The following is a 144,179-nucleotide window of genomic DNA, read 5'->3' as shown; positions in this document are numbered from 1 at the left end:
TCTGGGATCAATACTACCCCTCACTGCATTTTTAGCCTGCCTGGTGAAACTGGGTAGCTTTCTGTAATGTATCTACTCTCTTGGCAAGCAGTGGCAGATGATAGTGACCCTGCAGCTTGGCATTCTATCAGAGCCAGTGTAAGTGATGAAGAAAATCATTGCTCTGTTGACCAGCTTCTATTATTAATTTCATTTGCACAATATGTAAGAATAGTTATTCTGGGGCAGACCCAGGGTTCATCTAGTCCAGCATCTTGTCTCTGTTAGTAGCCATTAGCAGACAAGCCTGGTGACAGGGCTTCTCAGGACTGTTGCCTAAACCATACGTGCAGGTGCTTCTGAGATCCCATACTGAATGTTTTCATTGGCTTACGAAGAGGTGATTCTGCCTCAAGAATTTGTTAGAATTACTTTTGATTATTTTGCTGTTTGCCAGAGCTGTCCTTGAAGAAACAGCATCACAAAAGAAGTAGTATTGCTATCACAGAAAAAGAATAACATTATAACTGTTATTAAAATAATTTATACTTAGCAGTATTCATTATGTACAAAAGCACGTATTGTGATATCACCAAGTATTGCAGTACTTCAGACGTCTCAGCTGAGAGATGCGAAAGGTGCTGGAGTGCTCTGTGCTGCAGCTTCATGTCCCCTCACAGTCTCTTTTTCTGCCTCTTGTAGCTCCCTCGCCGCTCCTGGTCAGTCTGATCTCACCAGTCGATGAGGACGTGCTTGTAGAGGGCTACACTGAGATGGCAGCTGAAGTGGCAGTGATGCTAGGACATCTGGCCCCTCTGGTACTTCTCCATTCCCCCCCATGTTTTTAACCGGCAGGCCTGTGGCGGTCAGGCAGGTGCAGCCAGAAGGAAGCTCTGCAGTGAAGCAAAGAAGGAAGAAAGGAGGCGGAAACAGGCCCCTTTTTAGCTCTCCTGAGGGGAGCTTGCTGAGCTGCGGGCGGAGGAGGAGGGCACTGGCAAAAAGAGAGGCGAGGCAATGCAAATGTTTTGTACTAGTCACAGGCTAGCGTTTCACCTAGAAGTTTTGGCAGATGGCCTTTCTGTGCTGAAAGAGTGAGCTTGCCTAACAGCACCCTCTGGTGAGTCCTGCGGTGGAATAAATAGAGGATCAGAAGCAGCACCCTGTATCACAATGTCCTGTCCCTCACGATTAAGGTAATGATATCATGTAGACTATCCAGTAGATTTATAAACATATATATGTGTGTATATATATTCAGCAACTTTATGAGAAGGTGATTCTTAGGGTGTTCAAGAGCTGCTTTCTGACTCAGCTAATGTTTGTCAAAAATAATGGAAAAGCTTAGTGGATTATGAAGTTGCACGTTAAAGGGCTGTAAGTTTAACCCGGGCTAAAAGCACCTTAACCGCAGAATGCAACTGCAAATGGTAAAGGGGTATTTACACGCAGATAGAATTACACGTGCCTGATGTGAGAAATGCAGAAATTGAGAGAATACTCTTGCAGATGCTGCATTTTGTTGTGTAATCATTCATTTCTTTGTCATTCTGCCTGTGTGCATATTCCTTAGAAACATCCCAGCTTTCCCAAAAGGGTAGAAAATGAATCTTAAATACTGAAAATGGGTGTCCACTTAGTGCTTTACTTTAATACTGCACTTTTTCTTTGCAGTTTGTCATACAGAAGAGTAGGGAAATCCTTTAGCTACAGTCATTTTACATATTGTTTGTAGTGTTTGGGGTGGGCAGACATGTTCAGACACAAATTATGGACTAATACTGATGTTAGCAGGTTTTATGTTGGCACAGTGTTGTCTGCAACAGTACTCGGATGGGAATCAGAGCGAGAAGTCCGAGAGGCTGTCAAGGCAGATGTGAATTTAAAAAACTGGCTTTTGGTTTGACGTCTACACGTTTTTGTTCCTCACTCCCCCACCCTTGGCCGATAAGATACGAAGAAGGGTTAGTTGTTTGCATTTCTGCAGAGCGATCTTGATTAAAGCAGTTCCGTGTGGCTAGAGTAGAAACATACTAATTCTATAGAAAGCATCGTGGGGTCTCTAAAAGCTCCGTGAGGAGCTGCAGAATGCAGTCTTTGTGCAGAAAATGGTTAACACTTTGCAGACAAGAAAAAGATTTGCAGACAAGAAAAACTACATCCCTGAGGTAGTTACGGCTGGTGGGCTTTTAGGAGTGGGATCTGTTTCCGGGAAGCCTGAACTAGCAAATGAAACTGCTCTTCCACTTTTACTTTTGCTTCTTTCATCACCTCTGTTTGGTGAAGTGTCAGCACGGGCTGCGGGCTTGCTGATAATCACAGCATAGAGAAACTCATAGATGCTTTTGGTGACATAATATGCAAAAATTCAGTATTTGAACGAGGCAGTTCTTATCTATGAAGAACGGCCATGCTGAATTAAACCAAAGGTTTTCCTATCTGCTCTTGTGCCTGACAGTAACAAGTAGGAGGTTGCTAGGGGAAAAGTTAAGTAATACAGGAAACATGATTTCTCCTAGTGTACCTCCCAGATGCAGGCAGATCCCTAAACTGTACATGACCCGAGGTAATTGCTAAGCCACTGGCTGTAGCCTCATCTCCACATTTAACAGTCTTGAGAGGCTGCTCTTCTATTAATTACTTTCAATCAGTGTAACCATTTGTTGAACTCTTGTAAACTCCTTGACTTCTTTTTCCTACTCAGCTCATATTTCTACTCTTTTTCTTGGTCTCCAAACAAAAATTTAGGACAAAATTGTGTTTATTTAAAGTAGAATGCATTGCTTTATATCATGAAGGGACAATCTAGGCAGTGGAAGGAGCCGAAACTGACCATTTCTGCCGTCTCTTTCATTTGACCATTTATTTCAGCTTTTGATACTAATTAGTAGTCTTTTTTTCATGCTAGCTTAGGCTAGCACTAAAAACTTAATGTATTTATTATGTCAAATGTGTATGTGTCTATATTCGCTAGTTTCCATGGTTCACTTTCAAGAGTCCAGAGTGTGCTGGTATATGTACCTTTCGCTGTAACAAGGAAAAAGTTGTCTCAATGCAGCTAGGTAGCAAATGCTGCTTATATGTAAAACTCTCGAGATGGTCTTCATACATGAGGATTCTTATTTTTCTAATACCATGCCTGCTAACATATACTGACTGCTTACAAGTGGAATCTACAAAAGTGAGAGCCAAAAACCTCTAGGAAGAAGTCTATGAGGAGGGCATATGGCTTGAACTTTGATTTCAAAGTAAAACAGAAGTCTTCTTGGGGTCAACATGCCTAAAACTTTCCAGGAGTTACGTGCAGACTAATTCTAACTCACAGGTGGATAATTCCTGAAATGCAAACTCAGGGTATTTGGTCATGGGGTATATGTGCTCCAGCTCAAAGACACGTCAGCTGCTTTTTCATTTTAATATCTGTGGCCAGATGCGAGTTTTCTCATCTCCTGCAATTTGGAAAATAGAGGGGTGTGCACAAGCGTCAATTGGTGTAGCGTCCAGCTGTCGCCACAGGGTACAACGCTCACATTAGATAAGAAAATCCCTGGAAGTGTTTAAGGCCAGGCTGGATTGGGCCTTGAGCAACCTGCCCTAGTGGAGGTGTCCCTGCCCATGGCAGGGGGGTTGGAACTCGATGATCTTTAAGGTCCCTTCCAACTCTAACCATTCTATGATTCTATGAAGATGATTTTTATTTCAGTAGCCAGAGTTACTGATGTTCCTGTCTCCTGCTTTTAAGGGATAGAAGCCCTTGTAACGTTAGACTGAAATGGAAATACAGTGGAGCAATTCAGAAAGGTGGTTTGGTTTTTTTTGTTTTTTTTTTTTTTTATTCCAACAGTTGGGCTGCATCAGCCCAAGGTTTCCTTCAGCATCAAGCATTTACTCCAAACTTATTTCTGCTGTCATGCATTACTTACTTCCAGTTTCCAACACCTGTCACCTGCAGATGATCATCTCCCAGTGCCACTGATGCAGGAAGCAAATAGTGCCAAATACATACATGCTTATTTGAAGAAAGGTTTTACTAATGCAAGAGTTTTTATTGTGTAAGTTTTATCATTACTGTGCCACAGGAGCAGTGGTTCACCAGCATTTTTCTTCTCTCTTTCAGCTTTTTAAATTGCTTTTCCTCGGTGAGAATGGCAAGGATTCGGATTCCTAGCACAATCGTTATACTTTTTGTTATGGTACAGACTGGATTCTTACTCTTCATGTATACCCGGTACAGTAGCTTCATACCTCAGTCTGAGGAGAAACCATCTCAAGCCCACATCCTCATTCTCTCCTCCTGGCGTTCGGGATCATCTTTTGTTGGTCAACTTTTCAGCCAGCACCCCGATGTCTTCTACCTGATGGAGCCTGCGTGGCACGTGTGGGTTACGATGTACCAGAACAGTGCCAAGGTCTTGCACATGGCAGTGCGGGACTTAGTCAGGTCGGTCTTTCTGTGTGACATGTCTGTGTTTGATGCTTACATGCCTTGGAAAAGAAACTTATCCGACCTTTTCCAGTGGGCAGTGAGTCGAGCTCTGTGTTCAGCTCCTGCTTGTGACTCCTTTCAACGTACTGACATAACCAGTGAAATGGCATGCAAGACTCTTTGTGGACGGTACCCATTCAGCAAGGTGGAGGAAGCCTGTAAAACTTACAGCCATGTTGTCATCAAGGAGGTTCGATTCTTTGACTTGAAGGTCCTCTACCCCCTTCTCACTGATCCATCCCTGAATCTCAAAATTATTCACTTGGTCCGTGACCCCAGGGCAGTCGTCAAATCACGGGAACAATCGGTCAAAGCATTAGCTCGTGACAATGGAATTGTTTTGAGTACCAATGGCACTAAAGTGGAAGACAGCAAATACAAAGTAATGCAAGAGATTTGTAGAAGTCATGTTCAGATTTATGAAACAGCTACTCTAAAACCACCTAATTTCCTTAAAGATCGCTATTTAATGATCCGTTTTGAAGATCTGGTAAGAGATCCATTATCAGAAATCTCAGAAATGTATAAATTTGCAGATCTTAGTTTAACCCCCACGCTCAAAAGCTGGATCTATAATATCACACATGGACAGGGATCAGGAAAAAGAAAAGAAGCCTTCAAAATCACATCTCGAGATGCAGTTAGTGTTTCACAGGCCTGGAGAAACGTTCTGTCCTTCCAGAAAATTCAGAAAATACAGGAAGTTTGCAAAGGTGCTATAAACATGCTTGGTTATCAGCTGCTGGATTCAGAAAAAGAACAGAAAGATCTGTCATTGGACTTAGTGTTGCCAAGACGACAAAATCAATTCAGTTGGTCATCATTTAATCCAAAGCACTAAGACATTATTTTTGAGATATCTTGGGGGGGTGAGGGTATGGGGTGTAGATTATTCAGTATTTTCTACTGTGCAGCATGTAGGTAATTTGAAAATCCTTGACTGATGAGTTTAACTATCTTCCTGTCTGCTGTTTTACCGTAACGGAAGGAGGGTTTTTTTGCTGAGTTTCTTACACCGCAAAAACAAAAAAAAACCATCAGAAATGCTGCGAGATACTTGTCAGATTGCAGATTTACAGATGAGCTGTGCTGTTTTCAGCATTGTTTTAAAAATATAATTTAAGTACTTTCTATTAAAAGATGAATTGTCAAAGTTGTCTTTGTTCATTGATAATAGTTCACTTCTGTTTTCATGCTTTAAATATTTAAGAATCTCAGTTCTTAATTTGTATTAATGGAACAAAGTAGAAACTCGGTTCCTTCATTTTCTTCCAGAGTCACTTGACTTCCTTCTTTTGCTTTAAAGTTGTTATGCAGTTGTGTATTTTTTTAGACTTCTCTTGATGTTTAAATTTTAACATAAAAGTTCTCCAAGAGCTGGGGCAACTGCAGCAGTTCTGTTATAAAAGGCTTAAGCCAAAACTTCATTTATTCGTAGATTTCTTAGTGCTTTCCCTGGAATGGCAAAGTTTGCAATCCGATACTTGAATGCGATGTTGGCACGGAGTGCAAAAAGCAAGAGAGGTGAAGAAACTTTGAGCAGAATGACTGTGGAAATAACTTGTTAATGCTGCCCCGATCGTGCGTTCCAATGCTGCGCCACAGAGAAGGCACACGCTTGCTCCTGCAGCAAGATTCGTACCCTCTCTCTTCAGAACTGCAAGTTGTTGATGGAGATCACTGAGAAATTTAAGGTGCTGTGGAAATCTGCGCATTGTTTATACTGTTGTATGGAACTGATCAATTCAAACAGCTTTGGTAGCAGAGAGAGACACTTGTGAATGGAGGTTTTGTTTGGTTTTATTTTTACTTTTTTTTTAATACAGCACATTTCAGGGTGGAGAGTACGTGTTTGATCGATACCAGATAATCCTGTTGGGGTTAACTGAAGAATGTTGTGCTATAGCTTATTTAGGATGAGCACAAAAGCTCCTCAGTGCCACCACTGTGATCTGCTGTAGGAGATGGATGTTCTAGTGCTCTAGATGCTGGGAGGTGTGCCCGTTGATGCAGTCTCTCCCTTGGGGCGTTCTCCAGGGCCACAACTGTTGCTTCTGGGGATTTTCCTAAGTGTTTGCAGAGCTGTTGTGGGGCCTGTTGAGCAATATTTTTTTTGGTCTTGGTGACTTTTCCAGAGACTCTGAGATTGTGCTGTCATCTCTGGTGCATACTCGGGTTGTCTGGGGCTTCTTCCCTTTATCAGGGAATCTGGAATTTTTGGGTGGGAAAAGTATCTGGGCTGTTGCCTGTAGCGCAAGAGGAGTTTTGGGCTCCCCAGTGAAAGAGAGGTATGGTAATACTGGAGAGAGTCCAGTGAAGGGCCACCAAGGTGACGAAGGGATTGGAGCATCTGTTACATGAGAAAAGCCTGAGGGAGCTGGGACTCTTCAGCCTGGAGAGAAGAAGGCTCGGGGGTGTGGGGGAAGGGGGTATCTTATCAATTTATACAAACTCCTGAAGGGAGGGTGTGCAGAAGACGGAGCCGGGCTCTTCTCAGTGGTGTCCAGCGATGGGACCAGAGGCAACGGGCACAAACTGAAGCAGAGGGGGTTCCTTCTGAACATCAGGAAACACTTTGTTACTGTGCAGGTTATGGCAGAGGTTTCCCAGAGATGATGTGGTGTCTCCATCCTTGGAGATACTCAAAAGTCATCTGAACACAGTTCTGGGCAGCTGGCTGTAGGTGGTGCCTCTTGAGCAGTGAGGGATTGGACCAGATGACCTACAAGAGGTCCTTTCCCATCTCAACTGTTCAGCAGTTCTAGAGTCACTGCTGTCACATCTGGGGCCCTTAGCTACTCAAGGCCATCCAGAGGGGCTGCTGCTTTACTCCAGCTGCAGCGCTCGTGAAGAAGAGGAGCAGGTAATTTTGCACTTTTCAGGGCTTTTAGGGCTCAGTGGTCATGTTGGGGCAGGGTCGAGTGGTTGGGAGGTTTGGAGGGACAGTTTGAGAGGGCATCTGAAATGCCCTTGCAGGGTGGAGTGAGGAAAGAGGCGGTTGGAGTTGGGGGTGTGTGTGTGTGGAACTGCCCTGGTTGGGGTGCTGTGTGTACGTGGGTGCCAGTACCTGGCTGCTGTGTGGAGCCATGGGGGTGATGGGCTTTCCTATGCCTCCCCCAGAAGTGGCTGATGAAGCTATGCCGCAAGAGAGACTGCAGCCATCAGCGGCACTGGACTCTGTAATGACTGGCAGAGGCTTGGCGCTGTACTGTCATTACCCCTGCTACCTGCAGTGGATCTGCAATGGCCTTGCAGACCCCAAATATCCCTAAAGCCTGCCCCACGCTCCCCAGATGCTGCCCCAAAGCTGCCAGCAGCGCCCAGACTCTCCCAAACCCTTCCTCAAAGCTCCTACTGACCCTCAAACGCTCCTCAGATACCCTCTAAATCCCACTTTCCATTCCTCCGTCTCCCCATCTCCTTTCTGGATTCCTGTTCCTCTGGCAGGCTTTCAACTTGACCTCTGTCAAGGTCCAGCATTCCTTTGTGTTTCGTCAGTCCTTGGAGGTGCCAAGGGCTGGTGGGTGCTGAGTGGAGCTGATCAGCAGTGAAGGGAAGGTGCTGTTGATCTGCCTCATTCAGACCAAGTCTAAGAGCCCTCCACAGATTTGTGTCGCTGGGGCACGGGGCTGTGGATGTGCTCTGGGGGGAGGATACAGTTGGTGGTGAAGAGGCTCGTGGGGAAGGTGTCGGGAAGACAAAGATCAGGGTCTCCGAGTGCCTGGGTGTTAGGTGCCTGTAGTAGGGTAGTCTGTTGTCGTCTGTCTTCCACATAGGCTGCTGCTGCCCCTTGCTCGCCTGTGCCCAGACAGGGCTGTCGTGTGGTGCGGCTTGGCTCGTGGATGGGATACCGGCAGAGAGCCTGGTTTCCTGCTGGATCTGCCTTTATGTAAACAGGTGTCTTCCTTGCATCAGCCTCGTTCTGCTCCTCTGCCACCTCTCCGCAGCAGCAGCTTGCACTTGACCCAGCCTTCGGGCAGACTGTTGGGTCACAGGGCTTTCTAGCAGGGTCTGAGCTACTCCTGTGTGTTGGCCTGTGGAAGTGAAGCGAAACCTCTCTTCTCTCATTGTCCTGGCTACAGTCTGTTTCCCATTAGCTTAGTCTTTCCAGTGCCTTGGGGTCTTAGAGGCTGCTTTCTAAATGGTCTAGAGGCGACTAAAAAGTTCAGGTGCCGTGGGTGTTGCGTGCCCGATGTTTCTGTGGGAGCAGGGCTAGGGCAGTGCAAAGTGAAGAAGTGTAGGTGGGGTGTAGGACACAGAGGGCTGGGGTGTGGGCTGGCTTCCTTGCTCTCGGGTGAATGAGAGGGGTGTGTAATGCTCTTGGGCACCATAGTGGGTGGCTGCTTGGGAGTCTGAGGGGTCTGAGCTTTCCTTCTCTTGCCTGTGTGAATGAGAAAGCGGATAGGTGAGAGAGCTGCTTGTTCCCCCTTTCTATGTTACGTGTTTTTTTCATGCCAAGACAAACAAACACTTCCAACACTGCAGTGTCTGTCTGCGCTGCAGTTTCCCCGAGGAATACCATCTGCCAAAGGCTGAAGACAGCCAGGTGCCTGAGCGGTTAGGTAACTAGAAATGTCCACAATGTGGTTAATAGGCTAAAAACATGTCTAGTTTACATCATAAATATTTCCCTGTCTGTAGTGTTTTACCTTCCTTCTGGACGCTCTGTGTGCCATCTTCAGGATAGGCTGGACAACACAAACGTTTGTTGGTACCACACATGAAGTAGTGCTCACAGTGTGGCAGGTGGGTTCAGTGGAAGCGCAGTTTAGTGTAATCCTGTGTATCGCTGCTTGCGTATGGTCACATTTGGACGGTGGATAAACCCAGGGTTATAAACAGCAACTGCAAAGTGTTTGTGATGTGTCTTACAGTTCTGCTGCCTTCACAAGTGAAGGGGAAGTGTTTTAAGCTGTGGGCAAAAATTCCTTGGCTTCTCTTTACTGTTTTCCTGCTTGTGTGCCCTTTATATTTTCTTGTGCAAAACTGAGGGTTTGGAGGTGTTCTTGTGCAGTTTTTTGTTTAGAATTTCTTGTTGAGGGTTTCTCACTCAGGTGTTGTGGTTTACTTGTTAAATTTGTTGGACTTGGTATTTATCAGTCCAAGCAACCATCTGGGTTCTGAGATTTGCAGTTTTGCAGCTAAAGTTCAGGGTTTACAGCTTATTGTTAAATAGACAGATCTAAATCCTGAAATAATAAACATTGGGGTACCGATCCCAGAGAGAAAGGCACTACCACTCCACAAAGTATTGTTTAAAATTCCATTTATTGAACTTAACGCCAGAAGGAAAAAGAGGTTAGTGTGGATAGTTCTGTCAGATGCTGGGAACTCTGATTTGCACAGAACCAGAGGGACCTTCAATCAAGGCACGGCATATTGTGCAGATCCCCTCTGTAAGCAGGTTCCACCATCGTCTTGGTCTTTAGAGCTCTTACAGGATTTTCTTAGAAGAAAATAATTCTATTCATAATTTCTGTCACCAAACAAAAGGATGTTCACACGGGAACATGCTTCTTCACTTTACGATAATGACATGGGTCAAGCAATGGCTGACTGGAAGGTCCCAAAGAGTGGTGCTCAATGGATTTAAATCCAGCTGGTGGCCGGTCACAAGTGGTGTGCCTCAGGGCTCAGTGTTAGGACCATTTCTGTTTAATGTCTTTATTGATGATCTTGACAGGGACATAGGGTGTATCATCAGCAAGTTCGCAGATGACACCAAGCTAAGCAGGAGTGTTGATTCCCAGGACAATAGGGAGGCTCTACAGAGAGACCTAGATAGATTGGATCATTGGGCCAAAATCAATGGCATGAGTTTCAACAAGGGCAAGTGCCAGGTTCTGCACTTGGGCCACAACAACCCCAAGCAGCGCTACAGGCTTGGGGAAGTGTGGTTGGAAAGCTGCCTGGAAGAAAGAGACCTGGGGGTTCTAATTGACAAGCGGCTGAATATGAGCCGGCAGTGTGCCCAGGTGGCCGAGAAAGCCAACGGCATCCTGGCTTGTATTAGAAATAGCATGACCAGCAGAAGTAGGGAAGCGATTGTGCCCCTGTACTCAGCACTGGTGAGGCCACACCTCGAGCATTGTGTCCAGTTTTGGGCATCTCAATACAAGAGAGATATCGAGGTGCTGGAGCGAGTGCAGAGGAGGGCAACGAAGCTGGTGAAGGGCCTGGAAAACAAATCCTATGAAGAGCGGTTGAAGGAGCTGGGACTGTTTAGTATGAGGAAGAGAAGGCTGAGGGGAGACTTCATCACTCTCTACAACTACTTGAAAGGACACTGTAGAGAGGTTGGTGCTGGTCTCTTCGCACACGTAATTAATGACAGAACGAGAGGGAATGGCTTCAAGCTCCAGCAGGGTAGGTTTAGACTGAACATTAGGAAAGAATTTTTCATGGAAAGAGTGGTCGGGCATTGGAATAGGCTGCCCAGGGAGGTGGTTGAGTCACCATCCCTGGATGTGTTTAAGAGACGTTTAGATGTGGTGTTGGGGGATATGATATAGGGAAGAACTTTGTAGTGTAGGGTAGATGGTTGGACTCGATGATCCCAAGGGTCTCTTCCAACCTGGATGATTCTATGATTCTATGACATGTGGGTGCTATCATCACCAGTGCCAAGTGGGAGCTGCTTCCAAGCTCCTGTGTTGCAGTTGGCCATCCCTTTTCCTTTATTCTCTGTCCTCCATCCTCCCTCTAACTTTCTGTCTGTATATCTCTATACCACTGCCTGCCCCATCATTCCTCGCTATATCCCCCTGCCCAGCTCACTGTCCCATTACTCCCCTCTGTCCTGCTCCCTGGCCTTTTTTCTCACCCTGCAGCCCAGCGCTGGTTTTTCTTTCTCCCTCTCTTTGTCCTGATCACTCGCTCTCTCTTATTTTTCCCCCAGTCCCTCTGGCTGGTTTCCCTCTCTCTTTCTCTGTCTCCATCTTTCTTTATTCTTCTCATTAAGCTTTTCTCCAGATCCATCTGTTCTGCTCCCTGGTCATCATTTTCTCTCTCTTTCCCTCTGTCTTACTCCTGCGAGCAGTGGATGAGTAAGCAAGGCTATATATCTATGAGGCTTCATCTTGTAAGAGCTGTAAGACACCCACATATTCTCTTTGGTGGAGGACAGCCAAGTGACTGGAGTTACAAAAGAGGACGGAAGGAGAGAAGAAGAAGTGTTTGAACTGTCAAATTCTCCCGGCAGCACCAAGAGTGAGAGTTGTGGTGAGTCCTGGACCCTTGGGACCCTGTTTCCCCTCTTCTGTCATCCCTCCCTGCCCTCCCCTGGCCCCCTCTCTTTCCCATGCCGCTGCAATTTTTTTCTTTTTTTTTTTCTCTTTTTTTTTTTTTTTCCTCTCCTGTACCTCCTTTCTCCATCTTGCTCTGAGCAGTTCCCTGTCCCCATCTTTTGGGTCCTCCCTCCCTCTGCCCTGTAGCCTGTTGTAGGATTTTTTTGGTTTTGTTTTTCCGTTGCTCTCTGATGTCCTGTCCAAACTTCTTCATTCTTCCCTCACTGCCCTGTGGTGCATTGCTATCTTCCCTTTCTCCATCTCTGTAGGCCTCCCAGTCCCTTCCTTTTTGAAATTCCTCCCTCTGTCTTGGAGCCCGTCGTGTTTTTTTTTCCTTTCTCCATCCCTCTCTGGCTGGCTCCCACTCCCTGTTTTACAATTGCTTCTTTCTCCGTCTCTACTTCTGGCTCTGGATCCCAATATTTGAATTCCTCCTTCTCTTTCCTGTAGCCTGTCTGTCTTGGTTTTCCCCCTCTTTCTATCCCCCTGTCCTCCCCCACCTCTGGCTCCCTGTCCCTGTTTTAATTCCTCCCTCTCTGCCCTCTAGCTGTTGCTGTTCTTCCTGTGTGTGTCACGCTGTGTCTGGGCCCTTGCCCCTGTGTTTTAATTCTTCCCTGTAGCCCATCACTATCATTTTCTTTTGCTCTCTCTCTCCCTGTTCAGCTCTGGATTCCTGCTTTTTTCCTCCCTCTCTCTGCCCTGTTGCCCCAGCTATTTTTATTTTCTTCATCTCTCTGCCCAGCTCCAGCTCCCTATTTTTTCATTCCTTCCTCTCTGTCCTGTAGCCCATCAGTATTTTTTCTTTCTCTGGCGACTCTGTTCCTTTTCCCTTATTCTCTCTGTCCTCCATCCTCCCTCTAACTTTCTGATTGTATATCTCCATACCGCTCCCTGCCCCATCATTCCTCGCTGTATCCCCCTGCCCACCTCACTCTCCCATTATTCCCCTCTGTCCTGCTCCCTGGCCTTTTTTCTCACCCAGCCCAGCGCTGATTTTTTTTTCTCCTTCTTTTTGTCCTGATCTCTCTCTCTCCCCCTCAATCCCTCTGGCTTGTTCCCTGTTTTTTTCTCTCCCTCCTTCCTTGTTCCTCTCACTGAACTTCTGTCTTAATCTGTCTGTTCTGCTCCCCACTCATCATTTTATCTCTCTCTCTCTGCTCTACTCCCTGACCCTATTCTTCTTCTGCCATGTTTCTGCAGGGCTCCTCATCCCTTTTTTATTGACTTGTCCGTCTCACTGTCCTTTTCCCTGTGCCCTTCTTTCTCTCCTCCTCAGTGCTTCTCCCTCATTGTATTTTTCTGTTCCTCTGTCCTGCTCCCCATTGCTGTACTTTTCTGTATCTACTGCTCCGGTAACGACTGCTGCGGTGTGCCAGGGGAAGGGTGAGTGTACGGGCACCGAGCCCCGTAGCAGGCTCACTCCTGGGGCTTCTGTGTTGTAACGAATAAACACATGCTGTCTCCGCTGCGCTCATGGCAGTGTTTGCAGTCCTTTGGGAGCGGCTGTCAGAGTCCAGGGGAGCAGGTTACCCTGTGGGTGTCGGGGACCGTGGATGCAGCTGTGGGGCTGGGGCTGGAGGAGCCTAGGGAGGGTGGGCAGTGAGGGTGGTGGTGATGGCCCCTATGTGTAAAAGGGGATGGTGCTGCTGGAGCATGCCTGCCTGAGAGTGCCGGTGAGCTGCAAGGATGTTTCCAACCCACCGGTGCAACAGGCTGATGGTCAGTTGGAATCAGGGCAGCTCCCAAGGATTTTCTCAGAGCTGGTAGAGAAGAAGCAGGAAGAGGTGCAGGAGATGGCTTCTCCCACCGTTCTGTGTACCTGGAGGCCTTCCCACTCCCTGGAAAAGGCACTGGATGCCTCCCCAATGTAACAAAACTCCTCCAGCCCTGCTCGCCCCATGCAGCTGCCCCCAGGTCCAGCACCTCCCCTGAAGCCTGTCCCATAGCCACTGCCCCCCAAACCCTGTCCCCACAGCAGCAAACTGGCCCTTGAATATGTTTTATTGCACCATAAATGCGAGGTGCCATTAGCATCAGTTCAGGGAAAGAGCGATGTCTCCAGCAGCTCCTGCAGGAGGGGTTCCCACCTGAGGAGAGCTATAGTCATCACTGTGGGTAACAGTCCCTTGTTCTTTCCCTCTCCCAGAGGCAGCACTGAGGACTCGGTTGCCGATTCCTCTCCGGGGATGTTGTTGACTACATCTGGCTCAGGTTTGTGTGCATTGCCTTTGGCCTCATTCTCCTGGCGACCTGGGCAAAAAGGGACAGCTGGACACGTACTGGCTGTGGACAGGAGCTGCCGTGGCTGAAGCTGGAGAGGCCAGAAAAAGGTAAAGCAGCTGAAGTATAAAATAAAGGTGATCCAGCCGGCAGCTGCCTCCAGCTGCAGACAGCAGACAGCCTGCCTCTCTGGGTGAGGAAGGATCCCTCTTCAGTGTAGTCCTCAGCAGATCTAATCACCAGCCTGCACAGGAGGGTCTGTATGTGTAACCAAAAGCACATTTTGGCCACACAGAGTGTGTGTGTGTGAGGCTATGTGTCTGGGAAGCCTCATATTGTAAGAGCTATAAGACACCAATCTGTTCTCTTAGGTGGATGACAGTCAAGTAACTGGAACTACAGAGGAGGAAGGGAGAGGAAGAGAGAGAGGCAGAGAAAGACGTGTCTGAACTGTCAAATTCTCCCAGCAGCTCCGAGAGCAGGAACTGCGGTGAGTCCTGGACCCTTGGGGCCATGTTGTCCCTTTTCTGCATCCCAGTTCCTCCCTGCTCCGCCCTTCTCTCTCTCACTGATGTAATTTTTTTGGCTTTCCTGCACCTCTCCTTCTCTTGTTCTCCAAGTCCCCCTCTTTCTCTGTCATTCTACCTCTCTGTTTTCTTTTTCTCTCTGTGCTTCTGTCCTGTTCCCTGTCCCTCTTTTTTTCATTCTCTGTGTCCTGCAGCCCATCACTATGTTTGTCTTTCTTCATCTGTCTGTCTTCCTATCCCAGTTTTTTTAATTTCTCCCCGTCTACCCTTTAGCCCTTCACAGTTCCCACCCCCCACCTCTCTCTGGCTCCGTGCTTCTATTTTTTGATTCCTCTCTCTCTGCCCTATATTCTAGATAGACAAAAATGAGCTATGGGACAGAGAGGGAAGAAATTAAAATACCGGGACAGAGACCTGGAACGAGAGAATCTAAGAAAAAGTCTATCATTTCTCTCTCTGTCTGGCTCCCTGTCCCTATTCTCTTACTGCTCTGTCTCCCCCCTTCAGCTCATCAAGTTTTTTTGGTGTTTGTCGGTTTAGCTCTGTCTGCCTCAGTATCCCCTTTTTTAATTCTTCCCTCTCTGCCCTATGGCACATCACTATTCTTTGTTTTTCTCCATCTCTCCCAGTCTGGTTCCCTGTCGCTTTCTTCTCTCCGGCCTGTACTCCATTGCTATTTCTCCCACCCCGTGCCCCTCTCTCTGTGGCTCCCTTTCCCTGTTTTTCAACCCCTCTTCTCTGCTCTGCAGCCAATTGCTGTTGTATTGGGTTTACGTGTCAAGGTGGTGTTAGCTGGGGTGGGTTCTGTGGGAAGACACCAGGAGGTGCCCCCATGTTGGGCACAGCCGGTTCCAGCCCCAAGATGGAACTGCAGCTGGTCAAAGCTGAACCCATCAGCAACACTGATAGCGCCTCTATGATGGACATTTAAGAAGGGATAAAAAGATACTGTGCAGAAGCTGTGGTAGAGAAAATGTCAGTGTGAAACAGCCCTGCAGACACCAAGGTCATTGAAGAAGGATGGGGAGGAGATGCTCCAGGCACTGCAGACACCAAGGTCAGTGAAGAAGGATCGGGAGGAGATGCTCCAGGCAATGGAGCATAGATTCCCCTGCAGACTGTGGTGATGACCATGGTGATGCACATTGTTCCCTTGCAGCCCATGGAGGTCCGTGGTGGACCAGACGTGCACCTGCAGCCCGTGGAGGACCCCATGCCAGAGCAGGTGGATGTGCCCAAAGGAAGCTGTGACTAAACGGAGAGCCCGTGCTGGAGAGGCTTGGCAGCACCTGTGGCCCTGTGGAGAGAGGAGCCCACGCTGGAGCAGAAAAAGAACATGAGAAGGAAGGAGTGGCAGAGACAATGTGTGAGGAACTGACTGCAACCCCCACTACCTGTCCCCCTGCTTTGCTCGGGGGTAGGATGTAGAGAAGTCAGGAGTGAAGATGAGCTCAGGAAAAAAGAGAGGGTGCGGGGGAAGGTGGTTTTTTTTTTTTTAGGTTTCTTGTTTCTCATTATCCTACTCTGATTTTGATTAACAATAAACTATATTAATTTCCCCAAGTTGAGTCTGTTTTGCCTGTGACAGTAATTGGTGAGTGATCTCTTTGTCCTTATCTCGACTTACAAGTTTTTTTGTTGTATTTTCTCCCCCTGCCTTGTTGAGGGGGGGGAGATAGAGTGGCTTTATGGGCACCCAGTAGCCAGCCAAGGTCAGCCCACCACAGTTTCCTTCTATCAGGCTCCCTGTCCCTATTTTTTAATTCTTGCTTAAGTTTCTTGTACCCCATCACTTTTGAAACTTACTTTCTACCTCTCCATCGCTATCTTTTTGTTTCTTGCATATTTTTCTTGAAGCCAATAGCTTTTTAAATTTTCTTGCTACCTTTCCCTTTCTCTGTTCCCCGACCTAATTTTAATTTACTGCCAATGTTTCTTGAACCCCGTCACTCTTCAGATTTTCTTCCTACATCTCCCTCTATGCAGCTCTGTGTGCCTATCTTTTAATTCTTGTGATTGATTGTTGTATCCTTTAGTTCTAAATTTTGTCGGTGTTTCCCTCTATCCATCTCCCTGTCTATAATTCTTAATTCTTCCCTCTCTGTCCTGTACACTTACTTTCTGCATCTCCCTCTTTCCATCTCCATGTCCCTATTTGTTAGTTCTTGCCTATGTTTCTTGAAATTTTCTTTCTATGTCTACCTCTTTCTGGCTCCCTGTTCCTGTGTTTTTGTTTTGTTGTGGGGTTTTTTTTTTTTTTTTTATTGCCTGTTTCTTTCCCCCTATCACTTTAGAAATTTTCCCTGTCCCTTGTCTTGTCTCCATCTTCTCCTGCGGGTCCCTTCCACCTCTATCTCTCCTGCTCCCTGCCTCTCTTATTTATTCCTCCATCTCTGTATTTTTGTGCAATCTCTCTTCTCTCTATACTGTTGTCCTGCTCCCCGTCCCTCTCTTGTTTGCAACATCCCATTTTCTGTCCCCCTGCCCCACACCTCTTCTGTGTCCCTCTATCCTTCCTCCTGCTTTTCTCTTCCCTTTTCTCCCTCTGTCCTGCTACATTTGGGCACTGAGCCTTGTAGCCAGCTCACTTGATGGGATTTCTTACATGCATTAATGAATAAACTTTTCCTGCCTCTGGATGTGTTTGCAGACCTCATGGCTGTGGAGGGGTGCAGGGGAGGGGGTGATGTACTGTGGGGCTTTGGCAATGGCCCCCGTTCCAGATGGGCTCCGGCTGGGGCAGCCCCAGGTGTGGCTCGTGAGGCTGAGGATGGGGCTGTGTGAGGGCCTCTGGCTGGGGAGGGGGCTCCTGGGATGGGGCTGTCTCTGCTGTGTGAGGGTCTCTGGCTGGGGAGGGGGCTCCCGAGCACACCTGAGGGAGCTGACGAAGGGGAACTGGCTGAGGAGGGAATCCTAGGGGGTCCCGCAGGCAGGTGCCTCCAGCAAGGAATGGCCAGTCCCTGCAGCAAGGAAGGATCCCTCCAAGCCGTTCCCAGCAGAGCACACCACCAGCACCTGGTGTGAGGAGAGAGAAAAGCACTGGGGGGTGGAAGTCTCCTGCGTGTGCCCAGAGCGGTGGTGAGTTGTGTGTTCTCTTGCCTGTGTCCTGCTCCATCTTTCAATACTTCCTTCTGTTCTCATCCCTGTTCCTGTTTCTTAGTTCCTCCCTGTGTTTCTTGTAGCATGTTGCTTTCTAAGAAATTTTCTATGTCTCCCTCTATTCGACCCCTGTCCTTTTTTTTTTTTTTTTTTTCTTAATTCCTCCCTCTCTGTCCTGTAGCCAGTTGCTTTAAACATTTTCTTTCTATATCTTCATTTATTATTTTCCTTTCCTTCTTTATTTTTTCCCTGTCCAGACTATACTCTGGACTATACTATACAGACTATACAATTTAAAATTCCGTTTCTATGGCTACTTTTATCCAGTTCATTTTGTTCTCTAATTCCCTCCTCTCTGTCCCATACCCTGTTGCTTCCTCAATTTTATTTGTGTCTACTTCTATCAAGCTCCGTATCTGTATTTTTAAATTCTTTCCTGTGTTGTGTACCCCACTGCTTTTTAAACTTACTCTTATGTGTGTTTCTATTTTTTCCCCCATTACTATTTTTAAATTTATTGTTGTCTTTCCTTAAAGCTGTCACGTTTTAAATTTTCTGTGTCAAAAGTTTATCCCCTTTGCTCTCCCTGTTTTCCCGTCTATCCTGTACCATGTCCCTTTTTAAATTTTCTTTCCGTGTCTACTTTAACCAATTCACTTTTTTATTTGTTTCCTGTCTGTCCTGTACCCCATTGATTTTGAAATTTTCTCCTTATGTCTCTCTCTATTTTTTTCCCTACTCTTATTTTCTAACTTTTTCTTGTCTTTCCTTAATGCCACTGCCTTTATAATTGTCTTCCTTTGTCTCTATTGCTTCACCCTTATTTTTAATTTTTTTCTGTTCTCTCCTTAATGCCTTTGCTTCTCAAATTTTCTTTCTATGTCAACTTTTATCCACTTTTCTGTTCCCATGTTGAATTTTTTTACCTGGTTGTCCTTAACCCAGTTGCTTCTTAAATTTTTCTTTCCGTTATGTCTCCTTTAACCGATTCACTGTTTTTATTTTTATTTTTTTTCCTGTCTGTCCTGAACCCTGTTTGCTTTTTCAACTTTCCTTCTGTGTCTACTTCTATCAAGCTCCCTATTCGTTCATTTTAATTTATTCCTGGCTGTCGTGTACCGTCAACTTCTGAAATTATATTTTCACGTGTTTCTTGGGTTTTATTTCCCTCTCTCTTTATTGTCCGCCCCACCCCACCCCCCTTTATTTTATTTTAATTTTCATTTTAATTATTAAACTGGGTTTATGTTAACCCATGAGTTTCTTTCTGACGTTGACCCTCCCGGGGCGGGGGGGGGGGGAAGGGGGGGGGGCAGCAGGGGGCGCTCACGAGCCGAGCGCGGGGCCGGCCAGCAGGGGGCGCTCGCGCTCCACGGCTGGGATTGGCCGCCAGGGGGCGGGCCCGCGCGCCCTTCTCGCCGCCGTTGAACGGCCGCCCCGCGCGCAGGGACCGTTAGGCGGGGCGGGGCTGCCTGAGGAGAGGGGGCCGTGAGGCGCCTTCCATGTCGTTTGAGAGTGGTATTTTTGAGGTGTGTCTCTATTAAAAGATACTACCATGTTAAAATCCACTGCATTAACCTAGGAGTACTCTCCTGTGCACTATCTGCTTTCTCTAGTAACAAAGGTAAACTACTGCTATTTTTCTACTTGGTTTTGGAAATGACACAGGTACAAGAAGTGCACTAGATCTGGGTTTTTTTGCCTTTTTTTTCCTCCTCTTCATTGTTAAGTACTTACTGCATTCCAACTATTAAATTTTGCTCTAGCTTATGGAAGAAAATCTACTTTAAATGGTGTGGAACGATATCAATTCTAATTATTTAAAAGCCTATGGAATAGAAGATGCATGTTAAAAACGTTTAAGTTAACCCACTTTAACTCACAGTCTGTTACCCCTTTAGGTTGCTGTTTTGTAAATCGAGATTAACAGAGACAAAAGAGTAAATGGAGGCCAGATTGTACAGAATGCTACAGAGAAAAGCAATCAAAAAGACTAGAGCTGCGAAAGGAAAGGTGAGATTAGGATAAAGTTTAGTGCTTGCTCCTTTTTCACTGTTGCCCTTTACTGTTGCTTAGGTCAAGGTATGTGAGAAAATCTGAGCTGACCCTTGCAGTGTTTTAGATATTCCACACACACATATAAGTCAGCAGCTGTTCTAAGAAAGGGTGTGGAAGTAGGACAAAATCAAATATTAAAACTGTATTTTGAGGAAAGCAGGCAATCTGCTGCCTAAGAAGTCTTTTACCTAGAATTATTTACAATACAATTAAATAAGAGGTAGACTTACAGCCTTCAGTTTTCTCCCCACACCTTTGTACAATGTGAAGAAAGGTGATGAATCCTTCATGGAGGCATCATTCCTCACTAATTCCTTGGGAATATTTTCTCTGTATTCCCTTGTATAGGTTTTCCATGTGACCTGATTGCAGCCACAAGCTTTGGTTTCTAAATTGCCAGGAATAATATGCTTGAGCATTTTTAACATGTAAGAGTTTGAAGTAAAATGTTTGATACTGTCACACTGGTCATAGTTACTTAAACATTATCTTCAAAGAATACTCTATATAAACCTGTTGTAAGCGCCTTTTTGTTAAATGTGCTGATGGGTGATATTTAAAAATTTGGTTCATACCACTTAGGAGCAAACCCCTCTCAAATCTAGAAAATCTCCGTGGAAGAGTATTATATTGGATCTAGGTCAGTCCATCTGTGGCTTTCAGAGCTACTGACCTTGGCAGATGTGGGCTCCCTGATTTTTGTAGCAGTTGTCAGCTCCAGACTCTGGGGGCCTTAACATCCCAAGCCATAGTGCTGCAGTCCATATGATGTGCTTCCCAGAACTGTGGAATTTGGAAGACCAGGTTTCTCAACAGCCCTGTAGGCAGGATGCTGAGAAGGTCACCAGAAACCCGCTTGGCTTCTGCTGGAGTCTGGGCAGAATCAAATCAGATATGTTTTCTTTGCCAAATCTGCAAATCACATTCTTGTGATTAGTTCTGCTGAGGTCAAAATTGTTTGGGATTCTGAAACACAGAGAAATGTGATGACCAAAACAAAAGATATTGAAGTTTTGGAGAATTATGCTTATAAATAGGAAATACAAGCAAGGATGAATTGATTCGTTGTTTATTGCATGTATACAAATAGCTGAAAAATACTCTAAGCAAGGTTTACTAAGATTTAGTGTCAGGCGTAAGCATTCATTGTGTTTTATGTATTTAATGCAAAACCAGCAGTCTGCTTCTCATGTAGACATTTTATTAAGGCTGAATGAAGGGGATGAAGCATATTTTGGAGAAAAACAGAAGCTTAGAGAGCAGGATAAAGTAATTTAAAAAAGTCATTATTTAAAAAAAAAGTGAAATGACTGCATCAGTCACATAAGTCAAAATTCTGATCAATAAAAAAAACTTTATTGTGTGAAAACTTCAGATTTTTAAGAAATGCTTTTCTGTAAAGATTTTCAAGCTGCTTACTGAGATTATTGATAATGGAATTAATTTGGTAAGCAGTAAGACATCAACCAGGTAAAACAGAATATTACTCAGTGAGAATTTATTGTTACTGTATTGTCTGATTTAAACACACCTCATATTTCACTTTTTTATATGTATGTGTATCTAAGTTATGTAGGAGGTATTTCTGGCTGCACAAGAAGTATATCCATTTACACAGATTACTGAAATTAACCTTCTAACCTTCTTGGGCTTGTATATAGCACACTATGCTTAACAGCAGAAAGGGTCTTCCAGCTGGCTGAAATAAACTGGAAAGTAATTGTTATAAGATACTGAAAGATATTGAAAATGTCATCAGTTTTCAGTTTTGGAGGAAGGATCCTGCTCTTAGCATGACAGAAGGCGTTTCTTGCACTCATTCGACTGCTAGATTCCAAGAAAAAAGTTGTAAAGTGTAGTGAGAAAGCTGCATAAAGAGCTAGCAAGGATTAGACAACAGCAGCTGTACTTCTGAATAATTTAGATTTAGTTTGCAAAATTATACAGGAAAGGATTATCACTTATACTTGCATGTGAGAAAATGGAGCTACGAGTGTTGTTATAAAAAATGACAATGTACAAATCATCTAAAATAGCACAGGGACTATCCTGTCACTTTGGGCTAAATCCTGCAGAGCTGCCAAGACATTTGTAGAATCATGAGTGGGAAATAAACAGTGTAGAAAGAGCTTCCTTTGTCTAGATGTGCAGCAGGGCAGAACCCTTCCTCAAAGTTTAAAGTAGTGCTTGAGAATAATGTCTGTCAGGTGTAGCAGATGACATATATATGTCAGCTTGCTCCAGAGGGGTATATTAATTCTCTTATTGATTTATGTTTATTTATGGTATTTATCTATATTTATAGTAAAAGATCCTAGGGAGCTTCCAGCCTGTTCCTCCCCCTTGAAAGCCAGCTATTGAGCACATGGCAGTCAAGAGCACTCGCTGCTTCAGGCATATTTGCATTTTGATCAAAAGCAAAGTAAATTGTGCCACTTTTCCCGAAGCCACCCTGCTCTTCAGCTACAAGGTATATGTAAAACAGGAAGAACACCTAGCATCATTTTTCTCTCCTGCCTCAATATTTACAGTGCGGTTTCGTCCGGACTTGTGGAGATGGGCAGAAGTCAGAAAGATCTTGACTGTACAAGTATCCAGGGCACCAATTTAGATTCCCTCTAATTTGCAGAGTTAGTAATAGGATTAGAGTCTCAAGTATTTGTCTACGATTACCATAGTACAGAGAACTATAAAAATCAACAACCTTTAATTTTTTAACAAACACCACTATAAAGTCTCTATTTTCCTAAAAAAAAAAACCCTTGTGCAATGTCTTGAGTTTTCTGTCTACATGCTGATTAAAATAATGTAGGTTGAATTCTGCACTTGAAACAGTGGATGAGGCTCATCTTGAAAGTCAGTTAGAACCACATTTGTGTCTAAATTAATTAAAATGTCTGTTGAATTTTTGATGCAGAAATGAAAGACCTTTCAAAATGTAGTTCTGTTCCTGGTGTATTTTCACAGGTTTTTACAGAGAGAAATCCTAGTGGATATAGAAAATAGAACTCACTGAAGTGATCCCACACAATGGTTTGTTCAAATACTAGCTGTGGATTCTCTACAGTATCCTACTGGTTAGGGAACTGTTTTATTTTGAAGCCATATAAATCTTTGTGACCAAGTTCTTGGTCTTGGTTCTTCCCACCCCAATCTGTATTGCCCTTTGTTCTGTATACAATCCATAGACCTCACAAATGATCTTTTTTTGAAGATCAAAAAAAAAAAAAAGAATGCCACTAGAGCACTGAAGATAACATCCCATATAGGAGGGTGCTTTTATGCAGAGATTTCAAGGCCAATTTAACTCTGTGAGGAAAACTTCACCTAAGAATTCACATTATGGCAACTTTTTACATCAGTACAACCATAATGGTTTCAATTTTTTAAAGAAGGTATAGTCATTATTATTATTGCTAATTATAGAAGATTCAATTTTGTTAGGGAAATGGATGAAAGATTGACCCGTTTATTATTTTGTCCTAGTCAAGATATCCATACCTGCATTGGAATTCAGATACAGCAACTTACACCACAGGTTATATGCCAAAGTAGAATTGAAAATGCTTGAAATGTCAGGCACATTTGAGGCATGGGAGAAGCAATTCCTGTTAAGTGCTCTAGATTAATTCTTTCATTTTTTTTCAGGTATGTGATTCTGCCTTTCTGATGGGCTACCAGAGCTTTATCAGTAGCACTGTTCTACTTCAGATGGCATTTCCTCAGCCTTTCCCCCCTCTTCTGTGCTTCAGTGTTTGTTGGGGATCAATGGTTTATTTTTGGAAGTTCTTTTGCTGTTCCATTCTGTGGGTGAACAGAAGAGTAATCCTGCCCCGGGCCCCAAAGAAATGTGTCAGTCTGAAATTGCTACTGACTGTTGGTGTGAGTGTACAGCTCACAGCAGGAGGTGCACACTACTCCACAGCTGACGATAGCGTACTGCTTGATTGAAAGAGGGCACGCTATGAGTCATAAATGGAGGTAATATATTAATGTATGATGCTGATGATTTGTATCTCCTTAATTACTTTGAGGATGAACTGGAGATCACTCTTGTGGTAATAGTAGAGCATTTGGATTTTTCATTCTGAGTTTTATATAGTCTTCCTACTTGATCCTGGACTCCCATTTCCCTATAAAGGCAACCAGTTTCTCTAAAAGGATATCAGGAAGGTACAATATTGTTTTTATGAAGTTTTTCACAGTCTTGGGTGGGAAGTACAAGGCAACTGCATTGTCTGTTTTATAAGAAAAGTAACCATTATTCAGTCTCATAAAATTCAAGTTGTGTCTAATACAGGATATCGTATTTTTTTGCTTTTCTTTAATCTCAGAATGATTCTTAAGATTAAACAAGTGATTTATGGACTACATAAATATAGCTAACACCAGTTTTATATTGTGTTTGAATTTATTCTTGAAAGCACAATTCTGTTTTGAAGAACTGCTTGATGTAGTAACTTTTTCTGCAACATACCCGATTTATGTAGTCAGTTAACTTTAATGGTGAAATTGAGTTTTATGGGGTTTTTAGTTTTACTCACTTATGCCAAAAATCTAACACAGTTAAATAAATGTTGGATTCTATTTCTTTCTGTTTGTTACCAGAAACATTCTCTAGTTAAGCTACATTTAATCTAAAAAACTTGTTTTGTTTTACCTTTACAAATCGGGAGGCATTAGGGAGCTGATTAACTGTCACTCAAGATGTAACTCCAGGCCAGTGACACTGCTCAAGTACAGGCTGGGGGCAGAACTGGGATTTTTATAATATGTAGCTATCCAGAATGAACAAGAAGGTATTTTCAGCAGGCACCCGAGTGCTGGGAGAGCCTCACGTCCGGCGCATGTGACAGACGGCAGGACATCACCTGTGCACAGATGCCCGGGGTGAGTGGAGACAACACTTGGCCGCTGGGGAAGGTGGGGGGCTTGAGGGAGGTAAAGGAGGTTATTATACCAGAAGGATGATGTGGGCTAAGGGGCAGTTAACCCAGCAGAGACATCCTAAATCAGATGCACGGCACAGGTTATGGTGCATGAAGTTGGGACGCGCGTACCGCTGTCTCCAGGAGAAACCCGGCTGGAGGCGGTGATTGCCCCGACCCCGCCGCAGGTCCCGGCCCCGGCCCTGCCCCGCGGGGGGGGGGGCGCGGACGGCGCGGTGATTGGCCGGCCGAGCGCCGCGGGCGCGGACGACGAGCCCCCCGGCCCCGGCCCCGCCCGCCCGCCCACTCGCCGCGGTACTGCGGGGAGCGGCGGGGGCAGCTCCGCGCAGCCCGCCCGAGAGCCGCCGCCGCTGGCAGCCGTCATGGGCTCCCGTGGAGCCCGGTGCGTCGCCGGCTGCCTGCTGCTCTGCTGGGCTCTGGCCGCCGCCCGCGCCGCCCCGCGGAGGAAACCCTCGTTCGGCGGCCACGTCGCGGAGAACCGTCCGGCGGGCACGCGTGTGCGCGGGTTGAGCATCCCCCTGACGCGGCTGGGGCCCGAGCCCTGGTGCGCCAAGGTGCAGGGGCGCCGCTGGCACCTGCAGCTGCTGGGCGAGGACCACTCGCACTTCCAGGTGTCCCTGCACGCCCGCACCGCCCGCGTCTGGCTGCGTACCAGCCGCCCGCTGGACCGGGAGGCGCGGGCGCTCTACTCCTTCCGCCTGGGCTTGTGCTGCAAGCACTGCCGGCCCCGCGGCCCCACGGCCGCCGAGCTAGCCGCCCTCACCGTCCGCGTCCTGGACGATAACGACAACGCGCCGCGCTTCGTGGGGGGGCCGCGCCCCGGCGTCACGCAGCTCCGGGTGGAGGAGACGCTGGCGCTCAAGTCCCAGGTGTGGCAGGCGCAGGCCGAGGACGCGGACGCGGGCGCCAACGCGGAGCTGCGCTACTTCGCCCTCCCGCGCAGCGCCCACTTCTTCGTGGTGCCGCGCAGCGGGCGCGTGGTGCTGGTGCGCTCCCTGCTCCACCTGCGCGCCCCCATCCCGCTGCGGCTCTACGCGCGGGACCGCGGGCGGCCGGCTTTGCTCAGCGACCCCCTGGAGCTGGAGGTGCTGCCGCAGCCCAAGCGGCTGCCGCCGCCCCGCACCGCCGCCCGCCGCCGCCGGGCCCTGCTGCCGCCCGCCGCGCCTCTGGCTCTCTCTCTGCCCGAGGACGCCCGCCCGGGCAGCCGCCTGGCGACGCTGGCCCCGGGGCGCTTCGCCTCCGCCTGGTTCGAGCTGGTGTCGCCGCCCGTCGAGGAGTCGCCCGTGCGGGTAGAGCGGGAGAGCGGCGAGGTGAGGCTGGTCGCCGCGCTGGACAGGGAGGCGGTGGCCGTCTGGGAGATCGTCGTCCGCGTTCAGGAGCGCCGAGGTAGGTGCGGACGTGAGGACGTGGGCTGCCCGCGGTTGCAGCTGCAAAATAAAGTTACGTCTTAGACAGTAGTGGTCTTGTCCTGTCAGTAAGTTAGAGGATGCTTTGCCTTCCAAGGAGTAAAAAGTCCCCAAGTGATAACAAGCACATAAGGATGGCTTAGCGTCAGGTGTCATGTGCTGTTATATTCTAGATAGTTTTAATCTTTTAAATCTATAAGTTGTTAATATTAAAACACTGTAAGTGACAAGAAGCATTAAATAGCTGTACAGTCCATACTCACTGTATGATGTAAAATGCTTGGAGCAGTAAGGTGGTTATCAGGATTTAACTATCTCACCTGTCAAAATTCTTAGTCATTAATGAGCAGCATGGAAAATATGTAGTGTAACCAGAGTGTTACTTATGTTATATATGCATTGAGACAATGCATGTTAGATATACCACGCTTCTTACACACAAGTGTTTTCTATTAAAATGCTTCCCACAGCTCTGATCCTGTTAAGTGCTTGACTTGAAGCATGCAGCTGAAGTCACTGAGTTTTGAGTTGTTATTAAAGTCAAGCTTGTTTGACTCAGAAGTACAATGTAATTTTTTGCAAGATCGGTGCCTTTATGTGGCTGCTCTGTTTTTAAAAAATCTGAGGAGTCCAAAGTGCACCATTAAAACGGCGTGTTTACGGTTTAAATTGTTATCATTCACAGGATATTACTCAAGTTAAAGAGAGTAGCTTGTTTCATTTATCTATGGCTGATTAAATCTATTACTTTTAAAAATTATTTTTAAATTTTGAATTGTCCTCTTGGTTAATATTTTTCACCTATGAAAATACAGATTAGTTTAAACCTGTTTTTAATTCACCAGAGGGTGGCTATCTGTGTCCATTCACCATGTCTCTTGTTATTTTCATGTTACTTTTGATTGTAACAGTATTCTGAAGATTGTCTAGAATGTGAGTATTCTGGAGAAAATTGTACCAGCAGAAATGGTTGGTTTGATTTCATCTCGGAAAGGTTTAGAAACGGTTTTGTATTATGTGATATCTAGTGCTTGGGAGAACTATTAACTTCTCAGCAGTGCAACTACTCAGAGTAACTTGTTAGGCACGGAGCAGCGCAGGCGGGAGAGATGAAAAGCTTCCCACACTATTCCTTCCCTCATCTTGCCTATTTTCTGACTCAGGGCCAGCCCGAAGGAGCGAGGCAGTTTATTCCTTGGTGTCTGTTAAATCCCTGAGGATGCCTGCAGGGATTCTAATTAGTGCTGACAGTTTCAATGACATGGATACTTCCCCCCAGTGAAGCAGGCTAGATCACCAGTTCATTTCACTTGGGTCCTTAGGAACAACTCTCAGATCTTTCTCATGTTCCCTCTTGGTTTTTGTCATGCCTATCGCTGTAGCATATTGTTGTCAGTCACTTGGACTGGCTTTGCGCTGTGTTCCGTCTTGAGCTTTGGCTGCTAACCAGGAGGTTGATAGACAATTTCCAAAACACAAATGCTTTCTGTGTCCTATCTTTGCTACTCAGTCTTGAGCAAGCCTACATGCCGAAGGGGATGTCATTATGCAGGAGCAGTGACAAAATCTATCGGGTCAATCTGAGTATGCTTCCGGGATGTTCATGCATTCTGTCATGTAGCTCAAGTTTCAGCCCTTTGTTGGTGTCACAGCTCCCTCTGTCAGGATCAAGAAGATGTTGTTAGAAAATTATTAGCTAACCTTGCCCCCGGTTACTGCTAGTCTCACCTTTGTGATGGTTTTTACTCTTATCTAGTCTAATACAGAAGTCTGACATTGCCTGGAACAAAGCTTGTGACTCTGTCATGCCAGAGATTTCTTTTCCAAAGCAGTGCTTGCTAACCCAGTTAGAAAAAAGATAAACCAACTTTAACTTATTTTCAGGGATTTTTTTCACCATCTTGGTTCTACTAAATAGCTTGGAGTGTTTTCCACTAGCCTGATACATTACTGCTAGTAGTATGAAGTAGTAAGATAATAACCTCTACAAAATATGTAGAACAAGATTCTGATTCTCAGAGAGTACGTAGATAGCAATTAATTGTGGACAGTACAAATGGCATACTTCAGATGCCAGTGATTCTAAGTTTCTTTGTTTAAAGGAGCCTAAATTAAAAAATACACCTTTATTAGTACTAGTTTTTTTCACCAGGAAAAGGTTAAAGGTAATAATGACTTGACACCTTTAAAAGTTTTTTAAGTTGCAGAATGCTTACATTCTCATTTTATAGGAGTTAAAATACATAGGTATTTGAAACATACTTGAAAGTTACGTCTCTTTTCTTACTTGCAATCCAAGCTTCAGTAATGTGAGAAAAGACAGCCAAAAGGGTGGGGTAGGAGAGGGAGAAAGGTGGCTAGCAGAACTAGATATTTCAATTAGTCTGAAATAAGGAAGATATAGAAGATTAAAAAAGCGCCAGGAAAAAAAACGCCCAGTATTTACAGAAATGAGCTCTCAGGGTGAATTAAAGCGTGGAGATGGTTGCACTGAATTTTGTTGTGAATAGAAGTGTAAGTTCAGGTTCTTTCTCCAGTTTGTTTGCTTCGCTTTTAGTGTTTGTGCTGGCTAATTTTACACGGTACATCTCCAGAAATATTCTGGCAGCTATGGTTCTCTGGTATCAGAGCTTATGGTATCAGGTGTTGATTTATGTTCAAGTGGTATAAAGCTATGTTAATTCCTTTAATGTATTTTTCATTTTCTACCCCCCTAATTCTTGCTGCCTGGTAGCTGAGAATTGAAAATTAACCAATAATTATTTTTGGCATTAGTCACTTCCTCAACCCAGGCAATGATGTCAAGGGTAAGAAGATTTTTAGATGCTTTAGCATAGAAAGTGTACCCTCTTTGTCCTTTATTTTTTCCGTGTAGTTTATTATAATTAATTTGTAATGTGCACTTCATTATCTAAATAGTAAATAATGCTTAAAAACATTGTGGCACAAGTCCTGATAGATCTCTAGGAAGAAAAACTCGTTTGGTTTGGTTTGTTTTCCTGATGGAGGATTCTCAAAATAGTAGGAAGAAGGCTGGTATATGGTAAGAAGGCAACATTCAGCAGTGTTTCTTCCTAGTTTACACGACAACTCTCATGCTTTAGTTCATAAATGGGACTGTGTAGGAGATGTTCTGTTTCTGAATTAATTTTTATTCAGAGGAGCATAAAGGATATGTAACAGGCTGCATGTTTGTTTATTTTTTCTCTTGAGCTAGAATAGAATTTTAGATATTGTTCTGTTTGTTTTCTCTCAATTCTGTCCTGGATAATCAGGATGGCAGTGTGTCCAGGGCGGGTTTCATTGAAGTAAATACTCTTCCAGGCGCAGCCAGACCTTTAGCATCTCAATATCGAGATAATCTTCCACATGGTCATAGAAGAAGCAGAAGGGTTTTCTCTCTCCAAGTCACGTCTTGTCGAGGGAATGATATAACCTAGCTCATTCCACTTGGGATGGGAAGTAACTTCCAATGTAACAGATTCACTCCTCACTATGTGGAGTATTTTGTAGTAGAACTGTATAGTGTGGCCATAGGCTTGGCACCGGTACATGTTTTCTTGCGCCAGGGGTAACTTTGAGGGGCATTTGCAGAATGAACAACTCTTTGGCACACAGGGTTGGGTTTTTCGGCAAAGCTGCAGTTGAGCTCTAAGATTTATTATGGTGATCATAAAATCATAGAACAGTTTGGGTTGGAAGGGACCTTTGAAGGTCATCTAGTCCAACTCCCCAGCATTGAGCAGAGACATCTTCAAGTAGATCAGGTTGCTCAGACCCCTGTTCAACCTGACCTTGAATCTTTCCAGGGATGAGGCATCTACCACCTCTCTGGGTAATCTGTTCCAGTGTTTCACCACCCTTATTGTAAAAAATTTCTTCCTTATATAGTCTAAATCTATCCTGTTTTAGTTTAAAACCATTACCCCTTGTCCTATCGCAACAGGCCCCGCTAAAAAGTTTGTCTCCATCTTTCTTATAACTCCCTCTGAGTACAGAAAGGCCATAACAAGGTCTTCCTGAACCCTTTTCTTCTCCCTAGCTCTCTCAGACTGTCCTCATTTATTGTGCAGCTACATTTTTGTAGCTATGTAGTTACTTTCTGATAGGACATATTTTGGTTATAAATTTCTTTTTTTTTTTTTTTTTTTTTATGTAGGTGCCAAAAAGATTTCCGTAATTCCTTTGGTATTCTTTGAAATAATAAATAGTTATTTGATGTATTTTAGTGTTACAGTAAAGTTACCTGCAATCTGTAGAGGAAATAGTACATTACTAGTTCTGTTTATTCACTGTGTATCTCTTTTTGTGGTCATTTGATATTTTGTAGACTTAGTTTTAACATAGTTGATATGTTTTCTGGAGAGAGTAGTTACTGGAAAGCAGCAACAGGAAATTCTGGATCTATAGTGCAAAGTACATTTTTTATGGTATGGGTTCTGCTGTACTTGTGGAGGAGTAATAAATAATTCCCGGCCCTGGACAAGAGAGGAGATACTATCTTGTTTTGTAGTTCAACTTCAGGAGAGTTCGTTGCATGAATTGTTAGAAGGAAGGTTTAAAAATAGGCAGAAGTCAGGTTTAAGACATAGAGATCACAGATCAATCAAGCCTGATAGATTTCATAGATTGGTAGGACGCTACCTTTCAGGTTAGGCCTGACCTGTCCAACACGATTGTCGGGTCTTGAAGTGCAGTAGCAGGTCTTGCAGCTCCCTGCGTTTGGCTGCCCATGTTCAAGGCCAGCTCCAACACCATGCAGCTGCCTAAGCTTGGATCAGACAGTTAGTTGTCACAAGCTTTCTCTGTGGCCTTTCATAATTTACAAAAATGTTGGCCAAAAGGAAAAAAAAAACAAAACAAACCTCACAAACCCCACAACCCCAAACCAAAGAGAAACATCAGGAAAACACTTGTACAAGAAGTTCAGCAACAAGATGCTAAACAGGATTCCAAAATTTCAGGGCTTAACTTCATGAGAATATTTTTTGGTACATGGTCCTTGATGAGCAAATTCCTCTAGTGACTTTACTGGTCACTCAGCCCTGGACTATATTCTTCAGTTAACCTTGCCTGAGGAAGTGATGATCATGCTCACGTTTTCTGTAGCATTTCAGATTTGATACCATTTAATTTATTGGGACACGATTTATTCTTCACAAAAGCATACTATTTTAAGTTTTTACCCAGTAACAGAAGGTAAAATTTCTTAGACTGTCATATACATTAATATTTTAACATAGAGCTAGCATTTAATTTGAGAAGGAGCCATTATTATCCCATTAATGCTTGGGGGAAGTGCATGGAAGATCCCGTCTCTCTAATCCTCTGTTTTCTCAAGCTCCTTTGACCTTACTTCATCCATGGGCATTAGCTTTGTAATCCCCCGTCGTTCATTTTTTCTTATTGCAGGATTTACTAAGGGTGATGTTTGACATGTCTTTCAAACAGTTACCAGCAGTCGCTTATTATTTTAAGTGTATTTGTCATGTTTAAATCGACATATAGAGTGGAGATACCGATTTTAGTGATACATATATTTTAAACCTTGAAGGTCTTCATGCTTGGAGACCAAGGATCATCTGTCTTAATTTTATCTGAGGCCTTAGTTCCTTACTAGCTGTGTATTGATTCTGTGGGGAACATGCTTCAGAATTAAGTAGCTTCTGGTTTATGTTTTGTCTTTTACAGTTCTTATTGCCTCTTTTATGAATTGTAACCCTGTTAACAGTTACATATCAAACTGGGCTTAAGTTGAAATCATCATCATCTATTATCCAGCAGATGTGTTTCGTTAAACTCCAGTGGGTTTCATTCTATTAAGTCAAAAGAAAACCTGCATTCTGTGTGCATTCTGGACAACTATAGGTGTTTACAGGTTTGGAATGTTACTGATTTGTGGTAGAAAGGAATGTCTGGGGAAGATTTAGAGCACTATGTTGATGTTTATTCAGTCTGAATGTTTTGATACTATATGCTGTACACTCCAAGCAGTCAGAATAAAAATAACTTTGTGAGATTACTGGGATTTGAATACCAAAGCTGTTTAGATCTTCTGGCTGTTTATCATCTCAAACATTCAGATTCTGCAAAAGAAACTTTTTTTTTTTTTTTAAGATCTAACTAAATTTCGGCACAAATTTGTTAATTTGAGTGAATAGTAAGTTATAGAACATATGGATAGGGTCTTTCTCAAAGGTGGTTTGTAACATCTCCAACTGGACATTGATTCTCTGACTGACATGGCAATTATGTTACACTTTATTTGATTCTGAAACAGTTTTATTTCAGTTTTTCCTAACCCCTCTTTTTTTTTTTTTTTTTTTCAGTTAGAAGTGTAGTGTCCAACTTTGTAGATAGAATTTCTTTAAACTTTCTTGATATGTTTGAGTTTAGGTTTCAGAATAAAAGAGAGAGACTGAGATTTAGCCCACAGTAAATTTTCCTTTGACTTCAAAGTGCTTTGATGCAAACTGGGGATAAATTCAGTATTTTGAAGAGTTTCCTTTTGATTCATTTAATAATATACTGTTTTTAATAATATACAATGTTTCAGATATAAACTCCACTTTTGATTTTTCTTTTTCTGATAAAAGAGCTCATAATTTCTTAAATAGGAAATTTGATTACCTTAGATGATTGATCTTAGGTGTATAAACATTTTTTACTTCTTTAAATGGGAATTACATATAAAGTCAGTATTAAGGAAGTTCCAGTTTTGGGATAAGGACAGTTGGGGGCGATAGAGCAAAGAGTGTTGAAATTGATAAGGAGGGTTTTGTCTATATATCAGCTTACTCCTCAACACAGTTTTTAGTGGAAACTGAGATTCGTCAGTCTTTCTTCTCTGCTGCAAAAAACTGTGAAGGCTCACAGCCTGGTGTCCTTTCTCCCTGTAATAACAGTGCACTTGGCAGATACCAGTTTATTGCTTTTTCCTAGCCCTAACAACCAGAGTTCTGTGTGGTACGAGTAGGCTTTAGTTTACTGATGAAGCATATAAATGTTGATACGTGATGTGCCATGGTCAGATTTCTCTTTTTTATTTTCTTTTTTTCTGGAAAATTAAAATTAATAATGAATTCCTGTCTTTCACGTGTTTAGGTTTGCAGTCCATATGACGTTAGTTCAAAAGACTTTCTATGCATAATGATACAAGGAAGAATAACAGGCTGTTTTGGTGAGGCTACTGATTGTGGTGGATTATTTTAAATTTTTTTCCTGCACATGATGGGCTACAGAGAAATGAATCAGATTTTCCCCAAGAAATTCTAAGGAAAATTTCAAGAGAACTTTCCATCCTATGGTGGTATGGTAGCTGTTACCTCTTTAGCTCTCTCCTGATGGTAATGCTTTTTGGAAATCAGTAAAAATTTATTAAGATGGATGTTTTGTTATTTAATGATGTCTGCTGTGATTATTAATTTGTAGTAATTTATTTCACATCTGGGCATACTTAGTCTGCCACTCTCAGCAGATGGATACCACACTGGGAAGTCTCTGATAACGTGGTTATCACTTTACTGTCTTTTAACTGGTAATTTATTTTAAGATCCACTGCCACCATCATTTAGCTCCTCTGATGCTTTCTTTATTTTTTTACTTTTGTTTTCTGGTTTGCTTTAACTTCTATTTTAAAAGCCATATGAGTGTAAGGAACAGAGACATGACAGACTGTCATTATTCTATCTGCAAAAAAGATAAGGCATATTAGGAGGGAATGTAGGCTGTCCACAGCTTGAGCCCATCAAAGTTATCTCTTTAGAAGGTTTATGTTTTATGAATGAGCAAACTACTGTACTTAAAAGTAACCCATCATATACTTCATGAATTTTCAGATATGACAGTAGAGAAATGTTTGTGCATAATTGTTCTATTTTTTGAAGGATATATGTTAGGACTGGGTACAATAACCAGTAGTTTTTATCTCATGTTATAGTATGAAAATGGGAACAGAGATTTCTCCTGATTACAGCAAAAGGCTTAGGATGTTAAGATTTTTTTTTTTTCTGGAAACGCATCTTCCCAAACTTTAAGTCAGTAGATATTTTACATTAAAACCATATTCTAGAGTGAGGTCAGTATGATATTTGCAAAGCCTCCTCAAAACAACCATGTCCTCTCAAACAAACCCAAAATATGTTACTTGCAGTATCCCAAACAAATAACAAAACGCTGAGTTTTCAAAAAATGTTTGACTATTTAAGGTAGAAGTCTTAGAAGTTGGAGAATCTTAAAAGAACAAAAAAATACTAACTTGAATACTTAATTTGCTGACAGACATAGACCAGAATGTAATAGCCACATTGACCTAAAGGCTTGCAAGATGTTTAACACTCTCCTAATCTCTTTTCAAAAATAAACTGAAATGACCTGAAAATGCCAGGAGCAACATAGCTTCTCACCCATTATTGTTTAATCATAGTAATATAATACCTCTTCCCTCAGTACATTCGGGGAATGGGTAATATTTGTCCACAATTGTAGAGACATGTTCAGTCAAGTACATATTCTATATTGTCAGATTTTTTAAATCAGAATGTCTGGCATTGTCAGTTTTATCAATTATACTGATGCAGAGAAGCCAAAAATTTTAGCGAAAACAAGAATTTTATTTTCAACTCTCGTCTCATAGAACTATCCATTGGATTTTTAAAAGAAAAGACAGTCCTATAATTCTAATGAAATCAGAAGTCTGAGAATACGTCAGATTTCACAGATTGACAGCATCTTTTACAATTTGACATGGTGAAAAGAGATGTGTTTAGAGGCAACTCCAACCTTTGGTATTTGAAATTGCAATCGAGCCATTTCAGCATGCATGATTTTCAAGGCTTGGTTTAGCCAGTGTAACATTCAAAAGTTATTGTTAACTGAATGATTAAATATTAAAGTCCTTTCCTCCTTCCTGCCGCCCTTGGTGTAACAATATAGGTAGGCGGTGGAATATTTTTTTTCCTGCTGTATGAAATGACAGGATTTATTAGTTTGCAGTATCTGTGTGCAATCCATTGAATCTTTAGAACCCAACTTCGATACCAGGCTGGAGGAGCTACTTCAAGTTGCTTTGTGTTAAAACCCTTTCCTAGAAAATTAATGGTGAACACCACAAAAGATTTTTTTCAGATGGCTCTACTGAATCCAGGTTTATAAAGAACTGGTGAAGAACCTAAAGAAGAAAGGAACCATTATCTGATCAAGATATTTGGTTGCTTCTTTTAATTTTAAGTATGTTCTTCAGTTTTGACAAGTCTTTAACTTGGAGTCCCTTAGAGGTTCATGATTTTAAGAGGGCTTTCTGTTCCTTCTAAATACTAAATCCCTCTATATGTCTTTAATAATTTTTCACATCAAATTTATTATTTTACAAGCTTGTGACGCCCTTTTTAATTTATGAGAAATTTTTCTAAGCTATTTGAACAAAGTATGTAACCCAATCTTCATAGTATATGAGTATTAAGGTTTTTCCCTTTTTTTTTTTTTTTAATAAGAACAGTTTATTTTATTATACAAATGTGGTTGTATCTCATCAAAGGATCAAATTTCTAACTTTAAATAGTTAATTGAAAATGTTGTATTTTCTCCTATATATTTAACTCTGCCTTTATTAAAGCTTTCAATCTTAACAACTGTGCTTAATGAGGCACTGTCTGCCTTTTGATCATGGAGATTTGGAAAAAGGAATGTAGCGAGGAGGCTGACAGCAGACACTGTCCTTGATCTGCATTGCTGTTTTCTGAAAGGCATTTGAATAACAGATTTTCGTGCTTTTTCTTGGAGAAGTGACTTCCTTTCAAAAAAGTGAATTTTGTCTTAAACTAGGAAGATTTTAGATATTGCACAAATCCTATCTGTATTATGGCTTGGACCTTGTGAACTTGAAGGAATGTTGTTAGATATACAGTAATTCTGATTTAGTAAAATCAGTTTCCTCAGCTAAGGTGGCCTATGTTTTTTACATCTGTTGAAAGGTTAAATAGGTGTAGTGCTAAAATTAGACTAATGTAAAATGATGAAAGTCACCTAAGGACATTATGTAGGTAGACTCTGACATTCTTTGAAATACTTTTGCTATAGAAACTAACAGCTGGATTATGTTGATGTGTAATTCTTACGCAGAGTATATTGGTAGAGAACAGATTTCCTTAGCTGTATGGATAGAAGTTAGCCTACAGGCAGACCTAAAGAAAGGTATTTTAGAGACTCTCTAATTTTTTTTTTCTTTCAGTTACTTTTGTTGCTTTCAAAGAGAATTTTTGCTATGGTTAAATTTCCTAGCAAGTCACTTAATATTTTGCTTATGTATTATTTTTTTTAAAGATTAAAAGTTGCAAGTCATGGAATATCATATATTTTCTGTGAGCAGAAACTCGAGCCACCTAGTTTATTACGTTTCCTAATGTAGTTGGAATTCAGAGTAAGACAGTATAACAAATCTTTCTGTTTATCAGCTTTCAATCACAGATAGGCATGAAAAATAAGCAATTATAGATGGATACCTGTGATGGGGTTTCAGCAGTGGATTATGAAGATTGATTTTGGTGATAGGGAATAAACTTCAGATTTTGTCAGTAATATTAAGTTAAAAGGAAGCAATTCCAACTGGAGGGAGTATCAGAGGAAAAGCAGACTTTAGGATGAGCTGCCCTAAGAAGGATTTTTGATGATACATGAATTGACTCTAATAGGGAATTAAGCAGCTAAAGTAGGAAAAACCTCTGGTCTAGAGTTTACAATATTAGTTTTAATTTTTTATGTAAATTGAAGAGAGAGCTGTAGAAGGGGCTTAGTTTTGATATTCCAAAGGGCAAATAAGTGGTGTTTGCAAATATATGAGAAAAGCAATCTGCTCACAGAACTGTTTTTATTAGTTTCCATAGTGAAGAAAAATAAGGAAAGAGGAAAAAATACTTTCTGATCAAATAAAAAGATGATTTTATCCTTTTGAATATGAAGTACTGTTTTCTGTATGACTTTTAAAAATACTAATTTTTACTATAAGGTGTTCCAGTGTTATGTTACTGTCATGTTTATGTGCAGCAAGAGCCATTTTGAGTTTTATCTCTTCTTGCTCAGTATCTGTGGGAAAGCAATTTAAATTTTTCTATTGTCTAAAGCCAGGGAAGAAAGTCTGTCAAATGCTAAATCTGCATGTGTGCCAATAATGTAATGAGCGGAACTATTCTTTTAGTAGGATTTTTTTTGAATGGATGACATTGCGTAAGATATCTACAGTGTGCCTGGCTTGAAAGTCAAGTATCTAGTGTTTAATATTGAGGAAATTCTTACTGGCAGTGAGTTACAAAACAATCTGAAAATTCTTTTAGGGATAATTAAGCCTATGTCAGATTCCTGATTTAGGATCTCAGCAGTGGGTTGACTTGCACTGCTGAATAGAGTTGCAGGTATCTCCACTTGTTGTCAGGGCCTGGTATTCAGAACAGATAATATAAGTAGAACCTGTCTGTGTGTTTATAGGACTTAACCCAAATCCACAAAGGATTACCAGTTTTAAGCTGTTTCTGCTAAGATTTTGAGTGGAATTGTAACATGTTATTTCTCCCATAATATAGCTATGTAACTGCACATGTACTACTTATATACTACTAATAAACTACTATTAACCATAATATACAAATGCAGAGACATAATAATGCACTACTACTATTAATGTACTGATGTACATGTCTAATTAATATATCTGCAATATACATATGGGGTTGTTTTGATGAAAGAAGGCATTAAGACACCTTAACAATCAAGAGATGGATGTTTCTAAAATTTCCTTCCTTCTACTGTCTTGAAGAACAAATCATCTATGTAAATAGGGGAGGAAATGAATTTTATATACATCATTAAAGATTAGTTAAAGTTCTGGTTTAAGCTCTTTTCTGTAGGAAAACAACTATTCTGTAGTAAAGAAGCCACGTCAATTACAAAATATAAGAGACTGCATTTTGTAAAACATATGCAATAGTAATTAAAATAAATGAAAAACTTTAAAATATTTGCTGTAGTCCTTGGAATGTGGAGTTACACTTTAAAAAAATCACGTTCATGAACATATACTTTGAAATTCTTAATGTGTTGTCCTGCTAGACATACATATATTACACATTATTGTCCATGTCAGTCTCTTCATCACACTCATTGTCCTCTGGCAAGTTCTTGTCTGATCATGCTTCATTGGTCACCCTGATGTTGTTTCTACAAGTTGTCAGGTCACATTTGTAGGTCTCTGTGCAGAGAAGTACAGTCCTGTTTGGTGTTTCTGTTATAGTTTTTGCTTTGATATATGGTAGGCAGTCAGGGGAAAACTTACTTACAGTCATTTTCCTCCAGACTGCTTTTATCTGAAAGTGAAATCATGATGATTTATTTAGTATTTTTGCTTGTGAATCAGATTGCCTATGTTTAATGGAAGAAGATAACATACCAATAAGATCTGTAAGGTCATATGCAGTGGATATGTATACTGGTCAAGAGAGGCACTTATGCCTGTTTCTTCGGTTATGTGCATTGTAGTTCCTGCTGACTATCCTAACAAAATTCTTAAGAGTATTCAGATGTTTCAGAGGTAACCAACATACTGCTGAATGCTTTGATCTTGCCAAGATGTCAAATGACATTAAGGTCTCTTAACTATTAAAACACAAGTACCTGGAGGAACATGCCCAGGTCCTTTTAGTTTTTGATTAATAAAGATTACAAGGGCATGTGAGGATTAATCTCAGTCCTGATGTTTTCCCCAGTTTCCTTAGAAGAGGTATTTCTCAGAACTGACAGTCACTAAGAGACAAGAGCAGAATTTGTGTCCAGGTTTATTACTACTTGTTCAATAAAAATAATTTATTCTTCAACTACAACTTATTTTTTGATAGAGGAATACATGCACGTTAAGAACTTCAGCAGAACTTGAAACAGAATGAGTTCACGGGTTCATTAGGATATTGATTTCCAGACTCCAGAGAGACAAAAGTCAGTAACCTTTCCACTCCTGTCAGGGTTTCTGAGGTGGCATTCAAATCCTCAATAGATCTTGCTATTCTAGAGGCAGATTTTCAAAGGTACTTAACTTGGCTTCTAATTTAGTGCTTGCTATTTTAAACCTGCAGTACACCCAGGCAAACTAAGCTAATAGTGGGTATTTACAAACTTGTGACAGGTTCCACAAGACCTATTTGTTCTTTTGAGAAGAGACAGGCAGTTTTGACACTAATGTCTCCCTTTTGCACTTACTCCTTTGGACAACCTTTTAATTAAAATCTTTGGAGTGTTCAAATAGACACTGATCTCATTTGGCACTTCTCATTTAGAACTTACCTGGCTGTGGGTTGCTGTGGTGTATCTCAACATCAGACTCAGATCTAACAGGTTCCCTCCTCTGCAGTGTTTTGGACTGCTGCCCTGGGACTTTTGGAACGCACATTCTGAGATGAAACATGTCTCTTTGAAACACATCTGGTTTTATTTAAAATGGTAATGGGAAATAATATCTATGCTGCTGCATTTTACCTCATGATTTTTGGATGTTTTTCTGATGCTCCTGGTTTCTTTTGCTAAACAGAGGAGAAAGCATGCAGCAGCTTTCCCAGAGTCTGTCTAAACATGGAAGGGAATTGTGCCTGGGTAACTACAAGAACAGCACAAGAGCAGTGTGGGCTACAGTAGTCTCACCTCAATGTCAGTCTTTTTTTGTAATGAGTTAGTTTTGCAATTCGAGTTTATCTTTGGAAACTTTGGCTTCATATGCAATGTTATAAAGAACATTCAACTGGTGTAAGCATCCTTACACCAGGCCTCCCAATGCTGCTGACTGCAGAAGTACGATACATAACACACACACAATTCACGTCGGAGTCAAGAAGACTTTGCAAGTCTTAGATGTAGATGGTAACTGAGAACTTTTCCATGAAAATGTAAACATGCGTGTTGTATGTATCCATGTTCTATGATAGTGCAAGGCATGTTTAACGTTCTTTTTCAGGAAACTGATCGCTTCTGTGATTTACTGTTTGATAAATCAGGAGTTTGGTTTTGCTGTAGCCACTGTTTTTTTCATATGTGCTATCTTAAGCTAATGGTATATTCCCTGGAACATTAGATTCTGAGTACAAGATACAATTACAAAGAAATTAATTTGGATTTAAGAAGTTACTGTCAATATACTTTCTGTTGCTCTTTAGAGATAGAAAACAAACAATGTACTCAGTTCTAAAATTCAGATGAATTAATACAGTTTTACAAGTTTAACTAAAAAGAACTGTGATTATCTTGGGTGAATGATGATTTTTCTATTAGGAGAATTTTTGAGATAAGAACAGAAAGTACTGAAAGGTCATGATGGATTAAGTCTCAAGAATCTAAGCTAAGAAATTTACATTTGACTTTGTTAATCACACCACCAAGGAATTTTCTTTACAACAATCCACTTACTGGTTGTTTATAGATTGCAGATTATGATACAGTGTACTAAATATGCCACTTGCCGTCAGACAGAGGTTTGTAATTATGAAAAGCCGAAGCTTGCAAGAAACTGATGTGAAAGGTATATTAGTGCGGCTGTGGGAGCGAAGGGATAATCTTAGTAAATTCACGTATCAGACAAAAGTAACATATTTTAGTTGGAACATGGATGTTTTTTGAAAAGGGATGTACTGCTTCCATTAAGGAAGTGGAGAGGGAGAGAGAGTACAGCTGTTCAGCCTATGTGGCACACCTTCCCGGGAGAATATTTCTCCTTAGCAAGATAACACTGTTTGCAAGATTAGACATTTTGGCAACTCTTTCTAAGTTCTTTGTATTATTAATTGGATTTAAATTAAAACTGATAATTTTAGGTGTTCCTCCTTGTATGTTGTTTCAGTTTCTGTAAAGCTGTTTTGAAAATAAATCTCTGTGCATGTAGATATGTTTTCATGTATGCATAAATAATAAATACACACTAAAATCAAGTATTAACACCAACAACTTTAAAAATTCTGGCTTTACATCCATTATTAAACTTGTGGATAAATTGTGTTGTAAATGTAGATAGCTGTTTTTATCTGGACCACATTCCCTTTCACTTCCCTAGGCTTGCTAGCTGGAGCATGGTGCGATGTCAATGCAGTTGTACTGCTTTTGGAGGCAGACTGGGTCTGCATACACCACTTTTCTGGAGCCAGAGGCATTAATTATGGACTGCAGGAACACTCGAATTGGCTTCTGTAGCAAAACTTCTTACAAGTTGAGTGCCAGTCCACTTGGAGCCAGGCTGGCCAAAAGGCCCAAGTTATACTTGTACTGTGCTTCCACCTGTTACTGATAAATGTTATCAGTTACCAAAAAAATAGACACTTTGTCACAGTATTGTGTTACCCCAGCTAAGTTGCTTCAAAATCTGAACTAGCTGTGTGTGGTGGAAGGAAGCATTTTTTCAGTTGAAAGTGTATATAAATTTACTAAGGAGAAAAAGGCTTTCTGTCTTCTGCATCATTTTGCTTCCTTTGAAATGTGAAGATTTTAATCCTTTGGTCCTCTGTTCAGAAACTTCACCCAGGATATTTTTCCGCTCTTTCCTCCTTTAATGGGGGAAGGACTTAACTCCATTAATGGCTTAACTCCATTCCTGAAGATTTTGGAGCAGTTTCTTCAGTCTGACATTTTTCCTTTCTGCCACCTTTTCAGCCATACCTGCCTGATATTTATTCCTTGTTCAGGAGCTCTACTGTCTTCACTGGTTGTTTTAATAGTAGCAGAGGTATAACAAATACTTTTTCCTCTGTTTTTAAGGATATTCTCTTGTCAAATTGTGGGGAATTGAGTCGTTCCATTCTGTGGTGTTCTGTTTTTGGCTTTTTGTTTGTTTGTTTGTTTTTAACAGCATTCAGTCTTTAATAGAAGTGAAGACCATATTAGGATTTTAGTGAACTTTCTAACTAGGAAAATCACTAGTTAGGGTAGATTGGCTAGAATTTTTTTGGGAACAAATATTTCATTTTCAAAATTCAGAGTTGCTGTAATTATTGCATAAACAAAATATTTCTTGATACTTTTTTCTTCAGCAAAAAAAAAATTTCAGAAAACGTATTTAAATTTTGAAAATTTAAGAGTTGATGATCTTTCCTAAAAAGAGATGTTAATAGAATGTAACATGGGTGACCTCGATCTTGCAGTTCAACAGTACTTGTGCTGATTATTTTTTCCCCCCATTGTGTATGGGTGCTTTTAATTGCAGAAGAGCCTTAAAACCCACTTTTTGTCTGATTATATGCCAACAATATTGCAAAAAATACACACTTAGGAATTGATACCTGTTTCTGTTACTCTGAGTGCCATTAAGTAGCTAAGTATTTCTTAATTTTTCTGTGACCATTAGGAAAAGATTGGTACTTGGTGCACTTGTCACTTACTGTGACAGACGTGAACGACAACGTACCTGAATGGGCCATGGAGCCCTTTCCGTTTTTGGCTGTGGTTTCCCCTGAAGCTCCGGGAGGTACTGAAGTATACAAGCTGTTTGCTGTGGATGCAGATGAAGGGATGCATGGAGCTGTAGAATATTTTCTCTTGGAAGGTAAATTTTAACCCTCTCATTCCCTGTATATTAGGCTTCATTATTGTGACTTTTTGTCCTTTAGCCTCAGTTTCTTTGGTGAAAGATCTTCCCTTCCTCCTGCAAAAAGTTCTTAAGCCTTCAGCTCTATGTGTGAGAAAAATCAATTTTTTATTGAGGGAATGGACAGATTTGCCAGATTTGAAGTGTGTTCTCCCTGCAAAGTTGGGTTCCTGCCCAGATTGTCCACTGGGGGATGATGGGGACTGGAGCAGTCAGTACTCTTCAGGGCTTTGGCATGTGGGTGGCAATGGCAGCAGTAGTCAGCACCTGTCTGCTGGACTGCCTGTTTATGAGAGGGCAGTATTGGAGCACAGTTTGTTGGGTGGAGAGGGTTAATATTCCTTTTCCCTTGTGGAAATGGTGCTTCTGGTTAATTTCTAAAAAATCTTTAAGGGTCTTGATTTTGCTTTAGCTTTGCAAAGCTAGTACAGACTCATTAATAATTTTCTTTGTGGGGCTCTTGAAAGAAACCTCAGTAATAGTTCAAAACTGTCTAAGCAGAAGGAGAGTAGCAATACTGCCTCAAAGGTGAATTTGTTCCTCTTGGGCAGAACTCTATTGGGGTATTTTCTGGTAAGGAATATTTAGGGTCAAACAACACCAAAGTATTAGAGGATAAAGAAGAGTGATAATTGTCTAGAGAAGTAGAATCCAACTTAGAAATGTAATCATGAATGTAATTACTGATGTCTAAGTTCTAAACAAACTTTTAAATTTTTGTGTCCGTGTTGATTCTAAGCCAAAACCAACACAGGAATTGATACCCTATTCTCATCTTAATTTTAATCAAGTAAAAATGTTATTTCTGACAGCAGTTTGTGGATCTGTTCTTTTTAGGTGGTGAAGACAGATTTGAAGTTGAGAAGGATACTGGCTGGATTAAAACAACAGGTTTGCCATTGGTGAGGGACAAGGAATATTTACTGACTGTACTAGCGGCAGATAAACTTGGAAGCAGAGGGTCTCCAGCCTCTGTTTCTGTAATTGCTGGATTTCGACAGCCACAGTTCACCAACATATCATACCTGGTTTATGTTCCTGAAAGTATGCCAGAAGGAAAATCGTAAGTAACAGTTAAAAAACACGCGGTGAGATTGTGTTTCTAGTTTAACTTCTGTTTAATCTCTCTAAAGCCTCAGTAGTGTTTGTGAATCATATATAGATACTGTGAGTAGCAATTTAGATATCTTAATAGAAATATCAAGATATACAGTTTGATGTATTTTTTAATCACCCTTTTGTACAGAAAAGCACTATTGAATAATTACTGTTTCTTGCTTTTAAAAAATGATATGGAAATTATTAGTAGACGTTGACTGTGTCTTAATTTTCAAACAAAATGCAGAATGCAAATTATAACTGTTACATCATGAAGAAAGATATCCTGGTACAAAAGAATATATTAATTTTATGTGTCAAATTTGGAGAAGTGTCTTCTCCATCAAGTGAAAATCAGAAAAAACAAGACTGTCTTTGCTGTCTTCGTCAGTCATGGTGACAAACTGAGCAAAAATGAAGATGCCACAAAACTTGACATTTTATTTTTCCATCCTTTGTCTAACCATGTGAATCTAAATATCACAGAAAATCTTAGTAACACAGATCCACCTGAGTACTCAGTTCTGTCTGCCCCAAACTGTTTTATTCTTATGGCAAACATTTCCTCTTTCAGTTGAATCGAGAATACTTTTGTCCAGTAAACATCTTCCTCGTGTGGTCATTCAACTGTTATTCATATTATATTGTCTGTGGTGTTGTATTTTACTGTACAACCTACAACATTATCTTTTACAGTGTCTAAAAAACCAAGATGAGTTAAGAAAAAAGAAAAGCAATTGCTAATAGTAGATAACAAGGTTTTTCTTTAAAACTGCAGTAAACTTAAATAGCACAGGCATAAAAGAAATGTAAGAACTGTGAAATAACTTCTCTTCTGAATGAACTTCTCTTCTGGAGAAGAGAAGGCTGAGGGGAGACCTTATCAATGCTTATAAGTATCTGAACGGTGGGTTGAAGGAGGAGGGAGCCGGACTCTTTTCAGTGGTTGCCAGTGAGAGGATGAGGGGCAACGGGCACAAGCTGGAACATAGGAGGTTCCACTCAAATATGAGAAGAAACTTCTTTACGGTGAGGGTGACGGAGCCCTGGAACAGGCTGCCCAGGGAGGTTGTGGAGTCCCCGTCTCTGGAGATTTTCAAGACCCGCCTGGACGCAGTCCTGAGTAACATGCTCTGACATGCTCTGGGCAATCCTGCTTCGGCAGGGGAGTTGGACTAGATGATCTTTACGGTCCCTTCCAACTCTAAAAAATTCAGTGAAATTCAGTGAAATGCTACAATACCTAACAGATACCTGCCATCTTGGGTGCAATAATGTTTAGGATAAAATATTATGAAATTCTTTATAACTGTTTTTGTCACTATTTAAAACTAGGTTTACACACCTAAGATGATAGTACATTAATCAATTTTTCAAATTACTTCATAATACCTAAAAGGAATGAAGTATTTAATGTGGTTATTATTATGTCAGAAGAGGTTTGAATATAAACAACGTGCCCAGTGAAAGTAATTTCCTGTTACGTATTGACCAGAGATAGTAATGAAAATCTGTGTAGAATCCTAAAGTTCCGATATTTAAATTGAACCAATTACACAGGTTTCAGGAAAAGAGGGTTGCTGTCATGTGCTGGATTTCTGGGTTTGGGGTTTCACAATTGCAGACTAATTTAAGACTGCAGCTGAGGAGAGGAGTGTTACAAAATCTTTGCCTTCCTTTGGTCTGCTACTAGTGCTAATATGCTAGCTGTGTTGCAAGCTGATCCGATGAAAAACAAAGCCAAAAAAAGAAAAAAAAAATCAGTTGAGTTGTTTAACATGCTCAGAGCATGGCCTTGTGATTTTTAGGGCTGATAGGAGAGGAGAGGTGGCGTGAACATGCAGCCGGGATAGGGAGTTAGAAGGAGGGCAAAATAATTCCTGTTGGCAGGATCATGGTCTTGGCACTGGCTGAAACTGACTGTGAGACTACATCATAGGAAATTACAGAAAAAGACTAAAGTGAGATAATGACCTACAGCAACCTTTTCCATTGTTTCAGTATTGCACCCGAGGGAAGTGAGAGGACAGCAGCATGGAAATAGAAAGGGGAAAAAAGGTGTTCAAACAAATAGTTTTGTCTTTTTCATTTGTAGTTGTCACCAGATCATACATGTTGGTGGGTTCTTCTGGGAGATGCAATTCTTTTTCTTAAGAAACCTGCATGATAAGATAATGGATGCTTGTGGAATTAGTACTCTATTTTAAACCCTTTCAATTTTTTTTTTTTTTATTTCTTCTTTTACTTCATACTACAAGTGTTTTTCCCACTTGAAGACTTTAAACACATTGGACTTCAGTGGAAAAACCTGTAACACGCATGCTGTTAGTGACTGGCTTTTATATTTTTGAAGTTACCTATTGAAACTTTAGGATGGTATGATTGCAGCAGCAAACTTAATGTGCTGTTATAAAAATGAATCTTTTGCTTCTTACCTTAACTTTTAGTTTCCTGCCTGAAAACTGTCACTGCCATAGAAGAAAGTTAGAGTAGGCAAATTCAGTTGCAGCCCAAATGAAATCCTCTGTTTCTGTGTTTTTAATCCTTATTGTGTTCTGCTTCCAAGAATCCCATCTTTATCTGCTTAGCATCAAGAGAATAGTACTACTGTATAACAAAATGTTTGAATTTGGTATTTGGGTATGGCTATCAGTGACTTCAGGGCATTTGCTCTGATCGGACCTACAGGATTGCACCAACATTTCTGATATGTATAATTTTTGTCACGTTTTTCAGTATGTTGTATTCTGTGCTTGAGGGTTGTTTTTTTTTTTTTTTTTTTTAATGCAGCTTTCTTACAGTCACTGCTGTATCATATCAAAAGAAATCCCTGAGCTACAGTTTGTTAATAAATCCTACTGGTCTATTCAGTATTGATCGGGCAACAGGGGATATCAGTTTAACTCGGAGTGTGGATTATGAGAGTGACCAACATCAGTATCTTCTTTCAGTCAAAGCAGAGGAAAATGAGGAACAGTTCAGTAGTGCAGCTGAGGTAGGTGTTCGCTTCTGGCAGTCTGTATATATTTCCACTTTCCTTCAGCCTTCCCAGACTTCTGTACAGATTCACTAGGGGCTCCCATTTCCCCAGTTCATGCTGTCTGTTCCACTGTCCATTTTAAAAGACTTTCTATCTGTGGGTAGATCTTGAGGGCTGGTTTAGGTACTCTTAGAGTTCACTGTTGCTGATGCTGAAAAGGCTGTTTCTGAGGGACCAATATGCCATTTCATCATAGATTCTAGGCCTCATCTGGGAAGATACAGAACAAATGTGGGGTTGTGTTTTATTCTAAACCTTTGTAAAGTATGATGTATATTTGAGATTATTCCAATTTAAAACAAAAACAGAACAGAGAATGATTTCTTTAGTACCAAGAACACAAAGTGAACTTGTAAAGAGAGAAAGTAAATAAAAACTCACAGATATTGAGATGATGGTCCACGGTGTTTTAGAAGGCTGTTTGAAAGCAAAAATATTTCTAAATATAGTTATTACAGTTGTTTGAATTCAAGGATTCGCTGAGCTAGGAAATGCATGCAATGTAACAGTGTGTTCCTGTGCCAGGAAATAAGATGTACACCGTAGAGGGAACAGGAGACAGAATTATTAGGAACAAGTGGGAGGACACAGAGAGACAGTGAAACAGTGTGTCAGTGTAGTGGCTGTAGCACACCAGAGACTGATGTAACAGTAGATGGAGTGTGCATCTAACTGTTGCACTGTGACGCAGAGTAGCTCGACCAGCTTCAGACAATCTGAAGTGTAGCAGTGTGAGCTGCCATAAAGGCTAATTTAACACACTCCTTACTGTTTGGACTGTAAACAATATGACTGTGGACTCATCTTTGACATAGGAATAAGAAAACATTTATAAAGATGTTAGAAGCAGAATTGTATTTCTGAGTTGTTTTACCATAATCAGTTCTATTTACACCTGATTTATGCTGCTGTAATTGAATTCAGAACTTGGTCTTGGAGATTTATACTGCTAAAATGTAATATGCTTGGCAGTAGAATTATTAGTGTTACAAATCACAGAAGTGTTGGAAGATAAGATAATGGAAAAAGGATGCTTGGAAAGCAGATGGTCCATTTTTCTTTAAATTAGTAATAGGAAATAATCAATGGAGATGAAAGGTAAGAGCTGAACGTTGCTGTAGAGGACTGAGAATTGGCAAAGCTAGTATTTTGGAATCTAATATTTCAGTTGTTCTCAGCAGGAAAAAAGCAATCTATGAAAAATGGCTTATCCTGTGTGCTATAGCTTCTGAAGATCTCAAGGATATTTTGGGGAAATTCTTCCGTACGATATTTCTAGATCAATGAAGTCATTGCCTTGATTCACTGCACTGGTTAATGTCCCCTCTTTTCCATTCAGGTTTTGATTGTAATCACAGATGTGAATGATTGTGCCCCTAAATTTAATCAGTCAATTTACAGCAAAGTTGGTGTTCCTGAAACAGTTACTATGACAACTGCACTTCTACAAGGTTAGTACTTCTAAAACTATTTGTTACATTCAGTATGAGTATTTTTGTTCCTTCTGCTAATTAGAACTCAGTTCAGAAGCAAAATTACCTGCCCCAACATGGGTAGTTGCAACTCTCTGAAGGCAAATGGCATATTGTGGAATCAGGTCATAATTATTTACTACTGCCACAGACCAAACAATTTTGGGGGATGGGAGACAAAGGAAGTAAATCTTTGTAGGATTTTGAAGTAACGGGGCTTCGGTTGTGGTTGGTATTATAGCAGCAGGCTTCTAGTAGCAACCTTGCAACATCTCTTTTTTTGAAAGAAGAGAGTGATGTTGGATAAGAAATTATAGACACATCAGCTTACTGTCTCTGCCTGTCTATGCAGGCTTGCTGTAGGGAATACTGCTCTTTTGTGTTAAAAGCTTCTTGCACGGTTTAACTGTTGTATGTGAGGCTTAGTTTGGATGCTTGAGAAAAAGACTTTACTTCTTCCCAATGTAAGCAATAACTTAAGCTTTAAATGATAATGGTCTGTAAATTATGTAAATTTTGATTATGTAAACTACAAAAATCTTATATTGAAAATGATCATAAAGAAATGAGCAGGTCCTGGCAATAAAACAAATTTATGTCAACTAAACAGTTGTAGAAGGGCCTTATATAAATCTTTAACCCTTACATAAACTTTTTATAAACCTTGAGAGGCAAAAGGAAAGTAAACTACAGGAAAATGCTGTTCCCTGGTGAATAGGATTTTATAACTTCCTACTGTTCTACTTAGTGATTTATCCTGTACTAATGGTAGTCTGTCAGTTACTATTCTGGTAACTGTGCTTTTAGCATATGTTTTTGTAGGTTGTGGTAGGATCTGACAAACACATTAATTTAACTTGCATCAGTTGAATAATATATGTAAATACTTCATCTTTGATCACACAGGGCGTGATCTGTCTGAGTGAGCTTGTCAATGGTATAGCAACTTTATTAAGTGACTTATTTTCAAGTAAAGGTTAGCTCAATAAAAAGCATAGAGGATAGCACAGTTTTATGAATTGCGTCAAGCAGCACATGCCAAGGCAAATTCTATTACAGTTTTATGCTACACGCTAATTCTCTTGTTAAAGTATTTAACGTTCTGATTTGTAAACTTTGATTTACACAATGTCTTTCTCTTTTCTCTTTTAATAGTGACAGCCACTGACTGCAATTCAAAAGAGAATGCTGAAATACTATATTACACTTTGAGTCAAGACTTCAGTATTACTTCTCATGGTACTATTTTTCCAGCAACACAGTTAGACTATGAGAGACCTAACCATCTTTATGAATTCATAATTATGGCTGTAGATAAAGGGGAAGAGCCGAAGACTGGAACAGCAACTGTTAGGATCCATGTTTCAAATGTCAATGATGAAGCACCTGAGTTTTCCCAGAAAATGTAAATACATATTCTTAAAACTCTGTTATCTTTATCTTTTACTGATGCTTTTTTTATTTTGGTTGTAAGGCTGATCATTACAGGATGGTAACTGGCCTTGGTTCAGCTAAATCTGAGACTGACAAATGCAGGATGGTCTTTTGACTCTGAGATGCTGTTAGTACCAGTAAAAAAAAAAAAAAAAAAAGCTTTAAGTTTGGTTCTTAATTTTAAAGTTTAGGCATACTTTTAATGTATAGTAGGATTTATGTATCTAGCTAGATAGGGGTAGTATACAGACAGTCTTCTGACAGATCTAGCACTTAAGATTTTTCCAATATGTACTGAAAGAGGTGGTGCAGTAATTTAATATTATACATTTCAAGAGGACCCCTCCACCACCAAAGGAAATTAAGCAGAAAAAGCAGGCAACTCGTTGTCCTCAGCCCTTACCCAGAGTACATGGTGGAATTTTGCTTTGTAATTAGGCAATTTAAGCTTAGATAGAGTCAACAGTCCACATTCCTGGTTTATAATCGTTAAAAGAAAAATGCTTAGATGACAGAATCCTAAATGACCACTGAATTATAAAAACCACATGAGAAATGTCAATAAGTGGAGTTCACTTAATTTCACTTAGTCCCATGCCCTACAAACTGTACTTTTTTTTTTGTTTTTTCTTCCTAAAGCATCAGTAAGCATTTTTCTTCCACAGTTGGGGCTCAGAAGCATCTGAAGCAATGTCAAAAGTACTATAAAATTGTAAAAAATTTTAATATTCAGGGTAATTTAATATTTATCTTGTATCTGTTCCTAATTTTTAATCAGAAATGAATGATAGTATTAAACATGCTGTAAACATCTCTAACAAATTGGAAGCAGAAAACATAGTTTAAAAAAACCACAACAAAACCCTGCCAGCTCTTGTATTTAAAGTTGGTGAAGAATATGATTAAAATAAATATTATTTTCAATTACAAAACATTCACAAGAAGCTTTGCTTTTCCCTATGCAATAGCAGGGAAACTGTTATTGTATATGTGTATAGATTGGCATTGGAATTGAATTCAGCTCCTGGAATTCAAATTATTTCAAGTTTTTGTTTAACCAGGTTAACAAGGCTTTGATTTTGCTTTATCTTTCCAGTTAAGAAAAAAATCTTGAACCCAGAGATGAATTTCAGACAGAACTTAGTTGAAGTTTTCTGTGAAGTGGATTCATCACAAACACCCATAAATTAGGTCCTGTTGAGAGACTAGTTTGCAATTAATGCTAGCTCTGTGGTAGGCTAATACAAAGCAAGATGATGATGTTGCCCTTCTAGCCCTTTGTTTAAATAGATTTACAGTCCAGTATAAACTTACAGTTCCTTGCCACAAGCTTTCTTTCATCAGTTATTCCGTACCTCAGTTATGAAATGCTTAAGGCTACCACTCTGTTTCATTTTGTCATTAAGAGACCTCTTCTGATGACTTGAACTCTTCTGTCCCTGTATTTCATGTTCAAAATTATCAGAATTACCGTTCATTTGCTTTCCAGATGCAGAGTTAAGACAGTGTCCTGAGGGGTGTGACTCAGCTAAACCAAAATAATTTGCTTCTCTTACTTTATTGCATATTAAGTAGGGGGAAGAAAAAAAGCTGTCTTTATGAAGGTGTATATCTAGACAGAAAAAGCCAAGGGAGGGGTTTTCTGTGCATCCATTTTCTTTTTCTTTGAATTTTTTCCTATTCTCAACATATGGAAAGTGGGTCCATAAGCACCCTGAACCCAGTGACACATATGTATTTTATTGATATTTTGGGATACAGCCAGCTGTACTTCATTCTTATGGCTGAGCTTTGGGATATCTGCTATGGACAAGTCTGTAGTATGCTTAGTCTGGCCTATGATCAATCCAGTCAGATAAAATAATAAATATTTGGGACTTTGCTAAAGCAGGGGGCTTTTCTACTCCAGAGCATGTTATGCTTAGGCTGATAATGCCTCTTAAGAGCTTAAAATGTCAGTGATGTGTCTGGACTTGAGATTTTTGAAAAACTGACATTATGCACATATCCTCCACATCTGATTCTCATCTTAGTTGTGCTGGTGCAAAGACTACACTGAAAGTATTTTGACAGCTTGTGTCAGAAAGTGTGCTATCACAAGCGGTGCTTTAACTTAGCAAATGTTAGCTTTGATTCTGTGAATCATGCAATTCATTCTTTAAAATTAAAAAAAGAAAAAGTGAATTCGGTGTTTAGCCCAAGTCTTGTTGCAAAGCTAAGCTTCAAAATTTCAATACTGCTAAAATTTTGCAGTGGAAATCCATGTAACAACATCTGTAACAACAGAAAGACATGAACGGTTGGATAGATCATCAATACAATCATTTTACTGGTTAGCAAAGAAGCATCTTATCACTGTAATTGTATTAATAAACTGCAAATTCTGCAGTACCCTTTATACAGGTATTCAATAAGTGTTTTAAAACATAGTATTATTTCCTGTCTAAATTCATAAATGTGTTGTCTTAATTTCTTTTAACAGCTACAGGAGTTTTGTTTCTGAAGATGCAGGCCCAAACACACTGATTGCTACCGTTAATGCTGTTGACCCTGATGGAGATGGTGTGACATATGATATTCTGTCTGGGAATGAAAAAGGAAACTTTGTTATTGACCCTAAGAAAGGTAATAATATATTAGCTCTTTGCTGCTGCAGTCATAATGTTGATTCTGATGTGATGCAGCTTGAATTTGGTCTTCATTAGGTAGCAATTACAAAAACTGAATAGTATATGCTATTTTTGAAGCTAATACTAACCTAATGGCGTGGCAGTTGGCGCAGAAGGGTGTAGTGACCCTACCAGCTCAAAAGGTGAGTTCAGTTGGTGGTCATCACCCTCTCAGAAGGAGCTTAACTATGGTATCCACCCAGTGGAAAACCATGTCCTCTGCACTCGGCAGAATGGATGCGGCAACTCAGGCAGTGATTCCATGAAAACATGCAACCATCCAGGTCTCCGGCTGCAGGGAGCACCAGAGCCATTAGTTGGTAATGGATGGCAGCAGTGAGAAGAGCAGTGTGCCGTGTGACTGCAGGAATGATCTGCTCAGACTGGTGGCAGAGCTATGAGAGGAAGTAGAAAGGTTAAGGAGCATCAGGGAGTCTGAGAAAGAGATAGACTGGTGGAACCATGCTCTGCCCTCACTGAGACAGAAAGGGGAACAACTACCAGAAAAAAAACAAGATCAAAGAGATCCTGTATCCTCTCCCCACCAGGCTGAAGGCAGTAGCTTAAAGAAGAGGAGTGAATGGAGGGCCCCACGGCTTGGGCCCTCAGCTTGTTGCTCTGAGGTGTGCTGGGTACACTGCAGCATACTTGAAATCTTACAGAGATGAGCCAGGGGCTCCTGAGGTAATAGGAGCCAAGAGGGAAACACCAGTGAAATACCTCAAAGGAATTAAGGGGTGTTTCTGTAAGAAGATGACACTGCTGAAAGCCCAGCAGAAGTGCCTCTACACCCATGCATGCAGCATGGGCAACAAACAGGAGGAGCTGGAAACCATCATGCCACTAGAAAGCTACAACCTAGTTGCCATTACTGAAATTTGGTGGGATGAATCCCGTGACTAGAGCATGGCTATCGATTGCTACAGGCTGTTCAGCAGGGACAGGTGAGGAAGAAGGGCTGAAGGCATTGCCTGCTACATGAAGAAACAGATAGAGTGTAAAGAGCTGTCTCTGAAGAATAGCCGTGAGTAGGCTGAAAGCTCATGGATAAGAATTAGAGACCGAGGCAACAAAGGGAGCCTTCTGGTTGGTGTCTACTACAGGCTGCCTGATCAAGGGGAGCCTATTGATGAAGCCGCCTTACTCCAGCTACAGGAGGCATTGCACTTGCAGCCTCTTGTCCTGCTGGGGGACTTCAACCACCCTGACATCTGCTGGAAAAGTAGCATGGCGATCTGTAGGTAATCCAGGAGACTCCTGGAGTGCATTGAAGATAATTTCTTAAGCCACGTTGCCCAGAGAGGTGGTAGATGCTCCATCCCTGGAAACATTCAAGGTCAGGTTGGACGGGGCTCTGAGCAACCTGATCTACTTGAAGATGTCCCTGCTCATTGCAGGGGTGTTGGACTAGATGACCTTTAAAGGTTCCTTCCAAAGCAAACTATTCTATGACTCTAATTAAAAAAACTGCAAAAAAAAGATGCAATTGTTCTGGACTCTCTTATAATGTTAATAAAATTGTATCACTTTTCTAAAAGCTTTGTATAATTGACCTGTCTTGTTCATTGTTTGCTTTCAGTCAGTAACTTAATAGAGAGAGTTGTTATAGATTACAGGTAACTTTAATAGACAGTAACTTAATAGAGAACATTTTTATTGATAACAGTGTGACATTCTAAAATGTCAAACGAGAATTGGAATAACCTTTAATCTGGGAAACTAGTGTCAAAGTTGCTGGAAGAAAGGGCTACTTTGCAGGGTAAGGTGAAATGGGAGTCAAGGGTAACAGCAAGGGAGGCAGGGGCACAGACACAGACCACCATCCTGAGCAAGAATGACCCAAGATACAAACCTGGTTCATCCAACAGTCCAATGGTTACCAGACAGACTTGCAGTGATGGGGCAGGTCTCAGGCCAAGCTGGGAAGCCAAGTCGGCCAGACGGTGTCAGGGTCAGCAATACACACGGCCAGGCACAGCACACCCTCAGGGGAGCTCGGGAAAGGACCTGAGGTTAAGTGCAGCTCCCAAGACATGCGGCAGAGGCCACAGACAAGGCTTGTGACAACTGTCTGATCCAAGGTTAGGCTGCTGCATGGTGCCGGAGCTGGCCTTGAATATGGGCAGCCAAATGCAAGGAGCAGGAGGAAAACTTTTTAAGGCTTGTTCATGCACTCAAAGCTTGATATCCACCCGCTGCAATTAGCCAAAGATGCTATTAGTAATCAAACAGCCATATGAGGAGAGAAAGTAATAGGATGACAGTTCCGACCGGAATAGTTTTCTTTGTGCAACTTTTTTAGTAACTCAGGTTTAACTATTTTAAAGTGGACATTTAGGGTTTTAGATGAGGCTTTTTTTTCCTGTACTTTTGTCTATGTCCTGGTTACGCATGCGTGAGCAAACACTTCCTAGCTGAGTTTGCTTGTGTCAGTACGACACAAAATGATGCTTTTTTAGGCAAGTGTGTTTTTCATTTAAGGACAACATCATTCACATGAGCAATGTTATTTACCCAAGAATACTGCATGCATGAGTAAAAAAGTAGCGTGGTGAATACTTCACAGCTTAAGTCATTTGTTCTGAGTTACCAGTTTTTACATCTTTTTAAATTCTTCAGTGGTTGCATATTTTTAAAACCCCAAAGGAAAAAATCTCACATCAGTGTCCTCATTTAAATAAAAAAATAAAAAAACAACAATGCACAAACCCACATCATCTGAGTTGTCTGGCATATCCCTTTAAATTAATGGGCTTTAACAAAAGAGGATGTTTTGAGATAAAACAGGCAACCAAATTGAAATCCCATTGAAGAATTTAAGTAACTTAATTAACCTCAGTTAAACTACTTTATATTTAACTTATTTTGACCTGCAATGAAGATCTGAACTTGTATTTTTCAAAGCACGAGCATTGAATATATAGGAAGCAGTAAGCCACGCTAAGTTTTTTCTTCTCTTTATTCCACAGAGTTCACTTAGCATAAAATTTTAATTTCAATGCAAATCATGTTTTGCAATATTTATGTTAGATTCTGTAATGTTCCCAAAAATATGGTCTGCAGGTAACTTGCAAGTGTTGAAGTGTGAACCTGAATTTATTGAGAGCTCCTTTTATCCTTTCTGACTTGAAAATAGTTGTATGTTCCCAGAGTTGAATTTCTAAAGATACTTTGGCACCTGAAGAGGAATAATTGTTTTAAAAGTGCCTAATTGCTATAGGGGTAGTATATTTGATGCTTCTGAAAATCTTTATTGTAAGTGCTCAAAGAATCTTTAACATTTGATTGATAGCATCTGTTAGGATCAGCTCCATAGTTTCAATACAGATAATCATGTATATGTACTTTTATACTTTTTTTTACCAATTAATTTTTACTGTCTTTGAAACTTAATTTTAGAAACATTAGGATTTTTCATTCCAAAACACTTTTGGGCCTTTGTTGCTTAATAAACCAATAAAGGTTGACACCGTGGCTTGCAGCAGTTTCTTTCCAGATACGATGTCAGGGGAATAGTCTGTACCCCCTTGTCACAGAAATGCCAAGGTAAAGAGGAGATGTGTCAAAAATAAGTGCTTTAGCTAAAACAACACATTTGCAAGCAAATTGAGTGACACTGATGCTGTGACAATACGCTGTTGTAATGACAATTGCTGTTACGCCTGATGAATAATAGGGATGATTGATGGATGATGGAGAAAAAGAATGGTCTCAGGTAGCTATAGTCTCTTTTGCTTTTGTGGCAAATCTTTCATACACCTTTCTGTGACAGTGCCTTTGTGTCCCGTCCAGCAGGTTGTATCATTTGGGTGACTTGGGAGAGCAGCAAAATACAGGTTTCTGAGGATGTGCCTATATAGCTAAATGCTGCTATAAAGCAGGAAGGTAAACTCGTACCAGTTTCAGTTGAGCTAGCATTGGTAGCTACCGCAGCAGGCATGGTGACACATGCATCATTGCACTAATGATACAGGAACATAGCCAGGGTCGCTGGTGGGGCTGGTGCAGGTTAAACAGAAGCCTGCTACAATGCTTCTCTGGATTTTTTTGTTTTGCTTTATTTTTTTGGCATCAGACACATTAGAGCTAATATGTGCAGGTCAGCTGAGTTGTAGCTTTTGTCTTATTTAGCTCTGTAGGCATACCTGCAGACAGACAAACCTGTTGTGTTGTCTTAATTTTATTTTAGTATCAGCTCCAGTAAAAACACTGTAGTTAAGTTAAAATCTAGCAGCCTTGTGGTTTATTGGTGAATGGGTATACAAGAATGTGTTGTTGTGCTTACTGGTGGGAAGAATAACTAATTGGTTAATGTAATAAAAAAATAAAAAACCACAACTTCTTGTTTTTACAGGGCTAGTTAGACTTCGTTCAAGTCCGTTTCCTAAGCTGCAGGGGACCGAGTATGTACTTAATATCACAGCTACTGATGATAACGCTTCTGGAGGGCCCCATTCTCTTACAAGTACTGCCCAGGTTGTTGTGAAAATTGATGATGTCAACAATAACAAACCTGTCTTTCAGAAGGTAAATATATGAGGCCGTTTGTATTGGACTGTGGTAAATGTTTAAGACTGTGTTGTCACTGCAAGTGATGCAGCAGATGAGCTATTCAAGAAGTGGGCTGCTTTCATCTCTCTTAGAGTCCTGATGCTGCTGTCTTCTCCATCTTTTCCATTCCTCTCCTAAGACTTAGAGGGTTTGTTCTCCTCTTGTGGCAGAACAGCTCCTGTGAGCACTGATTCTTTCCTGACCAACATCTAGTCTTTGGCATTTTAGGAGATAAGGTTGAGTGAATAACTTTTCACTGAATTTCACTGAATTTTTTTAGAGTTGGAAGGGACCATATAGATCATCTAGTCCAACTCCCCTGCTGAAGCAGGATTGCTTAGAGAATGGAGGTTCAGTGTGACAGATGTGAGGAGGAATCAGTAGGTATAGCTATCTATGCAGTGGACTTGTTCCATAATATTTCAAAATACCTTTCTCAATTACAGAGGCTTCTTTTGATGACTGTGTCTGGAACTGATGAAAGAGAGAAGAATGAAAGTGTTTTAGCTTAATTTGTAATGTACTGTAAAAATTAAATGCTTGAAGATGTTTTCAGAGTGTTAATTCATATTAAAGACCTATTGTCTAAAAATTTCAAGTTTGATGCTGATGGCTAAAATGTTGATGGGTAACATTGCATATTTTGAAAAGTCAGTGACTATTCATGTCAGTCATGGAAATTCTTTGTAATCTGTCCTTGACAAAGTGACTTTGTGTAGAAATCCCTTTTTGACCAAAGCAATTCTGTGGTTTGGGCAACTGTATGCCATTTTTTTAGTAAGATTTTTGCTAGTATAGAAAAATATTTGCATTTGAAAGTATATGCAACTGTAACTTTTTCTCCAAATATTTTCATTAGTTGGAGATGCTCAGCGGCCTCGTGTTGGGTGTTATTTGTATAACTGCAAAATAGCAAGTGAAGTCTGTAAATTAATCATGGCACAGATAAAACATTAACATCAGTGCATGTGAATGGAAGTGTAGCTAAATCTTGGCCCCCCCCCCCCCCCCCAGTATATCTTTAAATCAAATGCCATGGTAAGTCCTTGATTTTTCTTTTTTTTTTTTCCTCCCCTCTCTTAGTGTCAGTATTATCGGGAACATGCTTCTGTATTGGAAAACCAGCCTTCAGGGACAGTTGTACTGCAGGTTGAAGCCACTGATGCTGATGAAGGAGCCAATGGTATAGTGAAATATGGCTTGATGCACAGAGGTGGTGTCCTACCAGCATTTAGTATTCATCCTGACACAGGTAAAGGGAATATCGGAACTGATACTGCAATACAGAAACCACTTTGTTACACTGATGGAAAAAAAAGCTTAAATAAAATAAGACTTTGTGCTTTTTCATTGAATTTTTTGTCAGCAGACAAATATAAACTGTATTAACCTCATGAACAAATATTCTCCTTTAGTTTCATACATGCCCAATCCTGAACTTGAACTTCCCTGAAATGTGGAAGTTTTGCTGTGTGAAATAACTTGTGTGGTTTTGTAAATAGATTTAAAAAACTACCATATTTCAAGTGCATGTTATCTTGCAACATTGCTAATGGCATATAAATAATTTATTCATAATGCTAAGACATTGACAGTGGTCTTATAAAGAGACTAAGTCTTGGAAGGCCAAATCTAAGTTCAGGGTGAACTTTTGGAGGGTAAAAGACATATAACGGGCCTTTGCCCTGTACTTACTGCCCTTCAAAAGAAATAATTTTTATAAACTCATTCTCTTAGTTTAGTACTTGTCTGTATTTTCTAAATTTAAGTCCAATTGTGTGTAGATGTGTGTATGAAGTTTGTATCTGCCTGAGCAGTACTGTTTTAGCTGAAATTGTTAAAACTTGTGATTGGATCCTTGAACCTGAAGTTCACATTACAGGTGTATTTAAACTATTGCCTTGTATCTCAATGTACTGGCAGACAAATAAATATCTAAATGTAGAACATTGCCAAATGCATAGTATTTTAACTCTCCGGTATTTCATTTTTTTTTCAGGAGTTCTAACAACTGTTCAGGTATTTGATCGAGAAAAACAGAGGGAATATCCTGTCACTGTGACAGCAACAGATCAGGCAGCAGAACCACTCATTGGAATATGTCAGATAAATATTATCATCCTGGACCAAAATGACAATGAACCCAGATTTGAAAACACCCGCTATGAATGTAATTGAGAGTCATTGGATAGAGTTTCGGTGCCCTGAGTGTGAGCTTACCTGATGTCTAAGATTTTTGGGTTTTGTCTTTCCTGCCAGTAGATCTTGTGACCAACTAGGTGATTGCAGCCAGAAATGCGCTTACCTTAATTAATTGCAGAATGTTAGTCTGTGTAACGTGCAATGTAACAAGTACAGTCTTGACCCGTAGGCCTTCCTCAGTGTTGTTACAGGAAAATTCCTTGAAACAATAGCCATGTCAGTATCTTTCCTTACCTGAGTATGCCAAGTGTCTGTGGTGCTACAGAGATGTGAAAGTTGTAATAAGCATGTGAGTGTGCAGCACTGAGCACTAACTGTATCCTTTGTTTTCTGATTAATAGATTTTTGTCGTAACCTTTGATTACATACTGTTCCCATTTGAATTTCATCATTCTACATTGTTTGTTGTTTTACCTTTCCTTCTTGGTTTTTCAAAAAACACCTCCTGTTTATGGAAACGCCCAGAGATGTGTATAATATCTATAAAAAAATGAAGACTGATAATTCTCAGTTAGTTATACAATGCAAAACCTAGACAGTAGTTTCTGATAATGTGATCCTTTTCTTCTGGTTTTGTGCAAGATATTAAAATTCCATTTATGTATATTTCATAGAAAGCAATTAGTCCCTTAGTAAAAATACAAGACAGAAAAAAATGAGTATCTTATCAGAAATGACAATTACAGGTTATGACTGTGATAATATGAAGTTCAAATGTGATCTATAGCCCTGGAGTGATAGCAGCTCTTTAAAATATTCAGTTTGATTTTAATGGCCAATATTCCAAGGAATAGAAAGCTATAGCTTCCATACATTATTACTTTAGTATTTCTTAATTTCTTAGCAAGATGTTCATGGTGCTTTAGTGAATTAATGATCAGTTTGAAATATCCTTTCCTTACATTAGATTTCCTAAGAGAGGACACAAGAGTTGGGACCAGCTTTCTTCGTGTTGCAGCCCATGATGATGACTACAGCTCAAACGCTGCCATTACATATTCGATAGCAAATGAAGAACCAAATTATTTACAAATTAATCCTACTACAGGCTGGGTGTTTGTGAACCAACCCATATCTCAGGTATGGCACTTGCTTTGCTTTTTAAGCTCACTATCTCAACATATCCCAGGAGGGACTGAGGTCATGAGTTTGTCCTTACTTCCGTGTTACCTCTTCACATTAAAGGATCAATATGTCATGTTTAAATTAAACATGAGTCTAAGGCTTTTAGCTGATGAGTTCATTGACTGTGAATTGCATATAAGCCAGTCCTGCTTTCAGCTGGAAAGTAGCAGCTGACACCACTGCCTCTGAAAACTTGTTCTTCCCATTTCCATTAGCTTTGGCATACTAATACCAAGGACTGTGAGCAGGGGAACAATAACCCAGGAGTAGGACTTCGCTGTGTTAACAGACAATGAGTTAAGACACAAACCTGAAAGTGAAAGAGTGTGAAATTTGGATTCTGATACAGATTCCCAATTTGATATGTTAGCCATGGTGGACTAAGCATAGCTGTCCCTCAGGAAAGTGAAAGCATAATGAACAAAATTGTTGCATGTAGTTACCTAAAATTAACCAGTTTCAGCCATTTCTAGATACCTACATAAGCACTTTGATATTTTCAGAGTTGTGAAGTAAGTTGTGTTGAAACGAGCATATTGTTGTAGGTGTCAATCTTTAAATGCCTAATAGTTTTTTTAATATTGAAATTTAACTTCTAAGTGACTGACACACAAAATTTTGGTGAAGGTATATCCTTTTAGTATATTTTCTTTGTTGAATCTAAGAACCCTAACAAAAACTATTGAGAGGTAAGCTTAAGAAATCAGGGACTCCACAAAGTGGGTTTTTTTGGTTTTGTTTTAAACTTCGTGTGAAATTTGCTGAGGTTTATTGAGACAAATAAAAACATTTTCCAATAATCTTAAGTAAAGCAAATAGCAACCTTGCACCTACTTCATATTCTGAGCTCAGTATTCTGCAGTTGTGAATATTTTCCTTCTGTGCAGGTTTTCTTAAGTGTGCCTTTAATTTTATGTATTGATTTATTTGGAGGAAAAAAAAAAAAAGCATGCTCATCTAAACCCCGATCAAAATACTCTGTAATGAAATCTTTTTTACTGTTCAGAGGTCATCTATAATTCGAGAGGTTATTGCTACAGATGGAGGTAACAGGAGCAGTAAAGTTGAACTTGCAGTAACTATTACCAGTGCAAAAAACCAGCCTCCGCAGTGGGAAAGAGACACCTATGAAGTTGTTATTCCAGAGAATACTACTCGAGATGCATCAATTTTGGTAAGGTTGGGACAGACTCCTTTGTCTGTGTATAACTCTAAGGCTATAGCTTAACTGAACACTGCTTATTTGCTTAAATATAGTGAGCTTTTGTAACAGTTTTGTGTATTGTATGGACCAATGATCTGTTGTCAGTTTTCTTCCAGAAATGCTGCATTTTTAACCAGCATTTTTGCTCTAACTTACATGTGTGTAACCACTGTTTAATTTCCTTTCCATTTGGACAACACTATAGGTGTTCCAATTTTTTGAATGCTGCAGCATTACCTGAGGTGAATATTGCTCTTTAAGTACTTAGAGTTTTTCAGTTTCATTGCTTGGAATGAGTAATCCAAACAGCTTTATGAAGTAATTCTAAAATACATGTATTTAGGATAAAAGTGTGAGTAATCAAACATAAAATGACTGGTAACCTTTTGCTGCAACTTTTTGTGGCCTAGAGATGCATCAGGCAGGGTTAAGAATGGTATTAGGAAATTCTTGTCCTAGTGATTTCAGTTGAGAGCTGAAGATCTGGGAGAGTCAATACAAAAAAGCCTTTAGAAATGTTGCTGTACTTATAAAAGTATTGATTACGCAAACTTTTTGAATTGTGCAGACAATCAAAGCAACTTCTCCCCTCGGTGATCCCCGTGTGACTTATAATCTAGAAGAGGGACTTGTTCCAGAGACCAACATGCCAGTTCGTTTCTATCTGACTCCAAACAGACATGATGGTTCTGCTTCAATCCTGGTAGCTGAGCCGCTCGATTATGAAACAACAAAGAGCTTTCTGCTGAGGGTTCGAGCACAGAATGTTGCTGCAGTTCCTCTGGCAGCCTTTGCTACGGTCTATATTAATGTAACAGGTGTGTAAGCTTTTCAGTGATGTTATAGTGTAATTGAAGTACTTTTTTTCCCTTTTTCTTTATATTTTTATGATTTTCTCTTTACGTGCTTTTTTTTGACGTTTTAGATGTCAATGACAATGTCCCATTCTTCACTTCATCTATTTATGAAGCCTCGGTAACAGAAGGAGCTGGTGTTGGGACATTTGTCGTTCAGGTCTCTGCCACCGACCTTGACCTTGGTCAGAATGGTGAGGTAAGCAAGTGGGGACCTACATCTTCTATGATGAAAGGTATGGAGGAACTTCTGTATGAACAATGGCTAAATAGACTAGAAGTCTTCAACCTAGAAAACTGATGACTAATAGGGAAACATGAGATGAAATAAAGTAGTTAGTTACATGTTTCTCTGTCTCGCCATGTGAAAAAAGCAACTAAAACTAGTAGGTGTGAGACATAAAGCAAAGAAGAAATATTTATACAGTTCAGATGAAAATCTTGCTATAGAATACTCTGGTTTGGAAAGGTCTACATAGGCCTACAATGTGATAAATTAATGGAAGAAAAAAATGTGTTAAATGCTTCTGAGTTGTAAGTCATTGGGGGCATTGAAAACTGAATTCCTAAATAATCTGTCAAGTTAGCACCAAAAGTGGAGGTATTCGTTACTGATTTTAAAAATTAAAAATAGGTATATCCTTAGAACAAGAGTGCAAGTGGAAGTCAAGTGTCCCAAAGCATATATATAATAGAGACTAGAACCTGGTCCATGATACTGAGCAAGTTCAAATTCAACTCACCTGTAGCTATTATATTAGTACCTTGGATCATTAGCTGAGTTTGAGTGCTGTTGCACAAGCACTGTGCAAACATGAACTACTGAACTCAGGAACTGGTTAGACAAGACAAATTTATTTCCATTTACACATCGGCAGTCAACATGCAAGGAAGTTACTTGGCTTTAAACTAGATTGCTCAAACTGGCAGTTTTACCCAGTCATGGCCCTGATCAAGTTCTCAGACACAAGGCTGTTCCTCCTCTCTTTAAGTACTTATTTAGTTGTGAACTATCCAACAAAAGGAAAGTATAGATTAACAACTTCTTTTTAATCCTTTAGATAACGTACTCCCTGTTACATGACAGTGGCAGAGACTACATGTATTTTCACCTGGACTCACAGACAGGCTCAATATACACTGCCTCAGTGTTTGATAGAGAGAAGAAGGGGTCCTGTCTTCTAGAAGTCAAGTCAACAGATGGCTCTGAATCAGCTCGACCTGGAAAATATGGGAAGCCAAACTCAGGTAAGAGGCAGAAGTCTTTGACAAGCATGATTTTACCTGGATTACTCTCTGAACACAGAACCTCTGAAATGCAAGATTAAATGTGAATTTCCTTTTTTTCAAGTGTACTTGTGAAAGAGTGTCCGTTGTGTGGTTTTTTTTTTTTTTTTTTTTTTTTTTTACTGTTTGTCTGTGCAACAGTTGTGTCAGAGCTGGAAGAGATGTTTTATATGATGATCAGGCAATTTTTTTGTTCTGAAATTAAAAGAAAACTAGGACTTCACAGTTAGAGTTTAGAGAGTATTTCCTAGCTAGCAAAGATGCACCCATTTTCTCTAGGATGCAGATCTTTGGGTAGTGGAGGTGTTTCTCAAAGTACTGCATATGGTACTGTACTCATAGAATCATAGAATGGTTAGAGTTGGAACGGACCTTAAAGATCATTGAGTTCCAACCCCCCTGCCATAGGCAGGGACACCTCCACTAGAGGAGGTTGCTCAAAGCCCCATCCAGCCTGGCCTTAAACACTTCCAGGGTACCCAGTCAAAAGTAATTCTAAAGTATTAAGCTGGAAAGTTCAAGATAGAAAATCCCATTCTCAATTGACGGCTGTACTTAAATAAAGACTTAAAATTTGGCTTTTGTGGCTTCAGGACAAAAAGTTATGACTAAAACCTGTACAATTGCCATATTAGGCATCAGTTATTCACATATTATCTTTTTAAGCAAATTGGATGTGACATTCATTTGATATCCAAGTGCTTTTGAGTAATGTTGGTATATATATTGTCCACAACCCTAAAGGTTTGTTTTCTGTATTGTCTGCATATTCGTCTTCATTTAATGTGCAGCTAGACAGTTTAAGGAATTGTAGCTGACAGAAGTGGCACAGCTGAGTAGTTTAATCTCTTGTTTCTTGTCTCTCTAGACACGGCCTACGTGCGCATTTTTATCAGCGATGTGAATGATAACAAGCCTGTCTTCACTCAAAGTGTCTACGAAGTAAATGTGGATGAAGATCAGGATGTGGGCTCAACTATCATTACAGTTAGTGCTAATGATGAAGATGAAGGTAAAGTATTGGAATTCCCCATAGCTATATCTGAAATATTAATGACTTAATTTCAGCACACCAAGACATATTTAGTGGTGTTAGAAAGGAAATTGTCTTTTTGTCTCCAGATTTTAAAAATTCTTTTAGTGTGAACTGATCGGACATGAACATTAGTTCATAATGGAGCTGTGAAGCATAAGTCAAATAACTCTTATTTTAGGAGGTGATGCATTAATATGGGTTGATGGGGAATAATTCCTGTGCCAGCAAATACAAATTTATTACAGATTATATCATTTTCTTACCAATAGGTGCCAATAAAAATGTCCTGGTTAACTAGAATGAATCAGACTTGATTTCAGTGAGATTCATTTGCTTTCTCTATGGACAGCATAGTTGTATTGTTCTTTATTTTTTTGGTACACATTCTCATATTTGAAACTGTACTTCCTAAATGCATATGATGACTCTTAGCGATATTGCTTTATCTACAAATCAGTCAGGAATTTAGCCATAAGTCATGTAAAATTAAGCACATAACCAGTGCTCATAAATGAGGGAGGGAGCGGTACAGATTTCCATCATTTGGCCATGGTGTACTACTAATTTGACTTCATTGTATGGTGAAACCACACTTTTTTTGTTGCCCAAATCCCAAAAGACTGTTCTGTCAGCATGTCTGTGAAGTTGCAAGTACATCCTGGCTGCATTTGATTCCAAAGCCACTTAAGGAGGTTGACACAAATGTGGCTAAGTTGTACTGAAGAAGGATTTACCTACTCAAGGAACTTTTAATTTATTACTTAGGCTACTTTGTAGTGTTGGATGTGATAGACGTATGGCACTTCAGTTCTGACCTCTTAAATAAAGTAAATGATCAAAGATGTAGCTATGAAAGATGGGAAGAAAAGAATGGTAATGTGAAGGTAGAGCTTGTAGAAAGGGTAAAGGTCTTTACTTGATCTAAACCCATCAGCAAATTGGTACTGCATCTGAAAGTTTCAAAAGTTCTGTTAGGACTGTCTCCTCTGGCTTGATACATAATTATCCTGTTGGTAAAGCCTATGCATAAATGAATGTGAGTGCAGAATGGTTCTATGGTATGAAGTACTTTATGATAACTCATTCTTAGATACTGGATGTTAGCAAATAAGAATTTGTCTTTTGGGTCCCATAGCCTTGACCAGTCATATTGATCCTTCAGTGAATTTGAGGGATCGTAAGTAAAAGCAGAATTAATACTTCATCGCAAAGACACATTTTATAATTAGACACAAATTACGATTGGACATAGCAGAATTGAGAATGCCGATAAGTAATCTGACATAGCTGCATATTTCGAAAGACCACAAAACTATAATATCAAAAATCAGTTATCGTATGATTTGTACTTCATGTTAACGTCCCATGTTTTAATCTACTTCAAGAAATGTGTGTTTTCTGACACTGTTGGTAATTGACAGGAACAAATGCTAAATTACGGTATCAGATCACAGCTGGAAACACAGGAGGAGTACTTGATGTAGAACCAGAAACAGGAGCCATTTTTATTGCCCAACCACTGGATTATGAAGAAACAAAAATGTATGAGATTCACTTGTTGGCCTCTGATGGGAAATGGGAAGATTATGCAGTTGTCATCATCAATGTCATGAATAAAAATGATGAGACTCCGGTTTTCTCTATCAATGAATACTATGGAAGCATAATTGAGGAACTGGATGGGTTACCAGTCTTTGTACTTCAGGTAGTGTATGCAGTTTCAGAGATTATAATACATCAATGAAAGAGCACAGATTACTCTGGTACAATTATGTTAATAGTAAGCCAGCACAGATATATTAATGAAATTTAGTTTTAGTTTTACTGAGTTTTCTTGTCAGTGGAAGAAGAGAAATGGACTTTTATGGAAAGGTAATTACAAGGATATAAGTAAGATAGATCATTCATGATCCTAAAAAGCAAATAATTAACATTTTAAAGTAGCTATCAGAATTGCATACTAGAATATCTCTAAAAATATGAAAAAAAGTATTTTAGTGTTACAATATCTACATTGTTATTGTAGCACAAAGTGTATTTATCTACTCTGAATTGTCCTTCAGCCATCTCTCATTTGCCATTCATTTGGCATGCACATATTAATAGCATGTCATGTACTTTTGCTTGGACTCCTTTAGACTGTAGCAGCATATAGGATATAATGCAATCATTGCGTATTTTATAATTTCTATGTCTTTGTTTTCAAAACTTTTGTAGGTTATGGCAAATGATCCTGATAGTAATGTGGATGAAGGAGATTTGAGATACTCATTGCATGGGCATGGTGCAGCTGATATTTTCACAATAGATGAGAAAACAGGCAGCATTTACTCGCACAAGATGCTGGATCGGGAAGAGAGAGCACTGTGGAGATTTGTTGTATTGGCTACTGATGAAGGTGGAGAAGGACTCACGGGATTTGCTGATGTAATTATTAATGTGTGGGACATAAATGACAATGCACCTATGTTCACATGCATGCCTGATGATTGCAATGGGAATGTCTTTGAAAATTCTCCTGCAGACACGTTAGTCATGGAAATGGGTGCAGTTGATCGTGATGATCCAAATGTAGGTCTTAATGCTGTCCTGACTTACAGGATAACAGAGAATGTAAAAAGTGAATTTAGTACTGACATGTTTAATATCAATCCCAATACTGGTACAATCCACGTGGCAGGGGGAATGCTAGACAGAGAAAGGACTGAAAATTATTTTCTTACTGTTGAAGCAAGAGATGGGGGAGGGCTAACAGGAACTGGCACTGCCACTATCTGGATTGCAGACGTCAATGATCACGTACCTAAATTCACAAAAGAGATGTGGCAGGCAACAATTCCTGAAAACAGTGCCATCAACTCAGAAGTTCTGCAAGTGTGTGCTACAGATGCAGATGTTGGGGAAAACGCTGACTTAATATTCAGTATCATCGGGGGCGACCCAGATCAGAAGTTTTATATTGAGAATGACAAAGAATGGCAATGTGCCACTATTCGACTGAAAAAAAAATTGGATTTTGAGAATGCACATGAAAAGCAGTTTAATCTTACTATTACAGTGGAAGATCTTGATTTTTCTAGTAGTGCGGTGTGCCTGATTGAAGTTGAAGACTCTAATGACCACAGCCCAGTTTTCCTTTCTCAGTTTATTCAGTCAAGCCCTTTCTTTGAAAACCTGCCTGTAGGTACTACAGTAACCACAGTGAGAGCTACAGACAAGGATTCTGGTTTGAATGGGAACATTATGTATTCTATAAAGTCAGACTCAGATCCTATGAAACAGTTTGTGGTTGACCAACGTGGTCACGTGATTGTGGCAAATAAACTAGATCGTGAAGTCATTCAAAAATACAGTTTAATTGTACAAGCTTCAGATCAAGGAACACCAGCCCGCACTGGAAGCGTAACAGTTTTGATTAACTTGCTTGATATTAATGACAATGGACCAAGGTTTGAGGCACCATACATGCCTGTAGTTTGGGAAAATATATTGAGGCCTGAAATAGTGTATATGAACCATACATCAAAACTGCTTCATGCATTTGATCCAGACAGTGAGGAAAATGGGCCACCCTTTGCATTTTCATTGCCACCAGATTATCAGAATTCTTTGGATTTTTCTCTTACTGATAACAGAAATAACACAGCAACCATAACTGCTTTGAGATCCTTTGACAGAGAAAAGCAGAAGGTCTTTCATCTGCCAATAGTTATAACAGATAGTGGGATTCCAGCTATGAGCTCTACAAACACCCTAACTATAACAATTGGTGATGAAAATGACAACTGCCATGAATCTGGCCATAAGGAAGTCTATGTGTACGGTTACAAAGGTAAGTACTATCTGGATATTGTATCAGACTAATGAATATAGCACAGTTTTACATGTAATTTCTCTCTTGCAGTTCTCAATTTGCTTTTTTTAATGGTTTACATACTTTGAAACTGAAACTCCGATTCTGTAAACTACTGTATTAAGTGGAATGAGTAAAGTATATTTGCAAAGCTCAGACTCTAGTGTGAAAAAGATCATCTACTAAGAAACTGTTAGCCGCAAACAAGTATGTATTGCACTTGCAGAAAAAACAGTATTTTTATAAACCAATAAAATCTATTTTCCATTTACTAGTTTTCACCTACACAGAGGAAAAGGTTTTTGTGTGTACACATATGATTTGGAAAGTTTGATGCTGAGAGATCTGGAGATGAGAATGGCAGAAGCAACTTAGAGAAACAGAGGTTCATAGATGAGCCCTATCCAGAAATTGTAGACCAGTCCCATCTCCACTCTGACAGCCACTGTGTGGCTGAGCAGGATAGAAGTCTTGAGGAGGGAGGTTTTCTGTTGGCAAGAAAGGATCTGAGAGAAAGTTGGGTCAGCGCTTTTTTTAGGAAAAAAGTAATCTTTGGGGTGCAATAAGTGGCAGTTTCCTAGAACATGTAGTCTTTGAACTGGAAAAAAAAGAAAAGATGCTGGGGATGTGTTGGAGCGGTGCACGGTACCTCGGTCAAGAAATAATAGCAGGAGGGCTGCTCTGTGATAGCAACCACAGTACTACGAAGTATAACACTGTAGTGGGAGAGAGCAGAGCAAATATATCCATTAACTGAATGCTTTATGTTTTCTCATCAGAGTGGTTTAGCAGAGGATGAACAGTTTCATAATATTTTCTAAAATTTGTCTTGAATTTCTATTACTGTGGTTTTTTCCTGAAATCACCTGTAAAACTTGACCTTAAACTAGTCCTGGTGGTCCTTATTAAGCATGGTTTATTATGCCTTTCCCCAAATATTTCATTCCAGACAGACTTGGCTATATCTCAGCTATCGTTGCAATAGTAGTATTCTGATAAATAATAGAGAAGATTAATCTACAGAAGGTATTTTTGCAATGAGATATTTTTGCTAAATTCAGTGTGCCTAAATTAGAAGATGTGACCAGATCCTACCATAGAAATGAGAGGAAAGTTTCTAGGGTGGATTGGGTCCAGGTTTGAACCTTAAAGATTTCTGGTGTTGCTGGATCTTGGCTATGGAATTCAAAGGTCTCCTTACCCTAGAGCTGCTCCTTTTGCTATTTTAAAACAGCTGCTTGGATGTTCCACTTCTGTGACAGCCCACAGGTGCCTGAGAAAAAGGCCAAGAACTGGCACAGCTTGGTGGCTTCTTGCCTGTTTCCTTTCCTCAGTCATGTCCCTCTCTCTCAGCTGCACCCCACAAGGTGCTCTCCCTCTTTTGCTGGATTCCCCTGGTGTGCCTTTTGAAATAGTAGAGAAGAAATGAAACATTTGGAGATTAACTCCTGATGTGGTGATTTTATTTTTTTTTTGGTCTGAAAATTTTATAGAGATTTGTATTTGTTGTATGATTCTGTTGTTTTGTGTTGTTTTCAGCTTTTCTTCTTTCATGTGACATCCGCAGTGTATTTACCTTTCTAGAACCGGCAGAAATCATATGACAGGCTATGCATTATTTTAAGAATCTTGGATCATAACCATCACCAAATTGAGCCGGAATCTGAAAATAATAAATGCAGTAATGAATGTCGCAGAATATAAAGTGCACTGAAAAGCAAAAATTAAATGCAGATTTATTATAATTTATCTCAACAGGAAAATGGCCAACAACAGTGCTTGGGGAGGTGTTTGCGCCAGATGAAGATGACTGGGACAATAAAACATTTCTCTCTGAAGGAAAACTGCTCAAGTGAGGATTGTATTTGTGTCAAAATGAGTAATATTTATGTTTCTCTAATTATTTTACTCACCAGGTATTTCTTTATGTTCAGGATGTGCATAAAGCCAAGGTTATTGAGTGTATTAAGGAGTGTACCTTTTGAATGCTCTTTTTCTTTTTTATTTGGGTAACTAGGTATTAAGAAATTAATGCACGAAATATTATTTCCAAGGGAATGCAGGATCACACAGTGATGTTGGTCTGAAGTCAGATGTCATCATTAATTTATTTTAAAATATGCATTCTGTAAGATTTAATTATAAAATAGGCAGATTTCTTAATACTTGCTCTCAAATGTTAGAGTTGATGGAATACAAATCCCAAATTTAAATGGGCAGAATGGAATTGTTTCATCAAAAGTGGAAGGCAATTTGGTGATCTCCACTGATGGCTAGATTTACAATTGCACGGAAAAATCACAACTCTTAGATTAGTGGAGTTTGTTCTGTCATGCGGCGATTGAGAGACAATCAATTGTCTCTCAAGACACAGCTTGATGCAAGCAGAATGTCCGTTTATTGTATACCATCATTCCTTTATATATGCTTACATTGGCTGTGTGTTTTAAATTGATTGGTCCTTTTGAACATAGACTGCTCGCGCGGCTGCATCTGATTGGTCAGTGATATACTATCACGCTAACAACCATATCTTATCTTGAGGACACAGTTATCTTATCTTGAAGACACAGTTCTTAAGGCCTTTTTAGGCAGGGCGCCATGAACTTGCTTATCTCAGTGTTGCTTATCTCAGTGTTGCTTATCTCAGTGTTGCAACATTTGTCAAGTACCTGTTTTCAGGTCCTTGTCTAACCCTTTTATGGTCAGGACCACCCTCAGTTTCCCATGGTTTATGGCCTACAAGTTCCAACACATCCCCGCTTGTTAATGGAGCAGTACTCGGGGTTCTGCTCTTCAGGCCTTGTCTCACATCTCCCCCTTCCTGTTGTACAAAAAGAACCTTCTTCATCGAGCGTGCTATTATCCTTTGCAAGTATTGTAACAGACAAGGCAAAACAAGCAATAAAAGAATAAAAACGGCTAAAGCATATACGATCATCTTTACCAAACTTCTTAACCATCTCAATAGACCCCATCCTTCAAAAAGTTTATCTAACCAATCCCAACTATCATCTTGTCGGAGTTTAGAGACCCCATCTTTAAGCTGTTGAATGCTGGCATGGGCCGATTCCGAGCGGTCGGAGAGATTCATACAACACAAGCCTTCAAAATCCCCACAGCCATGGCCTTGCGCTAAAAGCAAAAAATCTATAGCAGCTCTATTTTACAATGTAGCATGGCCAACACTATCAACATCTAATAAAAGGCCAGACAATGTTGTAGATGATCTTCCTAACAATAGCGCTTGTGTTCCAGGGGGTAAGGGCCCCGAGATATTTGTTGACAATAGGTGAACCGAGGGATCGAGTAACATTACTGTGTGGGAGGTTGCCAGGTCCAATCCGGCGCTACCGGCTGTTGCTGGACAAAGACTTGAGGCACCGCTGCTTCCCTCCGGGGGGTTTGGAACGTCGGCTGTGGAACTTGTGTCTGCGCGCGTCGCTGCCCCGCGCTCCGTGATCGGTTTCCCTGTATCAGTTGACCCGGGAAATCATACTTAGGCTGGCATTGATTAGCATAATGACGTCCTTTTCAGCATCTAGGGCAAATCCCAGGGGCTTGAGACTTAGCCCCTCCATTCATGACCAGGCAGTTCTTTTTCAAATGGCCTGGCTTACCACAACCATAACAATTCCCCACGCCTGATGGACCTTTCATGGCCGCAAAGGCGGCAGCCATAGCCTCGAATTTATGATCTACAGTGCCGATAAGAGATTTCAATAGCTTTTTACAATCAGCATTAGCATTTTCAACAGCCAGCTTCAGCGACAGTATTTCCCAAGCTTCCGTGTTGTCTATTTGACGTTCCAAAGCCTGTTTCAGTCTATCGATAAACTGCATGTAAGGCTCTCGGGGTCCCTGAGTGATAGCGGTAAAGGCTTTCTGCGGTTTCTGTGAGTTAGGGATCTTAAGCCTTTTTCGCTTCTTTGCGGACCGCCTGGAGAGCCTCTCGGGGGCAGTCTCGAGCTTGAGCTGCCGGATCCGAGTGCTGACCTGTACCGGTAAGGTGCTCCATGGTCAGCGCAGCCAATGCAGTGTTATTATGACCCACATATGTAAGGAGGAGTGCCTGAAGTCCCCTTCTCCAGTGTGACTCCCACAGCGAGTATTGAGTCGGAGTCAATAGCAGCTGCGCTAGAGACTTTAGATCATGAGGAGTCACAACATATGTGTCGAACACGGAAGACAACAGACTCGCAAAATAGGGGGAAGAAAGCCCGTGCTCGGTGACGGTACGGTGCAGTTCCTTAATAACCGGAAAAGATAGGGCTTCCCATCGCGCCCCCCGGCCCTGATAAATCACCAGAGCCACTATTGTTCTAGCAACCTCCAGATCCCCCTCTTTCAGGGCTTGTCGTCTTATGTTAGCCCACACATCGTGTGGGTCGGGGGGGTATAAGTCCGGTTCCTTGTCCGGATCGACCGGCCCCGGATCGAAAGGGTCTTCTTCCGGGGGGTAACCGGCGGCGTGTGCGCCTAAAGGTCCGGGACGCGGTGGCCCAGAAGGTGGCGCCGTTGGGGTTTCCGCCTCTCCCCCTTCTTTGGCTTCTATTCCCCCTTCCTGGGCTTTTAGAGTCTCAAGAATGCTCCTCCACCGCGGGAGCATACGCTGAGCCTCGACATTTCCCGTTGTTGGCGTGTCCCATAATTTCACCCCCACGTCATCCCAGAGTTCCCGTGTAAAAATACTCGATGCAGTTACAGTGAGTATTTTCACCTGCACCCATTTAAGCATTGCCTTGAGGTCATACCCGGAAATATTTTTCCCATGCTTTTTAAGAAGACCTTTCATAAGTTCATATACGTCTCTTTCCGGGGAAGACGCTTGATTCCCCATGTTTCCCACAGCTCGCCTCTCTACTCCGGAGGGATTTCAGGCTGGCCAGCTCCCGCTTCCGCTCAGCTAGGCGGTTCATAAACCCATCACGTTGGGGTCACCAATTTGTGGCAATTGAGAGACAGGACACAGCTTGATGCAAGCAGAATGTCCATTTATTGTATACCATCATTCCTGTATATATGCTTACATTGGCTGCGTGTTTTAAATTGGTCTTTTTGAACATAGACTGCTCGCGCGGCTGCATCTGATTGGTCAGTGATATACTATCACGCTAACAACCATATCTTATCTTGAGGACACAGTTATCTTATCTTGAAGACACAGTTCTTAAGGCCTTTTTAGGCAGGGCGCCATGAACTTGCTTATCTCAGTGTTGCAACATTTGTCAAGTACCTGTTTTCAGGTCCTTGTCTAACCCTTTTATGGTCAGGACCACCCTCAGTTTCCCATGGTTTATGGCCTAACAAGTTCAAACACGTCCCCGCTTGTTAATTGAGCAGTACTCGGGGTTCTGCTCTTCAGGCCTCGTCCCACACTGTCAGTTGAAATGTTGAATTGGATCCTTAATTCCTACTTATACATTATTTGTTCATATCATAAAGTGAGATGGCATATAGCATAATTGTATGCTGTTTGAAATACAGAAAATGGATGTGAAAATAAATGTGAATTTTTGTCTCCGCTATGAATAAGAGTTTAAAAGCTTTACGTAGCCCAAAATTAAAGACTGACTTTGTCTGTCAGCAGCCCCTGGGCCTGTTGCCATATTCAGAGGTTACTGTTCCATAATAGTGGGCATGGAATATTTCCATAATTACCGATTACTGTCCCTTTGAGGTGGCAAATGAAGATGATATCAGAGATTTCATATAGACTATCCTGTTCCAGATGGATAAATGAGCATCTGGAACAACTTTGTGTGGTTATGTCACTTTCTGTTACTTATCTTATAGACCTGCCCACAATTACTATGTCAAACCTCATGGTTCAACTACACACTGCTTTTATTCAGAATTAGGAAAGTCTGGGGATTTGGGAGTGGCAAAAATATGTTTTTATAAACTCTGCAAATTATAATTTCTGAATTAAGGTGTTTCTGGTGCTTTTCTGAGGTTGTTTGCTAATTCCCATAAGTTTTGATCTATAACCTTTGTAGTAACATTTAAGGCCTTCTGAATTATGTTAATAAATAAATTAGGTTTTCTGAATTATGTTAATGAATAAATTAAGTTCTCAATTTTGATTTATTAAGGTTTCCTAATTGAAGGCTTATGTCTAGGTCTTTCAGATTAAATCAGAGGACTGGTTCTTTGATGATGGTGGATAACACTGCTCAAGGAATATACAACTTAAAAGTTAGAGTTTCTGATGGAGTTTGCCCTGATGTTGTATCTACAGTACAAATCCATGTCAAAGAGCTGGAAAATGAAGCCATACAAAACTCAGGCACTGTGCGTCTGTCAGGTTAGTTTTATTTGCTGGTGAGAGTTTAGAGCAGCTGCTTCTAAAACTGAATGATTATGTGATGTAGGTGGTGTTATATCAATACTTGATTTACTTATCATTGTAGGGCACTTTCTGGTATGTTTCCATATTGTTAAATAAGAAATAAATTAGGAAATTAACCTGTGGTCTCCTGGTATTTCATGCTTATCTATTTTTGAACCCCAAAATCAGATGTCACAGCAGAGGAGTTCATAAGGAGAGATGAACGTGGCGAAACGAGACATGACAAGTTCAAGGAATTACTAGCAAAAATGTTACCTGCTAAGCTCAGTGATATCATTGTCTTCAGTGTGATGAACATTGACGGAAAACAGACAGATGTAAGATTTGCAGTCCATGATGGCTCGGCATATTACAGACCTGAGAAACTGCATGCTGAGATGGCAGCATTTAAAAATGAGGTATATTCTCTGGGGTTATCATGCATCTATGCAATTCACCCAGATAGCGAGTTTGCAAGGTATATATCCCAAACTTCAGTGGAAGCATATGCTAGATCTACAGATAAGGGTTATTTGCTTCACTCAGGACAAAAACTTGCATGTCCAGCAAGTGCTTAATACAAGCTTTCTCCCTTCTCCTTAGTCCCATACATACAATTATATGGTTGTACTAACTTCTGGTTCAATAAATATAACCACTTTTTAGTTGCAGAAAGGTGGTCCTCCATTCCCATCGTGGTACAGATCCCTGTGTTTTCTCCAGTCAGTGTTTCACTGTGTAATCACAAGATGAAATCAGAAGAATCCCCAGAAGCCAAAGTGGCACTGTAGTACAGAGCGCGTCTTGAAAATGACAGCTTTTTGGATGTTGCAGATGCTGATGGAAATACCCCAGTCATCAGCTTCTGGTTAGACACTTATAGTAGAGGCTTAATGCCCCCTAGATGGAGGTTCTACTGTACAAAGACATGACAGTCCATAGAAAAAATCCTTCTGGTTAGAACAGTTACAGCAGATCAGTGAGATAGAGACCGCCAATTTTGAGATTGTATTTAACTCACCAAAGGACAACTTTAAATACAAGTGACACCCTCTCCCAAATTTTTTTTACTATTATAAGGGGAAAATAGTTTTGAATGTAAGGTATTTTCTTCCCCTTTCTGATGTTCCCTCTCTGTCCCACTTTCTTACTAGATCCTGCATGCCTTCTAACTCAGTTACCCAGGCACAGTCTGCCTTGGCCCCACTTTTATTTTCTGTAGTCCTCCAGATTTTGGCTTTGCTGAAGTCCTGCAGGTGCTGGTGATGTTCCTGACATGTTCATTTGTGGTTATGGGGCATATTTGAGTTTAATACATGGTACATCTTATGGAAGGCTTTTTCCTGAAAAGAAAGCAACACTTCCCATTTGTGTGAATACAGTAGGGTCCGCCTGATTCTGGGAACCAAACAGGAATATCTCAATTTACCACCTGCCTACATGCTACTGTATCTTAAGTAGTTATGTGGATTGTGAGACTCTTCAAGGTGACCAAGTAGGAAATACCAGAGAGAGATAGTGTTCATGAAGCATAACGACTGCTTCTTTTACATATTTATTGAATTACTGCAACAATAATATAGAAAATTGCATAGATTTCAAATATTCTGTGCCATAATATATGGCAGGTGAATTCATCAAAGTGGTAACAAGGGGATTGCTTCACATATTTTAATGCAAAAATATGTTTGTATTAATTATGTATTACCTTTCAATATTTAATGAATAGCTCTAGTGAGTAATCACCAATAGTTTTCAGAAAACCAATCATAGCTGGAGAATTTCTCCAGTAGTTTTTATACATGTGTTTAACTATAAATATAAAAAATAAGTAATTAGCACTGGAATTCATGGAATTGCTAAATAAATAATATGTTTGCACTACCTCCTTGGGTTATAGCTTTACAACTATTTTTATTTAGTAGAAAAGTAATCCATTCTAATACTGTAAAGGAGCCAAGGTTGTTTATATATGCTATATTTTTCTGTAACAGTATTACATAGCTGTCTAAATGTGCATTATAGACTCTCCACTAATGGTGATAGATGTGAGCAGCAGACATGAAACTGCATTCACAGGATGCATCGTGTCATTATAAAGTATGTTTTATGCCTTTGGGGACATGGTTTTCAATACATGTTATGATATTTAAGGATATACTGTCGATTGATTATAAAGGTCAAAGTTCTTGCAGTGGTGAATTGAGATGACTGCCAAAGTAAAAAAAGAAAAAAAAAGCAGCGCTTTAGTATTTATACATTTGTTTTAGTCTTTTCAAAGCTTATTTTAAAAATATTTGTTATACATTTTATCACTTGTTGTTACACATTTATCATTTGAAAAATACTGGCTGAAGTACAAAATGTCTGGAATAATGGCAGCTTGTTACTCTCCTCAGGCTTGCTGTGAACAGCTCATTTCCCTTTGTGCTTTCTGCTACTTCTTCTTTGGTCTGTTTGGATTAGAAGTTGCAAACTGCAGAGAAACTATTACTACGTTACAAGACCTATATATATGTATAGTGAGGCTCTTCTCTTTATTTGGGTATTTGGGCTTTCACGTGCAACCCCAGTTAATGATAAAAACAATGAACTAGCAAATATTAATGCTGAATAGAATATAGTGTCCAGTATGCTGAGTTGACTGCATTTTGTCTCAGACAGTTTGACATTAAATATAAGTTTATGGGGCACGAATCAGTAGGCTGAATCCTAATTGCTATAAAGTGGCCCTGTCAGGCCACTGTCTGTGGACATTATGATTGAATGCAGCTCAGCCCTGCATTTTCCTGTGTCTGTATCCTTATGTGTGAGAGAACGTAAGATATAATATCCGCATAAAACTCTCGAGGAAGAATTTTTATCCTGGCTTAAGCTAAAATGTGCCTGTTGCTATCAGGGTACAGAGAAGTGTGACACAGATGATGCAGCTCAGAAGGTGGAATATCACTGCTCTCAGGGCTTTGGTCCTCAGAAATAATGTTAGTAGGCCAGTACAGATTTAACAAGTTCACAATCAATTGCGTCAGTGATTAAGTTTTTAGGAAATACTGCTACTATTACTTTTTTGAAAATTTTCCTGTATTTGTCAAATCATTTTGCTTGCCTGTAGTCAGGGATGTTACTAATTAATACGCAGGAAATTAAAGCATTCCATCAAGTCTATGATGGCTTAGATTTTTCAGAAATTAAGGAGTAAGTAAAAGTATTCATTAGGAAGACACTGGTGATGTGCTAAACTGTATTTTCTCTTAGATCCAGTCAGCTTTACAGCTGAACATTTCACAGATCGATGTAGATGAATGTAGAAGTGTGAATTGTAGTGAGGGCAATGGTTGTACAAACTACCTCGCAGTGAGTGACGTCCCAACAGTGATGGATACTGGAAGCGTGTCGTTTGTCTCAGTAACAACCACCATCAACGCGGTCTGCACGTGTTCAGCTCGGGATCGAGCTCATCAGTCTTGTTCCTCCTACCCTCAAAGCCCTTGTCTCAATGGTGGGATGTGTATTGACACTTTGAATGGTTACAGGTGAGGAAACTTGTATTGCAGATTCTCTTACTTTTTTTTTCTTCTATTTTTAAAGTGTTAAGTGGATCTTACAAGATACAGGTCTAAAAAAAAATCATAAATGTACTTCTGACTGAAGGAGAAACATAACAAAAACCCCCAGGAGTGCACTGGACTGTAAAGCTAATGACAACAGTGTCTTCACTAATGACCCAATAATTGTTCTGTAGTCCTGAATGCGGTGGAAATAGTGTGTGAGTAAGAAAGAAAAACCTGGGGGAAAAACAATGGTATAATTAACATGTGTTGTTTTTTTAAAGAGTACTTAACTCACTGTGAAGGAATGGGAAGTGTGCTCTGTTTTTCTTTTTTTCTTCTTTTACAGAAGAGTAATAATAAAAGTGAATATCAGTGGTAGCAGCAGGGATGTAGGGGGAGTGAAATGTAGTTTAAACAATAGGTAATAACGACTTTAGAAAACATTAGATAGGAAACTTGCTGTATTATAGCATCACCTGGCATGCACCAGTATTCCTTTAGTGAAATTATAGTGGTTTATTCCAGCTGGGAATTAACCTCCCTGAGTTTTCTCTGCAATAAATTGACCGACTGATGTTTAGTGTTTTGTGTTACTTATTTAGTGAAATAAGTCATTATTCTCAAAAACACAGCCTCAAAAATACTTCTTTTTGATGGGGACAGAATAGTGGATAAATATGCTTTGTATTCTTGAAGTATTTTAATAGCTGCAAGCACCTCTGAGACTCTGCTAAAATCTTTATTGTTTCACTGATGGTTTTTTACTATGATGTAAGTGCTACATTTGTTGCATGTAATACCAAAAAAAGTTGAACACCAGGGAATTTTGACTGGTTTTTTTGTGTTTGTGCTCTTTCAGATGTCTTTGTCCTGCTTCATTTCATGGACCAGACTGCCAGCAGACTAAGCACAGTTTCCATGGAAATGGTTATGCATGGTTTCGTCCCATCAGACCTTGTTTTGAAAGCTCACTCTCTCTAGAGTTTATTACCGTGGTTCCAGATGGACTTTTACTATACAGTGGTCCTTTATCAAATCCAGAAGCTGGGAGTGCAGAAAACTTCATTGCAATAGGTACTTCTGCAAAACTGTGTGGAAAAAATTAAATGCCTTTGAGGAGCGGGTTGGCTATGAACAGTGTAGTAGTTAGAAAATTAATTCTGTCTTTCCATCTCATGAGGTAATTTATTTTCTGGTTTGAAAATATTTTGAAACATTTCCTATTAAGTCTTTCTTCTTTGATGTCTATTTTTGTAGCCTTCACCTATGGTTTTAGGTCCATCACAGAGTTGCAGAAATCAAGGGGAAAGCAAAATAGACAGATGGAGATATAGATATATATATACAAAAATAAAAATAATCCCCCTAGGAAAACAGTAGTGCTGTAAAGGAATTTAGGTACTTTGAAGATAGGTATTACATGGTTAATGCAGTCTTAGTTGCATGTCATTCTTATCTAGTTTGCTGAGAAAAGAAATCCACTTAAGCTGCTTTCAGTCTCGGGGCATTTTTGCACGTTTTTATAAACAGGCAATGTTGTGATGGATGAATCCAGCCACAGCGTGCCACTGTAGGAAAATTTATACACAAGTAGAACTAATTGCTTTATGTAGACACATATTTAAAAGGTTACTATTGCTTATTTTTTGTGAATTAATATAGAAGATGCATAGTACGGTTGGTATTTTATATTTTCCTAATCAATTGAATGGTTATGTTGTTGGATATTGTTAATCATTAACCTCTTTTTTGCCTTTGTTTTGCAGTTACTTGTAAATTTGAGTAGAAGATGGGAGGGAGTAAAACCTGCATGTGTTAATTGTTTTAGAGCATTATAAAATTGCAGATTGCTTATCAGGAATTAGTTCCAGTGTTTTGACAAAGAAGTGGCACAATCTAAAGTATAGCACTATATTGAATGAGTACTTCTGCATAATAGAAGTCATAGAACATAATTCTAATTATTTCTATTGTGAACCCCACTTTGTGTGACCGGCAATAACCATTAAATCAGTACATTCACTAACTGCTAATATATCCAAATCAGAAAGCTTCTCATTGCTGAATCTTTTTCATGTTGTATTAGAACTCTCCGATGGTGTCCCTGTGCTGAAGATGAGCCATGGCTCAGGCTTTATGATGCTGCAGTTTCCAAGTCACCTGAACGTAGCTGACAAAAAATGGCATCGACTAGAAGTCAGAACCAATGGTCAGGTCAGTTATTCGATTTTATTTTTTCCATGTCAAGATACTTGTATTTCCAATAGCATTCGCCTGTGCAGAAACAGGAGGGTAGAAAAATCAGACTGGGTAATGATATGTGTTGTTCTAACTGGGCTTGTAGATTTGATGAGTAATACGAATTTTGGGAAGACGACATTATCAGTTACAAACCTACCTGTGTTGTAATCCATATTCCAGGACCAGGGGAATCTTTTTCCTGTTTTTTAAGCTCTGCAACACGTGTGGAATGTGCATAAAGGCTTACTTGTAATTTGCACATTCAATGTACACATTTGGACACTGAAATCAGTTACCTATGCACAAAAAGCAGATAATTCTTTATTTCCAAATGCAGTTACAGTTTTTGTGAAAGTGGTTAAACTACTCAGAAGCATGAATTAAATGCTGAGTGAATTGTCTCCTTTGTTAAATGGTTCCATTTTGGCTTTTCTGTTTATTGCAAGATGGAAAACAGAACAGGAAAAAACCCAACCCTTTTTGCTTGATAGTATGCAAACAGAAAAATATGAAAATTTGATATAACTTATTTATTGAATTTTACAGAAATTCTTAATTCAGTAATCTTATGTTCTGGTGTAGGATGTTCGATTCACTTTGGATCATTGCAGTGCAGCTGTTGTTTCAGAGATAGAAGGAGTAGGCAAATGGCTGTCCACTGAGGATCGTACAAATTGTGAAGTCTTTGGGTCTGTTCCACGAAGATCAAGGTATGTTTCTGGAGATTCACTGGAAGACAGTTTATTTTAAGGGCTTTGAACATTTTACCTATAAAGCTGAAGCAACGTTATTAATGACTAGGAGCAGAAAAGCATTTACTTTTCTCTAGGACCTTCAGTGCCAAGTCTGGACCTTAAAGCACTAAACAAATTTTAAGACTACAGTCTTCCTCCACGTAGCGTTGCAATACAACCCCAGAACACTGTGGCTGTTACCAGAGCTTTTGTGGGTGCTGTGTACCATCCCTTACCCACAAGATTTCTGTCACTGTATTTATCAAGTCACTGTAAGCCTGTTCTTGAAAACCTCATGAAATTAGACCAGTTGACTTTTCAATGGCAATAACTCTGGATCCTCAACCAGTCTTACTGTCTGATTGTTGTAAATCTGAGGGTTCCTACTGAAAACCTTTGGCGAATGCGTTAAGGCAGACTAAAACATCAGGGTCTTTGTTGGATCCATGGTTACTGCCTTCATAGCAGAGTTAGTGGAAGTGCACGTGTACCCACACCTCAGCTGTTTACTTCACAGCCTGGTGTGTTTGTATAAACTGTTGCTTAAAGTAGGCTGGTGTGGGTGTGCCTGATTTTGGCTGCAGTGTCTTGTAATGAGTCATATGATCCACCTGCATGTGTTTTCCAGCAAAATAACATGGTTTAAATTGCTTGTACTGTTGGGTCAGTTCTTAGTCTCAGTTAAAACTGAAAAAGTTGGAAAATCTTATTCAAAAAGCAATTATTACATTAAAAGGAGAAGGATGTGTTCAGCTGCATTCTGCAAGGGTTTAGATTCAGTGCAATTCAATCCTTTGGACTGATGCTTATTGCCCTTGCTGGTGACACCAAGCTGGGAGAAATGACCAGTATGTTGGAGGTCGTGGCTTGGAATTAAAAATTATCTCAGCAAACTGAAAATAGGACCTGAAAATATACTGTATTTTTCCACTACAACAAAGAGCCGAGTACTGCAGAAATAAGCAGCCTCACAAATAGAGAGGAGGAAGCAATTGCTATGTATCAGTAAAAGATAGGATAGTAGTGGAACAGAGAGTCAGCAATGCCACATTCATGTGAAAAAGGCAAACGCTACACAGTGATACCTCAACATGTGTAGATCTCTAAGGTATGGAATGCAATTCTTCCACTCTGGTGAGCACTATTGGGCCTCAGCTGGAGTCTTGGGTCCAGTTTGTGCACCACAGTGCAGGATAGGTGTGTACCAACTGGTTATAGTCCAGAGAAGAGCAATGACTGTAATCAGCTTGCCTTGAGAATAAGACTTATCAAGAATGAAGGAATTGAGGCCATTTAACTGAAAGAGAAGGGAAAACTGAGGAGAGATATGACAAGTCTAAGTGTATATAAAATGATAACACAAAGGACAAAGAGGATTTAGACAGCCTCTTCTGTACAGGGCCTTAAGTTACAGTGAGGAATATTCAGGTTAGATTTTAGGGAAACCTTTGTATTAATAAAGATGCTTGAGCTGTGTCATGTTTAAAAAATAAGTTACCCTATATTTTAAAGGACCGGCCTCTGCTCACCAAATGACTGTATCTTAGAGGAAGAAGTAGATAAAATAGTTGCATTCTTTTGTTATTTTATAAAGCCTTTATTATTTGGAAATACAACATAGATGTTTATTTATCTACCTTATTATATAATGCCTATGTTTGAGTGTAAATTCACATCTATTTTTATTATTCTTATAATTTTTAAAGGTATTTGAATGTGAACCATGTTCTACAGCTGGGTGGTGTAAAAGAATCATTACCATATTCCTACCCACAATTGCTACATAAACACTTTTCTGGTTGTTTGCGCAATTTCATCTTGGATACTCAGGTAAGAGAAGTGTAACATTTTGCTTTAGCAAAGGAGTAAGTCTATTAAATTTTTGGGAGATTTGTATTATACCTGAAACTTTTGCTTCCATTAATTTATTCAATGCCCATACGCATCGGTGTAAAATACAAGAAAATTCTGGATTTTTCTGTTATAACTAAAGTAGCTACATTGAAAGGTTGTTTCTCAATTGCAAACAGATCTATCTGTGAGACAGAAGCTGTGCCTTTGTTTATCCCTTACTTCATGCAGCTGTCTTCCAAGCTTCTTTGCACATTCAAGGAACTTCTGAATGGCAGTTGTATAATGGTATATTTATGGCAGCTGTCTGCTTTGTTAGGAAATATTAGGGGGTTTTTGCTTTTATAGTCAGTTGAGTTTATTCAAAGGCAAAACATAGTCTTGATAAAATAAGTTGAAATCTGAATGTCAAAAAGAAAACAGCATCTTAAGCAATGCAGATGAAGAACAGACTGTTATGTGGTATAGCTGTTTCTGTTTAAAAATTAAGTATATGTCTTTCTTAAAAATATTTCAGTGTCATACAATTTTCTCTTGGAGGTATATGACCTTCAGTCTCCTGCAGAGTCCCTGAATAGCTTCCCCGGCTGCACACTGACGGATGGGAGCTGTGAGACCATGGGGTCTTCTTCCTGTGGTATTCATGGGAGGTGTCTTGGAGACTGGGGCTCATTTGCTTGTCATTGTTTGCCGGGTTACTATGGCTATCGGTGTGATAAAGGTGAAGTCTGTTTTTCTGTTACATTATTGATAGACTGGTAAATTTTACAATACAGAATACTTAAGATGTTTGCAGGTGGTGATTGTTGAGGTTGTTTCTGATGTTTATGTTGTGTAAAGCCATGTTTCAATGTAGTTGCCTGTAATTTTTAGCAATTTCTTTTCTAATTCCCTTTGAGAAATTACTTTCTCGGTATCAGATAATTTTTTCAGTCCTGAGGGTGTTTGTGCAATGGAGACTGCACGACAAAAGAATTGTGAACAAAATTATTTGTTCTCATAACAATTTTTTTAATTTGCATCTGTGTATGTTTTCAGAAATATCTAATAACCTAAAAATTAAATGTGAGTGTGCCAGTAACACTTACTGTGCGGAGTTAGAACTACACAGCTAGACTTAGAAATTACTGCTCTGTTGGTGTCTGGAAGAGACTCCATTGCCTTAAGGAGCTGTGCTTTCGGTATAGTAGGATCTTTTCTTTAGCCTCTGCGGAGCCAAAGTTTGCAGCAAAAAGACAACTGTAAAATAGCAGGTGAAAATTGGTTATGGAACTTAATACTTTGTCTGCAGTCTCTTTGTTTGTCTTGGTCAGAGCTTCTGCTTTCCTGCTGTCATCCTGTGTGAGCATTGCAAGGAGAAGCATTAGCAGAATCAAGTCAGGAGGGAGTCACCTCTTTACAGAGGAAGATGAAGTGGGAGAGTGACTGGGGAAGTTATGGAAATAGATAAAGGGACATGTCCCAAAAGATAAGTTATGTCTCATGGATCCATGCTTTGCATTACAAATTTTTTTTTACTTTCTACTCTTATTATGAAAATAATGGAAATGATAATACTTCCCTCTCCCTGCAGAATGGTTTAAAGGTCTTTATCCCGTCTTTTTAGTTGCCAAAGAATATACATTTGGGCCAGGAAGTCACATTCGCTATCAGCTTCCCATCAGTGTGCCTACCCGTAGGACGCTGTTTGAAGCCATGATTAGGACACGGCAGCCTGACAGTGTCATCACGAGCATGTCTTCTCGCAATAAGGATGAACACATCACCCTACAGGTGAGCAAGGCATTACAGACAGTAATAGCATAAAGGTAAATCAATGGCAGTGAATAGTTAGCCCAGAGAAATGTTAGCTTAAGAGTTGGAAGTAGAACTGAAAACCTTATGCTAAGCACAAAAACTTTGGAATTCATTTGATAAACACTTACAGATCTGACCCTTTAGTTAAGATATTGATGCATAACCATGGTATCCCATTGGATTGCAAAAGAATTTATTGCGAGTCACAGTATGGTTTGCTATACAGAACAGGATGAGTAGTGTGTCTACCCTGGTGTCCTACTCAGCCGTGGCCACAACTGGCCGATTCTGCATGGTTCAGACCCTGCCAAGAAAGGTGCCTGTTCTAATGATGTGACTTTCAAAATGGCAACCTATTCATTTTATACATATCACTGAATGAGTCACCTCTTCAGCTAAGCTGGTTTGAGCTGTCAGTGTAGAATTGATACACCGGATTCTCAACCATTTGAAGAAGCCAATATATTTGTCCAGGAGAGAAGCAGGGTAAAATTACTCCAAGTGAATTACATACTTGTACACCACTGGTAGTGAGTACACCACTACCAGTGTTTAAGTTTTCCAGTTCAGTATCACCTGAAGTATCTTTGTATTATACTGTATGTGCATTGTAAACATACCCTAAGTTTAAACAAGTGTTTTAAGATTGGTGATTACGTACAAGTCTTGGTTCAAGTAATGTGACAGTTACAGGTCAATACGAAATGTCAGGTGATGACTTTTCTTCTTTTTCTTACTACTTTGTTAATTATCCACAAGGTTGTTCAGGGATTCTTAGTGGTCTCATATAATCTGGGTGATGGAGACTATTCTGTAAGCCTTCCTTCCTACCACATTGATAATGGTGAATGGCATCATATCACACTGGAGAGAAATGAAAATGAATTTACTCTTCGCCTTTATGAAGGAGGTGGGAAGAGAGAAATTCTGAAAGCAGCAGGAATCTACAAAGAGATTGTGATTGACCCCAGCAGCTTGATCCTTGGAAACACCTACCCGTTCAATCAAAACAAGAGTTTTCAAGGTAAGGAATTCTTGATCTCACTGTTCAAAATATGGATGTGTAAAAATGAAGGTACTACATGGGCATATGGAGAGAAGCTTTCTTGTTTATATAGAGCCTAAAGTAAAATTTCTTACACAATTTGCAAAAGAGACAAGTAAACTGTTTTGACTTGGAAAAAGGTACAGCAGGGAATTATGTGCAAATACTGTTAGTGACTGGACTTGGAACAAAGGTGGTAACCCCTTTACGCAACCGTATGTAGAGCATTTGTAACTGGAGATCCACGAGCTTCTCCCAGGTGGACTATGGATGGCTTGTTGCATTAGATACACAGAACTGGCTTGTTGGATGTTTCTACCCAGTCCGTTCAGCAGCTCTCCTTCCCTGCCAAATACCACTCTCCCTCTGCTGAAAGGAATTATTTCCATAGCGCACAACAAACTCTGGTTTATTACCTTTATGCACTACCTTTGTATTATTGGATTTTACAGTCATGCAGTCGAAGCATTAACTACAATTAGAAATGGTTTATTAGTTAGAGCTAACAATTTAAATTTTTAGTGACTGAGTGGATGGAAATTGAATAGTTACACAAAGGAGAAATACAGAGAAACATAAGGTTAAGATATCCATAACAGCTTTTTACTCTGTCCTCAGTTGGCAGCTCACCCTTCGCCTAAAATCACAGTATAGTATAGGTAATGCGCAGTTACGCAGCACATCTTTTAGATGGAGAAGGAAGACACACACCATTACTTGGTTAAATGCACCTGGTATCTGCCTATCTCCTCTCCCATGCTTTTTAAACAGATTCTGGTAAATCCTTTTGAAACAGGGTGGTAATGTTTTGACCAGATAAAAGTATTTCGGTGAGTAACACAAAAGTGTGAGGAGAAAACGTATAAAAAGTATATGCATTAAGTAGAATAACAACTCACAACATAAATGTATCACAAACTATTTAGAAAAATATTGTTTTCTATTGTTTCACTAGAAGTATTTCAATAACTAAAGTTTACGCTGAGAACTAGGGATGATATTTTGAAGTTTTGTTTATGAGAGTATCTGTTTTTAAGTAAATAGATTAAAGAAGTCAGATGGTTACATGAAGATCATTTTAATTAGGACAGTTGATGTTGCTGTTAAGCAGCTGAAACTTTAAGGGCTTTGAAGTTACAAAACGTACTAAATTCATCAAGGTATTTGCTTTTATGCTGAGGCATCTCATGCATATGAAATTAATGCCACACATCTTCAGTACAAAATTTCAATTAGTGCCCCAAGGCAGTCTCACCATTATTTGTGGTTTGCTCTTCTATAAAGTTAAGTTGTAAACTACAATTAAAAATCAACCAAACACAATTTATACTGGTACACATTGAAGAATATAACAGATTTTCCACAGTACTTGGGCTTTTCTATTGAAAACACAGTGAAGGGGTACATGTTCCACTGTCTTGGAACACAAGCAGATAGGGGCCTGCAGCAGCACTTTGTTCTTGTGGAAAACACTGGGGAATCTTGATGAAAACTTTTAACAAATTCAGTCAAAATAAGAAGAACAATGCTATTGAAGTTTAGGTAAATTCAGTCCTAGATTTAAACTTTGACAGCTAGGGTCCTTTGTTAAACATAAAGTGCCAAATCTTACAGCTGCTTCAAATCATTCTTGTTGAATGGTGTTTAAAACAGTCTCTTTGTGCCTTGCCTCAGGATGTATGAAGGATGTCAGATTTAATAACTACAGGATCCCTCTGGATACTCACGTGAAGGAGCTGGTGTCAGTACTAAGTGCCCAAGGCGTCAAAGAAGGCTGTTCTTCAGAGGCTTGTAGGAATAACCCTTGTAACCAGGAATTTATTTGTATTGATTTGTGGATGATGCATGAATGCAGGTAATTGGTGGAAATAAAACCACAAACCCCTCCAGATTCAGGTGGGAAAGGGTAGATGCTGAAGAAGTGTGCAGCTTGATGGCTGCCACTGGCAATCTCATCAAATCAGCTGAACCACAGTGAAACACTAAGCTGGATGCCTGCGTAGGCATCAGGTTACTCAGACAACACTGTCCTTTTAGATACTACCCTTAGCTGATGTAAATTATCCCGTCTCCATTGATTCTGGAACAATTTTGGCTGCCTGTCTTAATTGAAAATATTTAAAGAGTAGTAGCAAATCCAGAATGTTTGTAACTCCTGAAAACCAGGAAAAGAGGGTAAGGTAGCTGGAGTGGAGCGGAACACTAGCATGGCTAGCTGTCTTGTGAAGCTTGTGCTGTGCAATGTGCTTTCTTTTGTTAGTGTCTGAGTTCTTGGCACTGTCTTAAGCTGTGACCTCTGTTCCCTTACAGGCCACTCAAGTTGCATTAGAAACACTGCATCATTAAGCTCAGAGTTCTTGTGTGTGGCTGGGGCTGAGGTTAGGACAACACTAATTCAAGTTCATTGTGCTATGAAAACGTACACTTTAAACATTACTGACTGCCACTGTCCACACAAACGGAGTTGTCTAGAGATGTATTTTTTTCCGGAAATTCACTATGTTGGAAACACAAAGAACATGGTATAGCTTGTTCTGCCTAGACAGAACTGCAGACCCTAATCTAGCTATTTTTCACATGGGTAATCTTGCAGAAATTGGTGGAACTACATGAGTTCTGAAAGCCTCAGATGTAAGGGTTTAAAGTTGTGGAGCTCGTTGTTGTATGACTGCTTTAGAAAAGACTACAATCCTGTAATTATTCTAACTTATTACTAGTAGCTACTTCAGAAACTGTATCTAGAGTGTCATCAAAGACTGTTTTAAAGTCTTAAATGCTGTCTTTCGTGTTGACTTTTCTCAAAGTTTAATGGTTTCATTTTGCCTTCGTCTTTTCAGTTGCCCTCCGGGACACATGATCATGGAGAATGCCACCGGTAGATGGTGTGTCTACACTGCGTGTGCTAAAAGGCCCTGTAACTATGGTACCTGCATCTCACAGTCACCAACCAACTTCCAATGCCACTGCCCTGATGGCTATACCGGACGTAACTGTGAAATCACACTGGCGATCTTTCACAAGGAGACAGGCCTGAGCTTTAGTTCCATGTTTGCCATCTGCATTTGCTTTTTGGCGCTGTTAGGTAGTTATGGCAACTACATCTTGTATTACCTTTGGTGAACTCATTTATCCATCTTGTCCTGAATAGTTCTGTTCTCATCTCATCTCATCCTCCTGTTGAAAAACTCAGTTTCCTAATGGAGACTTGACTCTGCCTTCATTTTTTTGCCATGGTCTCAGCTCCATCAGTAACATCATCGCCCTGTGCACATACTGTTGAGTAAATCAACATTTGTGAGCGATGGAAAGTCTTTGCAGTTTTATTTTCTGCACATTTTCATTTCATTGCTAAGGAACTGTTCAGATGCGTAACTGGAAGTACAGTCAATTGAACAGCAAGAGTGGAAATTGCTATCGGATAAACATTGTTTAAAATACTACTGAGCATGAAACAGATTTTTCAGTCTATACACTGTCTGATAGGAATACACTTGGTCAGACAGGAGTAGTCTCTTGTATCTTACCAGTTGGGTCACAGCTCTGAACAGCTGCTTCTGGCTTCCTCAGCCATTTTCAGGTTTAGGCACTGGGTCTCAAAAAGAAGAGAGAAGACAAAGAATGATCTCACTAGCGAGGAAGGATCTCATCTTTGAGTCCTTCGTGTTTGTTCAGATTTCATGAAAGCTTGCCTGAGTAAGGACACAGGATTTTTGTCATGGCTTGCAGTGTTAAGTTTCATTCAGAAGTCGTACGAAGAATATGAAAATGTACTGTGGCTATTTTGCATCCATCTGTAGCTACCTGAAATAACATAATTTTCCCCAACTCTGCTAGATATTATGTTTGCCATGCAAATACGAACAGCAAATAATGTGGGAAGCTAACTGGTTTCACAGCTTCTGGAATCCCAGTTAGTGGACGTTGCTCAGAGATCATTATGTAAAGGAGGGGGGAGTGTTCTGTGTCAGAGCCGTTTCATTGTGAGCTGACTTGGTGTTGCTGCCTGTGCTTGACTGAACTTGACTGAATAAACAACAGTATCTTTTACCTACTAATCCCACTAATCTTTTGGGTCTGAAGTATGACTTAGAAACAGTTGGTTTTAACCAAGTGGTGTGCGTTGCTGTGAAAATTTTAGTAGATGTGGTTAACAATGCTATTACCACACAACTGTAACTTTTGTTAGGAGAATTTTTAATAAAATTCCTTCTTCTCAAGATTTCAGATGCCCTTTCTCTTGCACAGCTCCCAGAAAGTGGTAATGCACTTAGAAGTGATTAATTAATGCAATTCTAATTATAAATTTGTAAGTTTCCAACAGATTAGAGAAGCTGCTTTTCTGACATCTGATTATGTCTTTTAAATTCAAATATGGAACCATTTTGCAAGTAAATCAATACCAGGGCGGCTTCACATTGGTTCGATACCACATGAACCTTCCCACCCTTCCCTGCCAGGAGGAGACTTCAGCTCATTTTGTTCAGTTAAAGACACCGTGATACTTTGGGGCTTGCAACTGCCCTAACTCAAAGAAACAATAAACTTCATAGATCGCTTTTAATGACAGCAGTGTTTAGTGCCAGCACTGTTTCATGACAATCAGGCAGGAGCTTACACTGTTGGTGTCTATATGGAAAAGATACTGTCCTCAGTGGGGGGACTTCTTGTTTACACTCTTGGGACATGGGCTATATTAATTTTAAGCATTGGCTTTTTATTAGCAGTCAAAGAATAGGAGAGATGTAGAACTTATAAAAGACTTCTTGAGTATCTCAACATCAGCTTAGCTAAAAAATTACTAAAAAATGGCTAAAAATCTGTGTGACTTGGTTCTGTAAATTTGGGGGACAGGAGGAGGAAGAGGTAAATACACATTTCAAATGCATTGATTCATTGAAAGGTCTATAGCTACACATCCCAGAGCACAGCATAGACTCCACGTACACCAGTTTCAGCCCCGCGGTCATCTAGATGCTGCTGCACAGAGCTGCACTCTGCCGTGTAGGTATCCTGTATGAGATTCTGCTCTGTTTAATTCACTATGGTGTTAGTTTATGGTAACCAATGGTTTGATTACTATGAGCTTTTATCGATTTTTAGAGTTGGTAACACAGTGGTACACAAGTTTCTATTTACATAATGTTCAGTATCTGATATTGAAGCTTTACAGCTGTCCATGTGTAAAATGCACCTACGCATTTAAGAAAAATGTTTAAGTTCATGGATGCTAAGGCAAAATGTGCCTGATCTTTTCTAGTAAAATATATAAAAGTAATTTCCTCTTTTGTCTCATCTTCTTGTGCTTCATTTCTGTGTAATTCTGTTACTGTCACCACTGTTACTTAAGTGCTACCCCTTTGTGTACATTTTCTTTTACAAAATTTAACTCAATACAGTAAGTAGGTCTCTGAATACCACTTGAATCATTCAGTTCTTTAACAACTTCAAAGTTGTACTTTAAAGAGTATTTTAAAATGCTCTTTAAAGGCCTTTTCTTCTCTCTCTGATGTTCACTTGTAACTACATTGAAAGGTGCAAAAATCAAATGTTTGCTGAGAAATGCAAAACTACAGCCTTTGCTGGCTCTGACTGCAGACCAGTGCTGCACTACTAGAGAGCGGCTGCTGCCCCAGTCCCCCTGCAGCACTGCTCTATATACGTGTTTGTTTGTGAATGATGTTCTGTTTGCTCCTGTGTGTTTACACAGCTCTGTTCAGCGCGGTATTCTTGTGGGCTCGCTGGAAGAGTGACAAAAGTCTGAATGGAGGAGTTTACCATGTATCTGTGCATCATGAGGATTTGGAGGACATCAGAGAAAATATCCTCAACTACAATGAAGAAGGGGGTGGGGAACAAGACCAAGTAAGGATCATTGTGTTATGTTACAATTAAGAGGGGACTGGTGGCTCACTGTGCTAATGACAATTTTTTCTATGCTTTTCCTTTGTAACTGAGGACCTTAGCCTTTGTTCTGCTGATTCGTTACTGCAGTTGGTAAATGAATTCTTTGCAAGGTTATGTACACAAGGGTGCGTGTTTCTTAAGCAGAGATAAGTGCCTATCAATTTCTAATTTATCTTAAAGCAAGTGATTCTATGTGCATATTTAAAAATGCTTGTAGAGTGAGTCTAGCAGTAAAGAACTAACAGCTGATGGTTTTGGTTTCATGGCTCAAGAGCCGCTGATGTTCTCAGGGGTGATTACTGCTGTAGCACTGAGGGCTTGGAAGAGCCTGGTGTGAACTGTTCATTACAGACAGTGTCTTTCTGGAGACTGTTGATAACAGCAGTTATTCAGCCTGGACTTGGTAAGAAAACGAGGTACTACATTTGTGCCTCCTGAGCCCTAACGCACATGGTGGTTGCGGAAGAACCTTTCTGGGTTTTTCTGTTTCGGAGAGAAATGCACTAGTGAACATAAGCCGTGTTTATACTTACAGTAGACCAGATTAGACCCAAACTAGATAACATTAACATTTCTGCTAGCTGTTTTAAGGATTTCTACATGTCGGTTTAATCCAGAAATTTGAAAGAACACTGCAGATATTACAGATAAGTAATTTAAATACATTATTTGCTGACCTACAGACATTTGCTATGTTTTAAAAAAGGTAAGGAACTTCACTGCCGCCTTTGAAACTTGTTCATTTCATGGATTCAAAAGGTGGTGTGACTCTGCAGAGGTAATAATAGGGCATGGAAGTGATGGATCAAAAAAAGCCAGGGATTAAAAAAATAAATAAATGTAATGTGACCTGTCTCAAAATTCCAAATATCTTCAAAAATTTTTAGTTATAAAATACAGAGAGTGTTTTACAGGACCACCTGAGAAAATATTCTTACTTGTAGAGTATCCTTAATTTCATTTTTATTTAGCTTCGAATATGAAATTAGACTTGATTTTGAACCTGACTGCCCGGGCGTTGCTCATGCATTCTTATCTGCTTGGTGGGTTTTGGCTTTCTTAGGCGTGTTGCAGGTGGCAGAGTTGGTTGAACAAGCCAATCCTTCCTGTGCTCACACCGAACGGACTATCTCAGGATTGGTCCTTCTTTATTTCCACTAGAACCAGAAATTTTGGGACCTATAGAGAGTATCAATTTAACGTGCACGGTTTCTCACTCCAGGATGTGTACAACATGGCAGAACTGCAGGTCTCTATTCAAACCAGCCCAGCCTATTCCCTCTATAAGAAGAAAGAAAAACCAACGAAACTGAGCAGTTTCTGTGGCGAGGTGTCCCCAGGCATGCAGGAGCAGGCCAAGCCACCAGCGACTATAGACTTCTCTTTCACTAGCGCAGACTTCGGTCAGTACTGGTCAGATGTTGTCAGAGATGCCGACTGTCATCCCCAGGCTGTGCCCCAAGACTCGCTGCAGGTGTTCTGCACCGAAGGAGAAGGCTCGGTCGCGAGCAGTCTGAGCACCCTGAGCTCCCCTGGACTGGACGAGGGTATAGTGTATGACAACATCAAAGAGTGGGGACCAAAGTTTGAGAAACTAAGTGAACTGTACGCACATATCGATGCAGAAGACCTGTAGATTGACCAAGCCTGCTATTTTCAACATTGGAGTACTTAGTCATTCACATACAGTGTTTAAGAAACAGATTTTTTTTGTCACTTAAGGTAATAAAGGACTCGTTGAGAGATCCTATGTATCTAAGCTAAGATGGCGCTTAAAGCATGGAGAAAGCATGCTGTGTGTACTGTTTGCAGTAGGAGCTTTAGCAGTTACTTGATGAAAAAAAGCACATTGTCTTTTTCTTGTGGAAACGAAGTCCATGTTGTGTTATACCCACCTCCGTTCCCTGTCTGAGCTTCAGTTCCAGCACCTGCTTACTGAACGTAGCACAGATGGGAGTCCATGGATCCAGGTAAAGGATGGTGATCTTTAACTTTGGTTATAACTTAATGAAATCCCTTTCTGCTGTCATATAAATGTAGAAACTGAATTTAGCCACAACACATCAAGTTCAGCTGCCTGCAACTAAATACTTTTCTTAATTAAAAGGCCAGGTTTTTTAACATATACTAGCCTCAAAGGTCGCTAGTTAGGCATTTCAGCAGCAAACACCACAGATCACCATAATCTCTCATTTCTAATGGGCTACTAAACTGAGTCTAAACTAAGGACCAGCCTGAACCACGTCATTTCCACCTTCAATCCTGTTCCTCATGGTTTGCTAAACCTCCTTTCACAGAAGCATTACAATTGTAGCCATGTAATGCCCTGTCAGGAAGAGCTGACTGGGGCTACAGATGCATTTTCAGTGAAGAAAAAGCCAACATCCCTTGGATGTTGTCAAAATACTTCATGTCTTTAGGATGTCAGAAGACTGAAGGTCTTTCCTGTATCCAAAAAAGAACTTTGCTTAGCACTGGGACTTCACGTAATAATGCAGGCCTCCCTCAGATACGTTACAGTAGAAAACCATGATTAATCAGAGACAGAGAAACACAAGAAAAAAATAAAAGTGGTTGCAGGGGGTAGAGTATTATGCTTTAAATTATCAGTCCCCTTTTCAGACCCTTTAATGTCCAGCTAGTATTCTGGAATATTGTTTTTTTTTAACTGGACAATATTAGGAAAAGAGAAGGCTCCACAAAATTAATTTTTTTTTTTTTTTTACTGGTTGTATACAGAAATGGAGTAAAGTGCAGCAAGAACACAGTAACACACTCTAATTTTCTGTCATTTATATATAATACGTAAATTATATATATTATCAGCTGATAATATGAATATATCGTGTAGTCTAAGGTAATTTATTTTAGTAAAACAAAGCAGAAAACAATGTTTTAACAGACATTAAAACTGCTTTCCTTATAGTTGCATCAGTAGCTTGTTTTGGGAGGTCTGGCTTTTATTTTTATATATGTTTATATATTAAAAAACATAAACAACTAGGTCACTGCCGTCTGCAGACTAGATTAATTTGCACATTTCCCAAATGATAAATGTTCACACAGTGTCTTGTTCTTGCATGTATTTGTGACACACTTTAGAAAATTCTGAGCAGTCAACTAATGGTTACAGACTGCTGATGATGTGGCATTTTCACCTGGAAAAGCTAAAGGCCGTTTTTACCCATGCCTAATGGTTTTGATTCACAGGTGGTGTACATGATTTTGTAATTTTACTGATATATTGATACGTTTACCTGTGAGGAAAGCCAGGCTAAAAAATCTTGCAGTGTTCCCAAGTCAGGTATGTCAGATTCTGTATTTCATGATCACAGCAGTCACAGGGTATAGAAAATGAAGTAAATATATCTTTTGCACAAAAATCTATTCCTTCCCCAAACAGCAGTCATTTTGTCTGAGTACCTTGTGTTTTTTCCATAACTATGGATATGCTGTCATTTTGGCTGGTTTTAATTTAATTTAGCTTGTAAGCTCCTTGGGGCAAGGACTGTCTGTATTTGCCTGTGAAGTCTCATGCATATCTAAGGCACCATAGAAATAATAAATAAGCCTTCTGTATATGACGTCTCTTCCTTGCATATATTTAAGGTTGACTAAAGCTTGGACTGCACTGAATTATTTCTCTCTCAGCTTTGATCAGCTGCTTCCACAGATGTGAGCGACGTTCTGCCTGGAAAGCTGAGGGAATCAGCAGTTACTTGTCATTGATGCATGGACTCAAGATGTGCTGCCATTTACAGACCAGTGCTCTTCCACATATCCAAGTGTTTGCATATAGCATGGTTGTGGGTTTTGCAACAGGCAGACAATTCGTCTGAGAAGGAGGAAATCCTTAACTACAGCCCTAGCATGAACAGGACACGTCTCAGTACAGAAGGTAGATGGTGAAAAGATCTCCAGGCTTGACAAAGAGGAGAAACTGCAGGACACCAATACACCTCAAACCACTCCAGGTATTTTCCTCCCTCTTCCTCCCCAGCCTGTGATCTCAATTCATTCCCAGAGGAATACCAAGGTGAGATTTGCAACAGAATGCAATCAGCAGAGGAGTCGGTGGTGCTTTGCTCTTAATAGGTCAGTTACACCAATTACTGAGCACCTGGGAAAAAATTTAACTCTCCTGCCTTCCCAGGAATAAGTGCCCAAATAACCCAACTGCAGAGTATTGTGACATGGAGCCTCAGTCCCACTTGTTGAAGCTCTTGCTCCAGCCGTGAAATATTTAACTAGTCACTGCCTGAGAGTAAAAACACACCCAAATGCAACTGTGTAGCCTGGTAACTGGGAGGCAGGCGGGCAGCTGGACTGTGCAGGCACCACCGCAGAGCTGCTGGGGCTGAGGTGTCTCCTGTCACCATTCCCCAACAGGCAATCCAGAAGCCAACCCAAAGCTGCTGCTGCTTCTTCCCCTAATACAGGCATGGCACTAATTTGTAAACAAGCATAAATTATAATAACCACCACAACCTGGGAGCTGCTTGTGTAATTGCAGTTAGCCATACATTGTACACAATATACAGTATAAAATAAAAGGTCAGAAAACATTTTATGACTGCTATAGGACCTTGTGTAGATACAATCTCAGTAATACAACATACTCATTTGCAGCTGCCATGCCCTATTAAAACCTACTTTTTCTCTTTCTAGGGATTACTAATTAGCTCACTTAATTTATTATCTGTTTTAATTTGCATGCTGCTCTTTTAATTACTGGACAGTTTTTGAAGAAATATCTTCACTTGTTCTGCATTTACAGAGACGTATACATACAAGTATTTCAGTACCTCTACAAAAAAGCTTATCAGAGTGTAGCGCTGACACTGCTCAAGGACAGAACAGCTGGCTGACAACAGAAAGCTTTGCAATGGGTGAGGGGGGAAGAAAAAAAAATTGAATAAAAACCATCACTGGGTCCCTAGGTAGTGGGATTTTCAGTAATCTGGTACTTTTATTAATCTTCTTCCATGTTCTTTACAGACTTTAAACATGTAGTAAGAACATTTCATTTAGTAAAAAATATTTGTGAAGGTCTGAAATTTAAATATTCATGTGGATATTAGTATTTAATCTGTCTGCCTGTCAAGTACATTAATCTTTTGTGGTTTTCCCCATGTAAAATGACATTCCAAGTATATAACATATAGCCAAGCCGTACGAAAGCTGATTGTCCTTAGGTCTGACCTACTGGCTGGTACAAGCAGGTTTAGAAGGGAAACCGTGGCTGTAAAAGAAGCAGGATTAGGCAAGAAGAAGATAGTTGAGCATTTTCTTAATTATAGAAATGCTAAAAACTATGGCTGTTTCCTGGGGATTTAAGTAAAAAGCTTGTACCATGCAATTTCATGAACGAGGAGGTTTTGAAAAATTTGGTTCTCTGGAATGCAGAATCCACTCTATGCAAGTAGAACACGTTATGATCACGTCCCATTAATTAAGTTCATCTTATAGATGTCCCGTCTGTACCTAATTAACAGTGGTGACAAAACTCCCCAAACTATCACTTTAATAGCAGTACTACACATGGAAGGTGTGACCCCACTCGGGCACAAATGAGAAGAGGACGTGCTGGGCAGTTGTATGCACAGCTCGGCACCTCCCGCTTCTTCCCGCCGCAAGAACGCTGAGACTTTCAAAAGCTCACCTGTATCAGGACCTAATCCGAGTACAAACAAGCAGATCCCTACTGGTCAAAGCAAACTGTATTTGCTTCAAAGGAGCAGCTGCCTCAGTCTACTGACCCTGCTAAAGTATTGGGTGAGGACTGGTAAAAATCACGGCTGACACACCTTTAACTTGAAACAGAGAAAGGAAGCCCAGCAAGGTGTTAAAACACAATGATGATTCAAAAAGTCAGTGATGTGCAATGTAACAAGCTTGAGAAAAGTCAAAAATTCCTGCTGGAAAACACTTTGCTTTCTTCCATACGGACTGAAACAAAACTGATTCCCTAAACTGCACCTTCCTCAATCCATCCCAACAGAAAAACAACCAAAAAGTGATTTTCAAATTACACAATTTATTTAGTATACAATAGTCACTACATCTCTTTACAACAACATATTATAAAATAACTGTGTTAGATCTCACCGGCAGAACATTGGAACAAGAAATGAAAATATACTTATGGATCTCAAAGGCTTTTCTCCCCTAAAAACACTCTGTCTACTCGATAACGTTTTGTCTCTGCCATCTAAAAAAAGTAATTCATACCACAATTCCACTGCTAATCAGCAGCTTAAAAGTCCTTGTGGAAAACAGGTAACACACACAAGAGGTCACGATGGTGCCATTCCCATTGCTAGTTATTTGTGAGAGTTCAGTAAATGCTGTCAGTAAATTGCCAGGAGGGTTGTTTCTGGGGGTGGATCACACTTAATACAGCGACGGAGCGATGCCACAGCAACCGCTCGGAACTAAGATGCACCAGGATGATGTAGTTCAGGAATAGGTAAAGTTATTTTAAAAAAAAAATTGCACATTTTTAATGTAGTGAATATAGATCACAGCAAGACATGGGAAATAGAGACAAAAATCATCAGACCATTAAAACACCACCCACCTCCTAGAAATCTCAGCCTCTTACGCCCCACCTCTAGGAAGAGGAAAGGTGTCACTTCAGAGCCCCAGCCCTCAGCCAGCAGTGACCACTCACCCCTGGGCCAGCCTTGCTGGGGCGGGACAGCCTTTAAACGAGGGGCAGAGGAGCAGCTGCTCCCTCTCTGCGAGTGCTGATGCCTGTGCTCCTTCCCTCTGAGCTGGTAAGTGGGTTTGTTCCTTGGCATTTTCTATTTTACTGTTTTAAGGACATTGGTCTTCTGAACGCTGTACTACATGGTCACTGAAATACACCTTTCCCTTTTAGTATTAAATCTTTCTGGTACAGGAGTCGTTTAGAAGCGTCACAAGCTACCTAGACTTTGAAGACTCTGAACTGCAGGAGTATAGGCCATCTCCAAAATACTCTGCATCTAGTACTTCACATTTCTGGTGTGCTACTTTGGGGGATGTTTGTGCTACAAGAAGAAACTACTTTATTGTGGTGATTCTGGATCATGACAGCCCTTGGTTTTTATGCTTTCCCAAGAGCAATGGTAGTATAGGGTCTTTTGTTTTTAAAAAAAAAACACAACCAAACAAAAAAATTTGCACTTGGTAGTTTCTACAAAACAGTTAAATTTCTCCTTTGGCAACATTAGAGACTGTACTTCTCAAAAAGGTCTACTTAAAAATAATTACTGTTACAGTCAGGGCTTCTTAGTGTTACCCACAAGTAATTTCTGAAAGTGAGAGGGTACCTCTGGATCTCAGGATCTCTCATTTCAATCAGAGGAAAGTTACTGCACCTTTAAAGAAAGATACAACCACATTTTAAAATAAGACAATACATCCTAGACATAACGTCACCTTACGTGTGCTTGTGTTCAATTACTGTAAGGCACTCATTGAGGAATTCACTGACCCATGCTTTCAGCAAGAACGGGCATGCATCATTACAGGCCTAATTAAAGTTTTAATACTGATTAAAATATTTTATAACTGTATTACGTTAAACTGCAGTGGTCTCCAACCTCGTTAAGGGATACAGGCTAGAAATTACTCAGGAGTTTCAGTTGCTCAGTTTAACAACCTCGCTACTGTCAATGTTTGATTTAAACACAGCCTGATTAAAGCACCCTTTCCTTTTGTGCTAGCATGAAAGTGCAGAAAGATGTTGAACATTCTTTAATGAGTATTTACTGAATATAAAATTGTTTGAGCATGTGACATAACCATCTCCAGCTCTTCAGTAATTTACCTTAGTACAACTGAAAAGGGAAAACATTTAAATCATTTGGAATTGGAACACAGCTCAGTTGTGAAAGCTAATCTCATTACACATCTTGATTAAATTAAATGCAGAGTTTGCTATCAGTAGCACTTTAAGTTTCCCATCATTAGAAATTAATTGCAGTGGTAATTATTATAACTGAGTTATTTGCACAGGCCACAAACACTCTTATAGGTGTTCAAATGTTAATTTGACATTGGCCTAGAGGCACTTGATTATTACAATTCTGTTTTTCATAAGAAACAAATGATCCTAGTGGATGTCTAATTAAAGTTGGAGAGTACCGTTAGGCTTTCAATCAGATTTAATCTCTCATTTTAAAATAAAACCAAAGCAGCGCTAAAACACAGCAGAAGTCATGTGTTACCCAGGTAGCCTTTAGAAAGACAATGCAACTCACAAAGTTCTAGCCGGTAAAAAGACACAGGGTACAAACAAATCACAAAATTCTCAGAACTGAGACCTGTCTTCACTTCATCTTCCAAGTCCATTTAAAATAACTGCAGTCTGTCTTTTAGGATAAAGAGCAAGGATATAATGATTTTGTGCTGAAATATATAGCTTTGTGATTGAAATAACGTAAAGCAAAGCTCTAATACCTGAACACGTTTTAAATACCTAAGTTCCCTGCTGATTTTTAGAGATTAATTTTTCTTTTGTAAGGTTGGCAGTGTTCAATTTTGGTATCCTACTCCTGGAATTCACATGGGGAGAAAAAGGATCCCCTGGGTTCAGAAAGCTAATACAGAAAATAGTGGTGTGAGAATCCAAGCTGAGAAACCTGTTGGTTTGGTGGTTTTTTTTTTTTGTTCTGAGCATTTTACGAGGATACAAACATGCAACATGTATCAAGCATGCTCCAACCCCTGTTCTTGTTAGAACACTCCATCATTAAATGCTTAACGTTATAAAAGAGTATGTTTCCGTAGCACTAAAAATGCTGGACAGTGATTAAAATTTTGCACTTCAAACTTGTTCGCTGATTCTGCGCTCACTGATTCTGCAATCACACTCACAAGTTTGGAAACTCGTACCTGCACACGTTCCCAAAGAATTCAAAAAAGAGGCACTAAAAGAGCACAAGGATCTGTCAAAGAGGATCAGATTGTAAGACAAACTTAATTTTTGTGACTATTTTCAGGATTCACAAAAATAATGCCTTCTCAGTATAGGAGCAGCACGGCCTTTTATTGAAGTTCTGTCATTTTATAGTAAAAAAAATCCAAAGTGCTGAGCTCTTCTGCTGCGGGCATGCAGGCTGCTCCCTGTGTGTCTTCCAATCGGTTAAAACCGGAAAACAATTATATCCCTAGGTATTCAGAAGGTGAGACTTTATAATCAAAATGGTCCCTGCTAGCATTTATTTATGAATCTATGAAAATTTTGGCAACATCAAGAATGCTATCAAAACTAAACTGTCTAGAAAAAAAATAATCACAGTAATTAAACAAGAAACCATGAATGTAAATTGTCTTACAAATGTAACACGTTTGTAAACTTCTGCATTTTCTAATGTGGGTCCTAGCGTTAAAATACTGAACTTGAAGCCGTGGTGGGCAACGTTATTTATGCTTAGCCAGTTTGTAAACATGGAATGTTTTGTTTTGAAACACTCTAGTGAAGTGTCTGGTGTAAGAAGGCAGGTTTTTTTTGATTTCCTCACAGAAGCGAGGATACAACGAAGGTTTCAAATCAGGTTCATTCTCTCCCAAACCATCCATGATCTGTAATGAAATGGAACAGATTTGTGAAATATCTTGAGGCAGTTCACAGTTACAGGGAATAACAAGAAGCTAAAAACAACCTTGACAATACATTCAGAGGGTCAGGCTGGCTGCATTTGTTAACAGTGACTGCATGAAACACATGGTAGGAAGAAAATAACATTAGACCAGCAAGATTTATAGTATCGTCTCTATTATGGATAAAGCTGATGTGTCAGAGGTGCATCTCTGCTTTGAGTTACGCATCTGCTGTGGCTCCATGTTTGCCCCAGAAACGCTTGAAAACTCCCCTGACACAACGGGGCAGCACAACCGGCCTCTGGTCCCGAGGGAACCAAACCCATGAAGTGATTTACGCTCTGAAAGGCAACACTATTTGTGCACCGCTAACCTGAGGCTCATCAGGATGCGATTCATTACTTTGCCCAGGCTGAATTCCTTCTTTTTTTATTATCAAATACCATTAAAAGCAAGCAGTGTTCAATTTGGCGACTTCCAGAATGCCTAAAGGCTGCATTAGGTTTTACTTCTCACGCTCCCGATGAAGTGGAAATAACCCAAGCTACTTCAAATCGTAACTGTATTTCAAAGAGAAGTTAAGCAAAACATATTTTCCTTAGAAATCTTGTATATCTTACTTACATGGCCATTAGCTACATCAAGTAAGTCCCGTAACCGACATCCTCTACTGTGTCTTCTTTCGTAACAAATGCTGTCTTCTAGGATGACGTAGTCTGTGCCGAAGGATCGCAGTATTCTGTAAACATCCTCAGGAGCTCTCTTGGCATAGATCTGATAGATCTATAAAAGAAGAAAACTAAGCTGTAAGACACATCACTATTATTTCTTTGCTCTTTCGTGATTCCTTTATCTTGAACCAGAGAGAGACTTGAGATTGATAATCCATGTGATTTCAATTAAATACTTTAAAAAAAAATAAATGCATGCTTTATTCAGTAGCCGCTTAGAGTTTCTTGTCATGGCTACTATGACGCAGGACAGTACTGCTGCCACCTGCAACAACACTGGGCAGTGCCGCTGTCTGCAGAAGGGCCTTGGTAGATGTCTGTAAAACTTTCAGAATGTCTAAATTATAGGAAAGGATAGTTTAAAATAATCTCCCCGGCTTTGCCTGGAGTTTCTCACGGTGGCTTCTGTATAGAATGTTATGTGCTGCCCTGGGAACTGAAGGGAGTATCAGGCAAATTGGGAAATACGGGTTTAACAGCCCAACTGGGCAGCGGGATCCGTTAATGCCAGAAGCATCCAACCCAGCTCACCCAGAACTAGCTGGAGTTCTTGGGTACAGTTACTCAGACACACACCAGCTGCCAGAAGCAAGTCAACAGATGCTCAAAGTACTACGAGTTTCACAGAAATAGTTAAAAGTTAAATTACATCTTAAAATAAGTTAGTTCGATTAGGATATCAGGTGATGTCATTTGCAACGTGCATTACAGATTCCATGTTTTCTGGAATGGAGCCACTGATATGGATAGGAATTACTTAAACGATCAGAATATTCTTACCTGTTTTGTTCTCTCTCTCAGATTCTTGTCCTCATAATGGGGATGATTAGTTAATGTCCGTCCAGTGCACAGTTTGACGCCTGCCAATAGCTGCATGCTCCCAGCAAACACTGCTGTGTTTGGAGTGTTTGACCTAAACAAATGTTGATAAGTCTGAGGAAGTCTCTGAAAGGGCACTCTGCATTGCTTGTCACACATCAGAAGGAAAAAAAAGACTGAAAAAATATTTTTCTGCCTCTTCTCTATTCGTGGAGCAAACTGTTCAAGCAACTGTGTGTTCTCCAAGTATTAAGCGGATAAATTATGATAATACTATCTAACTGCAAATAAAAAATTCACTGTGCACCATGAGGAAATTTAGGGAAAACATGATCCTGAAAATTTCAAAGTACTTCCATATTTCATATTTCTTGGGTTCATAGAGCCTCTGAACATTTGTAAATTTCTATATCGTAATTCTTTTAATATTTCAAGAAACTTATTGTGACTTAGATTTGTGTCTGATATATAGGATGTTCTATACGCAATGCGTTAATCTGAATGCTAAAACTTCTTGTTACTGTCCTGGCATTCGCCATTCACTTGGAGTGGAAACTAAACGTGAGACATTAATCCTCCTACTCTGACAACTGTGGGAGAGAAATTATGAATAAAGTCACCCCAGCTGCAAAAAGCGTGGGGTTGGGGGGATGCAGAAGACGGCAGGTAGAAATGCTGTCCGTTACTGGTACTAGGATCTCATCTGAAATTTAGAGCCAACGTCTAGAATTATTACCTAAATAACACTCTTGGTGTCTCAGGATTGTTTAAATACCCATAATGAAAAAATGGTTTTTTTGCTCACCTTCCTCCCATCAAGTTTACAATCTAAAATATAGGTAAAGACACAACACAGGGCAAAATAAAAACATAAAGTAAAAATGTCAGGCAACAGAGACTACTATAATTAGGCTAATTAAAAATGGTCATAGTATGCTTAAGAATTTTCTAACGTTTAATAAGCATGTAACATGAAAAGGTCTATGAAGACTAAAACAACAGAAAGAAGCATACATTAAATCAAGTAAAATGAAATTAGAAAGGAATGTGAACAGTTGCCTAAACATCGCCGTATGTGCATATGTGGCACCTACAGGAGTCAGCTAACTGTGACACTCTGGGGTACCCTTCCGGGAGCCTTCCGAAGCTGCAGTTACATGCTCAGCCTCCTTTAAGCTCCACGATCGGCTTGAAAACGTTAAGAGACAAGTATTAAATTTTATTATCGCCTTTCAAGAGATTATGCTTAGCAAATGAATTAATAATTGCAAACCCTTCCTAAAAATTCTTGCGCTGGTACATTAATCTCATCTAGGAAGGACAGAGAGAGAATTTGTAAGAGGCCAGTTTAACTTTACTAGATAGACCAGTTTTTCAGCCATTTATAAAACCAGTTTCATTTTAAAGTCTAAAAATACTTAATCTCTTGTAAAAACTTCTTTTTTTTTTTTTGCTTAAAATATTCAAAGCCACAAGTGTCATGAAGTAAATGTTTCATTACAAGAAATGAATTAATCTTAGAATTTACTTTCATGCAAATGGCCTTGACAGGCTGTCAGCCGGGCCTCGTCCCCGAGCCTGCAGGGAAGCACAATTCTTTAGACGAAGCTGAAAAGAACGCGGGGAAGGTTCAGAGGGACTTGGTAGGGCTCAGAGACCTACGGGAAAATGATGATTCTCAAAGCACTTTCAACATGCTTCTGTGTTTATCCCTGGGCCGGGAAACTTCTAGTGGGAAAAGTCTGTTTCTGTGTTTGTCCAAGATCAGTTCAAACTTTACAAGGCTCTGCAGCGCTTCTCTCCTGACGCGGCCTCACCGAGGCAACCCTGCACCTGATTCCTAACCAGCCCAATGCAATGCAAACTTGCAGAATCAAACTTTCTTTAAAAAAAAAATCCCACAACAAGTACCAAAGGCAAAACCACAAACAACAACAAAAACAAAAAACCATTCCCAAGAAACAGCCTTTCTTCTAACAAAAGCAAGCCAGAGGAATTGGTGATAGTGCCCTTTTTCCATAACTTACTGGTAAAAATGCTTGTCAAAAATGTAGAAGATGCAGGGTTCAATTCCCCCCCTTTCTAAAAGCATTCCTCCTTGCCCAGAAGGGGTGACATACAGCTGAGTGCACCCTTTATTTATAAGGTATTAGTTTTGCCAGCACTTCCTACAGCTATACCTTCAAAGCAACTGCTTGCTTTTCAAAAACTGGCTTATGTGCCTTGGTCCTGGCGGGAGCTCAGGGTCAGGTGTTCCCGGTGAAGGCAGGTGTTTCCCTGAGACGTTTGAAGTTCTAGAAGATCATACAGCTAAGACATACCACTGCCCATATCCTAGTGGGGGCAGCTTGGTGCCCAGACCGACGTGTGCTACTGCCAGAGCTCCCGACGCCACCCCTTCCCTGCCATACGGGCAACACCAGGAACCAAACCTGGTGCGGGATCTCACTGCTGTGACAGACACTGGGAAGGTGACGCTGAGCTCCTTGCAATGTCTTCCCTCCTTAACTATGTCTTAAAAGAACTTCAGACCGTGGCTGTTATGGAGCGTTTATCTTCTGAAACAGCCACCAGAGGGAGATGTGACAATTAACTAATACTTCTCAGGCACAGGATGATTTCTGCATTTCATGCCAGTGTCTGTCTCTGACACTCCTGCCCGAGCCGGCTGTGCTCTGTATCCAAGGCAGCTGCTGCGCATCCAACCACTGACTGACACTTCTCTACTAGAGAAAAATGAAGCAATTTTTACAAATGTCTGAACAAATGATGTATAAAATGGAAGGATAATTTGTTTTATAGCTTTCTGCCAAGCTCCGTACCGCGCTGCCCAACCTGCAAACAATTCATTCTGTACGAAATGTCACTAAATAATGACAAGGACTTACAGGTCAAACTGATTTACATTATATAATTTAAATGTCATTCCAAGCAGACCTGATGGCATTTTGAACAAATCATCTCATTTATTTTTGAAGCTCTAAGCTTTCAACAAGTTAATTACAGCTGAACTAATGGGTAAACTAAGCACTAATATGTGCTAATATGTAACATATGAAGCTTTCCTTTACCTGCACTTAAGAATTTAGAGAATTATGAAAACACTAAAGAATAACTAATTAAAAATAGAACGGTTTTACATGAACTACATGTCTGTCTATGCCTAACTTGTGCAGACTCTCAAAACGGTAGTAATTCTTTCTCTTATTAAGCTGCTAAAGAATTATTGTGAGTTGGTTTTAAAGAAGCGCCACAGTAACGGCCAACATCGCAATTACAGGTTACATCATTAGAAATAAAAAGGCTATTTCTACTAAAAGTCCTCCAGAGTTGAACTCTGTAGTTGGCTTTCAGAGCCATAAAATCTGACAAATCTCCGACTATTCCTTTACTACTGCCTGGGTGTGATATGAATCTACAAAGCAAAGGGGGCTGAGGAAAGGGCACTCTGAAAGAGGGTTCTCAAATATGCCACTTCAGGGTTGTTGTGTTGTTTTGTTTTTTTTTTTCTTTAAAAGAAAGTTTTTATTTGCAGAACAGTGTATCAAAATACTACAGGTTTAGGTGCAAATGACAGGCAGCAAAGCATATTCAGTCAAACTGTCATGGTTCTTTTTTTTCCCTCTGGTTTGGAAAGACTGAAAATTGCAAAAATGGAAAACGACAGCCACAAAGAAAGAGCAACGAGATGCATTTTTGTTAGTCCCAACCTCGATTTTAGGCATGCATATTTTGATCACATACAGGAGAGCACCTACACGGTTGGTATGAACCTAGTTCTCAGGCATTATCAATTTCATGCCTGGATTTTACTGACAAATCAGTCAACGACAAAGGATAAGCCCAAGAATTTAAGAACAATAATTAAAAAAAAAAAAAAAGTAGGTGTAACATTGCCTTTAAAGTCTGGAATATGTGTTGATTTCAGTGTGATTACCTTGAAAATCAGGCATGTAAGTAAGAGTGAAGAGTTAAAATTTATAGCTGGCTTGAAATTGAAATATAGCCATTAGTATAAATTACTACATGAAAGAAGCATCACTGAAACATGGGTATCCCATTTTTGTAACCTCAGGAGCTTTTTGGAAATTTGTGGGGTTTCCACTAATATAAAAATTTGCCTGCTTGTCCCCACACCTCATTCGAATACAGCTGACGTACAATTATGCTCTGCCGAATCTCAGTCTCGGGTAACTTTTCCACTGTTTTGGGTGTTGTCTGAGATTTCTAAGAAGCTTTTCTATCATTTTTGGTAACTGCTTATGAAATATTCCACAATTCTAGACAGGTTTCCCCTTTAAAGGCAGAAGACATTGCTTCTTAAACACTTACCAGAAGTAAACAGAGTAGGGAAGTTCACGCTATTGATTTGCTCATTCTACTGATATTCTTCCCCATCTCACAAATGAGCATGTTGTTCCTGTTGTCTTAGGGAGAAAGACCAAAACTAAGAATTTTAATGTACCTCCCACCTGGGAACACAGCTGTGAACTATCCCTGGGTCACTGGCAGGACCTTCTTGACTTTTTTTATTATTATTTTTAAAAAAAAGCTAAGAAAATAAGGTGGTGGGTAGGAAAAACCAGGAGACTGGGATATGCAAGATCATTATGTAAAAAACTGCGCTCTCCAATAGCCGCAGTCCAATACTATGCAGTAACTTCATAAAGATACAAACCAGTACATCTTCCTGAAAATGTCATGGTAATTTTAGTAAGGGGAAGAGTAAAAAATCCATCCGCAGACACTTCACAGTGGACAGACTAAGAGTTGTCTATTATTCAGACTGTATATTTGGGCAAGTTAATATGCATTTAGATCTAAGCAGATAAGAAGGGTTTTCTTCTTGTTGAGAGATTGCAAGACAGATGAGTTATTCCTAATTCACTGCCACATATGACAAATTAGAGCTTCTCATACTGAGTTTTAATAATGAATGATTAGTTCCTGACATGAACCCTGACAGATCATTAACTACAGCAGAAATATCAAGTGTTAGTAAAATATTTTTCTTACACATCAATTTAAGAAAATCTGTCCCACTTTGACAAACTTACCATAAATTTTGTTGACTTGTATTTAAAGCATAGATAATTAACTCTTCTTTACAGGAATAATATTTCTAAACACAATAAATTCTAAGTAGAAAATTTCCCTCTGTAATTGTCTGTCATGACTTAAAATGAAAAGAGGACAAGCACCAGTTTAGCATTCTCAGCACTAAGAACGTATGAAAAATTATTCTTATTGGATCCAGTCAAATCCAGTTCACGGCTGGGAATAACTCCACATGCATATTTTATGTCTAAATCTATATATAACTCTATATATTGTACACAGGAGACCTGAACTATCAGACATTTACCATCTTTTAATAAAACAGTAGTGCTAAATGGAACTGGCTGGTAAACATTAGTCACAAAAACATGTCAATACGGCTGCAAAAATTCTAAATGATGGAAAAAATCCATGGCCTGCTTTCAGAATAAGTCAGTAAAGGCTTATAATATATTTTACTTCTAAATTACTCCTTCTAGTTAATGGATTAAAGAAATACAACATTAAGGAGTGTAAACGTGTCGCTATGGGTAGAACAGGCAACTGGTTTCACTGAAGTTGATTGCATATGAAAACACAATACAGGACTTCAAAAAAACACTTCAAATAGTTCAATGTTAAATGTATTAAATTGAGATTTACTTTCAGAATGTTTTCCTCCAGAACATGAACCCGATTTCTTTTGAATAAATCTTTGTCAGGGTTCCAAATAAGTTAAGTCCCAGAAATCTCTCTATTCAGAACTTAACCTGAAAGTTTTTAGTGGTAACTGTACATTACTAGAGAAGAGAGCCCTTGGATTCACAGTCCTCCAGAGAACACCCTACAGGATCTTCTGTGTGCGCTGTTCTAAACTGTTTCCACCTAAAAAATACATTCCTGTGCTCTGTGAGAAAGCAGAAGTGATGAGGTGGGGTCAGAATGATTAACTCATGCTCCTGAAAGAGACTCTGCACCTTTGCTTAGCTGTGGCAAGTTCAATTACAAATATTTTGTTTAGTTTAACACGTTAGGATTAATTCTAATAAGTATAAAAAGTTTAGATTATTTTAAAGTTCAAGAAACAGACCGTAGAGTACAGGTTTTCCAGCCCTACAACTGGACATCCAACATTTTTTAAATTATGAAGTTGAAAAGAGAAGGACACCAGGTTGGGGGGAAAAATAAAAATAAAATTACTTCACTGCAAAGGCCAATTAATGTAAAGAGGCAGCTGTAATAGGATGGAAGAAGCCTGACACCTCCAAATTGACCTCTTTCAGCTGGGAAAAACTATGTGTACTTATGGGAGCAAACGGAGTCAACCGGTTCCCTGACACACACGCAACCCAGCAGCACAACACCCAGGGCCGAGCAGTCTGGGGGACGCTGCACGTGGCTGTTCTCCCCAGCCGGTAAGGTGCTAACCTCCTGGTAGCCCTTTCATCCTGAACTACCTCCCTGGGTCACCAGAGTTCACTGATGAGCTGTGACAAATAAGGAGAACACTGTAACTAAGAACATCAGATCTCCACAAATAGCATTTAACTTAAATAGGGAAAAAATCCTCTTACTTAATCCAGTTCATCAGCTCCACGGTGTCTGGGTCATAGAATTCTCTCAGCTCTGACAGCTCATCCATTATTCCTGGCCAGAACTATAATGAAAACAAAATAAAACAAACTGAAGACAGAATGAATAAAACAAGTTCTGGATGTTGAACCGTATTATTTCCTCTTGGCTAGTAACTGATCTTGTCCAGCTCAGGGGTAAGTTGCAAGACATAAGGGTATCTACCCTTCTTAGGAAGGAGAGGTGCCCGGAATTGCAGCAGGAACACGCAGTTGCAGAGTTTGAGACCTGCAGCTCCCGCCAGACGACCAGAAGGAACAGAACCACCCGCTGTGGTGAGCCTGAGAAGAACAGCTTTTCTCAGATGCGCGTCTCGCTGGAGGTTTCCAGAACTCTACTAGTTAAGAGCAGTTTTTATCTTAAAATCCACGGGAAACTACAAGTTGCCACCAAATATGAGGGTTGCGCATTGTATCTACTGTAAAAGCGAGCCATTTCAGTTCCTTGGACTTTAAGATGAATGTCAATGTTTTGAATTATTTCTTGACAGCCCAAGCTTTAAGAAAAGGAACGAGATAAAGAGGCATCATGTAAAAGTTCAGTACGTAACAGCCAGTCCATTAAATGATGCCTGTGATTACGGGAGAAGGAAAGGCCCTAGGAATTAACATTAGGTTTGAAAAAGCAACTTACAGCTAAATAAAAAAAAAACAGAAGAAAGGTAGGAAATCTGTATTAGAAGTTGAAGTCACTAGATGTGCTCTGGATGCCGTTAATGGCATTTCAGAAGTTTTAATTAAAAGAGAACCACTGAAGGAAAAAAACAACAGTGAGACTGACCAGCAACAGACAATAGACTCAGGGGAAAACATTTCAAAATTTACTAAAGATAAATAATACATTATTCAAGCTTAACCCTCCCACCCCAGAAAAGCTAACAGAACAAAGATTTATTTAAGGGTTTCTTGTTGTTTAAGCTAGTAAATATTCAATGGCAAAAGGGAGTAATTAAGAGAGATAATGACAATGCTAATGACTAACTGATTGCTTTGCATCAGTCTTTACTACAGAGGATGTTACGGTGAAACCTATTCCAAACCTGCTCTCTTCAGACAATAAGGATCGCTGGCTCGCAAAGTGAAATGTCACAGGGAAAAAAGTGTAAGAAAACCCACCTGATAATCTGAAAAGCCATAAACCAGCCGATTTAGATAATATTCAGCCAAGAGTTCAGAAGGAATGTGATGCTGCTGAACTACTTAGCAAAAATATGCATTCTTTCACTAAAACTGTAATTATGTAGGAGGACTGGGGAGCAGGAGGTATAATTGGGCCAATTAAGGTACTTATAAGTTTAACTGTTTACTTGATGTATTTGTTAAAGTAAATACTGGCTGGTAGAATGAAAAACATCTAAAAGATAGTTGTGGCAGTGCCGCAACCTTACAGTTTTGGGAAGTACACTAGGATTATAATAGATGTATTTCTGATCTTCAGAAAATCTCTCGGGAGATTAGTAAATAAATTAAGCAGTTGTAAAATGAGACTGCAGAGTCTCATAATGAATCAAAACTTCCTCTCTTCATTACTAAACTGCCCTGGATTGCTAAACATTTTGAAAGCTTGGAGTCCTTCAGACTGGAGACAGAAGGGAAAACGGGCTCTGCTTTGCTTCTAGATCATGCTGCAAACCTGCCCTGCAGCCTACTGAGAGCTGGGAGCTTTTGGTAGCGTGACTTGCTATTGCTAAATTTAAAAGGAGAATTCTGAGGTAGTGGAATTTTCAGGTAACACTACATTTAATTAGTCAAGCCAAGAGAAAACTGAGGAACTCCAGGAGTTCCAAATACAATAGAGTAACAATGACAAAGTAAATAAAAAGCGGAGCATCCCAAAATATGGATCAACAACACTGATATAACAACTTTGTCTTGTAAATCAAGTATAAGGTCAGATTGAGAGAAAGCGTACCACGACGCAAGGAATGGATAAAAAGAATAGCTGGTGTATATCAGGGATGTAACAAACTGTTCAGAACAAGGAGTGGTATGTAAACGTGATGTCCAACTCGTAACATGCTCCTCTCCGGGGTCAAAGTCTTCAGGAGAAGCAGCCTGTGGTCAAGTGACTTAAATTAGCAACACAGGGATTTTGTTCTTGAGTGGAAAAATCTTAAGGACTTCTAATTTCCAAAAGGCTTCAAAAAGACTTGTACAGGAAAAGGTAGTATGAAATGTTATTTCTGACTCACGTCAAAACCAAAAACAAAGCCAAGAAAATGGAACGGTGGCATACTTTAAACTGATAATGGGGAATATTTTTTCTCAGGTATGTAATTGCTCACTGAAAAATGCCAATAAGACCTAGAATCTGCAAAAATAAACAAAATAATAAACTCTGAATTTGATGACATGCCTACAGAAAGAAATTGAATTATTAGGAGATTTAGGTACTAAAGTTGTTGTTTGTTCCCTACCCTCGTTCCTTGGTGGATGTAAGACAATTTGTAACTTTCAGGAGTAAAATTCTCTCTCTTGTGAGTGAAAACATCACCCCAAGTCTCTATAGGGTAGAAAGACTTCAGCTTTCTCTTTCACATTTGTTACCCCTCTGGCTCATGGTCGTAGATGTCATTCAGTCTAACAATGCTTGTTTCTTATTGAATGTCTGGTGTGCTTTGGGTTTTCAGTCTACTTTGATTTATTAATAGTTATTATCCCCAAATACATCTCACTTCATCATATACACTTCACAATTTTTAACTCAATACCTGTGACAAGAACCCAGAGATTCTTAAAAGCTCGCAGCTTTTCCCCACAACCAACCTATGTTCTTCTTTCTAGCTAGAAAGGCCAGACTTAGACAATTGTGCTAGACGCAACTGGGAGATGCTGAACAGCCCAGTGATGATTATGGGAGGTCGGTACTTCTCAAATACAGGGACACTTATTTTGAATTCAAAAAGTATAAACATTAATTCTTTGGCCTCTGAGTCTAAGTGAAAAGCAAGTACTACTATATTATTTATAGTTCTTGTTGGCCTAAGAATGAAAATTAAGAATCTCTTTAGAGAAAGATTAGAAATTATGAACAGAAATAAACGTGACATTTTCTTTTGTCATTTCTCCTACAAACTGCCAAGCTTACAAAGTTTAGGTTTAAAGGATAAATACACACAGTACATACTGGGAGCTCTTCAGTACAGCCGAAGACTGCTCGGACCATTGGTGTATGTTGCACTATGTGCTGCAATGAATGTATATGTTTGGAGCAAAAGGACTTGGACACGATGAAGATAAAAATGCAGTTTGAGAAATTATATAAATGGATAGTTTACTAGCAAAGAAAAAACAAGGTTAGTCGGCAAAAGCAGGAACTACAGACTTGCTGAAGCTCAGGAACTGATTTTAAGTACCAACAATTTATTTAGGAATGACTGACATAAACCACAAATTGATGGCTATTATTCTGTTTGGAAGTTAAATGCAATAGACACATACAGCTGAACTGTATCTATACAGAGTATGAACCGAAACATAAATCATATTTAGTACTGCATTATATATGTGGTATCTGCAGCACAGCTAAAGCACGCATGGAAATACTTCAGCACTTTCACTTTATCTAAAAGACCTTTGCGCTATACTAATGAAGAAAACTTGTGTAAATAGAAATATACATGTCTTATAGGTCTCAAAATATACTGTACCCGAAATCTGAAAGATAGCTAGCACTGTACCTGCATCTGTATCTCAATAAATTACTGTTCCAGTGATGTATTTGGGACTGTAGTAACCACGTGCCTCAAAAGAGGCTTTCATTAGCTTATTCAGGATTAAGTTAATAATCCCATAAAACTCCTATTTTGAGGAATGGCACTGAAGAATAGTTCTTCTGACAAACGTAACCATAAAAGCAATGAAATACAAAATTGCCCTACTGCTAGTTTGAGAAAGCCAGCCGTGATGGCAGTTAAACTTTGCAGTGAATATGCCAGGAGGTGCTCAGGCAACGTGAGCAGTCGTTGTGTGCAAACAGGTAAATTCTTATCCGGGAAGGAGACAGACAAGCAGTCTCTGTTACCGAAATCCACTTGCGCTGTCAGATCGTTTCTAAAGGTTTTAGAGAGAGAATATAAAAACACCTTCTTACAGAAGGAATTTATACTTTCTGGATCTCTGTAAGGAGTTTTATTCCGCCCGTTGCCAGGGGATCTGGTGACAGGCTTTACCTGTCCGTCAGGGGGGCTGCTTTCCGGGGGGCTCGCCGACTCTCACAGCTTTGCAGAGAAGACACACACACAAAGGATATTATCCACTCCTCTGGCAGCTGAACTGCGAGAACTGACTTAAGACAAAAAAATACTGAAGTGTGATGTATTTCTTTATTCCCACTGAGTCTTCAAAAAACGGTATTTTTAAGGTCAATAAAAATTCTTTCCTATCTTTAGAAGAAACACAAAAACGAGGCTTTTCAGGCAGCCTGAGCGCAACGAATGACTGATCTAAAGCCCATGAAAATCAGTGACTTCTGTTGACTTCAGAATTGAATCTGACAGAATTTAGGAACTTCACATCTGCTCATGAAGAGCGGGAGGAAAATTACTCCTAGTTGATCTGTCACATTAGACTATTTATTAGAATGTCATGCTTTTGGCATCACCCGCTTCAAAAGAAAGGCATTATTTCTCTCATTTTCAGAGACGATGAAAACAGTAAATGACTTCCCTCACCAGCATATCAATGAAAAAAAAACCCTAAAAAGTTCTCTAGCAGAGTAATAAGAAAATTTGAGTGGAACACATCAGTGTAACTTTACTAAACACACTGTTACGGTCCTTTTTGACTTTTCATTTCACTGTTTTAAAGAGGGAACAGGCTTCCAGAGTGAACTCTATTGGCAGCTTTCTTAACTGTTACGCTTTACTACTATGTTTTTAACTTTAATAATGAAATTCACCTTGAGTTTCTCTGAAGGTAATTATTTAATGGAAACATTCTCACCTGACACTAGGAACTGCTGAAATAACTTCCCCATCAAAGTAGCATCTGAACTTTTTGTCTTTGTAAATACAGATTAAAAGAACGGGATGCCCATTAAATTAATGTTCTAAATCTCACTGCTGTGACAGACAAATAATCTTGTACATGTTATTATTTTAAATATATTTTATTTATTTCCATTTAAATGTTTGACCATAATAATTTGTTTCTGGACAGGCTGAAGATAATGTAAGTACTTGACTAGTTCAACAATGCTGTACGTTAAAATATGAGAGATGAGGCACAGTAGTATAGAACCTAATGATTATTTCTGCTCCTACAATGAATCATTACACAATTTAACAATCTGCATCTCATCTGCACCCTAGTTAAACCAACCCAGACAACTAACATTTCCACAACATTATGCATGTTAATCCCACCTGGTAACTTACACACACAATCAGACAAACATTTCTATCTACCAACAACTACTTCGGATCAAGTGAGCCCAACTGATCCTTTACATAGAATTTCGTATACGTAAAGGTACTTGCACTTCAGGCAGTCTATCCCGGTTTTTAAAATTCAGCTACAAATCTTATATGTGATTATTTATAAAACAACATCCCTTTATGAGAAAAGGAATACTCCATGCAACTAAAAAATGCCAAAACATTGAGAAAAAAATTTTCTTACCTTGTATGAAATGTATAGTAATGTAATTATTGGTACAGAATACTTAATCACATGTGTCTAGGAGAAATCAGAAAAAAAATATTGGTTATTCTGATGATACATTTATTTCATAGACGATTTTTAACATATTGATATCTGACATATTTATTAAGACTATATTCTGATTTTGTTTTCAAGTAAAACCCTTACTACAGACCCACCACAAATGATGCATTTATATTTATATACATAAATCTGCATTCTATAAAGTGGAAAACACTGTATCATTCACTATAATAGACTGTAAAGGTCTTCTGAGACCGCTGATGATTTCTTAATATGGTGACTAAGACTTTTTTAGTGAAATTGTGGTTATTTTTCATAGCCACTTCTATATTGCCACCTAGCGTATTCAAATGGAATTGTTAAATATATAAACCACTAGAAAACACATTTTACTTATTAAATTTATATACAAATGTACTGCAGAGATATCCAGTCTGAGGACTACAAACAATATTAATTTCAGATACCTTATAATTCTGCATCTTGGTTTAGATATAGAGGAAAAAAAAATGTTACGATATGCTGTAAGTATAGCGCTAACCCTCTGGGATGTGTAGAGATGAATACACTTCAGGATAAGTTTCCATACTTCCGTACTGCACAGGCCAAAAGATGCAAATACACACATGTGGGACGTCCAGAGGTACTTCATTCTGGAAGAACACAGAGAAGTTTTTGCTGATCATCTGGAGCTCTGCTAAGCCGTGTTAATGAGAGCAGTTACGTTAAAGAGAAATTCTGAGCACAGTTTTCTTGGACTTTCAGGACTCTGAAAGCACTGAGTAAAAGATTAACTTTGCACTTTGCTAAGCGCTCTTGAGAACACCTCTGCTCCCAAACTTTCAACCGTTCTTGTTGGCACAATTTTGGGAAACGCCTCAGTCTACAAGCAGAAACACACCAGGGAGAGGAAGAAGGTTCATGATCCCGTTGGTTTGTGGTCAGCGTATGTTACAACCTTATCAAAATATACTCAATCATCTAAAAAAGCCTTTAGTCGAATTTAAAAAAATATACCTCATTGTGCTTAATGCCAGACATCCAAAAAGAACTGTGTGAATTAAGTTGTAAGCAGCATCAGGCTTCAGTGTCACTGTGCATTCTTCTATTTTCTCCATGAACTGGACTTGATTCGAACCACTAATTAAACAGAAAAAATTAAAAAAGTGTTCTATTAAGCTCTGTAACGTATTTCATACAGCTGTCTGCATTTTAAAAAGCATTTAATCCTTCTGATGCTAAAGAGCAATATTACTGCTATCACTCCACAATCTCCTACTGTATCTACGATATAATTAAGCCTGATGTCAACTTCATGCAGCATCGGGTATTTATTTTCATGTCTGGTTTTCTGGAAAGGCCATTAGTTTAAATGAGCTGTTTTAGAATAAGATAAAATGTTTACAGAAAGGCAGGATTCGCTTATTGCTTGAAGCAGCTACTCCCACAGGGTTCACAGGGCTTTTGACGACAGTGAAGAACTAAACTGTTTTGTGGGGCCGTGCTGGTGTATCTGGATGCCACTAAAGCTGTAGATTGGAAGCAAGTTTACAGAAAAGAAGTGCTGAAAGACCCGGTTATTGCTTGATGTGGCTGGTCTTGTGAGTGTATGTGGAGGGCTGATCAAAAAAAAAGATGCTGCTTAAATGTGTGAGATTTTTCCCTGTTTTTTCAGGTGGGGGATAACTGAGATAACTGGGCAGTGTTAAAAGTTAGGGTAACGTTTGGGATTACATTTAGGATTACAGAAAATAAGAGCTGCAGAGTCTTTTGTTTGTTTTTAAAATTGACGGATGCAGTAAGCTTTATGAGAGGCTGGTTGAACAGTAACAAAACACCTTACAGATGACTATGGCTTCACAATTATCATAACATACTTTTGAAATCAGAATGTTTTAGGTCCTCTCCCTCCCCCTCTTTCCCTGTTTTATTCTGTTTTCCATAAAATCTACAGTGAGCGGCATTAGTTACATGACATTCCTTGAATTTTTGCTTAATCAAGTTTTATATCATCCCTTCTAACTTCTGCCCAGGTTGCAAATGTGAAACTGAGAGGTCTACAATGAACCACTTAATTTTTTTTTATTTTTTTATAGTAGCTCAGTACTAATATTATTTTATTGTTCTGTAAATTCCCCCAAATCCTACAGATTAGCTACAGGCAATGAATTGCAGTCTCCTACTCCTGCTTCTTCACACAGATGACAGGAAGTTCAGCACAGACTATCCAAGCTCATTCTGGGCAGTTTGAGGATACCACCAGGGAAATCTTTGATTGGTAGCGGTTTGCACAGGAAAATAGGATAAACTCAAGAAATGAACATTGTTTTCTATAAAGACACTATTCCCTTGCTTCCCCTCCCCAAAAAACCCCAACTAAACAATCCTACACAAAACTTCAACAGCCAACAAAGGAGCCTGAAGGAATCTAGGGAAGAATGTTTTTTTGTATAATCTCATTACATCCTTTACATTTTTAGCTTTAATGGGAAGTTACTTATTTTGCTTGATCTCTCTATTATAAGTCCTACTGTTTCTTTAGTACCTGTGGAAAGCAATACTGTATGCTGCTGTATTCAACTGTCAGCTCCTTACCCTGTTGAAGAAGAAAAAACTGATAAAAATGTGACTTATTTTTAAAACATATTTTACCTGAGGTTCCGAAAGGCAACAATTACAGCTGCTACTGTCATAAGGAAGAGAACAAATATGTAGATGCAAAAAAGCAATGTATCCGAGAGTCTTGAAAAAGTATTTAATGGTAGTAAACCAAAAGCTTCTTCGCAAAGATAGAGGTTAGCATCAAAATCTCTAAAGGAAAAAGAATAATCCTTGTCATCATGGATTTCATAACTTGATGTCAAAAAGGACCAAAGTTTACTTTTTTACCCAAGCAATTATAAAGCCACAGTTGTGCAGATTATGATGAAAGAAAATGTATGACACAAACATGAGGTAAAAATCCATGATTTATCACCAAGATTTTAAATGGTAACAACCTTCAGGCTTCACTTAATGAAGTCATACAAAAAAGTAAAATTGCAGCTAAATCATACCTTGTTGCCCCAAATCCAAATTTTGCTTTCAGGAATTTGAATATATGTTCATCTGACTCAAGATTAAGAATTTTCTATAAAGCGGGGAAAAAGAAAGGAAATTGTGTTTTAAGTATCAAAAAAATAAGCTTCACACTGTAAACAGTTTTTTCATCATTTAAATGAACGCATCAAGCAATACAGGCTTAATGACACAGGGTGCTTTGCAATCAAATAAGCATTCCGTTCGCAATTATGGTCCTGTGGTCCAAAGGGCAACTTACTATTTAGAATATCTATTAGGATTAGTTTCTTATTTACAGATAAAGATTATCCAGGACAAGTTGGTTGTAGCTGTACTTTTTATTTCAATGGCATCACATCTCACTGTGATACTTTTTATTTCCACACGTACTAAATTTTAACCTGTTGATATAGATCTTTTGAAGAGACTAAAACTCAAAAGCAAAGAAAGCGTTACTGTCACTAATGTCTGCAGATATCTCTGTGCACAAGAAGCAAATGAATGTATGGCATGGCCTACAACATTTTTATAACAAGTATTCATTTTTAACTGCATTCATTGAGAAGTACATTCAAAGAGAAACTTTGAAAATGTTCATCAGTATCGGAATGCGGTATAAACCTCCACTTGTCATAAAATTACAGGGGAGATTCAAGTTATGAATACATGTTTGATTATTTGGCATTAATTTATGAAGTTTTAAGAATGTACTTTTAAATCTATATACCAAAAAGATTAGCAAAATGATCTTTCATTTCTAAAATGCAGTCTCTGAAATGCAATGAAATTTAATTGCAATTTTTATTTAATGATATTACTGTACATGATTAACAAATAGCTTTCAACTGAATAAATTTTCTAAGTTTCTATATTAAAAATTATTTGCTTACCTTTATAAATTTATTTATTAGGAGAGTCAAGCACAGGACTAATAGTACATGGAGAATAAGTTTCCCAAGCCTATTAAGCAAGCCGCCTTTTTTTAGGTTTTTCTAGAAAGAAGAAAGTATTAGTATTTCAGTATGTTTGTATGTATTTCGAACAAAAGCAACCCAGACTACCTGAAACAGCTTCTCTGCTAAGCCTGATGAGGATCAGATTTATATTAGGTTCATGTAAGGAAAAATGTATACATAATCAAGTATCCAGAATAAAGATATATTTCTTCCACAAAACTGAAGAGACAATATCATAAAAACTCCCGAGCGTATTGATCTGGCAGAGTTTCCTAACAAGCCAGAACAGCCTTTCTTCAGAGAAGGCCCCGTTATATTTATGCAACTGCTGGCAACCGGTGCGACTGTGGCTGTGTTCCAAGATTCCCCTCGTTTCAATAGCATTGTGTGCCTTTGGAAATACCTACTCATTAGATGGAAAAGGTGTCTTTTGGCTCTAACCGTCAGTTCATAGGACTTTGAGCAATTTTCCAGTTCAAAGCTCCAGATCCGAGAACGGTTCTTTGGCTGCTCACAGCCATTTAGAATAGGTGCAGACACTGTCTAACTATCAAAAACACAGTCTTGATTTTAAAAGGTCAGGAATGAGAGAGAGCAGGAACGGCTCTGTAAGTTCACACATTCTGTTTAGAGGTTGTCATCAATGCCAGTATCAGAAAAAAGACAATCGTAAATACAGGGAAAAAAAACCCAATCTTTGAAAGAAATAACAGCTTTCAGTAAACTGAATTTGACATGTGCCTTGTTTGCACAGATCCACGAATCCAAAACAAGTCCTGCTGAAACAGGTATAAAGTCCATTTATGCAATGTTTTTTGCAGGATCCGAACTGCAGCTTGCACAACCGTAAATGCTAATAGCAGTCCCACAATTATGGTGTCTGATGTGCTTGGTTATGCTGTACTTAGTGTAACTGAATTCATTATTTCATTATGCAATGTTTTTGTTGCTTTATGCTATAGTAATTCCTCTAATTAGTATTAGTAATTGAAGATTAAAATGCATATAAAGTACTCATTTATCTCTATATATCACACTCTAACTACAAAAATATTTTTGTACTTACCTGGATTGCTCTTGCTATCAAGACAGAAGCATTAAAACTTAAAAGCAACGATCCAAGAATCATAGAATTAAAGAACTGTAGGACACACACTAGCAGCAATCCAGAAATCTGAATAATATAGAGCCACGTAACCTGTAACAATAATGAGATTTTTATGCCTACAAAACTTTAGTCATTCTGGTTTTCTTTGCATATGTTTTAGTATTTATTTCATCATCAATTATTTTTACAAAAAACGTATCATCTTGCACGAAATCATTACGCTTAGAGCCATTACTATATCCTTTCTGTATTTATGTCCTGAACTAGTTAGGTTAATATTTTAGACCTAGGGAAGCCTGATGCTATAACAAAGCAGATGAGTTAAACAATTGCAGAGTGAGAAAAATATTAAATACTTAAAATTTAGAAGATGTTTTGTATTTTGTTCAGTCAAATAAGTGTTTCTGTAGCCTCTATAATGCTTTTATGACTAAAGAGTTATGGCACAATGCAGTTCAGCAATCAAACATTAGCTAATTTCTCTAACTTTTTAAAAACAAGTTTAGTACAGTCTTTTTTGAGCTGTGTTAAACTATTACTAATATTCAACTGGATGCAAACACTAAAAACCAGCTGATTTTGTGATACAGCGGTACCAAAACATAGATTTCACCTGACACAAAGACTCTAAGTTCACAGGTGTAAATCAGTATCAAATGGCCCAACAAACTCCACCAGTTTTAAGGAGCACTTTTTGGAAAATTAATATGGAATAAAAGCGGTGCAGTAAGTCCATTTTAGTGTAATTCAGAATGAAGCTGGTAATTTGCCAGCTTTTAAGGTAGCTGATTAGTCACATTAATTGCTAACTTCAGCTTACATTTTCAGATATAATTAAGAGTTTAGAAACTGTTAAATAAATCACATCTATTTTGATATGCAGCCATCATACTAATTTTCAGTGAAATTAATACAATCACTAATATTCAAGTCTGCTTCAAATTTAAGATGAAATTAACACAAATTCTTATTCGTCCTACTGCAACCTTCCTTAAAGAAAAGTTAGAACCTTTTTCAACTACTGTAAGCTTCATGAGGGCTAAAACAATCTCAGTAAATTTCACTGTGACATTATATTCAAAGACAATGTTTTCATCTTCTGTAGTGTATTTCTGTTTGCTAAGATTGACTGTAAATAATCCCTTATTTTCTTAGTAGCACTTTTTTTTTTTTTCCTACTTTTTGGCTCATTCAGGTCAGCAACAAAGTTGTTATTTTGTGGTGAATTTCAATGTATGAAAGAAAACTGCTTCTCTTGAGCAATCCAGTCTATCTCCTTCCCTCTCATTGTGGCGCAGTGCTTACGCATACCTTTCAAACAAGGATGCACAATACTTGAGGCAAAATTCACACATTGTTATGACTTCAGCTTAGGCAAAGATTTCTTGTGCTACTTTTTTTTTTTTTTTTGTTTTCTGGCCACATCATCCAGAGGATGTGCTTAAGCTGTGGCGTTAGGTCAACTGTTATGATCATGTTCAAAAGCAATCCCTTAACAGTGTGAAAACGTAGCTGTGTCTAAACAAAACTAGACCAAAATTAAACAATAGCAGTGAACTACATAAAGTGAAATAGTATCTGCTGAAAAAAACCCAGAAATGGTGGTGTTTTGATTATTCATTTTTACACTTGCATTATATACACTCTCATTACTTCAAAGCACAAAGCAGCACAGTGTATAATCTGTGTTACTTTAAGCATCCAGGCCACTGGTTAGTAAAACACCTCCAAAATTGTTAGCTTTGTGATAGAAAAGTTTGGTTATTTCCAAACATGATCTTACCTTTGCTGTGGGAAGCATGTCAAAGCAGTCCAGTATGAATAATGCCAATGCTTGTATCAGCATCATAAACTGATTAAATTGCCAAGTCAGGCTAAATAGAAACGTTGCTATGAATACAGCCATAAGTGTCAATCTCTGGAAATAGATAAATTAGTTTTATTCTTTTATAGTTTCCTTCATTAAAAAATAACCAATAACCACCAAAAAACCCCAACAAAACCAACCAAAACCACCTTAATTTAATTTTATTTTAAATCCATTTTTAAAACATTAATACGAGTTTTCTAACTGCAATAACTGCTGGGAGGATAATGAACATTTTTTGAGTTACACGTTCTTGTATTTACGTCTGTATCTTACCATCGTAATGGCACCTGCAAGAAAATGGTGAGATCTCAAATAATTTCAAGCCCATAGATTAACATGCAGTATGTGTTTTACTATGCTATAAATAGCAGTTATTTGAACAAATTGAGGAGTAATGACTCAAGAACCGTTTGTTAAAGAAATTGCATCACCTATTTGCTTTTATTCTTGCAGATCAGGACCACCCCCTATATTTCTAAAATAAATGAAATCAAAAGAATATCTTTAATCCTTGTGCTTTAGGAGCTTTTCTCCTGCCCATTTTGTGTTAGGCTCTTATGTTTTTCTAAATACACAGTACCGTTGTCTTGTCCTCGTTAGAGCCTTTTTTTTTTTCAGTGCTGAGCACATGTATTCCTTTGTATTTCAACTACATTTGAATTAACAGAAGGCTCATATGAATAATGTTTTCAACATTCTAAGTGATTTGTGTGTGTGTATATCCACTGCTATAGATGCTTATTAAGTATTTTGTCCTAAGGTCTATAGACACTTTTCTGATACTAATTTTACTGTGTCATACTTATTAGAAATACTCACTTCTTGAACAGGCTGTAAATGAGTTCTGAGTAGGTACGTGATGGCTGCTATCTGAACAGCAAAGAACGGTAGCGCCCAGTTCTCGCGTAAAGGAATGGTGAATTCTACTCTTGTGGTGTCTATTCTGTACAAAACAAAGGGAGTTTCATAAATTTAAAACAAATAAAACACCTACTGGTTGACAGAGAGGTTGCAATGAGAGGCATCTGTGTGGTATTTGAACTACTCATTGATAAAAAAGGTGGTTCTACACTCCAGTTCCTTCAACATGCCTGCCTCTGAAAAAACATCACTATGAAGGTTCTGCAAGTCATCCATTGTTTCTGTACCTCAAACGTTGTACTTTAGCTTCTCCTACTGTTAAAAAACTTCAACTACGGATTAAATCTTAATTATGAAGCACAGCTTGCATAATTTAAAAATGAACAAACAAACCCCCAAATAAAACCACTGCCAAATCCAGCATGTGGAGTTTTCACACCACAGGTAATTTAACTTCATTTTTGATCTGCAAAAAGTACACGTAAGAATAAATAGGTATCAATTTCTTCACTGTGATCCCAGGGCATTGGATTTGAATACCGCTAAACTGGTTAGGAACTTCTGGTCATTTTCTGAATGTTCTAACATAAGAACTAGGTGACAGAAGTCAGTAAGAGTTTCTCAACGGGTATTCATTTACAAAACCTGAATTAAAAGTTAAAAACAAAAAATTATTTCCTTTTTTCTTGTGTGGAGAAAATGTTCACTAAAAAGAAAAGTAAGCAACACATCTGAGATGCTTAGCTGGATGAGAAAAACCTAAAATGGAGTTACTCAGTAGCCTCAGATTTACTTCATCTGGATATTTATCCAAATCAATTCCAGGTACCTATTCTACCTGCATAAAGCATAACAAGCTTCCATTGTTCATGAATTATTATAAAGATGGATAAAACAAATCTACTCCAAATATTCTGTAAATGGAAAAGATGACCTCATGAAATATACATGTGTACTACTGCACATTGTATGTATTTTTTAATTACTTTCATCTTAGGAGAAAGAAAAATTTTACCACTATATACCTATAATTACTCTGTAACGGAGATGTTTGCAGAGAAACTTCTTTACAGCTGCTGATTAACATATCAAACAGTTCTGATACAACTGATCACTGTACTTTTATTTTCTTGATTAAGTTACAGATAACAGCCTATGTCACCAGTCTTAGCTTCATGCCAGCAGCTTGCCGCTGGCCTAAAGCCAGTTCTTTAATTTTTCTCTTTCTCTCTCCAAATTGAGAATTCTTCAACTGATAAAGCACTAGAACAGCTCAATTACCATCTTTTTTCTCTGACTCTTAGTGCAGGAGATGTCTACAGGAATAAGGAAACACAGAAGCTGAACTTCTGATAATCTTAGGTTGTTGAAGGAATCCCTGGAGGTTGAGTGTGGAGCAGTGGGCAGAGACCTGAAGGGCGTATACGCAGGTGTCTTTAACACCTAAGGGATCCTAGGCTGGAGAAGACGGTACATCATCTCGAGATCCAGACGCACCTGAAAGATGTAGTCCACTTCCAGAGACCAATTTAAGCCAAAATTTTCTACTCAAACTTCTTGAAACTTTTAAATCCCAGTCTAGAACGTCAGCTCGTTCCTGATTATTTTCTAATTGTTTTGGATTATTTAACATTTTTTTTCCATTTTCTTGCTAATCTGGAGAGAGGCCTTACAGTTTCATTTTTTGTTGAATTAATCATGCATTTTAAGGTTTAATGCCTTACCTTTGACATGAGGTACAATTTTAGAACGATTGTGTGTTTAGTCTCACTTACCTGTTTGTAATATACCAGCAAGCTGCCAACAACCCTGAAAGCCATGTTCCACTAAGAAGCCAGCTTGTTACATACAGAGCAATGACATAAACTGCCTGAAGTCCAAACAAAGTGTAGATATAAAAATAAACGGGCTCTAGGTATTGCTGTAAAACATAAGAATACTGATGTTGACATAAAACACTCCTGGGAGGGGAATATACTTAATACGAATTAATTTTTGCTTTTACAAATTAAAAAGGTATCAGGAATATTTCTAATTAAAAAATAACTAAAAAGGGGAGCTATGATTCACTGCGCAATCTTCATAATGCACTTACAGTCTAAAGCCATAAATAAATGCCTACCTGAATTGGAAGAATCCTATACAGAATGCTGAGAAACACCTCCTGGTAAACATTCATTCTTTCAAGTATGTTAATTGTCCTCACAGATTCAGTTTTATTGTCATATACTAAACCATGTAAACCTTAACGATAAAGAGAAATTGAAATAGGAGATTGTCATTTTCCCCCTCCATCTTCATTTGAACAGTGAATAACTTTTTCAAAGGTATTTTAGGATCTCTCATCAAAAACTGCAAACTTTGAGTCAAGGATTCAGATGACGTTACCTCTGAATCAACATGACCTTCTGAGGTCTTCAGTTTCCCTGCTTCGAAATATGGCTCAGAGTGCTACTTCAAGTACTATATATTTAGTGATGTATAAAACATTTATTTTTACACTTACATTCCTAGCATAGAATCTGTGGTACATACTGGATCTTGAGAACCACTCTTGTCACTAATTTGAACACAGGTGATGTTAATATCAGCAAATGTGTAGTATAAGCAAAATTTCTAGGGAGCAACAGTTAAGTATCTAGGAAACATGACACTGACACAGAAAACCCCATCATCGTATATGATTTCTATGGAAGCTGTTCATTGTGTTACTTACTGTCCAGGTATACAGCGAAAAAATTGCCCCTTCCCACAAAGAGCTCACAATTCAAATTAAACGTTTAAGAGAAGAATAAAAATGAAAGTAAGATACTAAATAAACCAGCAAGGCTGAAACCTTAACAGATACGAAAGCTGTCCCTCAAAGTGACTGCCTTCACCAGAACGTGAAGATGTGACACAGAAAACAAGGCATCACTCTGAAATTCTCTATGTCCAGCATTATGTGGCTCCCTGGCGAATGAACAGAATAAATCTGCCTCCAGTACCATTGTTGCACTGTCTTTCACAGTTATGGTATTCCTTGTTCTCAAATATATTTGAAAAAATACTAAAAATAGTCAGCTGGCAACACGAAGTAAAACTTACTTTACAGTTTACAATACCTTGCTGGATAGAGGCAGCCTGAATCATCTCTTTGTAGTAGGAATAATAAAGTCCACATTCTGTTCTGAATGAAATTTCTCTTTCGACTTCCTGCAAGTGAAAGTTCAATAGTAAATTAACTTTCCGTTTGCTTTTCACAATCACATGAAGCTGCCTTCAACTCAAATTCTTGCCGCACCAGGGAAATTGACCTGTACAGTGGCTCGAGTCTTTGGGTTTGTGCATTCTATGCAACTTAGTTCAAATAAAGGTAAAATAAACGGACAAATTAGGTTGAGAGGCAAACAGCTGAGGTGTCAGTGCCTCTGTTAACTGGGGAAATGTATATGCCTTTTGTGATTCTGATACTGGAAACATTTTGGATCTTTTACTATTTTGTAACAGTCAACGTTTAGACAGCTGCAGTGGCCAACAGCTGGACTTTAAAACTGCGTACACTTGCTCCATGCATTTAACCTTTTCTTCCAGATGTAGATATCCCATACTGTTCCACAGCTTTGCCACCTTCAGGCTGGATTAATTCAGTGTGCTATACTTGGGACCGCACCATATTGCCACTCTGAGATTTCAGCTGGCAGGGTACGCTGCTGCGCACTTGTTAAATGCTGCTTCTTGCAGGAAGCCAGCTGCTCATTGCTCTCATACTTAAATTATAGATTAAAGGAAAAGGGATTGTTTACTTGTTTTTAGGAGTAGGTAAAGATACTATTTTTAATTTAAAAATGTTCAAATTATTTAAACTAGGTACACTTTGAGCTATGCCTCTCCTGGCTGATACTGCAGCAGGTGGAGTCTAGTGAGATAGGAAAGCTCATAGAGAAAACTACTCTCAAGTAAAGGACCTTTGCTTCGGAATACACCTCCTTTTGTTAACTCAACCAATCTGAAGAGAAATAATAGGCATTTTATAAAAAATTATTAGTGATCCTTTTAGTAGTTTCCTTGCTGGGATGTTTTTATGTATCTCTGATAAGCAGTAAATTAGAAAAGGTTTATATCCAGATTTGAAAACCCATATAATTTCTACACATGGTGTACGCAAATCATTATGAAATATAAGTGATACTTCTAAAGATAATCTTATTAATTCAGCTTTCTTTACAAAAGAACATTATGGAAATAACAGAATGTTACTGTTTTCTGAGATTTTTATGAATGCCATTCTGGTTAATGCAAACTCGCATAGAATCCCAAGACTTTCATCTTTCTCAGATGAAGAATCCCACCTCTTTTGCTGGAACAGAATCGACACTATTTCAGAGCTAACATAAAGCTAGATTAAAAAAAAAAAAAAAATGTTCCCCCCTCCTCTACTGCCCAGTATAGAATCCTATCTCAAAACATGTGTTTTATTGAAGTCAACTGTTGAGAACCTATACTGGTATTAGTTCTGGTCTGAGAAAAATCAACAGATAAAAACGCATCTGATTCAATAGTTCACAATGAAACTCTCCAGCTGCTCTAGGACACACAGATCATTGTAATACCAGCAGAAGGAACTGACATTGGCACTAAATACTAAAAGCCACACACTTAGCAAAACGAGAATGTTGGATTTCAAACGAGCTTCAGTTTCAAATTCATCACTACTGAAAAGTTTTCTAATACCAAAAAGTAGTTGATTCTAAGTGGTCATAAAAAAAAAGAAAAAAGAAAAAAGAAGAAGGAATGTTAACATTTGGAATTTATTAAGGCGGAGAGAGTAGTCACAGAGGGGGATCTAATTAGCAAAAATGCATTCAAACATGATTAATTTGTAATCCTGGCACCAGCTGTATTCAACCAAATGCTATACTTTATGAGACAAACACTAGTGAGTTTTACATCTGTTTCATGCTAAGATAACATCTGTTTTATTCACTCACAATACTTTTCCAGTTCTACAGCAATTTATACTTTTCCTAGGATTCCATGTCAATAAAAGCAGACAGACTTATGGGTAAGCATTATAAGAGCACATGTTTTTCTTTCTGTGTATTCAGTTTGTGAGTGTTTAACAAGGAAGTCACCACTGTTAGAAGCAAAAAAACCGACTACCCTCCAGGGAACATACAGAGTTGCATATGATTTTAATTTATGCAATTGTATCCTAATAACATTCAAAACAAAATACAAAGGACTTTTCCTCTCAAAGGCAGTGCAAAATTCTAGAGCTTACGTTTCCTCAAGCTCCTTAACTAAGTCACTCAGAATACCGAGCAAGCAAACAAAGTCTGAGTTGAGTTTTTCTATAAATAAAGAGCATAAGCAAAGTTCCAATTACTTTTTTTGGCAAAGCTAAAGCACAATTTGTGTAATTTTGTGTAAGAGTATTTTTCAGTTTTTCAATTTAAGATTAGAAAGACTTGAAAATCAACTCAACCATAGAAGTGGAAACTCAAGAGAGGCAGCCGCTGTCAATGTCGCAGGTTGAGAATCAAGCCTTCACCAAACGTATTTAATCACTGCACACAGACTCTTGGCTGGTTCCCTCGGGCCCATCTGTGAGGACGGCAGGGTTCCTACTCAGATCAGACATTTGATCCAGAGTAAAAGCACCCATAACCACTCAACAGGTACTTCTTTGGAAAAGCACCACCAAAGTACTGGACTGCTCTCCTTCTGACTTACGTGTTCACTTTGTACAACGTGTGGCTTACATGTTCTAATTAGCTGGCTACCTGTTCCCCCACTTTCTTTCATCTTTCTTTTATATTCATAATGTAAAAAATGAAAATAGAAGCACTTCAGAGAAGGAATCCTAGGATTCTTATCCTGCACATCTGAAAGATTTAAAGTTTGGTATTTTAATTTTTGACTTCTTGCAAGCAGCAATTTTATTGAAGGAAAATTCAATAAGTCTAAATGCTTACTGGGAAGAGATGAAGACCAAATGAGAGCTCTGAAGTTTACCTGTTTGTGGTACAGTACTAATTTGCTATGTGGCCTTGGCTTATTCCTGTTCAAAGTTTCTTCAGCGTTTGCATCTGAAAAAGCGATACCACATCTGACAGGAGATGTGACGCAATTCTCCCCCTGCCCCCCGGCATTTTGTTATTTGCACAGTAGATCCCGTTCCCAAAAGATACTATACTTGAAGAACAGACACTAAACTGTTATCGAAAATTACTGAAAATAGACTAGCCATAGACTATGTGTAGTGCCAGAGAGTTTTCAGAAAACTGAGAAAAGATTTTTGGATAAGAAATCTGTTTTGGCTTTCACCATCATAAACAGAAATCTTTGTTGATTTAACATATATGTGAAGTTTTTCAAAATTGTTTGGTCAAGATAAGTGATTATAACCTTCTGCAACCCCTGCTGGAAGCGTACACAAACACAGTTTTTGACTATGTAAGAGAATATTCTGCATTGTCTTTTTTTTTTTTGCCGTTCTTTCAGGAGGTCTTGGAATAAAAAAAGAATACCAATCATGTACCTCTTTCTTAGCATAAACCACTCTTCAAAATTCACATTGTCAGTTTTTAAGAAAATAATTTTACATCTTTCTCCAATGACCATGGCAAATTTATAATGGCAGGCATATTTATTAGCAAATAAGAACAAGATTCACACATACTGCAGCAGTGGAAATGAATGCACTGTTGAAAGCCATATTCAAAATAGAACAAAACCATGTAACAACCACAGAACAGTTTTTCTAGTTGGGTGAACCACTGCTGGAAGACACCCAAAACTCAAGTGGCTTTCTATGAATTGCAACTGAAATTACAGAGAGGTATTCACTACAAGCGTATGTGCAAGTTGTGACTTCAATTACTTAGAAGTTAAGAATCATGACTTTGTATAATGAACAATCTTTTTACTTTCAATGTTTAGGGTTGAATACAACTGGCAAACTGCACAATTTTGCAACTACACAATCACGATGTTCATACCTCAATGGGGTCTTCAGAACAAAGATTCCACCTTTTGTACATAAGTGATATATCTAAAAACCTGTCTAGTTTAGTGTAATAGTGTCAGATAAACACTGCAGACGTCCTTCTACCGACATACAGAGAGGAGGACCTTCACGTAAAAGAAAAAATGATAAAACAAATCTCCCATTATGTCTCACTATATTAATTTAGTAGCCATACCTACTCTTTTGTGTAAGAATTCTTACCATCTGACTAAATGTAGCTTATTGGAAGAAAGGAATAAGTTTAGGGGATAAAATGTTGTTATATAATTTTTATATATCAGAATTCAATAACATCACATTTCCAAATCTGCACTGTCTACAGCCAATTCAGAGTGATCAAAGTTACTAATTTAAAACGTAGGGAAATATAACTGATTTAGAAACTATTTATTTAGAATTTATTTTCTTTTCTATGTGTACTTAAAATGAATGCAAGAATTATCAAATAAAATGAGCATTTCATCCATTGGGGGGGAACTTAATTGTGACTACAGACTTGCTTCTCTCTGTGTACTTTGTGTTCCCTCTGTATCAGTTCAGCAGAATGAAAATGCTGTATCTGTTATGCTCACACATTGCCACAAGTCCATGCCTGCTTTGTACTTCAAAATATACAGTATCTGTGAAATTAATCAATACTTGCTTTTGGAAGGAAAAGACAAACCCCAGTGTACCTTCACTATATATACAATTTATCTATGCATTCAAAGACAGATGAGAAAGGGTACAAACCAGTATTATATGTGTATTACAACAGCAATTGTTTCAGTAAGTGCCAACCATTTTCATTACAGGAATATAAATTTTTCTGGGACAGAAAAAGTGTGTAGTATAGGAAAGACATTTTGTTATGCAAGTATTCCAATTAAATATACATACTCTTTGAACAAGGTAATACACAGACCTAACAGAGTGACTTTTAGGCATCTAAAAGGAAAATGACTCACCTGTTTCTTTTCTCTGGTTAAATTTAGCTATGTGTACAGCTGCATTATTTCCCCATGCAATGATTCTAGGAAAAAACTAGTCAGCCCTGGATCTTGGGAATGGTTGTTTTTACATTGGTGAATGTCTGAAATATGTTTTGAGGTTTGCACATTTAGGATAACATTATATAAAATTAGTACTGAATAGTAAGAGACTGTGCCTAAACTGTATTATAATATTACAGTATAAATACAATTAATGAACTGTGTGCCTGGATTTTGCACGTTGTTTAACTGTTTTTCATTTGTTTTTGGATTGCTTTGGATAAAAGGAAGATAATTATAGAGCAATATATAGTAGATTTCTGAAATTCTATTCTAGATAATGATCAATGGTTGGAATAACCACAGCCGCAACTCAGGCAGGAGCTGTGCAGCAATGGTTTTAGAGAAAAACTGGGGAAAGGTATTTATAGAAATGATCAAGTGTTTAAGAAGTGGTGGGAAGGGAAGCACAGGTTTTTTTGAATTAAACTTTAAAAAATGAAATATTCTCTGTTTTTAAGCAAATTAATGTCAAATACATGAATAAATGAATTTTCAACTTACATTCATATAAATGCTCTATGAAAGCACTGATGAAACTATGAAAATGACTGTTACCTTAATATTGGAAAACCACAGGTCATTTTCATGCAGCGTAGCAACATAAACAGAAGTAAGAAGTCCAAGAGAGATGGCAACAATTCCACCAACAGTTATCGAGAGAATGTTCCACAGCTTTCCACCTGTATGATCTTGGAAGAAAAATATTTCACTCTGTAATTGTGAAACACATAATTCAACTTAAAGGAATTGAAACTCATTTAAACACTGCCTGTGCTACTGCAGTTTACATTCTGTCAGTTATAGGATACTTGGTTTTAAAAGGTCTTTATGGACATCTGTTTTTTACTTCCTCATATAGCAAACTCAGAGTATTTTATTTACACGCAAAGTGAAATAAGGTGTGCTTTAATTAGCAAAATGTAGATATAGTTTAAGAACACCATGTTCCTATACAAATCTAGATAAATACCGTATCTAATTTGTAAACCTAAATTGAAATATCCTCCAGGCTAACTTTTTTAATTAAGGCAATACAGGATGAGTGTTAGATCACAAAGCAAGAAATTAAAATCTTCTTCACAAATCTTAAAATGGCTGCCTGTTTTTCTGAGGTTTGCTTGTTTTTTGTAAAAAACAACACTGAAAGTTCAGAAGTCTCACTGAATACCCACAAAGAGACTGAACAGCGGCCAAAGCAGCCTTTGATAATGGTGTCACGCTCTGAATTGCAGATGGCCTCCTGTTGACATCAGAATAAGATTATAGATGGAATACTGGGCAAGAAAGGCTGCGTTTCTAGGTAGCTTAAGCGATTTACTGTACACTTATGTTCCTGGCTTTTTTAGGGTTGGTTTGTTTTTTTTTTAAATGTTGATATAAGGCTTAATATAAATCCTAGTGATCTGGAATGATATATTTATTCATACACTGTGTGACATCTACATAATGGGTACCAAGTATGCAACTCAACTGAACTGAGGGCTGGGCTGGATGAGAACTATGATCACTTTCACATTTTGTATATATCCGAAGTGTACTTGTGTGGAAACAACAATGTAACTTTCCTTTCATCTACCCAAATAGCACATGTAGAAACATTTGGAATTTAGATCAAAACATCCCTTAAAATAAGTTAATTACAAAAATCCCCAAACCAACAAACTTTGCCAACTTTAAAGTTATAATTCCAAACAAAAATGTCATCAGTATTTCATTACTTAAACAGATCCTCCAATTAAGACACTTAATGCCTCTCTTTCAGATTTACCTAGCCAGTCTGTCCTATAGTAAAAAAGCAAGGGTTTGCAGTTACATTCAGATTTCATACACAATCTGCTTATATTTAAGTACAACTCACTGGAAGTCTTTAAGTCCTTTTATGTTACCAATAAGTTGAACTGGGATTTGTTTAAGAACCTACAATGGCTACATGGAATCTGAGAGTGTCACTGATAATAAATTGAAAAAAATTGTTCTCACCAACTTTAATTAAGATTTTAAAATACAGAAGAGATTGCCATGCAGTAATCTGCATGCTCTTTGTCTCATCCAATTAATTTTGGTGATAGGTATTCAAGTATGAAAATTTATTTGGTATATACCTAGTTCTAACCGGTGCATAAGACAGATATCAAAAGCTAAACGCTACTAAAAAAGCCATGAAGTTACAATCCCTTTCATTACCCACCAGACAGAATTTTCCCATCAGGCTTCCCATTCTTCTCCTCTGCAGGCTGATCTTCAGCTGCTTCTGTGCCTTTTCCAAACCTTCTCTGTCTTACGGTTGTCATCACGTCAGTCACTTTAATTCATTATTCTTCAGGCTGACTCCTAAATGGACACACACAAGCAATGCATCTTCCTACCCAAACATTCACTTAATACCCTGTAAAATATCTGAGAAGAGAATCATATTTTACTGCCATCAGGGACTTTGACTTACAGAACCACACTGTAGTTGAAGGGTACCTTACCAAAATGCAAGATTTTTTAAAATTTGTACAACTCAGTGCAAGTGAATGTGTAGCGGCATAAATTTACAAATTATCTTAAATCTTTAAAGACTTAAGTTCACAATTTTATATACTCTTGAACAGGTTTTCAAAACAATTCATTATTTTGACTGCCCTCACCTTTGGCCCTTGACAATAAGTGCACACCAGGCTCTGCTTTTTGAAAACGAGTAAGCCCTTCAAAGAAAAATTGGTCCTTTTAGGGTATTTCAAGTGGGCACCTAAAATAGAAAGCCAGTTGTTTAAATCTTGGCTTTCAAGACATCCAGAAATACGGGGCCCTAAGACGTAAAAACGATGCCAGAGAAGAGCCACTAGTCCTTCCCCTGGCAATTCGCAGGCGCTCTCTGCTCTGTGAGCATGGTCCGTACATCAAACTGCTTCCACCTGCCATTCGACGTTTGAAGAAATCCATGGTGTCCCATCCTGAATGCAAAAATCTGCTACCATTCCCAGAGCGCGAACGCTGGTATTTGTTACCACACAAATGGTGTAACTGACCAGTAACGGTAACGCTCTGAGGAACACACCTCAACTGCACAACTATGTTGTTTTAAAGCTTTTGCAGAGGATTTGCTTCACCTCTTTCCTTCATGTCTGGGAAAACGCATGGAAGGAGCTACATGAGCACGTATCCAAGTTGTTTATAAACAGCTGTTTTGTAGCAAACCTAATAATTAGTTAATTCAGGCAAGATGGTCATCATAACCACGCTCCCTCCTTGCCCTACCGGTCTCGGCCAGCTTTCCTCGATGCCTTATGCCGGAGGGAAGGGTTTTGCCCAGGCACACGCGGGGAAAGCCTCGGCAGGGCGCCGGGAGGAACGTCCCGCCTCCGTCCCCACAGCTGCCTGAGGTGAGGCGAGGCCTGGGGCACCGGGGCGGGGCAGGCCGTGTAGCTGCGGGCCGGGGCCGGAGGGCGCGATAGGGAACCGGGAGCGAGGCCGTCGTTGGCGGCGAAAGGGCGGCCGAGAGCGAGCGCGGACGGGGAAAGGGGAAGTGGCCCCGGGGGCTGGGGAAGTGCGGGAAGGAGAGGCAGGAGGGCCGGGCCTGGGGCCGCGGCTCCCCCGGCGGCCGGGGCGGGCCCGGCGGGGCGCGGGCAGCTCCACACAGCGCCGCCCTTCCGCGGCCTCCACGGCCCGGCCCGGCGCGGCCTGCTCGGCGGCGGCTCCGCCGCCCGCCCGTCTCCTCCCCTTCCCCTCCGCGTCCCCCCTGGGTGGGTCGGTACCTGCCGGAGCTCCGAGGGCCGCGGGTCGCTGCGGCGGGGCGGTGGCTTCTCCTATGTGCTGCACGGAACCGCCCGGGGCGGGGGGGGGCGCGGCGCTTTTTGTTCGCCCCTGTCAGGCGGAGCGGAGGGGCTGCGGCAGCCGGGGGCTCGGCGGTGGGCAGGGGAGCGGCGGTGGGCAGGCAGGCATCCGCCGGCGGAGGGGGGAGGCCCGGTCGGGGAGGAGCTGCGGTCTGTGGGGAGTGGGCGGGCGGCGGCTGGGGCGGCACCTTCCTCCGCGAGGCTCGGCGGGCGCTTTCGGTTTCCACGGTTGATTTCGGGCTCTGCGGTAAAAGAAAGTACGTTGAGGTGAAGGTTGTCCGGGGAAGCTGAGGCGGGGACGATCGTCCCACCCCGAAAGGGTTTTAATAAGTTTAAATGTGCCTGCCCGAGGCGGGGAGCAGCCGGTGCCACGGTTCGTGCTGGACTTAAACGGGCGTGGAAGATTCTTTTCTAAAACAGTGGCATAGAATTTATTTTTAGTGGTGCTTCCCCCCAAATATATGTATTTCCAGGTGTATGTGAAGAGATTGTTGAATTTAATTTAAAACCCTAAACAGTAGAGCTGTATTTTGTATTAAGTTCATTGTCAGCTCCGTTGTATTTGTTGATCAACTGCAGCAGAAACATGCAAGAGGGAGAAAGACCTGTATCTCTGTAGCAGAAAGAGAACGGGAACACCAGATTTTTTTTTTCTACCTAACGAGTTCAACCTACTCTTACAATAATTCGTTATTGTAATTTTTATTTGCAGTGTCTTTAAAGACAGTTACTGTTGGGAAAAAAAATTCCCCATAGAGCCTTTACGAGCATCATGAGTCCCAGACCCTATCACAGAAAGCAGATTTCCCAATAATCCATACAAATTCAGTGGAACAGGTAGGGATAGAGTTCACTTCTTCAGGACAATATTCAGTTATTTTTCCATTGCCATTTTACAGTCTAGTAATACTTATGAGTTTTTAATTTTATTTTTCATTCCACAACCTTGGTTCATTGGCAAAGTTGGTATTTTGAGCAAAAGGGGGCATGAAATACATAGAAAGCATGCCCAGAGATGCCAAACAAAGTGTGTAACTTGTAATCATCCTGGTAATTCAGAGCTTTGAAGCCATTGACATCAGAAATGAATGACGTTAGAAATTTTTCAGTATTTTTTTGGCACACTTAGAATGTTTTGTAAGTATTTTCTAGAAAAAACAATGTTTTTCTCTTACTCGATCTTCTGTCTGGAAGTGCTCAGAGCAGGTGAATCTGATGCTGTTCTGCCTAAAATGCTAGGGATGACACCTGAGATATGTTAATAGCTGGAAAGTTTCACACTACAGCATTCTTCACTGCTTCTTTTTGCCAGGGACTAGAGCAATAGTAGTGTAAAAACCAAAAATTCTGTATTGTGAGGGAGCTACACCTGAGAGATTATTCAACGTATTCGCACTTAAAAAATGCATTAGTTCAGCAACATGTCATTTGATAATGAGATGTAATGTTCTGAGTGTACCGAAAAACCACAGAACCTCTAGATTGATACAATTTTCAGAGATTAGTATTATAAAATGTAAATTAAAATACATCAAACTGTAACAAGCAATCAGTAATACTCTATTATTATAATACTATGGCTTTATACTTGCCAAAGCAGCCAAAGGGTATTATTTGTCAATATTCTTGTTGCTCATTGTGTTCCAACTCCATCGTATGGTAGCAAAGTCTTAGTACCAAGTTACCCATAATCCAAACAAATGTTAGTCAAACATCTATAAACCATAGTGTACAGGAAATGCTTGAATGAAACTTTTAAATGTCTTTATACTATTTACATTTGTGTTTTCTCTTGTATTGTCACATCCTGTAGAAAGAGCTACTGTGAACTAGAAACCAATAAATGTTGATTCTAAACCTGCAATCGTTTTAGTTGCTGTTCAGCAGCCGTGTGATGTGCTGCATGTCAGATTTCTAGCTTATCTCTTTTTTTTCAACTTTTGAAACTTGTCAGGTGCCTGAAGTTTTGCTTTTGGGCAAAAGCATCTTAGTTTTATGTTTTAATTTAGCTTTAGCTAATATTAAATACTTAGTTTTAGCTAATATTAACTCAGTATTAATAGTGTTTCACTTTCTGAGTGACTGTGACAGCTCTTTTCCAAATACGCTGAGAAGGGACTGCAAATAAAGAAGAGTAACATGGTGCATTCGCTCTCCTGCAAGAATTCTAACCGTAAATACTTGGCAAAGGTATAGGAGAGAGCTGTTCAAACCTCACTGGTGTGTGGTGGCAGGGCTCTAACCTAATTCCTCCTAATTCCCAGGAGTGTTAGTCGTCAAACACTCGGTCAGCGTGGCTCTATCCCGACAAGCTGCGTGTCCAGTCCCATTTTTGCAGCAGCTGCACTGTTCAGTTCCAGGCAGGGTGTCCCTTCTGCAGGCGGCAGCAGCCCCGCTCCAGCACGAGCCAGGAGGGAAGGTGGCTGATAAGACACTTGCTTCACGGCAGATAAGGTGTCCTGGCATACCGGCTGGATCAAGCATAACCAGGTTATTTATGGGGGGGAAGGAACTTCTGACGAGGCTCTTTCCTTTATAAGGCTGAGTCAGCCAGGTATTTTAGCCCAGTGAATAGGATAATACCTGGATGCCACATCCTACTACAAAGACTCTTTTTCCCAAGTTTTGCATTAGAGAAAGCTTCTGCATCAGTGTGCTTCTGGAAGGCACTACTGAGGAGAAGGATCTGGGAGCCCTGGTGGGTAGCAAACTTTCCATGAGCCAGCAATGTGCCCTTGTTGCCAAGAGGGCCAATGGGATCCTGGGCTGTGTAGGGAAGAGTGTGGCCAGTAGGTCGAGGGAGGTCATTCTCCCCCTCTACTCTGCACCGGTGAGGCTGCAACTGGAACACTGCGTCCAGTTCTGGGCTCCCCAGTGCAAGAGAGACAGGGAACTACTGGAGAGTCCAATGTAGGGCAGCTAAGATGAGTAAGGGATTGGAGCATCTCCCTTATGAGGAAAGGCTGAGGGAGCTGGGGCTCCTTAGCCTGGAGAAGAGAAGGCTGAGGGGAGACCTTATCTATGTTTACAAGTACCTAAAGGGTGGGTTGAAGAATGATGGAGCCGGACTCTTTTCAGTGGTTTCCAGTGATAGGACAAGGGGCAACGGGCACAAGCTGGAACACAGGAAGTTCCATTTAAATATGAGGCGAAACTTCTTTATGGTGAGGGTGGCAGAGCCCTGGAACAGGCTGCCCAGGGGGGTTGTGGAGTCCCCTTCTCTGGAGATTTTCAAGACCCACCTTGATGCAGTCCTGAGTAATGTGCTATAGGAAATCCTGCTTTAGCAGGGGAGTTGGACCAGATGATCTCTAGAAGTCCCTTCCAACTCTGAAAATCCCGTGATTCCATGAAAATGTGAAAAAGCTGCACCACCCAGCATTCTGTGGCATTGAATCTAAACCCATATGTAGTGCCAGCTTCTTTTACTTCAATGTATTTGACCCAAGGCTATAATAATAACATGAAAGAAGATAGCCTGTTTATGTAAATATAAACCATGATAATACCAGTAGTAGGTACTCTAGCAGTGCTTTTTATTTTCTCTCCTTGGCAGCAGCAACTGAGTTAGACTTGGTTTTGTTGGTTTTTTGGTGTTTTTTATTTTATTTTTTTTTTTAAGGACGGGAAGAAAAGCTCCATCAAGGCCAAGAAACATGCTGTATATTTAAAATTAGGTTGCAAGATATGTTTTAGCTTATGTGATTGATCAGCAAGAGTCAATCACTTACCTGAAAAAAGCTGCGTAAGGCTTTCACTCCATTTAAATTAGGGAAAAAATTGCCACTGTCTTCATTATGAATTTTGAAAGTGCTGTTCTGTCCTTCAGCATTGTTCCATCATAACTGCATGCAGGCTTAACAGTCTCATATTTTATCACTACAGTTATTTTATAAAACTTGTATTAACAGTATTAAAACTGTAATAACTTGACACAAGAGTGAGAAATGGCAGTAAAATATTTCAAATACTTTTTGATTTAAACAGATTCCCATCTGTCTAAATGCTGGTTCAGTGTTGGAATTTTCCATATTCATATTTCATACAGGTCAAATAAAAGTGACTAAAGTGTTTAACAAAAAAAGTTTATTACCAAAATACAATATTAAAGTCAATACGTGACAAACTCCTGTAAAGCAAAATAAATTATTCTAACATTGTACAGTATTTCAGAAGGTAGTTAAAGTACTACTACAGACTTTGCTTCATAGTTCCAAACAGTCATCTATCAGGAACACAATCCTAGAGAGAGCTTAAGGCATGCAGCTTAATGTGCTGGATAATTTTATAAAATGAAAGTCATCCTATTTCATAAGATACAGTATCAGAATTAACTGCAGTCTTTACATGTCAGTTTTCTAAATTTTTTTATACTTTGGCTATAAAAGCAGTGCCATAGTGTTACAATACCTTTTCTTAAAAAAATACATGTACCCATGTCCATGAATATCAAATGCAAATGTAAATTTCTATTAAATATATCTTAACAAATGTTACTTTGAGCACCAACTGTACATTTTTTTAAAATGATTAAATAAGTGCTTCTGAAAGAGGAAAATAAAATAACTCTGACTGAATCCCACTCTATTTTTCCAGGCCAAGCATAAATCGGAAAGATGAAATATGCACCTATTTAACAGTAGAGTCTAGTATGAACAAAGTTTCTCTTTAATAGAAGTATAGGCATTTAAAACAAAGCTGCAAGTTACTGTTCATATCACAGAATAAAATGTAATTTAAACAAAACAGCAAGTGAATAGCTGATCATCTGATAGTGCTGTAACAGAAGATCTGAAAATATTTTAAAAGCTTAAAGAAAGGGGAAGACTGCAGTGTTTGGTGACTTTGAAATGTGCTTAAAACCTCTTGTATAACATGCAACCAAGCCAACCATACACTTTCTAAAGCAGATAACCTGAGGAATAATTTGCTTTCAGAAAAACTAAGTCTGGAATTACTTCACATGCAGAACTTTTGAACAAAGTCCATGGGAATTGTGAGTGGGTAACTAATGGCAAGCAGCATGAAGACAGTTAAAAAAAAAAAATCTCTCTGCATATCGGAAAGAATTCTTTGTCAGCATTTGTTAGGACTAGTAATGGGTTTCAGAGACAACTAATTTTCTACTATTTTATAGAAATACATGGCCAAAAAGAAAAAAGCAACAGGATGGCAAAGAACAACTGTGAATAGGTGCATCCTGCTTATAATCCCATTATAATGAGTCCTGGTGCATTGTACTTAATGCTGCAAGTGTGGCTTGCACGTACACCAAAATTGTTAATTTTGATTCAAGGTTACTTGCTTTTTAAGTCTTGGTTCACTGCCATCTCCTTCTTAGCTTATGAATGCAAGCTTTTCACCTTTTTATCTTTCGCTAGCTGAGCAACTTTAAAATAATTATCCCTTTACACAAAAATAACGATGTGGAAAAATATTGTTTCTGTGAATACAGGCTGGTATTTAGCGTTACTGTGGATCTTGTTGTACCTTTTAATTTTTTTCAACAAATGGGATCTCAGAAAAGTTGAGAGATATTCTAGACAATGTACTATTTTCACACAAATTCTACATTGAAGGTAAAATACTGGTGTCAATAAGACAGTATGAATATCCCATTAAAAGTTTCTCTATTTGAATTTGAAATCATGTAAATAAATCATGTTTTTCAAATGTAAAATCCATCTGTAGGAATATGAAAAATAACTTTTTTACTGAAAATAATGTATACTTCACATATGTATTTAAAATATTTCAAATATCTGACACAAAAATGCTTTGACATATTCTGACCAATTTTTAAAATAAAATACGTACTTTCTGCTATCTAATTTATAAACAAAGCAACAGATATTTAACCCAAAAGAACAAGTCAAATTGAGGAAATCGCTTGAATACAAAAATCATCAAATGTACATGGAATCTTAGTGCCTTTACCCTGCCCTTCAGATTTTGTGCTGCTTCGTGAAGTTCTAACAAGACTTGTTTTCTTTTCCTGTTTGCCACTTCTAGTCAGCAATAGCGCAATAGACTGTACACTACATATGCCACCTTCTTAGATTTACAGTTGTAACTTATTTTGGCTAGCAGAAGTGTATACAGTAACCATAAAATACTGTTTTTCTAAGAACAAGTAATTTTTTAAGTAATGAGCTACTAAAAATTGAGTAACTGCATCCCCACGTCATCCTTCTGTGCATCTGCCATTCATTACAAGCAGAAATACGTGCCGGAACTAGAAAGTTTAAATCTGGCTGCTAAAGGGCTTCTTCGGAAGTGCTAGTACTTCACCTGATTGAAGAATGTATTTCAAACAGTTTAAGTAGCCAAATTTATAAATAACCTCAACAAAGTTGCCAGATAATTAGCCAGTATAATACTATTCCAAACTGCTGTAACTGATTAAAAAAAAAAAGCTTGCTTTTGCTTAAAATATTGTTTGCTTTTTTTAAAAAAATTATTTCCTACAGGGAGATTACTTTATCTTTCAGTGAATTATTTCTACGCTTACAGCTCGGCCAGACAAATGGGAAATTTAGACAGCCAATGGGATTTCAAAGAACTCCAAAGCATGTAGGCGTTTCTCAAAATCCCACTTTGTGCTCACCTACGTCTTTAGGAACCTACACAGGTTTAATCAACATCTCTTTGTGGCAATTACTGTTAATATCTTGTTCTCATTAAAAAACATTGCTCATACATACTGCAAAGTAATCACCACAAATTAAAAGTGACATATGATCAGCTTTTTTCTTTTTTAAATAGTTCTGCTGAATGTGTCAAGAAAACCATCAAGAAACAGCAGGTCATTATTATAAAGGATCTTTTATACACTGTAAGTTCAAAAGATAGCAGTTTTTTAGTTAGGATCCAATCAAATAGTTATTAACAAAATGCTTCTAGGCTCCTCAGCTCCCGCTGCTCTAAACTGATAGAAAGGATAGCAGTCTTTGTTGAAGGATGACTTTGAGATTGTAAGGTCTTAAAAATAGATGGGGAAAAATGAAACACCTACGTGTGCGTGCAAGCACACGCATGCCCTCACCCACCTCCCCTCGCCCTGCCTTCCAGAACTCTGGCAGTGGGGTTTACGAGATCATATTATAAAATTTTTATCTTGTCTGTTGCCAGTTTCAAAAAAGAGGGTAAGAAAGTTCTTTGCTGAAATATTGGAAAAACAACAAGGAGGGAGGAAGAAAAAAGCTTTTGAATTGATACAAAGCTTTTATACCTTTGGGTTTTAATATAATGTACTAATGCATTATTACTGACTAGTACCTGACAAAAGAAAAAAGCCCCAACAATCCTACATTCTTGGCACCATATAGAGAAATAACAGGTTAAAATGGATCATTCTATTCCCCACTCCTTATATTTATCTCCTAAATGATTCATTAGTCCCTGGTTAAAATATTATACTCCTACTGAAACAAGGACTCAGGATGGAAAATCAAGTTTTGCTTGCAATTCTTCTCTTTAGCAAGTGTCTCAGGCAAAAATTAGCAAAGAAATAAAATATTCACTCTAGGAAACCCTTCCTTTAACTTTCTGCTTCACCTAGTTTGTGCTCTGAGTTGTGCTGTGGTCCTTGTTTAGAATGATGTTTATGATTTCACCCTCATGTTCTTTCATATGATCGAGCAGGTTTTCCTTGTTGGTAGACTCAAAACCACAAATGCAGCAGCAGAAGAGAAGAACACAGTATTCTGTGCCAAGATGGGGCAGAGTGGAGTTCTTTTCTAAACTGCATGAGGTATTCATCAAGTTAGGTTTTTCGTTTTCATCAGAACCTGAAATTTCCGTCGTAGTCTGGTTAATAGACTCTGTAAAAGACACCAAGTTGTCTGCGTTTCCTAGTATAGATACTGTACTTTCATCTGTGCCTTCTAGTAAGGGTTTGTCAGGAAGCTGTCCTTGAAACCTGAAATAATAATAAAAACCAAAACAAATATCAAAACATACAATTGTTGCTTTTTGACAGGAATTTAATTTTGGATCAGAGTTGGGTCCTTTGAGAATTGTAGATGATGGGGCTTGAAAGTAAATCAGACATACCTGCTGCTTTGCGAAATTGCATCATTAATAGCCTTGTTCACTTGCTCATAGTTATAATTTTGGTCACTTGCATGTTTCCACATGTGAGACTTCAGGGATGGAGGATGGCTACATACATATCCACAGAGAGAACATCTAGGACAAAAAAAAGTGGACAAGGAAAAATAGAAACATTTAGAAGTTAAATTTTATTAGTTTAGTAATGCATTAGTTCTTTCAAAAGGATGAGTAAACAGAGAGAAACATGTCAGTCTTCTTTTTGGGTCCGCCTTTTCAGTTTCATAATGAGGTCAAGTTAGTTTGCAAAGTTTCATCCTGAAATTTAAGACTATTTTTAGGGTGTGAGAATTTTAAAATTTGCCTTTTCTGACTTCTTAAACAACTGAATTAAAATCCTTACCTGTTTGGCTTGTTAAAACTGTTTGAATACTGCAAAAATGCAGTAGTTCTGATGACTGCAGAAACATGGAGTATGTCAGTGAGGTATCGGGCAGGCAGATAGCGAGCTCTCTTTGCCGTTGCTCTGAACCAAGCAGGAGCTGTGTAATTAGCACTGATAATTGTAACTGAACTAATAGTGTCTTTCCTGGTGTAGCATGTATTAGTTTATTTAAAGATCACAGAATTGTTGAAGTTGGAAGGGACCACTTGAAATCACCTCATCCAATCCACCTGCTCAAGCAGGACCAGCTACAGCAGGTTGCCAAGGTCAGTGTCCAGTCAAGATTTTTAATATATTTACAGATCGAGATTCAGACAGGTGACGACTTTGTCCATAGTTTTCCATCAGCTAGGGTACCACAAAACTAAATTTTGTATTTCCCTGTACAAGATTGTCTCATACAGTAAAGAACAAAACCTTGAAGAATAAATCCTATTTACGTAGAGATGTAGTGTGTATTTACAGACACAAATAACCCAAGTCTGATCAAATCCAATAGGACTATTTTTCATGCATGAACATACAACAAAGAGGAGGTTTTTTAACAAGTGTTTTCTAAGATGATAAATTAGTCATCTCTAATGATGATGATAAATTACTC

The 144,179-nt window shown here is 39.3% G+C and overlaps 4 protein-coding genes across 4 annotated transcripts in view; 2 read left to right on the top strand and 2 right to left on the bottom strand.

Moving 5' to 3' along the window:
• Nucleotides 1–5,613, top strand: part of LOC141471472 (carbohydrate sulfotransferase 5-like) — an 8,398-nt gene extending 2,785 nt beyond the window's left edge. Inside the window, exon 2 of the mRNA XM_074158025.1 lies at nucleotides 4,094–5,613. Coding sequence (XP_074014126.1) covers nucleotides 4,122–5,303 — 1,182 coding nt within the window. The 5' untranslated portion in view covers nucleotides 4,094–4,121 and the 3' untranslated portion in view covers nucleotides 5,304–5,613. The remainder of the gene's footprint in view (nucleotides 1–4,093) is intronic.
• A 19,350-nt stretch (nucleotides 5,614–24,963) lies between these two features.
• On the top strand, nucleotides 24,964–93,522 carry LOC141471424 (neural-cadherin-like). Its single transcript, XM_074157957.1, has 33 exons — nucleotides 24,964–25,987; nucleotides 42,368–42,565; nucleotides 43,445–43,670; nucleotides 46,496–46,700; nucleotides 48,085–48,196; nucleotides 49,373–49,622; nucleotides 52,134–52,276; nucleotides 56,675–56,847; nucleotides 57,955–58,123; nucleotides 58,871–59,041; nucleotides 59,981–60,153; nucleotides 61,205–61,372; nucleotides 61,971–62,220; nucleotides 62,328–62,455; nucleotides 63,318–63,504; nucleotides 64,412–64,555; nucleotides 66,001–66,284; nucleotides 66,797–68,411; nucleotides 70,191–70,284; nucleotides 74,555–74,739; nucleotides 74,953–75,182; nucleotides 78,019–78,296; nucleotides 79,174–79,388; nucleotides 80,401–80,528; nucleotides 81,138–81,265; nucleotides 82,996–83,119; nucleotides 83,681–83,861; nucleotides 84,747–84,913; nucleotides 85,697–85,961; nucleotides 87,657–87,837; nucleotides 88,820–89,064; nucleotides 91,690–91,844; nucleotides 93,109–93,522. Exons 1-33 carry the CDS (start codon nucleotides 24,964–24,966, stop codon nucleotides 93,520–93,522), a joined length of 8,610 nt encoding a protein of 2,869 aa, XP_074014058.1.
• A 7,775-nt stretch (nucleotides 93,523–101,297) lies between these two features.
• DPY19L3 (dpy-19 like C-mannosyltransferase 3) lies at nucleotides 101,298–133,554 on the bottom strand. Its single transcript, XM_074158018.1, has 18 exons — nucleotides 133,452–133,554; nucleotides 131,819–131,952; nucleotides 126,322–126,412; nucleotides 125,340–125,461; nucleotides 124,993–125,138; nucleotides 123,176–123,299; nucleotides 122,270–122,404; nucleotides 120,445–120,576; nucleotides 119,313–119,414; nucleotides 118,419–118,492; nucleotides 118,015–118,173; nucleotides 116,380–116,502; nucleotides 115,904–116,015; nucleotides 115,318–115,374; nucleotides 109,639–109,721; nucleotides 102,989–103,121; nucleotides 102,102–102,260; nucleotides 101,298–101,459 (listed from the first exon to the last, which is right to left on the bottom strand). Exons 1-18 carry the CDS (start codon nucleotides 133,552–133,554, stop codon nucleotides 101,298–101,300), a joined length of 2,151 nt encoding a protein of 716 aa, XP_074014119.1.
• A 9,084-nt stretch (nucleotides 133,555–142,638) lies between these two features.
• Nucleotides 142,639–144,179, bottom strand: part of ZNF507 (zinc finger protein 507) — a 15,715-nt gene continuing 14,174 nt past the window's right edge. Inside the window, exons 4-5 of the mRNA XM_074158081.1 lie at nucleotides 143,137–143,271; nucleotides 142,639–143,002 (exon numbers count right to left, since the gene is read on the bottom strand). Coding sequence (XP_074014182.1) covers nucleotides 142,639–143,002; nucleotides 143,137–143,271 — 499 coding nt within the window. The remainder of the gene's footprint in view (nucleotides 143,003–143,136; nucleotides 143,272–144,179) is intronic.

Source organism: Numenius arquata, chromosome 13 (genome assembly GCF_964106895.1).
Source record: "Numenius arquata chromosome 13, bNumArq3.hap1.1, whole genome shotgun sequence".
NCBI classification, from domain to species: Eukaryota; Metazoa; Chordata; class Aves; order Charadriiformes; family Scolopacidae; genus Numenius; species Numenius arquata.
This window is presented reverse-complemented; position numbering and strand designations above follow the sequence as displayed.

Coding starts and splice junctions, on each gene's coding strand:
- DPY19L3 (XM_074158018.1), bottom strand. CDS start 133,554: ATGACAACCGTAAGACAGAGAAGGTTTGGAAAAGGCACAGAAGCAGCT. Junction 126,413..131,818: donor TGTGGTTTTCCAATATTAAG/GTAACAGTCATT, acceptor TTTCACTTGCAG/GAAGTCGAAAGAGAAATTTC. Junction 120,577..122,269: donor ACATGCTTCCCACAGCAAAG/GTAAGATCATGT, acceptor TTATTGTTACAG/GTTACGTGGCTCTATATTAT.
- LOC141471424 (XM_074157957.1), top strand. CDS start 24,964: ATGGGCTCCCGTGGAGCCCGGTGCGTCGCCGGCTGCCTGCTGCTCTGC. Junction 56,848..57,954: donor ACAAACCTGTCTTTCAGAAG/GTAAATATATGA, acceptor CCCCTCTCTTAG/TGTCAGTATTATCGGGAACA. Junction 60,154..61,204: donor TGAACCAACCCATATCTCAG/GTATGGCACTTG, acceptor TTTACTGTTCAG/AGGTCATCTATAATTCGAGA.